Raw genomic sequence first — 144,179 nt, forward strand, 5'->3', positions numbered from 1 at the left:
GAGAACCTTTTTTGAGAGCATTTCTTGCATTCTTCGAATTGTACCTTACAAAAAGGGCCAGCATTCCTTAAAGATATGATGTTTTACTTCAACATGAGCTAAAGAACTGGTCAGAATCATCAACGAGACAGCAGAAAATCAAATGTAAAATAGGCTTCCCGACAAGGCAGAAACTGTCAGCTTTTCACAAAGTTTTTTGGGAGATTTTTCCAGGGACTTACTTGGAGTTTTTCTAGAAGGTTATTGATCATTCTTGAAGATATAATGTCATTGATCATGAATAAGTTAAGAACCATCCAGAGTCACGAAAGTATCAAGTCAATCCTTGTCCAAGAAGGAAGCTTCAGAGAAGGAAAACACATCCTTGTCAAAACAGGGCAGCTTGGCCGAAAATCTTCTTTGGGCGGATTTCTTGTGCATTTTTGGAAAGTCTATGATGCTGCAATTATCAAGGAGAGTCCTAGAAGAATACTGCAAGATTATGATAAGATTAGTCCATCATATTATCTTTTGGATAATAGGCATCCGTATGCACACTTTCTCTCCCATACTTGTCATCTTGACTTTGGTGACCCAAAACCACTCCAACACTCTTCATTTTCATGTTTCCCATGCATAATTAAGAGAAAGAGCTGATTCTCTCTTCTCCTTTAACCATATTTTTCTACTTTACTCTTTTTAATAGCCCGTCATTACTTCCCTCTTTTTACTCCATCTCTTTCATACCATTTTTTCTTGTTTTTAGGATCTATTATCACTCTCATACTCCATATCTATGCTTCTTACAATGCTTGAGCTGCTATCTTGGCATCTCATCATCATTTTCACACTTCTATCTTCATCTATTTAAGCATCTCTTCTCACAAGGAAGAGGCATCACTCATACCACCCCATTACATCTTCTCTTTATCTCCACACAAAACCTTCATCTCAACCTCTCAAAATCCAAACTCGTACTATCCATACTACTCTATCTCCTCCATCACCACCACTATGTCTTATCCTCTACCTCCATTAACACCACCACTACTACATCATTTCTCCACTCTATTTTCTATCATCATTTTCTCCATTTTCTCCACCTATTCACACAATACATAATACAAGCTTCACTATCTTTTATCGTCAAAATTTTAAGAGCAAGAAGGAGAGTGAATCACCACCACCACCATCACTACAAGACGTGAGCTTGGAGACCATCCGACAGTCCACTAAGCCAACTCTATCCCTTTTACTCTAGATTATATTTTGGTGTTTAATTTGATTATGAAGCTAGTATATGTAATCATGAGTGAGTAGACAATCTTATATGAATTGATGTTTTAATTTACATTTGAAGTTATTTGTGATTTTCATCTTCATATGCTAGTTCAAGAAGTGAATGCATTCAATTAAACTTAACTACTTTGAATGTGTTGTGTTTGTCATCTCATGAAAAAAATTTTAGAGAGTAGTTAACTCTGAGCATCGATAGCATGATAGTATCCTCTATGTGCATATGAAGGTTGTAAGTTAAAATCACCCAGATCTACGATTGGTTTGCTTGCATGATTATCCAAACTCAAAACTTTATGCATCTAGGAACAATGAATTGAGACTTAACTGGTAATATGATTTGTTCTTAGGTAGTTAATTCTAGACTTATCTGGTTAGAATTGATAACATGAAAGGAGTTTAAGCCTTTGTAATCTTATCCGGATGCAAAGAGGGTAATTGAGAAATTAGAATAGCATCACTTGTATTTGAACTTCAATACTTGTAAAGGAGGTTAGTGGTAGACAATCCAACCCCTAACTTCATCCATTATATTACTAGTTTAGTTTAGAGTAGTTTAGTTTACATTTGAGTATTTATTTTAATTTGGTTCACCACTCTATCCAACAAACACTTTCACTACCACCACAATGCACATACTCACCATGAGCCTAGATTTCCTTGTGAATTTAGGTTTGTGATTGTCACGCCCTGATTTTTAACACAAATAAAAATCGATATATAATCTTATAATTATACATACGTGATCGTTCAGCCATCAATACAAAATACCTAGAAACTTTTTCCCTCTAAACCAAGTACCCACTGATGGCCTGAACCCTCAAAGTTAATATATACTCGCTCTCCACAGAGTTATATATTACCAGTGTTCTAAAACTCGGCCACCTAGGCGCTGGGCGGTGAGTCTCCGACTCGATTAATGGCTAATCGGTTGTGTTAGGCGGCCGCCTAGACGGCTTAGGTGGCCGAGTAGGCATTTGGGCGGCTGGGCTGAATATCCTGGGCGGTGAATTTGGGCATTTTTGTTTTCAGTTCTGGGTCGCGAGGTAATATCAATCTTGGCGGCTACGTCCGGTTATGTTCCAGGGACGATTCAATCTGGGTCTTCACTGAGGTTGTCTGTTTGGGTTCGGTTGCCGGCAATCTGTTCATATGGATGTAGAGGCGGAGCCGCAGAGAGAAAGAATGGATGTCGAAGGGGTGGTAGTGATGATTGGAGAGATACTAAGGCTGAGGCGGTGATGAATATTTGTAGTAGTTGTTTGTCTTTGCTAAAACAAATCCCTATTATTGGGTTCGGGGAGGAAGAGGAAAGCTGTGAGAGGAAAATAGTGGGTATGGAGAATTGGAGATGAAGTCTACTGTAGAGAGGAGACGCAGAAGCAGAAGAATAAAGAAGATGGTAGAAGAAGCGAAAGGAGAGGAAAGATCTCGTTAATTGAAAAAAAAAAAAAAAAAAAGGAAGGATAAGTCATATCATGTTAATCAAAGAGTCCGGCCTTTAGAATCAACTACCATAAAGAAGAGTCCTTTAGAATTATTATTCATCAATGGGCCTGGATAAACATTTAACATTCTTTTGAATTATATTTTTTTAAGTCTTTATATTTTTAATTATATAATTTAATGTTATAAAAATAAATTTAAATTTAAAAAATGCAAAACCGCCTAGGCGCTAATCCCTTGGCCACCGCTCGACTAGCGCCCAGCGATTTTTAGAACCTTGTATATTACACAAGCTTACGAATTAAATTGTCAACAACAAAATAAAACGTAAATGCTCCTCAGAGCTCACTACAAGCGGAAGTCTTAATAACGGTAAAGTCACAAAAATGACTTCCTATCATAAAGCTGCAAATGGCGCTACCTCAGCATTAGCCACGATTATCCTGACCTGCAGGATTAACCCATACACCGTTTGAATGGTGCACCGGGTTGTTACACAACAAACCTGGTAAGCTTTTGCAAGCCCGTATGAGTAACTCAAACCACACAACTCACGCCAAAAACGAGGAAAACCTTTCAACTCGAGAATAAGGAAAACATACCATGCTTTCCAAAACAATACTCTTTTCCCAAAAGAAAACAACGAAAGTCACACCGTGACAAAATCATATAAATCGTTAACCTAACAATTTAAATATGATAAATCGATTAAACTTGGATAAAACATCAAACACACATCAAATCATATCTATCGTTAACCTAAAAAATAGAATATGAAACACAAGTCCTCCCCGGACATTTAAAAGAAAGAATCCCCGAAACTCCCTTTTAAAACACATTCTCAAATCAACACAAACACCCCGTGACAAAATCATAATAATTGAAACTCTGACAATTAAATATGATACACAAGTCCTCCCCGGACATTTAAAAGAAAGAATCCCCGAAACTCCATTTTAAAACACGTACTCATGAGCATCAGATAGCTCCCCGCTACCTCCCATGATGTACAATAGCAACAGACTAGAGCTCTAATTGAATTGTAACTTGTCACCCGGCCAAGGTTCAACCTTACGATATAACATTGCCTGAGGATGCAACCTGCACCCCGGATCCTTAGGCCAACCTGACCCTCAGATCAAAACATCAAACGAGTCACACTGGACTCAAAATGTTAAATCAAACCAAACGGAGAATCATAACCTGTGACTCCCCAAATCCTTAGACCACCAGTCATCAGATTAAAACATTTAAAATGGTCATACCATACCTGAAAATGTTACCCAACCCAAAAGGAGAAGCACAACCTGTAACTCCCCAAATCCTCAAACACTTTTCAAAACAATAGAAAATACCATTTCCCACCATAATTGTTTCCCGAAAAGTCAAACCTCAAACAATAGAATGAAACTCATCAATCCCTATTGCTTGAATCACTCATCGACCCATAATAATATACATATTTCACGTATACACACACACACACACACATACGTGGTCATTCACTCAGGAATGCCACTAATACCAACTATAGTTTGCAGTTAACTAAATAACTCTCAAAACAATAAAGGTAACTTCGTTCGTAAATGACCATTGTGAGATTACTCACCTTGAAACTCCCGTTGCTGCTTCACACTAGTAAACTACTTACAGAATGCACTTTGTCAAGCACCTAAGGAAAACACAACCTTGATTCAGTCAACGAATCCAATAATTAAATAAAATTCGAATCCCCAAATCGAACTAAAATAATCTCAAAGTAATGCCAATTGAGGCGAAACCACTTCCGAGACCTCCCAAAATCTCCGGAATACCTCCATGATTGGTATGCCAAAACCACAAATCGATCGAATGCTTGAATCCTCACGGATCGAAAGATCGAACAGTCCGAAATAGTAAAAACCCTAACATGCTCATACGATCTCCAAAAATTACGTATTGTATATCAAAATGCTCGTATCGACGAGTAGATCGAACTCAGGAATAGAAACTATCCTTGAGGTGGCCAGAAACCATCAGAAAATACCACCACAGTGGCGGCGCTGGCGCCGGCCCAAAGTCAGAATTTGACAAAACTCCCAACACCAAAGTTCTTCATCTCAACTCGAATTACAACTTTCATAACTAGCACAAAGTCTGAATCAAAGTCATATGGCCTGAATTTACCTCAAAAGCTTTGAATTTCGATGAACCCTAGAATCCCAATTTCCAAAATTCAACCTCCACACTTTGAATTGTTGCAAACCACCTTAGGAGGAAGCTTCTACGTCCTCTGGGCTCCAAATGCCCTCAAGAATCACCTACAAAGGTAGCCGGAATCTCCAGTTCCAAAGAAGGCGATTTGCAGCTCCACCGTGGCCTCTTCCAGTCGATGTAGCTGCCTCTACAGCTCGAATCTCTCTTCAATCTTTCCACAAACTTCTAGAGGAGGATGAGGCGAAGAGAACCCACTTTAAATGGCGTCCAAAGGTGGCCAGACGATGAAGAAACTGGCGAACGACAATCGGTCTCCGACTGGGGCTTGGGAGAAAGTAGAGAGAAATTATTTCCGAAAATGGAAAGTTGGAAATTTTGAAATAATTTCCGGAAAAATCCCATATATACCAAAATGGAAAATTTTTCCGACAACCATAACTTCCTCATATGAAATCCGATTTCCGCGTTTTGCATATCCACGAACTCGTATCGACGCGCTCTATGACTTTCGTTAATGAAGTTTTTGGAGAATCCCAACAAATAAAAAGTCAACCTGCGCCCCCCCCCCCCCCCCCCCCAAAAAAAAAACCATACTTTTCGAATAAAAATTCGTCCGAAACACTTCCGCTCCTTCCACGAGCCACGAAATCGTCCAATAATTACAAATTAGATTTCGAAAAATCCTCGGAAAATAAATACGAATTTCCGGGGCATCACAGTGATTGTACATTTGTATATTCTAGCTCTTCTTAGGTTAACACCCTAGCTAGTGAAAGGAATCCAATTCTCGTAGGTTCGCCAACCTTTCTTAAGTCCTTATACTATTACTTGCACCCCTTATACTTGAGGGTGGCTATTTGGCTAATATTCTCCTTTGAGTAACTAATCTCAACTGGCCAATCTCTTTGCAACCCCAATAAGCCTGCCAATCTCTCATGCTCAGAAAAGGAACATTCCTGCTGAAAGAAATCACACTCTTCTGAAGATTAATCTGTTGGCCCAGGGCCACCTCATATGTCTAGATTACACCCCTCAATGCTAAACAACCAGCAGTGTTAGCTCGACTAAAAAATAAAAGAGTCGACTATGAAGAAAAGATGGCTAATACTAGGAGCATTAGTACAAATAACCCTTGTAACTGCTGAGAATAGATTAGCCTAGAGAGAGCCTCTGGATAAAAAAGAAACATATAAGGTGAGTTAGAGTCACATTTTGTCAATCCTCTTTCAGGTTGTAAACAACCACGTGGTACTCTATTCAGAAGAAAAGAATAGTTCACTGTTTTGACACACCTCATTATCCATTGTACCCAAATTTCACAAAATCCCATTCTCAGCATGACAACTTCTAGAAACCTCCATTCAACGCTATCATAAGCCTTGCTCATATCGAGCTTTAAAGCACAAAAACTAACCTTACCACTTCTTCTTCTTTTTATGAAATGTGTAATCTCAAAAGCAACTAGGGAGTTAAAAGATTTCAGTCTGCATGTCATGAACACACCTTGAAATGGAGAGAGATTATTGAATTCATAAGTGGCTTAATACGATTAGCTAACACCTTTGACCCCAGCTTATACAAAATGTTATATAAGTTAATGGGGCGGAGCCGCTCATGTATTGCAGTACCTTAACCTTTGGAATTAAATTAGTAACATAAGTGCTGTTACTATCACGCATCTTCTCTTCAGAATTTAGAAAAGCCTTCACTGCCTCCACCACATCTACTTCAACTAAATCCCAAAAATGTTGATAGAATATAGGAGAAAACCGGTTGGGCCCAGTTACCTTTGACGGGTGCATTTGTTTAGTGCACGCAGAACCTCATCACTCTGGTCACAACACCAGTAATGTCACGCCCCTGATTTTATACACAATAAATCGATATATAACCCCATAATTATATATGCGTGAAATATTCAGCCACCAATACAAAATACTTAGAAACCTATTCCCTTACAACCCAAGTACATATTGATGCCCTGAACCCACAAATTCTATATTGACTCGCCCCACAGAGTCACACAACACCTGAGTTTACGAATTAAATTGTCAACAACAAAATAAAACGTAAATACTCCTCAGAGCCCACTACAAACGGAAGTCTCTATAACGGTAAGGTCACAAAATTGACTTATTACCGTTAAGCTGCAAGCACGCTACCTCAGCATCAGCCACGATCAACCTGACCTGCAGAAATAACCCCTACACCGTTGGAATGGTGTACCGGGTTGCCACACAACAAACCCGGTAAGCTTTTGCAAGCCCGTATGAGTAACTCAAAACAACTCACACCAATTCACGGGATGAAAGCCCGTACAACTCACGCCAAACACGAGGAAAACCTTTCGACTCGAAAATAAGGAAAACATACCATGATTCCCAAAACAATACTCTTTCCCAAAAAGGAAAACACAAAAACCACACCGTGACAAAATCATATAAATCGTTAACATCACAATTCAAATATGATTAATTGATCCAACCTGGATAAAACACACACGCACATCAATCATACCTATCGTTAACCTAACAAATAGCATATGATTCTTAGACCAACCTGGACAAAATACGTACCCAGGAGTCATAAGTAACCTACTTAGATCCATGAGGTACCATGGCAGACATACTAGCGCTCTAGCTTATCGTAACCACTCGCCCGGCTAACTGCGTGATTCCTTATTTCTTGCCTTGGTCACTATCAGCGACCTGTCACCATCTGTGACGTATGATCTTCAGACCTCATCCAATCTCGAAATCAACCATTGGTCACCATCTGCGACCTGTCACCATCTGTGACATATGATCTTCAGACCCCATCTGGTCTCAGATCAACCATTAGTCACCATCTGCGACCTGTCACCATCTGTGACATATGATCTTCAGACCCCATCTGGTCTCAGATCAACCATTAGTCACCATCTGTGACATATATAATATGATTCACAAGTCCTCCCAGGACATTTAAAAGAAAGAATCCCCGAAACTCTCTTTTAAAGAAACACGTACTCATGAGCATCAGATAGCTCCCCACTAACCCCATGATGTACCAACAACAAATCAGTCCAACCTAGACATACAACACATCAACACAGATTCACCACAAAGCCACTAATACATGAATACGTATGTATATATATATATCCCATAATATATATATGTACACACATAGTCATTCACTCAGAAATGCAACCAATACATGAATACATATGTATATATATATATATCCCATAATATATATATGTACACACATAATCATTCACTCAGAAATGTCACAATACATCTATGGTAACTAGGCTCATAACACTGATAAATCATTGGTCAACATCTGCAACCTATCACCGTCTGTGACTCTTGGTTTTCATACCCCGTCTGGTCTTAGAACCAACCGTTGGTCACCATCTGCGACCCATGCTTTTCAGACCCCATCTGGTCTCAAGTCAACGTTAAGTAAGTCACACCTGACCTAAAAACGTTACGACTATCTAATTCTGGTTTTCCCTATCCCTGCTCACCATCTGTGACCCTTGGTACAAGGACCAATACATTTAAAATGAGTCACGCTTGACTCCAAAATGTAACATCAAACTCAATACTTTTCAAACAATAGAAAACATCTTTTTCCACAATATTGATTCTATGAAAAGTCTCATTCAATAATAATATGAACCCATCATGCATATTATTTATCACACATCATCCACAAGAATATATATATTTCACGTATATATATATATATATATATATGTAGTCATTCGCTCAGGAATGCCTACTAATACCAACTATAGTTTGCAGTTAAATAATTAACGCCAAAACAATAATGGTAATTCCGTTCATAATGAACCTTGTGAGATTACTCACCTCGAAACTCCCGCTGCGTCTTCAATACAGAACAAGGCAGCCACACCACAAAACAACCGTCCAAGGCTACCTCGTCAAGCACCTAATCACATATGGTTTCAACTTAGCAACAATCTACAAACAATTTAAGTCCGAAACCCCCGTTTTGAACTAAAATCCCCAAAGTGGCGCCAATCGAGGCGAAACCACATCCGAGACCTCCCAAAGTCTCCGGAATACATCCACGATCGATGTGACCAAACCACAAGTCGATCGGACGCTCAAATCCTCACGGATAGCATAAATCGATCGGTATGAAACTGCAAAAATCATAACAATTCCAAACGAACTCCAAAACTTGCATATTATATATCGAAACGCTCGTATCAACGAGTAGAACATATATAATAATAGAAACAGTTCCTTAAGTGGCCGGAACACCGCCGGAACTCCACCACAGACGGTGGTGCACCGCCGCCGGCCAAAAACACATTATTTCACAAAACTCCCAACATCAAAGTTCTTCATCTAAGCATGCTTGTGAATTCTCATAACTAGCTCGAAGTCAGAAAACAAGCATAAGGGGTCGAAAACTACCTCACAAGCCGTGAACAGTAATCCCAACTGAGTTGATCGAAGTTTCACGTGAATCGATCCAAACAACCACCAAGGATCGATCGGCGAGCTTGTTCTGAACTCAACTAAGGAAACTCAAAGCCTTGCCGACGTCGGAGTTGTGTTTTCCGGCCGGGTCCGAAAACGCTAACTGTACAGCCTCGCAGCGCCGTACACGGTGGATCTCGTCGCTAGAGAACACCACAGGGACCACCAGACGGCGGAGACTATCCCGTCTGGAAAGTTTCGTCGCCGGAGATGGCCGGAGCTCGCCGGAAAAGTCGGGTCGGATCGACCGGGTCCGGGTCGGGTCAGCCGGATAATTTCGATTATGAAGGTGCGAACGAGAGAGAAGGGAGAGAGAAAGGATTTCCGGAAACGGAAATAATGAAAATAGTAAGTTTCCAACTTGGGAAACTTCTATTTATACCAAAATGGAAATTTCTTCCAATGGCCATAACTTTCTCATACGAACTCCGATTCTCGCGTTCCACATGTCCACGAACTCGTATCGACGCGCTCTTCAACTTTCGTGAAGGAAGTTTTTGGAGAATCTCAACGTATCAAAAGTCAACCTTGAAACCCCCCCTAATTCCACACTTTACGAATAAAAATTCGTCCAAAACACTTCCGCTCCGTCCACGAGCCACGAAAACGTCCGTACCCACAATTTAAATTCCGAAAAATCCTCGGAAAGTAAATACGAATTTCTGGGGCATCACAAGTAAGGGCCGAGTTGCCTCCTCCCTCACAACTCTTGGAATACATTCGAGTAAAGTCTGAAATTTAGATGGTTAAGACGACATAAATAAGTCTTTAAAATACTCCAGCACAATCTCTTCAAGCTGCCTATCTTCAGTACACCAACCACCGGCGTTGTTGAATAATCTTGAAATGGTAGTTTTACGTCTTCTATTAGTAGCACGCTGGTGGAAATATTGTGTTAATAACATTTTGTAACCAAAAAATTTTAGCCCTATGTTTCCAAAACGTCATCTCTTGTTGGAGAAGAGAGTTCAATTTTGGCTCAAGTTCAAGCCGTCTCGAAACAGAAGGAGAATAAGTTGTTGTCTTGTAAAATACTGCCAGCTTGGACCATGTATATTCAATTTCACACTACAGACTTCAAAATTTGGATGAACCCTAGTCTTCTAGGGCTTTTCTAGTCAAATTGATCCTGTTACATAATTTTGAAAAAGAGTCCATTCCCACCCACACCCCCAACTTTTTTCAACCACAGTTTTACAATCTTCATCCTTAATCCAAAATTCTTCAAACCGAAATCTTGAGGTCCTCTTTCTTCTACGTGTTCTGCTTTCGCATATCTCGAGCAAAATTAGCAAATGATCCGATTGGTTAGAGTTTAGATGTGAAAGAAGCTGGGAGCATATCTCTCAAGAGCTTCAAAGCATGAAATGTCCAACCTGATTTTGATAACGTAACCAGCCCTAATTCCTTACCAAGTGAACCGAGGTCCAACAAAGTGTACATCTCCTAGTTAACCAAACTCAAGGGCATCATGGAGCCCTTCTATCTGCCTAGCATTCCTCCACACACCTCCTTATCTGATGTTGAGACGACCTCATTAAAATCACCCACAACCATCCATGGTAGCTTACCATGTTAACTGAGAGTCTTTAACAAGGTCCGCAATAAGTGCCAGTTTTCCACCTTAGGGTGACCATAAAAGCCAGTGAAACGTCATCTTTTCGCATCTGAAATCTCCCCAACTACCACATCAATGTGGCTCTCCGAGTACGATTAGACGTCAGTTACCACATCATCATCCCACAACAAACATAAGCCACTTGCTCTACTCACCCCCTTGTCATGCTTCTGTTTTACAAATTTACAATCAACCCCAACTATTTCTCCACCCTAGTTGGGGACGAACACCCACCATATCCTTAGCTGTACATCATATCTCACTCAAAAACACAGTCTTGGGAACACTTAAGGAAAACATCCTTTTAAGTCCTCGAATTGTGCACATATTAGATTCATTCCTCGTGATAGGCCAAATCCGAATCCATCACGATAGAACGTTCAAGAGCACATCCAGAGCTCGAATAAGTCCTTTTAGAAGTAGCAACCCCCGATGTATCCTTCTTTTGACGACCACCCACAGCAAAACCCTACTAACTTTTACTGCCTTTCTCTCCCACAAAATTTCCAGTAGGCCTAGGAGAGCTAGGGGCCAAGACGACCTGCAATTAACACCCCATTAAATTATCTTTTCTGTTCGAACCATCCTTAGCTCTTGCATGTACCATCCCACTCTTAAGCCCACTAATAACTCTAACATGATAGGCCCTAGCAGCCGACCCATTAGTGGTATCCATCCCTGAAGTCAACGCCTCTTCAAACACACGTTTTCCCTCTATCAGCGGAAGATTTGAACCTTGATCCACCAAATCAACCTCCAGGTTGATGTTGTTTTAGAATCATTGAATCACTAACAACAATTCTTCCTAGTTGGGCATGTTTTAAAATATGTACCGTAACTTGCGCTAATTTTCAAGTGAAATTTTAGCATATATATATAGTCCTTCTACTAAGGGATCCCTTTTTTTTGGTTTTTCTAGGGATAGGGCATTAGACCAACTTTTTGATTACATTTTGGCATCTCAACTATTCAACTTTTAGGTCCTAATGTGTAGATCACTTCTATAAATTTTCAGCCAAATCGGTGATCGCTAAGGTATCAAACTAGATTAAATCAACGGACGAACCAAATCTGTCAAACTTGAACCGTTCATACTTATAATCTTAAATCGCTATTTTGAATGCCTTAACAATAATCAATTTGGTTGAAAATTTGCAGAAGTGATCTACACATTAGGACCTAAAATTGAACGGTTGAGATGCAAAAAAATGATCGGAAAGTTCTTCTAATGCCCTATTCCTAGAACACACCAATAAAAGGGATCTCTCACTAGAAGGGCCCTAATATATATATATACACAGTCCTGCTACTGTGCGGACGTCCGTACCATGTGGACGGTACGGATTTTCCGTTTTCCCCCACTTTCCGATCACATTTTCACATCTTAACCGTTTAGTTTTTAGGTCCTAATGTATAAATCACCTCTGAAAAATTTCAGCCAATTTGGTGATCGTTAAGGCATCCAAAACTGAAAATTACAACAATATACACGAATGGTTCTGGTTCAACAGATTTGGTCCATTCGTGTAAATTGCAGTTTTGGATGCCTTAACAATCACTAAATTGGCTGAAATTTTGTAGAGATGATCTATACATTAGGATCTAAAAACTGAACGGTTAAGATCAAAATATGTGATCGGAAAGTGGGTGAAAACCTGAAATCAGTACCGAAATATGTGATCGGAAAGTGGGTGAAAACCGAAAATCAGTACCGAAATTTCTGTACGGACGTCCGCACCTGAGAAAAATCCTATATATATATATATGGCACATATAAATTTTGTTTAGTATGATATGTATAAATCTTGTTCGGTAGCTCATTACTGAGAGAGGGAAGTAAGATATATGCAGATATAAAGAGTATTAAACAAGAATTACCGGTTTGAAACCCCAATTGAAAGGATCAAAATACATTTACTAAAAGATGACTTACAAATTTCAAAATCTTGAAAGCATATGCAAGGTTTCGAGAGTGTTTACATAATTTAACTGGTAGAAAGGAAACATGTGTAGACTAAGGATATTTTGCTCATAACACAAGCTCCTAAATTTACAATGTTTGTGGAAAGAAAAACCTTTCCTCAAACTGAGGGGATATCTCTTCTTGTATAGTGTGAGGGGGAACTACCAAGTTGAGATTGGCCAGCTTGATTGAAAATTCACTATCCATGAATATTATTTTTTATTAGAGGCATTATTCAGTAGGGTCTTTACTTATCTTGAATTTTTTTTTGTAGGGTATGGAGCTGAACAAGATTTTAAATTGGATTAGGCTGCTGAAGATGGAGTTGAACATGAATAATGTTTTGCCTGATTGCAGTCACTATTCAGTAATCATAAGGGTCTTGACTATCCTGAAATTCTTCTGGAGGGTAATCTGCCCATCTCTTCATCTTTGGCTTTGCTTAAGATGAAGCTGAATAAGATTTATGATCATTCTCTTCATCACCTTCATCACTTAACTGGGACACTTGGACCATTAATTACCTGGCCAGCTCTTTCAATTTTGCTTAGGACTTTCCTTTGGATAAGGAAGAGCTAGTGGAACCTAGTCAATGGACAGGTTTGTTGTGGTTGTGGTGTTTTGACTAGGAATTCTCGGTTAACTTGAGCGGTAACTCGCTCATAAATGTATTAATCCCACCACTTGGCAAAATATGGCGAGATACAATATCATCTTTTAATTCATACTGCAACTTTAGGATCCAAGGAACTTTGTATTTGTATATGAAGTGGATTGTTACTTGGAAATGCTATTGATGTTTAATGAAGTTTTGAATGGTTCAAAATATTTTATCAAGTCTTAGAAAGTCTCCAGGAGGAGGTCGAAAGGGCATCCATGAGAGTTCCACCAACTAACAAACCATAATAAGAATTTTCCGTTGAAGTATTTGTCAAAAATCGAAATTAATAAATCGGGAGTGACTAAAATCCTCAGTTTGATGGAGGGAGATTTTTGACCATGCCTCTTTGTAATCATCATATGAAAAAGAGAGGCATTCTTGCGTGTTGTGATATATGTATGGAGGATCACTCCATCGACTTGACTAATAATGCTTTTAATGTATAAGGAGTGTTCAGTTTTGATTTGTTCTTCTTATCAAAGATTGGCTTGACTGTTACTGATTGTGTTTGGAAGAGAATTTTTGTATAGAATTTGAGTGACTAAGAAGGATGGCTTGTAGTATGATGAAAACGTACTTTTTGTTACTTGTGTATAGATTCACTTGTTGCATCTGAATTAAAGATACCGTACCATTGTGATTAACAGTCTAAGGATATTAATCATAACGATCATTTCTACATTAAACAACAACAAACGTTTCAATGATTGCATACCATAATACCGATGTCATTGTTGAGATTGCTACAATTCCATATCAAAATCTCCATAGAGACTAGGGTTTGAGGGTGCAGGCGTTATGCTCTTTTGAGCTTTTACATGAGTGGTAAAGATGGGAGATGGGGCCGGACAGGAAATTGAAATTCCTTTGTAAAAGAGAGATGGAAGAAGCGGATAACGATATTGACAAAAATACCCCTAGAATATTAAACGAGCATTGGAAAACAATTTATACGCCGGGACAAACCTGGCAAACCAGGAAAAACGAAAAAAAAAACTATAAAAACAAAAAAAAGTCATCTTCTCTTGGGTTTTTTTTTTATCGAGAACCTACTTCCCTAAAACCCTAAACCCACAGAGATGCTCCAAATGCTTAGACGAGCTTCGACTGCTCAAAAATTGGGTCCAGGAATGCACTTCATCCAATCCTGGAATGTAAGTTTTCCTTTCAATTCTTTTTTACTGTGTCGATTTTGTATTGGGTTTGCTGTTTCGCTTTGATTCAATCCTTTCAATAACGAAGTGTCCTCGATCCTTTCAGTATAAATTGTTTTTGAAGTGATCTCTGTTACCATTAGCTTTCAGCTTTTATGGGAACAAAGCAAGTTTGTTAATTTTTTTTTTCTTCCTGTGTTTCTGATTGAAGTGAAGGCTAAGAAAACTATATAGCAGAAGAAAGAGAATTCAAAGTGTTTAAGCTGCAAAATGTTACCTAACTATAATTCCTTTCACCAAAATTCCGGCCAAGCTCACCCGGCCGGCGGTAATGGTGGTAGCTCTGCTCCATCTCCTCAACAGCAGGTAGGTCTTTCCTTTCTAAACAGTTCTGTAATGTGGATATATACGATGGATTCCTTTGCTAACCCAATTTTGCTTCTTCTTTGCTGGGTTTTTGTTTTTTTAAGCAGCAGGGTATGCCATTTAATCCATCACTTGCAAATTCATGTAATATGTTGCCACCTTCGATGGGACCTCAGCCTGGTTTCATGAATTTATCTAACAATCTTCTTCCGATGCAAAATAACCATATGCGTGTGCCCATGTCGCAATTTGGTTCCCTTGGTCCCATATCTCAACCAGGTTATCCTAGTGTTGGATTTTGTGGTCCACAGAATAATGCACTCAATATGAACTTGGCTGCTTCCTATCCATTTAACGGGCAGTTCTGCAATATGGGGCAGAATCTCAATCAAGTAAATCAAAATATGGGTTTTCTACCTGGTCAATTGTTTGGAAATAATCTGTTGAATTTACAGCAGATGAATCAAAATATTGGGCCATATGGGCAATTCTGTCCGCCAAATCTGTTGAATAGGAATCAGGTTGTGCCAATGCAAATGCAAATGCAAAGCCCTTGCCAAGGTGGTCCTAATTTTGCATTTGGGGGATCAAATCAAGCACCTCAGGCTGCAGTTCTGCAAAATCCTGCTTTTTTTGCAACTCCTAATTCTGGTAATGTGCACTCTCCAAATCAGGCCGGACAACAAATCAACCAGAATCAGCAAAACAACGTCTTCCGAGGGACACAGGTACCTTCATTTTTCCTTGTGGATATCTGCTAAGGTTTGTTTATTTATTCATATTTGTAAAGCTCAGACAAGAAGTTACTTCTACTAAGCTTTATATGGTCATGTGAAGTTTCTCAGACCTCATCTGTCTGTGTACATATACTTGCACTACAATATGCTGATATGGCCATACTACTTTGAAATTTATAATCTGGATATGCCATCATTTAGTGATCTCTGTTGATGTCCTGCCTTTAAATGCTGTTCTCCCTTTTATATATCTTATCCGAGCATCTTAAGTACATTTTCTTTTCCTCCAAAGTAGCTATATTCTAGCAGAATCTCCTATTCTAAGTGATCTGCATTGCAGGGAAATCATATAAAAGCTGGTGGCGTTTACAATTCGAATTCTGACAGAAAAACTTCGCCAAGCAAAAATTTTATAAAGCATCCAAAACGAGGGTTGCAACCGCAAGGGGGGTAGGTTATATTCTACTTGTTATATATCTTCATTTTAGTTTTGAAGATCTGGACCAATAATCCACAATAAATTTGATTCGTGTAGATTTCAGAAGTCTCAGTTTCATCAAATCAAAAATGCAAAGGGAAAGTTTGCTTTTGCCAACAGGCAAAACAGAAAAGGTTGGTGCTTTAATCATGTCAACCAAGTTTATACAGTACTTTATATAATTGATAGGAAGATATGCTATGATTTATGATTTAATGAGGAACTTGCTGCAAAAGTTTGCTTGTTTAGCCAATTCCAACTATAGATCTGACACTTCTTATTTAACCTTTTATGATACGTTTATTTTTTTGCTTTTTAATTTATGTTGTTCTCTAATGACTTTGTCAACTTACACGATTATTAGATTCATTGCACTTCACAACAATAATTTCAGAAGGAAACTTACTCCAAAATGCAGTTAACCTTAGATCAAACTGAATGGATGATTGAAACTGATAATAATCTCTTTTTTGAACCAAAACTAATTGCTTGATCTAAGGTTAACTGCATTTTGGAGTAAACTAATTGCTGCAATTGCTGTCTATTTGTTCATCAAATTGTTTATCCATGCCTGCCCATTAACTTAAGAATGAAGCTCTTCATAATGTGGGATTCTTTGGCATAACTTTCAGTAATCCCTATTTGTTTCTTTTCTGTCTGTTTCTTCAATTTCTTGAAGGAACTATCCAAGGGATTTATTTAGTTTTTAATTTATACTCAATATATTTGTATCCCACAGTCCAACCTTTTCCAGAACTCCACCCCCTTCTTTTTAGAAATCCCAACCTTTTTAGCAACCATACACTGAGGATTGCTGATTACTTTAATCGACATGAATTTTGTAAGCATGATGTTTAATAAGTCTCTCTCTCTCTCTCTCTCTCTCTATTTTTTTTTATAATTAATACTCAATATATTTGTATCCCACAGTCTAACCTTTTCCAGAACCCCACCCCCTCTTTTTAGGAATCCCAACCTTTTTAGCAACCATAAACTGAGGATTGCCGATTACTTTAGTCGACATGGAATTTTGTAAGCATGATGTTTAATAAGTCTCTCTCTCTCTCTCTCTACACACAAAAGCAGGGCTAAGCAATGAGAAGGAAGGAAAATCTGCTCTTCCCGACTCTATGAATCAAGGCAGGGAAAGGAAAAGGTATTTCTGCTTGATCTCTTGTACTCTATATTTTTACATGCATATTATTTCTCTTTTACAAATTTTAGAGGATACTCCTAATTTTGCCCTGATAAGATGCTCTTCATCAAAGGGTGGTTAGCTAAGTCTAGCAAAGTTGTTTGTTGGTTTTACTTGTTGGAGGCATTCAAAAATCAAATACATAATAGCTCCAATTTTCCATTTAGGCATAACTTCAAGATGCCAAATCCTTTGTGTTAAATTATTTTATTATTGTTTTTCTTTATAAGAGACATATTATTATTGATTTAAATTAATAACTAGAAAGAAGTGTATTTATCTTAGTGTTAATCTTGCCAAATCCTTAGGGTGATCAGCTGAACTTTTCTTTTCAGGAGGCATTTTGAAAATAAGGTTAACTAAGAATGTCATTAAGCATAATAAAAATTTAATTTTTGTATCATGTGTCCCAAGTTCAGTAGTAAAATGTAGGACTGGAGAAGGGCCAAGGTGCTGAGTGCTAGTTACAGCTCAAACCTGTCCAATATTTGAGCGTAGGCATTATGATCAAAATCTGCCATTTGTGGAAAAAATTGTGTACTTGGTTCAAATGAGAGACACTTAGGCAGAAGGCTACCAGTTTCGTTTATAATTTAATATTAAGTTTCAATATATAGTTGATGCAGAAAAATTAAAAATATGAATTAGAGATTAGGGCCTGCCTAAATTTGACAGATGTATGCTAAAGCCCATAGTTAGATAGCATGGCAGATGAGATATCTCAAGCCTGAAAACTTGTTCAAAATCAGGTCAGTTAGTATTGAAATATGAGCATTTATATATAATCAATTAATTGGTGACACTTCAAGTTTAAAGTTGGCATACAAGAAAGATCGCTGGTGGTGTTTTTATAACCGTTATCTGGGAGTGGCAAAACTTCTAAGTTCTCTATGTTGATGTGAATGGGTCAAACAGATAGGATTGTTTTAGTGCTTCTAACATGTAACATGGTCAAATTACGTGTTATTGAAATAGATTTAGATTCTCAGAAGCTGTCTTTTTGTGAGTTATCACTCATATGTCCATCTTTTTTGTGTTCGAATTATAATTACTCCTTGTTTCTTATTACTATTTTTCTGTGAATTCCTTTTCAAATGAAAAGATCTCTTTCTTTGTCCTATACGGAACAAGAAGTTCAACTGTGGCGTGAAGGACGTAGGAAGAACTACCCATCAAACACCAACATAGAGAAGGTTCATCTCACTGTGATACATGCTTGCTTGTTATATTTCTTTCGTTTTTATATACAAACATCCAATGTAAATGTCCTCATATTAAAATTCCACTTGCAGAAGCTAAGTGAAAAGATGATAGACTCGGAGGCCATTGAGAGAGAGGCCAAAGCACGAAGGGAGGTATGCAACTACTCTCTCTCTCTCTCTCTCTCTCTCCTGTGTACGTTTACACTGGGCAGTCCTTTTGCTTAACTATTCACGCCCAGGCCAACGTAGCAAGCTATTGATGATAACATTTCTTTTTACACCTTTTTTAATATTTTTATTTTTTAAGTTAGAAGAGGCAGTGAATGGACTCATGGCATATCCATTACTCATCTAATAATTTTATTCCATCAGGCTTATTGGTAAAATGCGCATTTAACGAAAAGTAGTCCATCTCATAATTCGGCTCTTAAAATAACTTATTACTTCTGCCTGTCTATCATTGGTTTCAAGTACTGTGTTACTCGAATAGATCATTGGGTATCAAGTTGTATATTAAACCTGAAATTTGACTCATGTCCAGATTACTGGATCCTGGATTTCACTGTGTAAGATGAATGGGTCATGAAAATTCTTTGAGGCTGCTATGCTTGTTAGATATCTGGTCATGGTGTTTGGCTAACATCAAGATCGCAGGTAGTTTAGATTGTCTAGAGGTAGCAGGGTATTGTGATCAGGACGTTCCAAGAGATAAAGTTTATTTGTTAAGGTGACATGAAGTTGGGTTAAAGTGGTGAAAGAAATTTTTTTTCCTGGCTGAAAATTTGGACTTCGAAATATCTTGGCCGATTGTTATTAGTTCCCTGTCTTTTTACTGTTTTACCCATCTTCCTGATACTAGAGGTTGTGATGCAGGACGGTTATGAATGTTGTCTAGGATTACAGTGGGTTTAGAATGATGGTTCGTGCGTTAAAAATACATAATTTTACTGAACAGAGAAGGTATAAGGCTGCTTTAATATTCTTGAGAAAGCAAAGAGATAGGGAAGAATGTAGAAGAGAGGAGAACTTAGAGGATATACCCAAGGCATCAAGACTTAAACACCTAATTTCCACTCATTCCCCATCTCTGTTTGGTTTACAGAAACTAGCCTTCTTATTCATATACATCTCGTATGTACTCCTCCACACACCAAAATAACTTGCTAAAATCATTTGGAGCCCTTGGGGTTAGCCCACATGGTGAGGGAGAATGAGAAATGCCTTCAGATTATGATAGTTCTGAAGTTCAATCCTCGTCAATGTAAAATACACATATAAGACCCTTGTAGAACTTTAAGAGAGAGTATTTTTCTGTACTCAAATAGACTCTCAGTAACACGAGAAACCTATAAATACTCTTGGTAACTTGGCATCTCTTTGGACTAATTCTGAAAAATCTACTTTTTATTTTAATTTTTCAATATAATTGGCAACTCTGACCTATGTTTTATAGCTGGACCAATAGATTGGGCTTGGCCTTCCAAGGAGGGTACCTACCTTCCTAACAGCTACTAAATCAGGATATGTTCAGATTTATGCAAAACCTAGTTACTATAGACTGGTGCTCTACTATTACCCATCTCTTGCCAAGTTTTTTCTATCTAATATATATCTTATTTCAACCGAATAAGATTCAACCCAAATATGCTTGTTTCACAAGGTGGTGTACTCTGTAACTACACATCTTTACCACATTCTGATATTTCTAAGTTTGGTCAAGGGTGGAATTAGTGTGCAAGAGTAAATTTAGTCTATTCACTTTTTCTTGTCTTTCCTAGTTTCCTTGCATGTTTTGAAAATACTGTATCAGTTCAATTTCTCACTGGTTTGAATCTAAGTATGTTTTCTGATCTAGTTTTTTAATCGAATTATATCTATCCTTTTGTTATCAGAAAGAAAAGTATATTACAAGCACCAAAAAAACAAAAAGTATATTACATTCAGTAAATATTGAGAAATTTTGTTGCAGCAACTCAAGGAGATTCTTACAAAGCAGGCTGAGATGGGAGTTGAAGTCGCTGAGATACCATCTCACTACCTCTCAGATTCAGCAAAACAAGGGAATGGAAGAGAGGAGAATAAGTCATGGACTAACAATCGGAGATCACAAAACAAGTTCGTTAAGAGAGACAGATATGATAAGAAGGACCGGTTTGCAAAGAGGCAAAGATCAGGTCAGAAGGATTCATCTAATGACCCTTCATTCAGCAAAAGGGAGCCAACCTTACTGCAGAAACTTCTTAGTTCAGATATCAAGAGAGATAAAAGTCGCTTATGCCAGGTGTTTAGGTTCATGGTGACGAACTCTTTCTTTAAAGATTTTCCTGACAAACCTTTGAAATTTCCTACTGTAGTAGTTAAAGAAAGTGTGGTGGGGGAAGGTGTGGTTGAAGATTTGTCTTCAGTTGCCGGGAAAGGTGCTTATGGGGGCCGTGACAAGTCCATGTTTGAAAAAGTTGGTAACAATGATTATAAAGATTGTTGTCGCAATGATGATTGTGTTGAAGATGAGGAAGAAGAGGGAGAGATCATCAACTAGAAATGCTACTCCTTTTATTGCTAAAAGAAATGCTCCTTGAGTTGATTATTTCTGTCTCTTTCGTCATACAGAAATGTAATATATGATTTTGTTTCTTCTCTTGCTAAATTTGAATCATTCACAGAAAAGAAAAGTCCCAAGAGGGCTACACCTTACCCCAAAACATATTTCCCTTACACGTCCAATTTCACCCTTGATTGATAGAGTGGATGAAATTGGATGCCACCTAGTTAGATATCATTCAGAGATCTCAGGACTAGAAGCTGTGCGCAACTACCGTGTCTGGGAATGGCTCATGGCACTCTAAATATATATCCACTGTACAATACAGTAAGCTGTGGTTTTTTGAAGCCAATCTACTTTAAGAAGATGAAGGAGCAAGGTAGCTGCGGATTTTGACTCACTCTTCACGTTGCCAAGAAGAATCTGAAGCTGTTCTTTGTTAAGGACTTGGGGTTCGCAGGGTTTCTCTCGTGTATTGCTGGTCTGTCACCAGCTGGGGTTTTGTTCCTACTAGCTGACAGATAATCTTGTCTGTGAACATTGTTTCATGAATTCGAAAATTTACTATGAAGTTTAGTTTCCCAAACAGAGCCTATAAATCATATGTGGCATGAAAAATCTTTCGACTACTTGGCATATTCTGTACTTATTTAACAGAATTTACTTCAAAGAATACGAAGGCTTTGTGCCCGTATAACTGGCAAAACTATGTTGTTTACTTGGCTTTGTAACTTGTGTGCCAGGCAAGGCAAAGCGCAACCCTAAATTCCAGGTTTTAGATTTTCTTTTGTAGTTGGAAACATTCTGCCTAAACCCTCACCCTTCTCCTAACCTACAGTCATTTTTTTTTTGGTTATATGTGTCTCAGAACAACGGGTTATGGAAATTGTAAAAATCAAGTAGAAAGTATTTCCAGGAAATGTTTCAGATCGCACGCCCATCAAGGAGGCTTGCGAACCCAAATAGTCAAATACAGCCACCATGAAAGGAACATGAATTTCATTTGCATCCCATACAACACTAGGCCATGAGCATGTGACACTGGATAGCCAACCATAGAGATGCATCGATAAGATGGTTGGTCAAGACGATTAAATCATTTGTGGGAAAGAACATTTATGCAACCATAAATATTTCCTGCAAAGAACATCACGACTTACACAAACGAAGATAATGTGGGAAAATGGCAATATACGAAAATAAGTATGTCACAAAGAAGCATTAGTTGAACACTGTTGTGCCTAGAGATATTGGAAAAATAATTTCAGTTCCTGACCCCCTTGCAATTTGGTAGCATCGCAGTGCATCATTAACACTCTTTCTGTGAACTCCTTTTCACAGAACAGCAGCAGATTTAATCAAAACCCCATTATAGTACACATGAAGTTTCACTTTCGATCTGTTGGCCAACTAAATTATCAATATCAGATTATCCATCAAGGGGCCCCAATTGGTTTCATCACATATATATAAGAGAATTCAATTGAGACAGAGTGAGAGACGATATATAGGATCAAAGAGGAAGACCTAGTAGAAGGTCAGATACCCATTGATAATAGTAGAGTTGGATTCCAGGGAAATGGAGCTGGACCCTATGATTTTCTGTGGACAGCTTCCAAAAGATGATTTTGTTGTGGTCACGTACAGCAGTCGCATGGTTGGGCAATGGGAAGCCAAAGTTCTACTAAAACCCCTGAGGTCATTGCCTTCTGTTGGAAGTGGCGCCTACCCGACAAATCATATTTGGATCTTCTCAACAAGGAAAGCAGTGACATCCGTTTTTGCTGCCTTTGATGCCCTTTGTGAAGAAGGGACTGCAACAACTGTATGCAGAGCTCTTGATGAAGTTGCAGGTATTGCAAAATCGAAAGCATCATTGTGGACAACGACGGTGGCTGTGCTATGTCAGGAAAGCATGGATTGGTGGAAGAAGATGCAAATATAAACCAACCAAATTCAAATTTCTTACGTATAAGCTGTGAATATTTTTGGTCTGCAATGGTTTGTCAATTCTTTTTAGAGAAGGTCCAGCTGGTCACAAAGCCTATTACTTGAGGCAAAAGAAAATATGGGCAAGAGATGAAGAGGGTGATCTCGATAAAGAGTCTCTACCATCAAGCCCCACTGCCTCAGCTGCAGACACCATTCCTAAGGCTGAGGGCCTGATTGTATTCTTTCCTGGACTACCTGTTTCTGCCACGTCAGCAGTATGAAGGAACTACTCAAAGCCATTCTCACTTGGTGTTGAAATAGCAGTTTTTAGGGTTTGTGTGCTTTGATGTGCTAATCATCTGGAAAACCTTTACAAGAAATTATTATTGCTGGATATGTGCTGCCTTACCTTAATGAGGGAAGTTTGATGTTGAACTACTCAACTGTTTTGGTTCACTTGTCAAGATGCCACCGCTGAAATCTAATAGGAATTCATTACTTAATATTGTGAAATCAACTCGTGAGTAGGGAATAAATTTAGCCAAACTTCACACTCACAGACATGGAAGATTAGGGTCAACCAAGGGAACATATAAAAAGGAGTGGGCTAAATGGAAGAAACAATTGTGAGAAATTTATTTTGCAATGCAGATTCTGTTCACTTGTTCAGGTTTCCTTTGAGTGTGCTGTTAAGGAAGTATAAGAACAGCTAAGAAAGAATGCAAAAGATGAGCCGAAGACTCCAGAGTACAGCAGAAACTCCAGATTCTGGGGAAGTGAAAGATCTGGAACATTGTTTTTGCTGCCATTAGCCTGTCTATGACCGAAATCAGGTTGATAAGTTGGCTGGTTATACCTCTCATGCATTTTGATTTGCTTGTTGTGATTTCTATTTCCTTTGTTCGATTGAGGAAACAGGTAAATAAATATATATATATATATATATATATATATTTCATTGTGAATAAAGGTAAATCTTTTGAAAAGGAACATATGTTTGGCTTCGCATCTAGACTAGTTGAAAAGTTACATGGTCTCCAATTGAAAGAAACAGAGTATGTACAAATAAAGAGTCCAGAATATGTTCACGTCTCCTCTATAGCAACTCATGTTCCACGTTCTTGTGGAAAGAGAAATTTGATGTCCTCATTATCATTAGTTATATCATGCAAACCCCACACTGATAGTTAGCCCCACGCCATGGAACAAGCATAATTGACTACCAGTTTACCATCAAAACCAAAATTATTATACAGATCCATCACCAATTCATCTGGGTTTGGTGAGAATGCACTATTGACATACACAAACAACGTATCTCGGTGAAGTTGCCTCCTTAAGAAGTCAATCACTTTAGCAAACTTGTCCATTACAGGTATCTTGAATTTGGCTTGCTTTAGCATAGGGGCATCACCAGTGGCTCTCAGATGAATAACCACTTTCTTAGTAGCAGTCAGAGATTTTGTGGTAGACATTGGTTGGAATCCTTTGTTTCAGAAATCTCAAATTGAAGAATACGCAGCAGTTTGACTTGAATTGAATTTTGTCAAAGATTAAAGGTTTAGGATAGAGAGACTGATGGAACTGAATTCGATTTCGTATATCCAAAAGATCGACGAGTATTGTAAAATGAGAAAATTTGAGAGAGAAAAATGCGCACTTCGCAGTTCTTCATTAATAATATGACTCTTTATATATGGAGAAGAGTACAAAGATTACATGAAATCTAAATCTAATATTATTATGAATCCTATTCAGAATATGGATAGAAAATCTATGATTAAATATACTTTCCCTATTACATAAAGATTCACATTCCTACTTGGGTTGAATTTTGTCAAAGACAAAGGGCTTTTTTTTTTCCTTTTTATTTTATTATATATATATATATATATATATATATATATATATAGGGGCGGGTTCTGAAGCGGACGTCCGCACTTGGCTAAAGTGCGGACGGCGACGCAGCGGCTGCGTTCCAGGCTGCGACGGCGGCTCGGGGCTTGGCGGACGGAGGCCGGAGGCTTGGTGGACGGTTCTGGGCAGCGTTCGAGGTCGGAGGAGGTCGGAGTTGCAGGTTTCTGGGCAGCGAGCTCACCTGCAACTGCAGGTTTCTGGCCAAGGCTGCAACCACGTCGCCGGCGACTCCACCGACTGCAGACCCGTCCGTCTGACCCGTGGTGTCCGTCCGGCAAGCTCCGCTGCTCCGTCGCACCCCGAGCCGAGCTGCAGCAGCGCCGTCCGCACTTTAACGAAAGTGCGGACGTCCTCTTTCGAACGCGTCCGTATATATATATATATATATATATATATATATATAAAGATGTGTATTTAGTGGAGGAGTATGGCATATTGAATGAGGATAGTTTATGATGCTCGGGGTTGTGTTTCTAGTAAAATGTTAAAATAAGAAAATTAATAGATGATGTATTTTTTTATTTATTGGAATAATAGATGATGTTATGTCTAATATTTTACAATGTGTGAATAAAACTTCTCATAGCAGCATTCTAAATATATATATACATATAAAAAAAGTTATTAAAGAAATAAATAATAATGATAATGATAATGATAAACCTGAGGAAGCATAAAGGGGGCGGATGTGGATAAACCTCCGAGGTTTTAAGCGCCAAATTGCCAGAGAGAGACTTAAAAATGGCAGCAGCTGCTGAGCTCTTCTTGTCTTACAGAGGAGGAGGAACCACCGCTCTGTCCAAAACCCTATCTCTTGTCTCTTCCCCATTTCCCAAATCAATTCTTCATCTTCTCCGCACCACTCCCTCCCTTTCCCTTTCCCACCACCACTACCACCACCGCCACGCTTCTCGTCTTCCTCTCTCTCGCCTCTCCGCCACTGATCAAATCGATGTTTCCCTAACAGACGACGACGAAGAACAAGAACTAGAACCAGAGCCAGAGGGAGATGAGTCCGACGTCGATTTGGACTTCGACGCCCTCGAACAAGACGCCCTGGAACGAGTCCGAGACTTCTCTTCATCTCTCTCCAACCAGCTCACAATCGGTGCCTCTCTCTCTCTCTCCCTGCTTATTCATGCTTCGCTACTCCTACTAGTCTTCTTACACATTGAAATCCACTTCCAAAATTTCAAAGGAATAATGATGCTTTTCAATACTTGTTCTTATACACCTAGTTGAATTCTGTGTTGGGCCCATTTTGTGACTGAGTTATCAATGTCTCTGCATTTTGTGGTTCTCTCTATCTGATGTCTGTTGCATCTATTTTTATGGTTTTCAGAAGATGAGAAAACTGATCAAGAGGCACTCGGCCGAAAGCAGAGGAGGCAGAAAACTCCAATCAAAAATAAAACTGTAAGTAAGCAAATGATAGTGCTCAGATTATATTTTACTGCTGTAAATACTGAAATCACAAAGCCTACTGTCCTGCAAAATGAATCTTGGGGATCACTAAAATCAGGATAACTTATAAGATTGGCGTTACTGTTATTAGTTTATAAGGTGTCATGAACAAGTATATACATCAATTCTGTATACTTTGGTTTTATTTTTGGCAAAGATATTATTGGTTTTTAAAATGCAATTTGACTGTTATTTTTCAAATACTGCAAGTTGGGGTACTGTTTTCGATGAAATGAAGGAGAAAAAGAGAAGATTCATACTCTCTAAATCATGTGAATTTCATTTGCAGATCCCTGACCATCTTCTTCCGAGAGTTGCAATTGTTGGAAGACCAAATGTTGGTAAATCAGCATTATTCAATCGACTTGTCTCGGTACTTAATCGGAATCTGGTCTTCTACTTTCTAATTAGCATCAGTACATTCTCAGTGCAGTTTGACTCTTCACTTGTATTCTGATGTATTGCAGGGGAACAAGGCAATTGTAGTTGATGAGCCAGGGGTCACTAGGGATCGCCTGTATGGTAGATCCTTTTGGGGGGACTTTGAATTTATGGTGGTCGATACTGGTGGTGTTCTTACAGTTTCAAAGTCACAGGCCAACGTCATGGAAGAACTGGCCATTTCAACAACCATTGGTATGGATGGAATTCCACTTGCCTCCAGAGAGGCAGCGGTTGCAAGGATGCCCTCAATGATTGAGAAACAAGCTACTGCAGCTGTTGAAGAGTCATCTGTCATTATTTTTCTTGTTGATGGCCAGGTACAGTTTTTGATAAATGCTTGTTGGACCATCTTCAATGTGCTTGTCTCTGCAATATGCTTATGCATTATTGGTTAGATGAAAATTTTCATTAGTAGAATTGGTCTTCACACTGTAGGTGTTTTGTTCTTCTGACATGATAAGACAGATTGAAGTAGAAGTTCTTTGACCCAAAGTGATTATAAGATTCTTGAAGAATTAATAAAATATGATGCAAGCTCCATAGCGATATATACAGTTCATGGAGAGGTTAGAGTAGGGAGTGTCCAGGATTAGTGAAAAAAGGCCTTCCTGTGGCTTTTGAGGATGCACATATGTAGAAACATCAGACAGATGCTGCAAAACTTGGAGCCTGATATTAGATAAATATGAAATGACAAGAACATATGACAAACACGAATATGTATATACATATTACATTTATCAAACATTAGTAATATTAAACAACATTTTATTGCAGAAACTGTAATATTATCACTCCATGTTTTTTTGTTTTTATTTATTTATTTTTATGAACAGACCTACTTAGCTCTCCATAGGCGTCTTTGTCAAATATATCTTATAGTGTGATTCATCTCATCTGGGAGACACGTTGAATTGAATGCAATTTGTTTCTGCTTGAGGGTGTACATCTGATTATGATGGAATAATCTGCATGCTACTTGTATTTTTGCATTCCAATTTTTTTGTTTGTAATAACACTGCATATAAGGTGGAAAGATATGATTCTAGAAACTGTTTTGTTTTCAATTCTTTTGATCCCCTTAACTCCCTCAAACCCGCTTTGCAAACCTGCGCTGGAACCCAGGGCCTCCTGTCAAACCCTACAATATTAAGGAGACAAGGAACTCTAGAAAATAGCTGGATAGGTAGCCTGAGGTGATTCAAATCGAGTCCCAGACTACATGGAAGCAAAAATGGCCCTGAACATTCCACTAAATCCTCTCTGGGTCAAATTTTGTTTTCAGTTGACATGACCATTTTAGTTTAATACTTTTTCTCATCATAATGATAACCATTTCTCAGTAATGAGTTTATTTATATTCTATTTGACTGTGTTTAGTGAAGTTTGTGACCTCGAAAAGAGTTTGGTTTATAAGTTGAAGATAATACTGAAGTCAGGTTTGCAATGGTGAAACAGGCTGGTCTAACTGCGGCTGACGAGGAAATTTCAGATTGGCTACGTAGGAACTTCTCAGATAAGTACATCATTCTTGCAGTCAACAAATGTGAATCTCCACGTAAAGGAGTCATGCAAGCATCAGAGTTTTGGTCCTTGGGGTGAGTTGACCAATCTAGTCAAGGGAGTCTGGTCTTCAATTTGTAGCAATGCCTATCTGTTAATCTAGAGAGTCCTGCATTCAATATTGAACAAGTCCCTAATATATGAAGTGATAGATCATCAAATCTTATTTCCATTGTTTTTTATTTTCTCCCAAATTGTACTTTCTGAAGAATGCTTAGTACTAATGATTTTCTTTAAAAAGAGAGGGCGGATGTGCCCTTACCTCGTCATTGGTGTATCTTGTGCACATAGAAGTGCGGAAAAGTGGTATTTTTTTTTTTTTTACCAGTCCTTGAGTAAGCTGATATTGTTGAAGGGAGAGAAAGTGGATTGGGTTGATACTGAAGGCCATTTAACTTTGTAAGTGAAACGGGGGAACAAATAAGATCTTTGATGATTATAAAGGGTGGGGGTATAGGTGTTTAAACTTTTATATGGGTTTCCTTGTTATATAATATTGTAGAGTGCAGGAAGCTGTTATGGGTTCCCTTGTTTTAATCTAATAATAGCTGTTTAATTGTGGTATCTGATGTATTCTTGAGGTTCATTTCTTATCCATTTTCATTTATTTGAGTTGGTGCTGGTAAATGTTCCCGTCTTTCTAAAAGAAAATAACAATAAAGATAAAACATTTATAGCTATTTGCCTATTTTTACTCATATAGATATATAGGGTAGTTTATATAAAAATATTAATGTACAGTACATATGCTTTTGGTTGGTGGCTAGGTTTTCGCCGCTTCCTATATCTGCTATATCTGGAACTGGAACCGGAGAGCTTCTCGATCTTGTGTGTTCAGGCCTAAAAAAGATTGAGGTATATTAGTCATCTAATTTTTACCGACTTTGTGAATGCTGAACTTTTAATTGGTAGTTGACATAACTTTACCATCCTGTATTCCATTCTTAAGTGGTATTTTAGCTAGGTATTTGTTTGAGCATAGATGCTAGTTAATTTTTCACTCAATAGCATGATTCCTGCTTTTTACTTGACTTGGTGCTTCTGGTCATTTATCAAAGTCCAAGAAGCTATCTTTTGAATATTTTGATTTCAATATGATAAAATTTATTATGTTTCTATCATATGCAGGATCCTGATGATTTTGCTGAACAAGAAGATTATGTTCCTGCAATTGCAATTGTTGGTCGACCAAATGTTGGTAAAAGTAGCATTTTGAACGCGTTGGTTGGAGAAGACAGGACAATTGTTAGCCCAGTCAGTGGAACTACTCGTGATGCTATTGATATTGAATTCACTGGACCAGATGGACAGGTTTGATTGGTTTTCAATTCTCCATTCTACTGTTTCATAAAGACATGAGAAATTTTTCTAGTAATTTATGTAGAGAGATGTCTAAGAATGTAACTCTTTATAGATAAACCGTAATATGGACATCCTATTGCCTCCCTATCATTTTTGTTTTCCTTGTCCCGTTTCAGTCTCTTCCCCCCTTCTCCCAATTTGTCCCGCATCATCAAGGTTGGAAGCACGGAAGTATTAGGCCCTACTTTTTAGATACCAAGACGATCTTGAATAATCAATAGTTATTCCTGTGTTGACTCATTTGCAGCCTGAAAATGAACTTAGCCTGTTGTTGGTTTATATTCTTGAAATATAATTGGACAACTGTTGATTAGTTGTCTGTTTATAATCTTCTGTTTTGTTTTCTTAAGAAAAAGTTTAATTCCCTTGCATGATGTCAAGATAAAACCTTACAATTGCAACAATTTGTTTTTGTAGAAGTTCCGGCTTATTGACACTGCCGGAATCAGAAGAAAAGCCGTTGTTGCTTCATCAGGTAGTGTGACGGAGGCTTTATCAGTTAATCGAGCATTTCGTGCCATTCGCCGTTCTGATGTTGTGGCTCTTGTCATTGAGGCCATGGCTTGTATCACAGAACAGGTACTTGGGCTATTGTCTTTTCTGGATTTATTGTTTCTATAGTGCTGTGAAGAACAAGAACTTGCCAGCACTTAATGCCTGCACTCGGTGCTGGGGGAAACAAACTAAGTTGTATGGTTCAAAAACATATTTCTAAAATAGGAATTATACATATAAGTTGTATTAACGTGTTTTATATGCCTGACATGTAGACATGTACATATATGATAAATATTAATCACATGTGTGCTTAACAAAAAAGTTATCAAAAAGATCTATGATCAAATTGAGTTCACCTTCTAGCTTTTATATTAGTTTCAACAAACCACTATGTTGGGATTTGAATTTGGGTATCTATAATTGCAAGCCCTGCTTGTTTACTGTCAAAGTATGTAATATTTGATAAATAGATCTACTTTGTCTAATGAAAATATAATAATGACATGTGATATACTTTACTGAAAGAAAGCAATTAAGGTTGTCATTTGTTAGAATGCAATCTGTTACCCAGGGGTTATATTTTTTCTTTTCTATTATATTTTCTGAAGTCTAATTTTCATGAAGGCTCTTGATGGCAAAGAAATGCAAATTCCAACTATATTTGATCAAATTCAGTTAAAGTAACTCATTCAAGAGTGAGCCATAGTGAATAAAGAATCTTGAAACTTTTTTTCTTTCTAAATAATTCTTTTCAAAGCATAGGTTATTTAGAAAATTTACCTGTTAACTTCTTTAGAGAATGGCATATTGGTAGTCACAAAAAGATTTCTTCTAACTATATTTTGTCTGCATGAATCTCCTAGGATTGCAAGATTGCTGAAAGGATAGAAAGAGAAGGGAAAGGTTGCCTGATAGTTGTAAACAAATGGGACACTATACCAAATAAAAACCAGCAGACTGCAACATACTACGAGCAGGATGTGAGGGAAAAGCTTCGTATTCTCAATTGGGCGCCGGTTGTATATTCAACTGCACTAGCTGGTCGTAGTGTTGATAAGTATGTTCTTTACTGTCTCTTTTTGGCTTAACTTGCAGCATATTTGGATTGTTTACCTAACTTCATGTACGTGAAGACACCCATATTCTTGATTGATAATTTGATATCAACATATATACACACTCATCAAAAGTGAATGGCTAAAGAGTATATTTTGTTTTAGTTACCAATTTGTTGGTTGCTGATATTTGGCATTAAGTTGAAAATTCTGGGTTCCTAGATATTGTTGCTTTTATTCTGAAATGTGAATTGAACATCTATATGTTCTCATAGGATACTGATACATGGGCATGTTTTCTACAATAATATGGAGTGGAAATTTAAATTATAGGTCTCTGTATTGTTACTATTTTAAGAGCGAAAAGTTTCCCTGATTTGAAAAATAAGGACAACAGCAATGAAAAACTACGGAAGTTTCATTGCTGTTCTCTTCTAAAAGAAAATTCATTTTCTGGTTAATGCTTTTGTGTAGGCCACATACGGCCCATGCTAATAGCAGACTTGCACGAATGGACATGAATTTGCTTGTGGACTTGTTTACTGATGCTTGTTTGTGCCAATCATTTTTAAGAGCCATACCTGGTTTCAAGCAATGAAAACTTTCTGATTTTAGCTATTGGATGTTTATGTTGTTATTTATTGTTCTCATCTAGAGTTTCAAGCAATTACATTGCTTGCTTTCTTCCCGAAATAGCTTATGCATCATGCTGTGGACTTTTAAACCAAAGAAAAAAAGGTACAGAAGGGCGTTTTGGATACCGAGAAATAAAAATGTCACTTCTGATGTAGTGCAACGTTAATGAACATCTGCCAACTACTGTGTTCCATAGGAAGATCCATGAGTTCTGACCCTAAATTTGTGTCTCATGATAACTTATATGCCTGATCTTTGGGTGACAAATAAATGCTGGGGGTCAGTGAACCACTTGTTAAAAAAAAATTATCATTTTCTTGATTGATAGATGAATGGTTTGTTTGGATCATTGAATCACTTTGTGGGGGCCTCACATGCTCTCGCTGTAGTTGCTTCAATTTGAGGGGGCGGTTGTGTAATGTGTATGTATACTATATAAGGGCATACCCCTACACACACACATATGTATATATAGAACCAGGCTCACCGCATTTGAAAAAATGCATTACTGAAATGTACAATTAATTTATCAATAATTTTCTTTCAAACCCTTGTAAACCCCAAGAAGTGCTTTTTATAGTTCACATGTGTTGGTCAGAGACTACCGATTAATGGCAGTACTTTATTCTTGGTTTAGAATTATCATGGCTGCTAGCACTGTTGAGAAAGAACGGTCAAGAAGGCTTACAACTGCTGTGGTAAATCAAGTGGTACAGGAGGCACTAGCTTTTAAATCACCACCTAGGACACGAGGTGGCAAAAGAGGACGTATTTATTACAGCACTCAGGTATGTGCTTTACACTGCAAACAGCAATCATGTTACCAGTTTTCCGTATTTTTATAAGCTTGCATTATCTTGCAGTTCTTGCCCAAAGGCGCTCTTGTCTCTAATTATAAATTCATTTTGTTAGGAATCTTCTAGATATAGATGCCAATATACTTTTGAGATTTGTTCTTTTAATGGACGAAATCATAATCTGTTCAGACTTGAAAAAAATGAAGTTTTGACTATGCTATTAACTTTTGGATGATTCAGTTCTCAGACCAAAGAAAAAGAAGAGGGATTCACTACCTTATTTTTTGGCAGTATAAAAAATTGCATGTGATCAAATAACAAACATATTCAACTTTTCATAGGAGATTAGGAACATTGCAATATTGTGTATTTACTCTATCCATTTGCAGGCTGCTATAAGGCCACCAACATTTGTATTCTTTGTTAATGATGCGAAACTTTTCCCTGAAACTTATCGTCGCTATATGGAGAAGCAACTGCGTTCAGATGCTGGGTTTGCGGGTACTCCAATTCGCCTTTTATGGAGCAACAGGAGGAAGACAGAAAGAGATGAAGGTCAGTTCTCATCTTGTCTATTAAACATATACCCTGCAGTCATGAGCGCATTAGCCTATAATCAATCAGTATTTCTTTTTGGGTGATGGAAAGATGTTTGCGGCTTCATATGGTCTATCTGTGATCATGTGTGCCATAGTTTTTAACAAAATTGTGCTTCATGCTTGCATCTGTTTGCACAAATAAGCAAAGGAGGATAACTTTAGGGTACCTAGTCAACCCTGAGCAGGGGCTGACCACCCCAGGCTTTGAATTGAAGGCCCTATAATATATGTGCAGATAAAGTCATCCTCTGTAACATAATAAGTATTTAAACAGCTGCCTATGTTACCAACTAGGTAAATAGTGCTGTCTGTGTCAAATATTAAAACAGCCCCTTTCTATTGCACCAAAGTTTCTTAGGACGAACTCTCATGCTCATGTTATGTATTGATGCATATGCAAAACTTGTTTGTACCGCTTTCGTTTTTCCCCAGTTTTTGGTGATGATTTCTCATGAACCCTGGACTATCTTGCTTTCATGAATTTTCAATATTCTTGATGTTTGGAAGCCCAAGATCAATTTAAAGGGCTCTAGATCATATGTTTACAGGGAGAGCTACAACAAGGACAAAAGGGAATCTTGTGCCACGTGACAAAAAATTGGAATTAGCTACATGAAGATGGAGAATGTTTAGGTATCTCTGAACCGGCGACTAGTTTTGTTGTGCGTGCAGTACGTCCTAGTTATCAGACATTGAAGATAACCATGTAAAAGTGAGTAAGTTTATCAATTCTATCAATTAGTCATTAATTTTTTTTTTTCCTGTTAATGACCAAAATCTGCATTTGCATATTGGTTGGCCGGTGGATAATATTCCTGATATATATAAATTATGACTTGTCTTAGGTTTGACTGATTATACATAATATTTGGCTGAGGTTGGGCGAAAATTTTAAGCTGGATCATTTGCAAGCCATGTTAAAGTCAGGGATTTGCAGTAGGAAAAGATCATCTCAAGCTTTTTTATGGAAGATGATCACTTTCCGGAATTTTAAGTGGTTGGCATGAACATGTTATGATAACGTGGACCACGCTTTCAGGTCTCTGCCTTTGTTTTCAAATGTTAATGCTCATTTGAAGTAACAAGAAGTTTCTAGTAGAAATCAGCAGCTGCAGTTTTGGGAAAGGGGATGAACCCATTCCGGTGATGGTACTAGTCACTAGATCAAGTTTATATGAAAGTCCTTCCTTTGACTCCCTTTGACGTGTATGGTGACTGAGGAGGGGGATGGAAAACCACCATAAGATAATACTTTCCTTTGTGCCATCAGATGAATGGGCAACTGTTTTGAAATGCCTCAAAAGGACTTCAATCTATGCAAATTTTTACCCCTAATATGAATTTCAAACCGTATACATATATAATATTAGCTCATGAGAATTTACACAATAGAATTAAATTAAGAGGAACAAGAAAAAGAAGGTAAAGTATGTTTATTGGCTTGTACGGAGTGTTGCTAACAACAACAACCGACTTGTGCGAGTTCTCAATTTACAACATACAGCAAAAAATCGATATGGTGAGCTATTTCCTTCCAAGTTAATTCCCTCTCTCTGCTAGCCAAGCTTCCTCTTTGACAGTTTAGGTTTAGGGTGTTGTCGTGGTTTTGTTTTGTAATTCTGTTTCTTCCATTAAAAAAAATGCTAATGGAAAATATGAGAAATAAATACCAAAAAAAAAATAAAAATGAAATTGCAGGTCACAGGCTTGTGGTAAGAACAATGCCCACTTTTTCTCTCCTTATAATCCAGGACAATATAGATGCCAAACCAGAAAGATTTCGAAGAATGGAATTCTCTGAACCTTCAAATAGAAAGGGAGCACAACCAACTATCAATATGCCTGAAGATGATGACGGATAAACGTGAACGTACCCTATCACTCTTTCCTCCAAAGCACAACCCACCAACAAATACCTTCTCTCTCAATTAAGTCTCAACTGTATATGCTAAAACCATATCTACCTAAATCTTTACAAGTTCTTGTCACTTCTCCAGAAGGCGTCAACTTTGACGGAGATTTGAGAAATAAGATAAATTGATACTTTGAATCGTTGTAATTATATATCCTAAATTCCTAATGATAGATCCAATCATCATAAATAAGCGCAAGCAAAAAAAAAAAAAAAAACAGAATCTATTAATTTGAAAAGCACACTACAAATGAATGTAAAAAGTAAAACAACATATATCTTTATTCTTTTAACGACATATCACAACTCCACAAGTACATGCAGATCCATTAGTTTATTATAAGTAGTTGATAGTAGCAGTACGAGTAATGATGAACATTATGAATGGGGCATTCTTATTACTTGGCTATATGTAGTTATAACTATTATGGTAATAAAGCCCTTAACAGCGAGGGTAGGGAACACCACAGTTGGCAGAGAGTTTTTCGGCGTTGGGACCGGTCACATATTGCCTGAAGGATGGGTTCTTTATGTATCCACAAAGGCATGGAATCTGCTCCTTGAGCTTCTGGCAGCAGATGCTCGACGGCTTCGAACCATGCTGGATTGGATCTAAACATGGACTCAACTGCACCGGATCGCATGTCGTATCTGCCTCAGCTGCCTGGTGTGCAAGCTCCGGTACTCGGCCTGCTGCGACCATCACCAAGTCTGTAGTGGCACTACTCATGAAGATGATGAATACAAGTACCAAAACTGACACGCCGCTGCTAGTTGACAACTTCATCTTCTTCTTCTGTCGATCTATATTACAATCAGAGAAATGGAAGCTAGCTGTAATGGAAAACAGAGAAGGATCAACTCAGATATGTATACTAGGGGAGCCACCCCACAGTTTATATAGACTTAAGATTGCCTTGCGTGAGTAAAATGACTAGGTAAACCAAACCATAATGGAGAGAAGATAAAACCTCTTACTGTACGTCTTGCAGTTTTCATGCATTGAAATCTTTGCGCAATTAAAGAAGTTAGTGATGCATGCATGGAAGAACTTCTACATTGCTAAATGGAGGAGGATGGTAGCGTCTACTCTACTGTCATGCCATATTCTCAGACTTAAAGACAGAATGCGATGGCGGATTTTGTGATCCCCCGAAGAAAAGAGTCCTCCATGTCACGTGACTCCAAAACCATAACAGCTTGGAAACTATCAGAATTGAGTAATGCCAAACCATCTTTATTAAGTTTCGACGACGCGATTGTGAGATTTGTTTACTTGCTTTTTCTGGTTGGTGGTGACATGTAATACATTGTGATCTACGTACTACGTATGACCTTGGAAACTATCAGAATTGAGTAATAATGCCAAACCATCTTTATTAAGTTTCGACGAAGCTATTGTGAGATTTAAAGCTTTTTTCTCGTTGGTGGTATGATCTACTTTATATGACCTACAAACAATTAATTGCCTTACTGATGAAAAAAAACATAAAATAAAAATGTGATTTTTCATGTGTTCATCTTTTTATAGAGATAGTAGCTTTTATGGCTCTTTCTCGAGAGAGAAACCCTAAGGGCATCTCCCACCGTAGGCTATAATCCCATTTATAGCCTAAAACATCCTCCCACGGTAAGCTATTTCCCATGGACCAAGAAAAAAATTTGGCCTTCTCAAATTTGCTAGGCCAAATTTGGGCTCAGATTTGGTAAGCCAAATAGCGGGCCCAGCTGACTTTGTTTTTTTGTTTATTTAAGAATATGAATTTTACATTTAAGAAAAATCATTTTTCATATATACATGGGTTATTTATAATGTTATTAAATATTAAAATTACATCATTGTAAATATCTTGTTGAGATCTTCAATATGAGCCCAATATTTGATATGTTTAGAATTTTTAAAATAAATGTGTAATCATTAATTTTATGATATACTTATTTTCATTTAACTAAAATGACTAGTTTTATTGATAGCCTCGTCAAAACCATACTCGAAAATATATTTCTGAGCTGGGAATTATAGTCATTTTCAAATTATAGCCGTTGGATGTGATGATATTTAATTTTTGGCTTACGAAATTTGGCCTACGGTGGCAGCACTGCTTTTTGTTGGTAGGCCAAAAAAGTATATTAGAGGGAATATTCTGTTTTTGGTAGGCTAAAACCATTTGGCTTTTAGCCTACCATGGGAGATACTCTAAGGTTGCAACCGGCCTTGATTGGCGGCGGCGGCACTGCAAATTTCTTGACTCTCGGCAGAGAGGTTTCCCGGCTACGCAGTGGCTTGGTAATTTGGATTTGGAAGGGGGGCGGCACTTCTCTTTCTTCTCCCCTACTTGGCGGCGACGGTGATTATCTCCGACGATGTCCCAAGATGTTAAGTCTGGCTCTGGTTTGCCCTCTTGATGAACCGAAGTCTCTGATAGCGTTCAGCGTGGTTGTGAAGATGCGAGAATTCTCGCCTTTAATCTCGCTGGTGTTGGGCGATGTCGGAGGGGCACTCGTTGATGGCTGGGTTGCTCAAGTCTATCTGGGTTCAGATCCGATCGGGGGCACTTGGGATGTGATGGTTTACTGGGATCGAACAGGCGTTGATGGCGTGGTGCGTTGTTTCGGTGGTTGGGCTGGATCGGGTTCGGCCTTAGGCCGGAGAACTATAGCGGACACGGCTGTGTTTGTACGTCTTCGTGGACTGGAGAACGACGATGATGGAGTGGCTGCCCGGACGACGAGTGTCGGCAGCGACCCGGCGGATGGCGTTTGGCTGGAAAGATGCATGTGGGCTCAATCACCCTCAATGGGTTAAAGCTTTGGTTTACCCTACTCTTTGGGCCTGCATGTGGAGTGGCTGGGCTTCTTGGGCCTTGAATTGGTCTGTGGGCTGGATTACCTTTGTGCTACGGGGCTGGGTCTCCATGGCCTATAATGCTGTTTAATTTTTTTGCATGGGTTGCAAAAACCAGAGTCTTAGTTGAAACCATTTTATGTCTGCTTCGAGGTTTCTAGGGTTTTGTTAGAATAATGGTGCGTGGATTTCCTAAAAGGTGGGTGTACTCGGGATTTTTTGGGATTGTATTCTTTTAGAATAGGGTTTCATGAGGTTCTAAGGAACAATTCTTTCTGTCGATCAACCCTAAAGGGGTGTTTCATTTTTGTACTGTTTGCTGAATTTTAATGAAAGGGCTGACCTATTTCCATTAAAAAAAAAAAAAAATCTTTTTATAGAGATAACCTACTTTAGCTCTAAGAATTAGGTCAAGTGATGACGGATGGAAATTTATAGGCTTGGGCATTTTGGCCCAAAAATCCAAAAAATCGACCCAGCTTGCTGGTTCTTTCTAGGATTTTTATCCAAAATCATCAATTTGGTCTAACTAGGACCAAAATTAAGAAAAGGTTTTTGTCCATTTACCTCATTTCTAGAAATTTTTTTCCAGTTACCCCATTAAGTTTTTTTAATTCACTCTTACCCAAAACACTCTAAGGAGATCTTCCCTAATACCTCATTAAGATTTTTTTTCTGTTTTTTTTTTTAAATACCATTTTACCCCCACCCCTTTGTTACTTAGAGAGAGAGAAAAAAAAAATGGAAGAGAGAGAAACCATAGGAGACTTAGCCAGAGCCCGGTCATCGGCAGCCGGAATCTGACCAACTTTAGCCGAATTCTGGTCACCGGCCGCAGAAATCCTGTCACCGGCCGCCGCCTACAGGAATTTTATGAAAATATTACCGGAAAGGTTTATTGCCCCCCAATAAACGTCTATTGCCTCAATAGTCAATTGTCCCCCCCAATAGACGACTATCAGCCATGTATTGCCATCCGGGCAATAGACGTCTATTGCCCCCCAATAGACAGTCGCCAGAATGGGAACTAATATCCCTAAATTTAGACAAATAAAACTTTGATTACAGAAAAACAAGGAGATTACATCAATTCAAAACGTCTATTGCCCTCCAATAGACGTCTATTGCCCTCCAATAGACGTCTATTGCCTCCCATAGAGGGGCAATAAAACTTTTTCTTTTTTCTTTCTTCTTTCATTTTGGGCCTTATGCCCACAGTTGACTAAAAAAAAAAAGAATTGATTTAGGCACCCAGAAAATGCTCTGGGCACACAAAATTGATTTGCATCATCTCTTTCCAGTACCAAAAGAGCCAGTGATGATCCAGAGTGAAGCAACCTTACCTGGCGAAGAGGTTGATTGGGTCAACATTCAATGCACCAAAAAATTATTCCAGCGCGCGACCCGACCCTATTGCAGGCTAAGCCCGAGATGGTGGGGCACTCGGTGTAGTCGATAGAGCCCTACCGCCGTTCCGCAAATCGTCCAGTCCAAATCGGATGACGTGGTTCGTCGGAGGAAGAGAGAGAGGGCTTCTTGTTGGATTCGCTAGTTCTCGGATCGTGCACCTTCATATCGTTGTTGGTTCTCGGATCGTGCACCTTCAGATTGTCGCTGGTTCTCGGATCGTGCACCTTCAGATTGTCGCTAGTTCTCCGATCGTGCACCTTCAGATCGTCGCTGGCTCGATCGTACCTTGTCTTCGATTGTCGTCTTCTTCTTCAACGGTGTCGGCGAGCTCGTAAAGTCTACAATGGCGTTGTTTCAGTTTGTAATGATACCATTGTGGTTTTGCCGGAGCGCTTCGGCATTGATATCTCGGCGAGAGAGAGAGAGAGAGAGAGAGAGAGAGAGAGAGAGAGAGAGAGAGAGAGAGAGAGAGAGAGAGAGAGAGAGAGAGAGAGAGAGAGAGAGAGAGAGAGAGAGAGAGAGAGAGAGAGAGAGAGAGAGAGAGAGAGAGAGAGAGAGAGAGAGAGATGGCATGGCTGCAATTTCTCAATTATATGGAGGGCGAAATTGTCATTTTACTTGAAATTCGGTAAGCATGAATAAAAATCTGTTGCTGGGGTAAGTGGAATAATTTTGGCCAATTTTAGTGCTTTTAGTCAAGGACCCATTAAGAAAATTAGGTCGTTCTTAGTCACCTACGAGAAAATGTTCTAACGGCTCAAACATGACAGAAAGGTGTTGCACATTTATTTTTTGTCTATGAATGTCTACATATATTATTATAGACTTGATCACGGAGAATCCTAAAATTTGGCTAACTCCAAATTTCCCAATTCTCTCTTCGAAGAACCCGAACTCTAAAAGCCCAATTCTCTCATTTCTTTTTGCAGCAACATTTTTTTTAGTCGATTGTTTACACTTTACAATGACAACTCTCCCGCACTTGCTTGAAAAACTAATTTGCATTGATGCGAGTCTCTTTAGTAAGTTTGCCCCACTACTTTAGAATAGGGTAGGATAAATCTATACTAGGATAAGGTAGGGCTTTTGTGGAATAATGAAAAAAAAAAAAATCCACAAATAAGGCTTAAACGAGTAAAATACTAATAAGGGACACAAGCTTTTTTATGATGGAACTCCCATGTGCATTTATCATCTCCCAGGTGCCACAGTACTTAATCAACAAAAACGCTTTAAGAGGTCTAAAAGTGAGGTCTAGTATCAGAGTTAATATAATGCACGTTGAATCAAAGTAGTAACGAAGGTGAAATTATAATGAGATTAACAATATATTCATCGTCAAAAAGTATTGAGTTAAAATATTAATTAGACGGGAAGAAATAAGCACAAGGTTTCAAAAGTTCACAAGGATAAATATGAATCTCTATTCATTCTAGCATGCTTTTCTGTATGGTATCGAAGTTATAATGCATATGAATCAATCACGATATAGAAGGTCATTAATCAAAGAATTAAATTTAGATCTAAAAAAGATATTTGCTTTCCTCTTAACGCCAAAGTTAAAGCTTAGTTCTCATCATTGCATTAGAAGGTATTACTAAGATTCAAAATAAACAAACAAAAACAAACAAGACTCTTCTTTTTTCATTCTGATCTTTTTCATCTTCTTCTTTTTTTCAATGTACTCTTTCGCTACAAAAGTTTAGTCTGTGAATTTTGTGTCACCGACTTGTCAAAAACTTGTCGGTTTTTATTGTATTTTCTATTTATATTTAAAGAGTTAAAACTATCATAACTGACATTATTTTAAATAATATCAAAAGTTATCTGTTTTGGTTTTTCAAGAGTCATGTTATTTTGAACAGGTATTTAGACAAGGTTCAATGTAGAATAACTCTCTTCTTTCCCTTGTTCTTCACCTTCTTTTATTGACATCTACATAGTAGAAAAGAATATTTCAATTCAGGGTTAATTCAATGATTCTATTCATCCCACTATGGGGGTATATATACAAGTACAAAGGAGTAGTTTAACTCTAATAGGAAACAATCTTTCTATAATTACAGGATATCCTAATTAAATAAAATTCTAATTACATACAGATTTACAGAAATTCTACACTCCCCCTCATTGGTGCATAGATGTCTATCATGCCCAACTTGCCAACCGAGCTGTCAAATATCTTCCTGGACACTCCTTTAGTAAGAACATCAGCTAATTGCTCCTCTGAGTTTACAAATGGAAAGTGAATAACCTTTCTGTTAAGATTTTCTTTAATAAAATGACGGTCAACCTCCACATGCTTTGTTCTGTCATGCTGAACTGGATTATGTGCAATCCCAATGGCAGCTATATTATCACAATGCAAATCCATAGGCTTTTTAAGCTTGTAACCCAAGTCTTTCAAGACATTATGAATCCACAACATTTCACAGATTCCATGTGCCATACCTCGGAATTCAGCTTCTCCACTTGATCTGGCAATGACTTTCTGCTTTTTGCTACGCCAAGTGACAAGATTCCCTTCAACAAAAGTGAAGTACCCAAATGTAGAACTTCTGTCAGTTTTATCACCAGCCCAATCTGCATCTGTGAACTCAACAACTTCCAATTCATCTTTTTTTTGAAACAGTAACCCTTTACCTGACGCCATCTTCAAGTACCTCAAAATACTGCATCCATATGCTCTTCACTAGGACAATGCATAAATTGACTAACAACACTCACATCATAAGCAATATCAGGTCTAGTATGTGAAAGATAAATCAACCTTCCTACAAGACGTTGATGGTCCCTTTATCAGTTGGAACTTGATCAGGATAGATAGGAAGTCCGTGATTCATCTCAATGGGTGTCTCGATGGGTTTGCAATCCAGCATCCCCATTCCAGCAAGTAAATCAAGAACATATTTCCTCTGTGAAAGTGAAATCCCCTTCTTAGACCTTGCAACTTCAATACCCAAAAAATACTTCAGTTGTCCCAGATCCTTCATTGCGAACTCCTTTGAGAGATACTTTTGCAATTCATTTATCTCATTCGGATCATCCCTCGTAACAATTATGTTATCAACATACACAATAAGAGCTGTAATCTTACCATTCTTGTGCTTGGTGAACAAGGTATGGTCATAATTTCTCTGTTTGTATCCAAAGCCTCTCATGGACTTTGAAAATCTTCCAAACCAAACTCTTGGAGACTGCTTCAAGCCATACAAAAACTTTTTCAATTTACACACCTTGCCAACGTCACTTGGGTAATTCTTAATACCTGGGGACACATCCATGTACACTTCTTCCTCCAAATTCCCATTAAGAAACTCATTCTTCACATCAAACTGGTGCAAGGACCAATCTTTGTTTGCTGTAAGTGAGATTAGAATCCGGACAATATTAATCTTTGCCACAGGTGCAAAAGTCTCCACATAATCAATCCCATAGCGTTGTGTATATCCCTTGGCAACCAACCTCGCCTTGTATCTATTAATAGTTCCATCTGCATTAAGCTTCACAGTAAATACCCAACGACATCCTACAGTCTTCTTTCCAACTGGCATAGGTACTAGCTCCCATGTTGCATTCTTTTGAAGAGATTCCAATTCTTCATTCATCGCCTTTGTCCATTTTGGATCCATCAATGCATCATGCACATTACTAGGAATAGATACAGTAGATAATTGATCAACAACAAGTGCATGTGACCCAGAAATCCTATGGTTAGACATAAAATTAGCTATAGGATATTTAGCTTTGGCTTTGATATCTGGTTCATATTATTTCTTAGGAATTCCCTTGGTAACTCTTTGTGATTTCCTAGGTTCGACACTTTCTAACCCAGAAGAATCATTAAAGTTCAGGGGTACCTGAGGTGGATCATTTTGACCGGGATCTTTAATTGATGATGCAGAAGAGGGAATATTTTGTGTGTGAGCTTCAGATACGTCTTGATTTTGATTCAAACTATCCAGAAAAGTTGTCTCAGGAAATGAGTGATCGTTAGGGACTAAAGGATCAATCATTTGGCTACTGAAAATTTCTGCCTATTGAAGCGATCGATCACTAGGTTCAAGCGATCAATCGTTTTGTCCACTGGAAGCTTTTGTCTCTCGAAACGATTGATTGTCAGGTTCAAACGATTGATCATTTTTGGCAGTTTCAGAATTTCTACCATCAAATCGTTCCTCCAAATTTTTCAAGTCTTCAAAGACATCAAAATCAATAATAGAACAAGGATTCCCTTCACAACCTCTCGCCCCCTGAAGGGAAGACTAAGAAGCTCCCCCTAAGTAATATGGCTCAGATTCACGAAATGAGACATTAAGAGACATATGTACTATATTGGTGAGCGGATCATAACATTTGTAGCCCTTCTGAAACTCTGCATAACCCAAAAAATACACTTCTTTGCACGGGGATCAAGTTTGCTCCGTTGTGGCTTTGGTATGTGGACATAAGCTGTGCACCCAAACACTCGAGGCTTCAAATTAGGCATAGAAGAGATGGTTAAAAATGTATGAAGTTTTTGATAAGGATTCTGAAACTCAATTACTAGTGAAGGAGTACGGTTGATGAGATATGCTGCTGATTTTACTGCTTCTCATCCCCAATAGGACCGAGGTACATTCATGCCAAATAAGGAAGCACGAACAACTTCCATCAACTGCCTGTTCTTCCGTTCTGCTAAACCATTCTGTTGAGGAGTATAAGAATTGGAGGTTTGATGACAAATTCCATGTGACCGGCAAAACTCAATCATAGGGTCATTCACAAACTCTCCACCATTGTCAGACTGAGACACTCTGATGAATTTTTGATACTAAGTTGCCACCATTTTGGGAAATTCGGTAAATATCCCAATTACATCACTCTTATTCTTCAGTAATGATACCCATGTCATGCGAATACAATCATCAATAAATATTACATAATATCGAGCTCCAGAAAGAGAAGGAATTTTCGCAGGACCCCAGACATCAGAGTGAATTTTCATAAAAAAGAATAGGACTTTTATTAAGACTTGGTGAATATGAAACACGGTGGCTCTTGCCAGTTCACAAAATGTTACAATGGAAATCCAAATCACTGACAATAGAAAACAAATGAGGTTGCAACTTCTTAAGATAACTAAAAGATAGATGACCTAAATAGCGATGCCATAACCATACAGCTTCCTTCGCATTCTCTACCCCATTGATCTGATTAGCTTGCCCCAAAAGATGCTTCTGGTTCTCTCTAGTCTCTGTCAGATCTAGGTAGTACAATTTCCCCTTCTAACACCATAACCAAGAATTTGCCGAGTCAGAATGTCCTGAAACACACAGAAAGACGGATAGAAGGTCACATGCAAGAGCTAAAATAATTTGACCAACACACAGGAGATTATAAGCTAGTGATGGAACAACTAAGACAGATTCAAGGGTTAAGGTATCAGATAAAGCAATAGAACCTTCTCCGGTGACTGGAGTTGGAGTACCATCAGCAGTAGAGACAACATTTTGAAGGGAATGTCTAAGGTTTTTCATAAGATTAGGGTCATTGGTCATATGATCAGATGCACCTGTATCAATTATCCATGTATTATTCAAAGTAACATTACCCTTCATACTTGATTGCGCTACATTAGCAGAGGCATTGTCTAGATGCTCTTCCTCTGTAGTAGCAATGGCGGCCTTGCCCAGATTCTTTCACGGTTTCTTGGTGAAGTCCCACCAATCAGGGTAACCAATCACTTCATGGCACCGCTCCTTACTATGACCTAGTTCCCCACAAACAATGCACTTTCTATTTGCATATGGATTTGGTTTACCTAGAGGACGACGTGGAGAAGGACCTGAGAAGCCTGGAGGAGGACTTGGTTTGTGTTGGACAGCCATAACAGAAGATTTGGTAGGTATCAAATGCCCCATAGCCTGTTTCTCTGATTGCACCTTGCGAATGTAAGCATAGCTCTGCTTCAAAGAGAATTTAGGTTCCTTGCGTAGGATTTCTCCACGCACCTGATCATACACTGGGTCAAGTCCACTCAAAAACATGTGAACACGCATCCAGGACATCGCTGAGGACTCTTGAACTACAGCTGCAACATTATCATTCTGAGAGGCCACCCTTTGATCAATCTCCTGGAACATCAAAACCCTTTTATGTTTTAGCGAATGTAAATGGGACTAAGGTTGTGTGATCTAGCTTTGCTCTAGAGGCATGGTTAGGTTGCATGATTAGTTGGTATCTCGGTTTCTCTAGCGAAAACCGAGGGGGAATTTATCAAAACATGTTGTTATTAGGTTGCATGATTAGTTGGTATCTCGGTTTCTCTAGCGAAAACCGAGGGTGAATTTATCAAAACATGTTGTTATTAGAAAATGGGTTACATTATATGCATTAGGGAGGCTAGGTGCAAAAACATATGCTCTTATTAATCTCATTGATCAAAGTCTCTATTTTATTTGCTTAGTTTATTTTTGTGTAACTTATTTTACTTTATAAAAATTAAAATCAACCAAACCGTTCACTACCACAATTGTGAATACCATCTTCATGATCTTTAGCTTCCAAAGGGCTAAGGTTGTGAATTTGTAAAAGGTAGACTTTACACGCTTTCTCTAGGTTTCTTTTCACGATGTTCTAGTTAGGGTAGAGTTACTCAATCCCTTGGGTACGATACTCTCACTTTCCCTTTACTAAAACTTGACCTCCTATACTTGGGAGTAGGAGATATCATATTTACACATATTTTTCTACTCAATGATGTCTCCACCACAGTAGGCAAAAGTAGCTTCAAACGATTAGCAATGGCTTTCAAGCAAAGTTTATAGATTACATTACATAATGCGATAGGTCTCAAATCAGACAGATGTTCCGGATTAGGCACTTTTCGAATAAGGCAAATGTGAGTAAAGTTGATTTGCTTCAATAACTGACCTGAATGCAAGAAGCTTTGAACCGCTTCAATAACTTCCACACTAATACTTTCCCAATATATGTTGAAAAAATAAAGGAGGCAACCCATCCGGTCCCGGAGACTTCGTAGGATACATTTAGAACAATGCACTCTTCACCTCTTCTTGAGAATATGGGGCACACAATTGCTCATTCATACCTTGAGTAACATAAGGCTGTATTGCACCAAGAACAGTCTTCATAGCTTCAGAATCAATGTTCGAAGCAGTGAACATAGAGGAAAATTAAGAGGTAACCACTCTCTCCATTCCCTCATCATCATCACACCAGTTCCCATACTCATCAAACAATCCATTAATAGTATTTTTCCTCCACCTATTAGCTGCTATTCGGTGAAAGAACCCAGTGTTCCTATCCCCCTCCTTCAGCCAAGCTACTTTGGAACGTTGTTTCCAATAACTTTCCTCTTGTGAAAGAAGTGATTGGAGATGAGTCATAAGCTATTTCTTTTACTATTGAACTGCCACAAACAATTGTACGTCGAGTAACTCTTCCAACCTTGCTCAAGTACCAAGCATTTGTTGTTGTCTACCTTTGAAAGCCTTCTTTTTCCACTTATCAATTTCCAATCTTATATGAGCCATTTTCTTAGTAAGCTGGAACAGAGGTGAGCCAGCAACATCGCTGAACCAAGCATGTTTCACCACTCCGTCACACTCACCATGTTGTAACCAATATGCCTCAAATTTAAAATGATGATAGCTCCTCCTCATAGGCAAAGATGCAGTACTCGCTTGTAATAGGATCGGAACATGGTCAGAGTCACTTGGTGGTAAGTGTTTCAGAGGTGCATGACCAAAGAGATCACACCAGGACAGCGTGCAAACAACTCTATCTAGTTGGAGTTGGGTTTCTGAATTCCACCAAGTAGGTTGGGGTCTTGAATACCTTAATTCTAGAAGATTACCATATCCAAGAGCATCCCGGAACCCTCTCATATGTTGTTCTGATCTAATTGGACCATCCAACTTCTCACTATTGTTGAGGATTTCATTGAAATCCCCGATCACCACCCAAGGCAGCGAATCAAGGTCACTCAGATCCCTCAGCAATTGCTAGGAGCGATCGCGGTCTGAAGTACGTGCAAAACCATAGAAACCTATCAACCAACATCTAGGGTTTTCAACCCCACAATCAATCTCCAGGTCTATGTGATGATGTCATACCAGGTTTCACCTTCACATCATCGCTCCAAAAAATTCCCAATCTGCCTGACTGGCCCTCACTTAAAACCTCACGAGAGTTAGGAAACCGTAACGCCATGTGAAGAGCATTGAATGTAGTTAGGTCGCTGATCTTCGTTTCACACAAAAACACAATTTGGGAACGATTTTGAGTGATCAAATCCTTCAAATCCCTCGTTGTTGTGTCATTGCAGATCCCTCTGCAATTCTAACTAAGAATATCCAAGTCCATGGCAGTAGAAATCTTGCTTTCTAGGAACCTAGAAAGTTAACCCTAGCAGAGCAATACAAGGTCAGAGCATAAATATTCGACAGCTTATCTAATTCACCACTCCTTCTTTTTTTTTTCCTTCTTTTGATTGAAATTTTTATAAAAAGACAAAATTAAGTTACTAAAGACAAAAGTTTAAGTTACTAAAAAAGAAAACATGGAGTGTGGCTATATGGAATATGAATTTCATTCCTCTTAAATAAGACTTTTGGATCTCCAAAAACCAATCTCAAAACAGCCTATATACCTAAAAAAGTTGTAATAATTTCATTTGTTTTTCTATATGTAATAGAGTTATTTCCACAAGAGAAGAAAAAAAAATAGGCACAAAATTTTTCCACATAAAATCAATTTTCCTTGTAAAAAACACTTTCTAAATTTAAAGAAAAAAAATGCTAAAGGCCTTTCATAAGCAATATCAAACAGGCACAATATCCCTTAACACTATTCATATGGATTAAATGTATCCTTAAGAGCAAGTTCACCCGTTGGGTCACCGGTCACCCACTATTCACTGTTTTTAGTGTTATTTTCACCCTCTGAGTCACGAGCACAGTTTCCAAATTGACCTGGGCCACCAAAATCACTTTCTGGGTTACTTTCGTGACCTGCAAACTGACCCGGTGACCCGGGTCAGTTTGGGAACTGTGCTAGTGACCCAGAAGGTGGAAATAAACACTAAAAAGCAGTGAATAGTGGGTGACCCAGTGACCCAACTAGTGAACTTGCTCTAATAGCGGAGCTTCTTCCACCTACCCAAGTGGGTGCTCACCTAGGATCTTTTACAGTGCGTGTAATACACGTGTTGTTAGAATTTGGCTTCCATATCATTTAGTGAGAAAGACCAAAAAAATGTTAAACTCAGTTGTTGATTGTTAATTATTGTTTTCATCTCTTACAAAACCCAATTTAAAGAAACTAGTATTTTTGTTGGTTCTTCTTCAACCTACAAAACTAGGGTTTTCCATAAAAGATTTTTTTACAATCTTAACTCAATCTGCCGATCTAGTGATCTATAACACAATTGACAACAAGTAGGGGAAAATCCAGCCCTATTATCATCATATGTAAACCCGTCAAGGTTGGTACTGCGTTCAACTAAGCTAGAAATTGTCCTGCCATCGTCCCTCCATCCTTTACCCAGCCACCACTCCATCGATTATGCCGTCCAACCCCTCTCCAATCTTGGCTTGAGAGAAAGATCACCCAAGATCAAATCGAAAATCGATCAACCCTCTTATATGGATTGTCCGTCCTTCAATGTTTGCATTACGTCCAAAATCTTGTTCTTTCGTTTGCCCATCCCCTAGATTTTTACAATGTTGACAAAATTTTTTTTGGCCAATTCTATTTCAAAGACTGACGTTGTCCGTCTTTGTTAACTAACAGTTGATCTGAGGGATAAATTGCTTAGTCACCTACAATGACTGATTTGTTACCACATCATCAGGGTGACCACCCACTTGTAGTGGATTATCAAGGAGTGAAAATATATCAGAGCCTATTACATCCACCTACAGTGCTTATGAATAGAGTGCCGATGACGTGGCCGTTAGTTAAAAGTAAAAATCAATAAGGAATGAATCACACTGACAGCTGGAATTTAAGAAGAGAATTTTTTTTTTTTGAACCAAAACCGAAGCCGAGTGACGATATATATATTCATCAAAAGTCAGAATAGGCCGTTACATGCCCTTTCACTGCCATCTATAGACATATAAGAAGATAGTGGTAGTACGCACAATGGTACATAGAAATAGACCAACTCATTAGACATGTCATGGATGTAGACATAGTGGAGATCATTCTTTGGTACTACTCCAGAGGCGCTAGAGAGAGACATAGAGTGCACATAAATGCTTAGGTTCCTAATACAAGAAATTATTGTAATTAGACTATCTAAAAACATAAAGATGGGCCTAGGGCAAATAACCCTAGCCCAAAATTCTTTAGTCCAAGTAGCCCAAAAGGAAGGCCCACTCAAGGCCTAGTAGGCTTGGCTCGACCCAGATCTAGCACACCACCTCTAGACCACCAAAATTCCAGCGCAGCCCCAATGCCTGCTTCGTCATGTCCCCCACCACCCCGAGTACGCCACAGTTCACCAGTCCTGAAAACCTGACTAACCCCGCCGCCATAAGAAACATGATGAAACCACGCCACCACAAGCTGCATCACTAGCTTAGTCCTGACCCAGTGCATGCTCCGTCATGTCCCCGCCGCCCCAAGTCTGCCACAGTTCGCCATGCCTGAAAACCCGACGAACCACGTTGCCACAAGAAAACAAGACGAAACCACCGCATCTCGATTTTTCACCTTCCCCAATCGAAGCAGCCACCGAATTCGAATCGCGCCATCAATCCAAGCCTCCATCAAACAAGATCGGCCACCTCCCAGAGATCTCCTACCAAAAACTCAAAACCCAACCTTCACCTGCCAGATTACTTGAGCAAACCAATCAAAGGACTACCTAAATAGCCCATGTAGTCCCCGTTTGGCAACAGAACCACATGACATTGGCGAGGTCAAGGCCAGCCGAGGTACCAGAGCCATCGCCGGATGAGAGGTTTGCACCTTGGTCGTCGCCGAGTTAGGGTTTCTCTCAAAGGGAGAGTCGTGTCATAGTTTTTTAAGATGTGTCTCAAAGGGAGCGACATTTAAGAAGAGAATATAATGGATATATATTCGAGAGAAAGAGGAGTAGAGGGTGCAAAGGATAAAGAAGGGCAAAAAGAGTGAAATTTGAGACAAGATATTTGTTGCATATGTATCAATAAAAAAGGATGTGGGTTAATAATTTTTGGATTAATTTTAGTTTACCCCCCTGAGGTTTAGGGGTGTCATCATTTCACCCCCTCTACTTTCAATTTTAAATTTTTACCCCCTAAACTTTCAAATTTCAATCAGTCATGTCCAATTTCTACTATTCCGTCCAAATTGGACGTTAAGTTTGACTTTTGAGGGCTAAAATGGTCATTTCAACATAAAAAAATTTAAAATAATTTTTTTTTCTTTCTGTTTTTTAGTTTTTTTTTTTTTTTTTTAATTTTGTCTTCAACCTATACACCACAAGTTATAATAGGATTATAAAAACAAAAAAAATACTCTACGTGGTTGAAAGGCGCTCGCTGGTCTACGATATTTGTGATATATCTTTGATAAAGTGAAGAATTTTAGGATATATCCTCAATAAAGTGAAGAAATATTTGTAAAAAATAATTTTACACTTTATCTGTAAATAAATATATGTATATCTCCAATAAAGTGAAGAAATATCTGTGTAAAATCATTTTTGGTCTACGATATTTGTGATATATCTCCAATAAATTGAAGAATTTTATGATATATCCCCAATAAAGTGAAGAAATATCTGTAAAAAATGATTTTACACTTTATCTGTAAATATCTGTATATCCCCAATAAAGTGAAGAAATATCTGTGTAAAATAATTTTTTACAGATATTTATTTACAGATAAAGTGTAAAATTATTCTTTACAGATATTTCTTCACTTTATTAAGGATATATCCTAAATTCTTCACTTTATCGGAGATATGTCACAAATATAGTAGACCAGCGAGCGGCTTTCAACTACCTAGAGTATTTTTTTATTTTTATAAACCTATTATAACTTGTGGTGTATAGGTTGAAGACAAAATAAAAAAATAAAAATAAAACGAAGAAACAAAAAAAATTTAAAAAACGAAGAAACCAAAAAAAGAAAAAAAAAAACTAAAAAACAGGCAAAATTTTTTTATTTTTTTATTTTTTATAATTTTTTTTATGTTGAAATGACCATTTTAGCCCTCAAAAGTCAAACTTAACGTCCAATTTGGACGGAATTGTAGAAATTGGACACGGCTGATTGAAATTGGAAAGTTTAGGAGGTAAAAATTCAAAATTGAAAGTTGAGGAGGTGAAATGATGACACCCCCAAACCTCAGGGGGGTAAACTGAAATTAATCCATAATTTTTTTAGCAATATGCAATCCTTTTTTTTTCTAAAAGAAAAAATAGGTTATGTTTAAGTAAATTCATAATATATGTTTGGCTCAAACTCTAAGTTACTTGCTCTAGTTGTAATAAGGTTAATATTAGAGATATTCTCGGAGATATCTTCGTAGATATCCAATCAATGTACGATTATATTTCCTTGTACAATTCTAATTCTTTGCTTGTAATCCTCTATATAAAGGACCCCCTATTATCAATGAAAGCACGACTCAATTCTCTCATAATTTCAGTTTTCCTTAAACACGTTATCAGCACGAAGCCCTAACTTGAAACCCTTAAATCGTAAACTTCAAACCCTAGCTTCCTCCGCCACATACATTGAAGCTTTCAATCCTAGGAATCCAGAACTGGCAGCTGAACCACCAGAACCGGTTGGAAAAGCCCTTAACTGGCCATCAGAAATGCTAAATCAGTCTGGTTAGCCTCGCTTGCACATCCTCGCTTGCCTCTACGCGCGACCCTGCGCTCCTCCCCGCTGGCATCTTCACTACAATACATTGAGCTTGCATTTCAATTGGCATCAATTTGCTGCCAAAGTCAAAAGAAACAAAAATGATAAAAACAAAGGCAATACCAAAAAAATCTTAAAACAAAAGGTTTAAATATTAAAAAATTACATATAAGTGTCATTTTGAGACTTATATTAGTCATAAGGCTACCTAAATATTTTTGTCTTCATAAGGCCACTTCATGACCAAAACACGTGATGATTTTTTTATGCTAGGACTATTATACCCTCCAGATATATCTCAAAGAAAATTTTGCGTTGGTTCAAATTATTTCAATCTCTCTCTCTCTCTCTCTCTCTCTCTCCTGTCAACGTAGACGCGTTTGCCACCACCGCTCGTTCTGCCGGCGCACGATCACCACCGATTTATAAATGTGACCAATGGTTCTGAGGCCTTTTGTTCTGGTGAGATCGAAGCGACTAGTTTCTCCCTTAATTCCCTGTAATTTGTTCACCGGTAACGATTTCCAAGGTGTGGAGAAGGAGGCAGAGGAGCTGATTAAGAGGCCGTTTGTTCCTGCAAGATCGAAGCGTTGGTCAGATGACGATTTCTTCTTACGACTACAGCGGTGGCGTCTCCGACGAAGGCTCCTAATCTTAATTAGAAGATGAGCTTTTCATCACCTGGAGCTCTACAAGGTTCACTTCCTCTCTCTCTCAAAATCTCAAATATCGATATAAATTTGTTCATCAATTGCTTGAATATTTTGTATATAATTGAGAATGCTATATATATTGGAAGCGTACAGAAAATGAGTTGCACCATGATTTATAACATTAACTGTAAATGTGCTTGTCTGTTGATCATTACGAATGAATGGAGCTATCATTTTACGTAGATTTAGATTTTCGAAGTTATGGAGCAATTGCTACACCCGAGCCAACGGTGTTGAAATTTGAAAATGGAGAGACTGTGATTGCTAATGATGAGATAGCAAAGATTCAGTGATTGCTAATGATGAGATAGCAAAGATCCGGCATAAATTTGATGCCGCAAAGCAGAGTTTCCTTAAGATTCCACAGGCACTCAAAGAAATGCCTAAGATAAATCTGAAAGGTTTGTCAATCCATCATTTATGATTCTCAGTTGACCTTAATTACTCTTGTCAGTTGTGTTATGGATTAATGTCATACATCCAAATTAGGGATATGTGTAAATAAAAATTTGAGATTGGACAATATATATTCATTATTCAAGTTTATGGATTTGACTATGACTACACGCTGGCGCATTACTAGGCACATCTGGTTGTGATTCTATTCCTATTGTGGTATATGGATGAGTAGTTCTTTTAATTATATTGTTTAGTATAACATCTTTTCCTCTAGTGCTATGCTATGTTTCTGATGCTATATGAAAGTTCTCAAGTTTAGACCTTGGTATGTGCATCAAAGGTTTCAAAGTTTTGGGTGGTGCACACATATTATCTTGGTTGATGTGACAAAAGTACTAAAAGTAAAATAATGTTGCCACCTGATCCATTGCTATTGTTTCAGAGTTGTAAATTCATATGGTGATAATTACATTCAGGATTAATAGTTTTTGTCAAGGATGTGAATTATTGAAATGGTGAAAGTAGTAGTTTTTATTGTCTTTTGTTAGTAGCTTTCTATGCCTATGTTAGTATCTTTTTAAGCTGATGTCATTAGCTTCTGTTTTCATTTTAATTGATTTCAAGTCAGTAGCTCTCTATAATTGTTATAGTGACTTTTCAACAGAGTGATAATAATTTTCTATCGCTATGTTAGTATCTTTCCACGCTTATGTCCGTAACTTTTTTGTTTTTTATTTTGATTGATTTCAAGCCAGTAGCTCTCTACAACTGTTACAGTGTTTTTTCAATACAGTGATAGTAGCTTCTTATCTCTATGTTAGTATCTTTTTAATCTGATGTCCTTAACTTTTTTTTGTTTTCATTTGGATTGATTTTAATTTTCAAGTGGTCTTTCGTCAATAGCTTATCAAATTGGAAAAGCATGATTCTAAATGAAATTCAATTATCTTTTTGTTGTGATTTAGTATCTCTAGCTTTTCTTGTTGGGGATTTGTGTTACATTATCAACATGGATAATCAGTTGGTTTTGTGCAATCAATATCTATGTCAGTAGTTTTTTGTTACTGGTTCAGTATCTTTGTACATGTGTCATAATAGCTTTCTGTATCTATATTAGTGGACTTTTAGATTGCTTGTTTTTGATTATATAGTTGATAAAGAGTGCAATTTTTGCGGTGCAGCGGCACGTTACTGTTTTTAATTTGCATTTCAAATACTAATGTTTTGTTGTATCTTGTTGCAGAATTCTCTCCTTTGCATTTGCAGTGGTAGATTCTAAAAATTATGTGAATTTGAGTAGTGACGCCTCCATTGACAAGAGATCATTCGGCCAACTAAGAAATGTTGAAATGAAGTCTGGTCCTGAAGGTGGCAAAATAATGTCCATGGTTACTGTAATGTGGTAGAGCTTGACAACAAGAAACATCAACGGAGGCCATCTGAAAAATGACAGTAGCATTACAACATTGACAGTGGCTTTATACAACTATGGTAGTGGCTTTTTACAACTATAGAAGTAGCTTTTTCCATAATTATATCATTGTTGAACCCTGCATACTTTTTGTATCATTAAATATGTTTTCTTGTCTCAATTGCAGTGGCTTTTAATTTTGGTTGCATATTGTACATTTCTATAGCTTTGTTAATCTCTGAAAATAGCTTTCTCAGTCTGTGGGAGTAGCTTTTGTTTTGCGTTGTAATAGTTTTTGTTCTACTTGCTTATTGCTTTTGGCATTGATGATAGTAGTTTTTAGTGATGGTGAAAGTAGCTTTTGTTACTGGTGAGAGTATCTTTCTTGTGTTGGTGACAATAGCGTTTGTTACTGATGAGAGTAATATTTGGTGTTGGTAATAGTAGCTTTTGTTGGTGGGGATAGTAGTTTTTGGTGTTGGAGGGTGTAGCTTTTTTTGGTGACAATAGCTTTTGTTGCTTGTGACAGTAGCTTCTGTGACCTTGTCGGATGTTGCCGGAAATCTCACCAGAGTAGCTTTTGTTGCTAGTGACAGTAGCTTTTCTGATCTTGCCGGAAGTTGCCGAAAATCTCACCAAAATACCTTTTGTTGCTTGTGATAGTAGCTTTTGTGACCTCGCCGGAGGTTGCCGGGTAATTAAGTAATTTTGTTTGTGTTTATTTTTTTTAATGAAAATTTAATATATATCAATTTCAGTCAACTAATGAGATAATTTTTTCTCGAATAATTAATAGGATTAAATCAATGGAGATGGGATAAACTGAAATTAATCCTGCTTAAATTTATCATTCTAATATTTTACTAAATGCACAACCTAAAGTATCTAAAATATCCTTAATCTCAAAGACCATTATCATATCTCATTATTTGACTTTATTAAGGCTATATTTAATATGATTAGTTTATATTAGTATATTGACGTTTAGTAAATGACCATATTGATTACTTGTGTTGGTTATTAAAAAATTCATAAAAATTTATTGTTTCCTTCAAATATATGTGTTTTTTTTCCTTTTTTTAAAAAAATAAATAAAATAAAGAGGATCAAAGGGTTTCACTCCTACCCCCATGGTGACTCAAACCCATGACTTCGTACATAGGTAGTGGATGCTCTAACCACTGAGCTAACACCACTTCCTTCAAATATATGTGAAAATTAGCTATATCAGTAGTTTCTCCACAGTAGCAGAACTACGAAGTTGTCATTGGAGGGGCAAAAAAAAATTAACAATTACAAAGTTTTCTTACGATGTTTTGTATTAGACAACAAAATTAACTTATCGTAACTTTTGGAACAACAAAAAGGAAATTAAACTAAAAATGGGAGTAAAGCCATATGTTTTAAAAATATTTAATGCTATTGATTCTGAAATTCTAAATTATATGGTTTCTCACCCCATTTAATTACAATTTATTTAAGAAATTTGGTTTGTAATTTTATTTTTGTATTAAATGGGAAGGCCACGTATAGAAAATTTGTTGTGTTTATTTAACTATTTATAGGAGAGGCTCCTTCGTTCTCCTGGAGGAGTATTTTGAATGGAAGACCGGTACTACAAGCGGTGGTTCAGTGGAGAGTGGGCAATGGCAATCACATCAACATGTGGCACAATAAGTGGATCCCAGATTGTCCGCAGTATCTTGTGCAAAAACCGGATGGATGTACTCTTACCAATGTCTCCGACCTAATTTATGATTCCACAAAGCAATGGAGTGTGTCTTTGGTATGATCAGTTTTTAATGCTCCTGTGGCTGAGAAGATCCTATGCATCCCTCTTAGTAGTTGGGGTTTAGAAGATACCATTAGTTGGAATCCTGAGCGTCGAGGTTTTTACTCTGTTCGTACTGCTTATTAGATAGCCAGGGCAGTGGTACTTGATAACTGTTCGGCATCTCCCTCTAGTGGTGATCCCTATGCGGAGCTATGGAAGAGATTGTGGAAGGCAAAGGTGCCAGGTAAGGTTCAAATATGCCTTTGGCGTTCATGCAATGATTTATTACCAACTCGTGCCAAACTAACTACCAAAGGCTACATTGGAGTTTTAAGTTGTGTATTGTGTTCGCATCAATATGAGGATTGCAGCCATCTATTCTGTAAGTGCCCCATTGCCAACTCCATTCTATTAGCTCCACCGTTTAATTTGGGTGAAAGTTTCCTTCCAAATATCCACTTCAAAGAATGGATGTTGGAAAGGGCCATTCACTTGAAATCTGATATATTTGAAAAGTTAATCATCATTTTGTGGGCACTTTGGAAGAATAGGAACAATAAATTATGGAATGATGCTTGTCAGTCAGCAAGTGATTTGGTGTTGGGAGCCTTCACATGGTTGGAGGAGTTTTAGAAGGCTAGACAGTAGATGCAAAGCCGAAACAACCTCGTCCAAGCCAAAGATGGGTACCAGCTGCAAATGGGAAATGGAAACTGAATGTAGATGGCAGTTTCTTGCCTACAAATAACGTGGGCGGAGTTGGGGTTGTGCTGCGTGATGATACTGGAGTGTTCCGTGCTGCTTTGGCATCCCCAATTACACATGTATCATCTCCAAAGCAAGTTGAGCTCAATGCTATTAAGCGGGGTCTGCAATTACTGCAGCAATTGCAAGTTGAAGAGGCCATTGTGGAAACAGATTGTTTACAAGCTACTGTGGATGTCACTGATGTGCATTATACCAGGTTGCCTGAGAGAGGTTTACTGGATGATATAAAACAGCTCCTCCTGCATATGCCAAGGGTGACAATTGAGTATGCCCCCAGAACGTGTAATATTGTAGCACACCGTTTAGCTAATATAGCTTATGGTCTTGTAGATTTGATAGTGCACCAGATTGCATTCTGGATGTGCTTGCATTTGATTGTAATCAACCCCATTAGGGGGCTTTTATAAAAGTCTTTTCTTCAAAAAAAAAAAAAAAAAGAATAGTATAAGGAAATATGACTTATTAAAAAAAAAATTATAATACATAGATGTCTGTTTTGGTCATTCAACCTACCAATAAAATCTGATTTAAAATATAAAATAAAATAATATGAATGTGTATGAAGTAGTTAGAGGGGTGTGTATTTAAAACAAAAATGAATGTGAATTCCTTATGAATAACGTAGTGACGACTTTACCCCTGCAAGTGCAGAGTTTTACTCGATTGCCCTGATTCCGTCGTGCCATCTGCTCAGTTCTTTGGTTGCCACCGCATCCATTTTGGTAGTTGAGAGAGAGAGAGAGAGAGAGAGGAGAGCGTACAGTTCCGTTCTGTTCTGATGATCAAAAGTAACTGTTTAAAAATCGATGGTCAGAGATAAAAGCAGCCAAGAGACTTGATTTTGGGGTTTATCCATCCTCTTCAGCTCTAAAGGATTTTGGTCAAGTAGCGAGGAGACTTGAACTCCAATTCAGGTCTTGCTGCTCTCCTCCCTCATTGTTTTGAAACTTGTTTTATTTTGCTCAGGTCAACTATGGAAATTTAACAATTGAAACATAAACAAACAATTTCATTTCTGTACTACTGTAGTTGCTTCATTAGAGAGCATTGGGTTCTCTAATCAGAAAAGATATGTAGAACAGGTAAAGCTGATGTACATCTGTATGAACAATAACAAAGATATTGCTCAAAATCTATATGCATTTATTTCCTCACACCGCAATAGTAATCTACACTTCAGTGAAGTGCTTAGACTTAGATTGTAGGGACAATATCTTGACATTTCTATGTGTGTGGTATGTATGTCATGATCATATGATGTTTACTTGCATTATATTGCTGATTTATTTGGACAAAACCAGAAGTGAACACAAAATTCTTAACAAATTTAAAAGTGTGAACAAGGGTTGTTTGCTCTTTTCTGAATGAGCCTGAGCATCCTAATATTTAATCATTGTAATCTTGTGATTCTGAAGTAGCTTATTTAAAAATGTAGTCTTATTCTTTTGTTTTAACAAGTTTTCAGCTTTTGCATATTTCAAATTTGACATCCTAAATCTATGTGTGAGTTTTTTTTTTTTTTTTATAGTTTTGATTAGTGGATTCCTAGGTTACAAGTTTTGTGTGGTTCTGGAAATAAGAGGTTTAAAGTATAAGTAGAAAAGATCAGCAGCTAAATGTGATTTGATGTCACAATGGTTTACGCTTTGTTATGGTTGAATCAATGCCCAAAAAAAAAAAAGGAGAATGCCTGCTGATTAGTTCTTTCTCTTCATGTGGCTTTATATTTGAATCTGTTGACTTTTCTTTCTTTCTTTGTATTTCTGTGAATGTGAATAAGCTTACAAATGAAGAAAAAGTGAACAGCACTTGATGTGAATTTGGAAGAAATAAACATGAGAATTTTCTAGAGGTGGTGTATGTTCTAAATTATATGATTGTCATTGTAACAGAGCCTTAGTTTAATTGCAGCTGGACTAAATGGTGTTCTGCTGATTTCACTTTTAGCTTAAAATATATTTGTTCAGTGAATAAAACAGTGAACTTCAAAACTCTGAAATATCTGCTCTTTTATAATTGTTTTATGATGCAGCTTCGGGTGAGTTTTTTGTGGTACACCAGCTGACAGCATTGTAACTACTGGGTTTTCAAAAGCACTAGAGTTGAATGAGATTTTTCATTGGGTTGGGGTAATCACTCAGAGGATCATATTATTGCGAACTAGACTGAGTTGAGATCAGGTATAGTTCTGGGACCGCAACTTCTATATGCTTTGACTTCGTTTAACTTAGCTTCTATGAATATTAAGTAGTCTATTGAATGTGAGCACTAGTTGAATATGTGGTTGAGCACAGCTTTACCCTAAACTCGGCCAAAGGTGTTCATGTTAACAACTGCAGCTTCTAGCATTTCAGCCCTCACATTGTCAAATTAGATGTTAATCCCATCAGGAAAGTACCCTTGATGAGTATTAAAGTTGGGATTTACCTTCGGAGAGCTGACTTTAAATCAAGCTCTTCTTTGTCCTTGAATGCATTGCTACCTGTAACGGGTTTAAATTCTGTTGAGGTAGTCCACTTCTTACTGCACATCTACCAATGTAGGAACCGGAAACCTTAGCATATTATCCAACCAAATTCCCAACTGATCAGAAGTTGCAGGGATAAATAACAACCCCCCCCAGACTGCATACTTTGAAAAAATTACTATATGCTGTAAGTCCCGTGAAACCTGCAAAAGCAAATAAGCACAATAATGCATTGTTGAGAAAACAAGTATTCCTTCTAAATTGCCATGGTTAAAATTGGCACTTACGTAGATGTTGTTTTGGCTCTTAATTATGCTGTTTGATTTTTTGTTCTTCTCTAACCTCGCCAGTCTATACTACAAAGTTCAGAGAGATTTTCTTCTTTTTTTTTTTCTTTCAATGCAGGCTAAAATCTTCTTATGCTCAATTGAAAATATTAAAATTAATGGTATCCAAAACACTAATTTCCTCTCTGTTATACCAATAGAAGAATAGAAACATGGTACATATACGAATTATTCTTCTTCTTTTTTTTCCCTTCTTCTGTATGATCTTGCTGTCCATCTTTTATAAATGAGAAGGGAGGATTCAACACCACAGATCTTAAGGGTTACTTCTTATCTCTAACAACAGTTCAGTCATTTGTAAATATTATGAATTATCGAGAGAATCAAAGTTCAAAATATGAATTCAACTAACATTAAACGGCAAAAGAACGCAGGCAATTCCATAGTATGTATAGATACCTAGGTAATTGATAGGCTGCTTTTTAGGCAGTTACCTGACCATCTCATTTTTAAGAACTTCGAGCTTTTTATGCTGACTCATTGCTTGGAGAATGATATGTCTTTTGCTGCTGTTGCTTTGTTCAAATGTCAGCAAGTTCCTATGCTTAAAGATGCTTTCAAAAATATACCTCATGGAAAAATAATACCATTTCTCCCTTTGAGTCTGAATAAATATGTTGTGAATCTCATTGTTGTTTTCTTTGGCTTTTTCAGATCTTCCCTTAAAAAGAAAAAGGCTTCTGTTTTTTGCTGCTGTTGCTTTGTTCTGAGTTTTTAATTCTATCAGATTGAAAATATTCTTATTTTCAATCAGATATGTTAGATTCTTATTTACGTTTTACATCTCTTTCTGTGCTATTGGGTATGTTTAGCTTCCTAAGACCCTTTACAATTCTTACCTAATGATTAAAAACCCCTGTAAAAAACTAATAAAGAATTAATGTCAGTACCAGAAATTTTTTTCCTTAAATTAAGTTCGTTCATTAATATATATATATATATATATATTTTTTTTTTTTTGAACCTTTTCACACACGACTAATATACATCTTCTTTTACCTTTGTTTCAATATCGATTTTAATTTTTGTACAAAATGGTGAAAGGTTAGAAATCTGATAATCCCTTACTTCTCTATTCAACTGTATGTTACTTCTCTATTCAACGGTTTTTGGAATCTTCAGTTGTTCAATTTGATCGGTTAATCCGCCTCTCATGCACCATTTACATTTACTGTTTCTGGGTTTTTGTTTGTGTTCATCGAAACTGATTAGTATATTGGTTTTTTGCTTTGACTAAAGTGTTCATTTCTTTGTTAAAGTTTGAATGTTTGATTGGATTGATTGATGGGGTAAGGGCTAGAGTTAGAAATTTTGCATCTTTGATTGGATTTAAGTAGCATTCCAGTTGTTTAAATTCTGACTGTTGGGTTTGTTTGACCAGGTGGTTTGTAAGAGCTATTGAAATTTGAGAAAATAAGAGTGTGGGAAATGTGATGCTGATTGTGGTTGGAGATATTTGAGATTTTGTGGAGGGTTGTTGAAGAGGTATGGATCTTGCCTTAGTTTTCGGCAGCCAAATGTGTTGTGTGGGAGTGAAGGGGAAAGTTCTGAAAAGTTGAAAGTGTTGATTCGCATATTTTTTTTGGGAGTAGAGATGGTGGGTGTAGCTTTCAGGGTAATTCAACAGTTGCTGTGAAAGCATGTTTGGGGAAGAATGTGAAGAGGCATGTGTGTTTTAATGATTGTTGGGTTTCGCGTTTGGCCTATAGAGAAAATGCTGATGATTGTTGCTGGAGTTCGAATATCAAAATGCCTTCGTTTCGTAGCTGTTGTAATGTTTTTAAGGGTCAAGAGTGGTTTGGTGGTCCCGGTGTCAGAGTAATGACTCATTAGCCGTCAATGGGAATGGTCAGAATATAGAATATGTAGAAGGTCATGATGAGATCTCGAGTAGGGCCTATCCATGATGATGAATTAAGTGGTTCCAGATAAGAGGAGGGATCTAGAGACAAAATAGAGGAATCAGAGGCCCCTACTGTGGATGAATTGAGGGAGTTGTTGCAGAATGCCATGAAAGAATTGGAAGTTGCATGTTGTAATAGTACCATGTTTGAAGAAAAGGCTCAGAAAATATCAGAAGCTGCTATTTCCCTGCAGGATGAAGCAGTAACTGATGATGAATGAAAGTAATGGTGAAGTAGTCAGAGATAAGGTGGTAGTAGTGATAAAGTATACGTATGTCAAATTGAAATTGAACTTGATGAAGAAGAGTATTTTGAATTAACAAAGAATATACTGAGGCCAAGAACTTGGTTAGTTCGTATCGGGAGGAAGCTGTCAAGGAAGTGGCTGAGAAGATAGAGAGGAACTTGATTCTTCTTGGTGCTATTGCAGTTGAAGACAAACTTCAAAATGGGGTATGTCTTAAGACAGTCAGCAAAACTATCACTCAGAATTACAATTGCATGTTATTACTGCGCATATTCTATTCCAATGTTCATTTGTTGCCAAGTGAAAGGACATTGGTAGAGATTTTGTATAATACGACTGAATATCATTGCCATGCACACTCTCCTGATTATCCCCTCAAAGGGAATGTAATCTTCCTAAGGTGTTTTTATATTACTGAATTACTTATTTTGTCATTTTAATGTTGTATAGGGACTCGGAACATGCAAAGCTCAAAGCTGGGGTGGAGGTTTTACAGAGATATTGAGGTACGCACCTGGGATATGATATGTTCAAGGGGATTTATTTTATGATATTGTGGAGTTCATCACACATACTTGACTTGATATAAGCTACTATTCTTTCTGTTTGTTAAATTGCATTTATTCGTTTGTAATGTTTTATTTAGGTGGCAGCAGTTTTTTAGCTTTCATGACAAAGTTGATCTCTTTTTCTTTTGTGTACAAGATTGCTGTCATATTGTACTTGGTCTAGCTATTCTTTCTGTTGGCCACTTTTGTTATTGTTTTCATTTTTTGGTTTTTGATTCAGCAGCTCTGATCTTTTGAGCTTCAATTCATTGTTATTTAGATTATAAAGAATGAGATCTTGAAGCCAATTACATAGATCCAGAATGCTAAAAACAACAGCTGAAAATTGATGGATCTGCTGTTGAGTTGTCTCCTTGGAGAAGGGCATTATGCGCTCCTTAGACGAGCAGAGCTAAAAACATTGGCGGATCTGCATGCGAATGAGGTTTGGTTCTTACAAAATGCGATTACTTTGCGTATCTTCTGTGGTAGTTGAAATTGATCAATTATTAGTTTTTATATAACATTCTGTTATTCATCCTTAGGCAGGGAAAGGTGGAGAGTTGCCACATCATGTAACTACGACTATTGGTGGTGCTTTGGATTTGACGCAGAAAACTGCTGAAGATGTTTCGAATCCAATGTCAGAAAATTTTACCCTTGACATAAACTCCAAACTTCACATGTAGATATTTATCACTCTAATCCGTACATAGTATTTACTTATGTTCAACTGTATCTCATTGATGTATAATTTTTATATCTGTCCTTAGGAATACACTGGGTCCAATAATGAGCAGAGGTCACAGTCGTATACCAATATATTCAGGAAATCTAAATAATATGATTGGCCTCATTTTGGTAAGCACTTCAGAAACTTTAGTTGTTCATTAATTTTGGCCAAGTCCTTCTTTGTTCTTTCTTTCCTTATAAATGTGCAGGCTTCATTTTTTACTATATTCTTTCCAAGCAACCATTTTGGCCTCATGTAACCATCACCTGTTGTTTTGGAATTAGGCAAAAAATTTGATCTTCTGTCACCCAGAAGAGGAAACCCCAGTTAAGTACATGACAATCAGAAGAATTCCAAGGTATGTAAAACCCTGGTCAATACACCAGAAAGTTTTGTTTAGTGTAGCTATATTGAATCATATGTATATATTATACATAACTAATATATATTATATAAGGTTTTGTTCTGTCAGTTTAAGAGCAAAATTAATTGGTTTATGATTTTTTGTTTGATCACATTATTGTCAGTGCGTGATCTGCTCACTGAAGGACTTACGGTGGAGGTGATACTTTATCGTGGTTCCATTCAGCGTTTCAGAAGAAGGTGAGAAAAGACATTTAATTTCTCTATACATTTAATAAAAATGTGCATAAATATGATTTTGAATATATGGTGGATTGAATTTGTTTTCTATGACAGGATAAGGCGTTGCAGGAGCAAAATAATTTTCTGACAAAAAAAGGTATACGTCAACAGTTAATATGAAAATTAAAAATTGAGTTTCTTTAATTCCATTCTAATATTCTAGGTTAGCTACTTGAGCCATGTGTATGCATCTATGAAGTATAGGTGAAGGAGAAGGAGAAAACAGTAGCCAGCAGTGCCCCACGGGCACAGGCACAATGGGAGTAGCTGTAGAGGCACAGCTTGGACTCCTCCTCTAGTAGGACCCTTCTACCTTAGGCATTGCACTCCTTGAATTTCGGGTATGTGCTACTACGTTTGGTTTTGCCTGGATCAGTTTTTTTGTCCAGTATATAGTTGTGAACATCCATTTTTTATCTTTTAATACAGTTTATGATAATTTTATCTGATTCACAGTTGGACACTGATCTAATTCAGTTACATCTTAAAGGTCAACTTAAAGCGGGTAAGTTTAAGCTTGCTGGTTTGTGCTGGTTTTGGGTGAAATAGAATAAAAGTCTTGCTTCTCTTTCTCTAATTATTAATCATGATGAACTTGGTAGCTTCAAATTTTTTGTTTTTTTGTTGTTTTTTTTGTCTGCTTTGCTAAGGTAGAAGGCTGTCGTTTTTGTCAATGCTTTTGTTAGTTCTTTCACTACAGATTTGTTTTATTGCTTTATGAAATCAAAGAATTGAAAGTGGTTCTGTACCGGGATTATTATGACACTGGGGATGATGTGAAGGGGATGCATGGCACAACGTTGATAGGCCGTTTCCGTGATGCTCGGGAAGAATGGTCAACCGCTTTGATATGAGTGATGGGGTTTCTAGAAACAAGCTACTCACGAATAAACCCCACCTTGATGGTAATTTCTTTGGTAATTCAGTAATAATTTAGATACATTATATGTCAAAAGTTTAGGAGAACAAACTGAGTTGTTCTCTAACTTGAAGCTTATTGTTTGTTTGATCTGATTCTAAGGCAGTTGCAATTTCGTAGGAATTGGAGACGAAAACCCATTTTCAAAAGATGAAAGAAATGCATAAAATGAAATTAACTTAAAACACTATATTGTTAATCTTTACATCATTCCATGTCTGCTTGCTCGAATCAAGGGGTGTAAATTGAACTTCTATAAGGCCAGTCTACATCTTTGGACCATTGAACTACAATCCTATTGAAGAGTGGTTCTTCCACTGGTTGAAAGCTGCCTGCCCAATTCCAGTTCCATACTCGGGAATACAATTAACACAACTCAGTAATGTTGAGGTAAACTGATGTCAAAATCTTTGTATATTCTTTTCAGTAATGATTGCAGCGTTATTGGAGCTTTATTTGGTCATTTATTTTGCAGGATTTAGCTACTGCATTTACCCTTCAGCCAAAAACAAAAGACTGGGTTCAGCTAAGCAGAAGTTCTCCTGATTCAGATAAGGACGTCAACTCTATTGAAATCAGACATGCTGGGTCTCCGCAGATAAGTTCCTGTAACTCGGAGACCAAAGAATCTAATGACGGACTTGATGTTGATGACATTGATGTTATATGATGACTACATAAGAACCCTGTTGTGAAAGATCAATGTGGCCTATTCGTTTCATTCATCCCTTATTGTGAATAGATTGTGAAAGGTTTTTAGTCCGAATTATTATTATTATTATTATTTTTTTTGAAAATGAGGCTGGGGCGGCTGCCCTCAAGCCTTGATTAATTTAGGGGGACTATGATTGTACATGTGGTTTAATACTGGATTATTAAATACTGGCTTATTGTTTCTTATGCAAGGAGATATGTGTGTGTAGTGATTACAGCACCAAGCAATAATTTTGATCTATTGATTTCATAGAAAATTGTACATTTAAGTTTATCCAAGCTGGAAGCCTGTTTTGGGATGGCTTATTTTGTTACTAAGTTATTAATTGTTAATTGGGAGAGTTGAGCAGATTTTGCCAGAGCTACTAACCTAATGTTAAAAGAAATTTAGAATTTAATTTTCATGTTGCATCACCTGAGATGTTAAGCATACTGGTCTAGGTTTGTTTTTCGCAAATTTGATTTTCAAAAAAAAATTTACACAATTGCTGCATTGCAGTGAGACATTAGCGCCTCATAATGTCTTGATAACCTTGACAGCTATGAAGCTAAGATGCCACCCTTCAAATTAGATTTTTCTATCCAAATTGATACAGAGCACAGATTATCATTTTCTATGATTTTGAGAATCTGCTGCTCTCAAAATATAAGAATCTGCTGTTATCAAAATATATCATGTGATTGAAGCTGTGCACATCTGAACGCAAGCACATAGTAGTATACGGTAATGCTAAAAAGACTGATAACAGAGCATGGATTCGCCTTTTACTTGGTTGTTTTAATCTTCTAAAAACTTTTGCAATCTGTGTATAAAGAACATACCCTCTTTTTCAAAAAATGTAAATACAGAAATTTAATCACCAAAGTAAGCAGATGCATAAAATTAATAGTAGAAGTGACAAAAATGGTCTGTAAAGCTTCCACAAAGTTCTTTGAAGGCTTTGCTACAAAAAGAAGCTTTGCCATTTACACGCATGTATCGCATATGCTTCAAACATTCGTATTTTTGTAGAAGCTTTCCTCCGTCGTAGAATAATTTGGGGAAATGTTTGACCTTCTTCGCTGCATTGAAGAATTGGTCCCTATTTGTTTCCTGCTTGAACACCAACCTTCTCACGAACAACCCGGATGTTGTTTTCGCCAACTGATGGCCATAGTGACTCACATCCACAATATACCTGCCAGAGATGAATATCTCACTATGAAGAAATATAAAAGCAAAATAGTGGTAAGATAAAATCTGGACAGCTATAACAAATCTTGGACTTACAGACTTAATCAAATTGAACTTGTAAACAATCAAATACAAGCAATCAACAGTACATATACAATTGCTGTTATACAATTGAAAATCAAACAGAGAGAAACAAATCATTACGATGTAAGAGAAGGTGTGTGTGTGTGTCTATAATATATATATATATATATATATATATATATATATATATATACAGATTTTATCCAAAGCGGAGCTCCTCTTTGAAAATTAACTTGTGAAGTTCTAGTTTTTGGTCACTTTTCGGTCGCATATCCACATCTCGACCGTTCAGTTTTTAGGTACTAGTGTATAGATCGTCTCTACAAATTTTCAGCCAAAATGATGGTCATTAAGGCATTGATAATTGCCTTAAAGCTAGTACGGTTCAGGTTGACAGATTTAGTCCGTCCATTGGTTTAAGCGAGTTAGATACCTTAACGATCATCAATTTGGCTGAAAATTTGCAGAGATGATCTATACACTAGCACCTAAAAACTGAACGGTCGAGATATGGATATGAGACCGAAAAGTGATTCAAAACTCGAACTTCACACGTTAATTTCATAGCGGAGCTCCGCTCTGGATAGGATCTGTATATATATATATATATATATATATATATATATATATATATATCCAGAGCGGAACTCCGCTTTGAAATAAACGTGTGAAGTTTGAGTTTTTGGTTATTTTTCGGTTGCATGTCCATATCTCGACCATTCAGTTTTTAGGTACTAGTGTATAGATCATCTCTGCAAATTTTCAGCCAAATTGATGATCGTTAAGGTATCTAACTCGCTTAAACCAATGGACGGACTGAATCTGTCAACCTGAACCGTAATAGCTTTAAGGCAGTATCAATGCCTTAAGGCATTCAAAACTGCAATTTACAACAATGTACATGAACGGTTCCGGTTCGACAGATTCGGTTCCTTTGTGTAAATTGCAGTTTTGGATGCCTTAACAATCATCAATTTGGCTGAAAATTTGCATAAGTGATCTATACATTAGGACCTAAAAACTAAAAGGTTAAGATGTGAATGTGTGATTGAAAAGTGGGAAAAAATGGAAATCCGTTCCTAAGCTTAGGAAACGGACGTCCGTTCCTGAGAAAGTTCCTATATATAAATATATACCATTGTCCCGTAATCCTTATGCAAAATGCATTTACACCCTACTGAATCCTGAATGATGCATTAATTTATGCGAGTTTATTACTTATGAATGATCTTACTCAATAATTTTAGAGAGTAATGACTGCAGTGAGTAACACAAAAATTCTAGATACATGGTCATATCAAGCAACACAATCATGGATTATTCCTAGCTATTGAACATTACAGAAAAATTCAAAAGCGAAACTGGAACGTAAAAATGAAAACTGGAAGCGGAAGCTTTTTGAATAAAACTACTGCAGTCCGTGCAAATGAAATCCAAAGAGTGAAAACTAGAAAGAAAGGTCAGCTGAAAAGAGAGTGCTTGAAGATCATATAGATTCCTGAATAAATGTTGCATCGTAGTTATATAAACCAATACCTTATATCACTTTCATCGACATCCTCAGCATAGAGGATGAAAATTGCTTTTTGCAGGTTAGCAATCCGAGTTTGATGGTAGTCCTTATAAGCATCCATAACTTTGCGTGTAGGTTCTATGTGGAAGCTCTTGCTTAATAAATCCCAGACAAACACAAAAAATTCTCCACCTGTGTATGGGTCTTCAAGGGCAGCCCTCTCCATGTTCAAGTCACGGCATCCTTCAGTAAGATCTTATCCCACTTCCCTAATTCTTCTAAAGCATACTCGGATCTTGTGCGCATGACAGCATATGAGGCCTTCACACATTTCAACCTTCTTCTATGATAATCATTTTCTCAGTTGTCATTATCCAACCGCATCCTACAAAAGAGGAAAAGATGATAATCATTTTCTCTGTTTTCATTATCCAACTGATATACAGCTACATGCTACAAGAGAGAGAGGAAAAAAAATACAATAACAATAATTGAATAACAAGAAGAAGTCTTGATTCTTTCCGGTAAAAGTCTTTAGATTTGTTAAATGTGTGTAAATTACTTGTGATTTTCGTGTGAATTTGTATGTGGTTTCTAATAAATTTTGTGTGATGTATATTCTTTATCTCTTGATTTCGTTTATTGCATGTTGTACCCTCAATCCCCGGGTTGAACGATCCCTGCTTATTCTATACTAACAATGTTTCTTTTCAGGGTTTAAATTGGCACTCGTTCTAAATGTATCAATGATATATACTTTCCTATCGTTTGCTGGAAAATCATAGTGGAAGATGTCTCAAAGAAGCGGTCCATGGAACTTTGCCTTCTCTATATACCTGGTAGAGGCTCAACCAACATATGCGTTCACTTGCCTGGTCTGCTAATAGTAGGAGTTGACTCGTATGAGCCAAAGTTTAAAATAAGTAAGGGTTTCCTCTTCAAATTACTTTATAGTTTTCATAGTCCGAAAATTTAATTTTTTGAAATTTGATTAATGTCTGAATTCACAGCGAATGAAGATTTTCGTAAGTTTCGATTCTTTGCCACAATGTGCGGCGAAGTTTAGCAATGCTATGATGTATGGTGGCACATGGACAAGTATGCCAACATGAACCCAAGAGATAGGTCCGTGTACAAGATGGCAAAGTCAGCCCTATGAGTATATTCTACAACTAAAAAAGGGGGAAATTGGTATGTTCATCGGTTCGGTCAAACAAGGGGTAAGCTTAACAAATCTAAAGTAATTAAATTAATTTGTCTTTTACTTCTTCTTTTTATTCAATTATTGTTACCACACAACACATAAATGTACACTGCTTATCTCAGTAAACTTATTTTGAAAGAGTGGAACAAAAAGAAGCATGCACAGTATGTACTCTTAAGCTCTGTTTCTTTTCCTTTAAATATGTTTGTATTTTGTGGTAGTTAACCAATTTCAATACTCTTAAGCTCTGTATATGTTTGTACAAAGTTTTATGTTTTTTTACTAATGGATTGCGCTACAATATTTTATAATATTTGTATGGGGTTAGAGTTATTAGGTGATATGCAACACATAAATTATATTGCACTTATGAGTAACATTTCAAACATGAGTAACAAAAAAGGAAAGACCATACGCATGCGCGAGGGCGGCCCTTCCGCACGCTAGTCAATTATTAAACTACAAAATTGGACCTTGATTCAAATTACTCTAAATTTAACCGTAAAAATAAATTAGTCAGTCATTTGGGCCGGGTCTAGAGACATAAAATCTCTGGGCTCGCCTTTATCCTCTGAATTTTTGAAGCGATCCAAGTCCAAGATTTACCAGAGAGTTGAATAAAAACCTAGAGAGTGAAGTGTTGAACACCCAAGGCACCGATGAAGCTCGCAGGACTCAAATCAATCGACGACGCTCACGACGAGTCGGTATGGGCCATCACCTGGGTTCCGGCGACCGAAGCCCGACCCGCTTTGTTGTTAACCGGGTCACTCGACGAGACCGTTCGGCTATGGCAACCGGACGAGCTGGTGAACCGGGGAAAGATGACCGGACACTGCCTCGGCGTGGCTTCCGTGGCGGCTCACCCCTTGGGCTTCATCGCCGCCTCTGCTTCGCTTGATAGCTTCGTTAGGATCTTCGACGTTGACTCCAACACCACCATCGCCAGTTTCGAGGCGCCGCCCTCCGAAGTCTGGCAATTACGCTTCAATCCCCAGGTACACATTGCCTTTTGGATTTTCTCTTTTCAAAATTAGGGCTTGGGTTTGGTTTATTTACTGCTTTACTGAGTGAATGTCTTAGTAAATTTGAATATGAACACAAGGAAACCAAATATGTCAAGTGAAAAATTATCACTTGGTACTTTTGGAGTTTGAGATCGGTTTTAGTTTCTGTAGCATTACAAGTTGCTAGCATTTGTTTTTGAAAACAAGTTTGGAGGTATGTGCCTTTGACTCAAAGACACTTTCAAATTACCAAGTTGGTTCTTGTGTTTTCGAGTTAATTTTAAATTTTGTTAGTGGAGCATCTTCATGGACCAATTGGTATGGTTAACTGATGAAAATTAAGAAATATGCTCGAAGTGCTGATGAAGTAATAGACGCTGACAAATTCGAGTCAAAACACAATGACTAAAAGAATGTGCTTTACCTTTTGAAGTATTACAGCATACCCCTTTGTTTAAATTCAAAAGGTTAAAGTGATGCTAATCTGTGGCTTGTGAGCAGGGTACCATGCTAGCCGCGGCCGGTGGTGGCAGTGCCTCAGTAAAGGTCTGGGACACCAGCACGTGGAACCTGGTTGCCACATTGTCGATTCCTCGCCCAGAAGGAACCAAGCCTGCTGACAAAAGCAGCAGCAAGAAGTTTGTGCTATCGGTTGCCTGGAGTCCTGATGGGAGACGCATAGCTTGTGGCTCCATGGATGGAACCGTTTCTGTTTTCGACACAGATCGCGGCAAGTTCCTGCACCACCTGGAAGGCCACTGCATGCCCGTGAGGTCTCTTGTGTTTTCCCCTGTTGAACCGCGGTTACTCTTCACTGGCTCGGACGATCAACATGTGCACATGTATGATGCTGAGGGGAAAACCCAGGTTGGGTCCATGTCAGGGCATAACGGCTGGGTCTTGAGTGTTGATGCAAGCACAGATGGGGCAGCCCTTGCAACTGGTTCGAGTGATAGAACTGTGAAGCTGTGGGATATTGGCATGAAGGCAGCTGTGCAAACAATGAGCAACCATAATGACCAAGTCTGGGGAGTGGCCTTTCGACCTGGAGGTATGCCTGGCAGACTTGCTAGTGTCTCTGATGACAAGAGCATATCACTGTATGACTACTCTTGAAGGGTTGCTTGGGGGAGGGGAAATAGGACTTTGGAAATTTGCGTTTGTTGCAACTCACTGATATTGGTGGTCTTTATCAGATTGTCATCATGACATTGGTTTGTTTGACACCTTTCTCTGATATGTTTGTATATGTTTGTACTACTATATACAAACAAAAAAGCCTAGGGAGAGAGCACTCCTTGTCTTACCATCGTATTTGTGAAACTGAACCCTTTGAAAATGACCTTTGCTAATTTGTATTATTAGGCTCTTAGCATAACAGGTAATGGTCATTTTTCAAGTTGAGTCGTTTGTTCCAAATTTGTTATTCTATCTTGGTGTGATAATGTATCCCATGACAAGATGATAAGACCCGTTTTGGCCAGTTTGACATACGAACGAGGTCATTATTTTCTTGGGTAAGCATAACCAGAGGAACAATAGTTGACGTTTGTAAATCGGGAAATTTCGGTTTATATGCGTCTATGGATATGAGAGTTTTACTGAGGAAGTAAAATTAGTAACGGATTTTGATGGAAAGTTGACAAGGATTTCTTAAGACATTCCCTCTGAGAAATTGGCAAGATGGACCAACATTTGGGATTCTTGGTAAATAAATAGCACAGATTTACCATCAGAAAGCTAGTACAGTTGAACGTGCTCGTTTCAACAACCTATGCTAATATAACCTGGATAAAATCATTCAATAATATGCATAGAAGAATTAGCGTCAAATGATACATTTAGTAATATCTTTCCCATCAAATAAATATTCTTCAACGTTTTTCCCTCAGAATTTTTGAGTTGAAAGAAGAAATACATGGTATAATAAATATTTTTTGAATATAACTAGAAAGAAAATAAAGACAATAATCAATTAATCAGGGTCAAAACTGTTCCTCAAATGAAGAATACAAAATAGCTGAGTCCAGCATCAGAGATACTTGGCCAACCAAGGTAGTTCCTTGCTTTCCTTCAGTGCAAATGCTACATCGTCGCTGAAAGATAGCCGATAGAATCATATTAAATCGCAATCCAATGATTTTTTTATGGCAGTGCAGTAATATGGATGGGTGAAGTAAAATGCAAACAACAATTTTGTGTTCTTGGGTTAAGTAAAATGTGAATACAAATTGACAGCTGCAGTTTTGGTGGGGGGTGTACCTATTCTGGTCATGGTATGACACAAATATTTAAAATGCAAGATGCTCTCTATGACATAATATTTGACTACTGTTATACAATCACTAATATAAGGATGACCTGCGGTGACTGTCTAATCGGTGATTACAAAGACTTGATAGAGAACAAACCTTGGAAAGTTGAGCTGTAACTTCTGCAATCTGTGCTTTGCTCCTGATTCACATAGAATAATTCTGCATTCACCAAGCTTACAACTGCCAAAATAATAAATTAAAAAAATAAATTAAAAAGTTACAAAGAATTGCATATCATGTTAGGATATAATTAATAAAGCTATTTCTTTAAAAGACAACTGCAGACACTCGTGATATCAGTTCTTTTGTATAATCACTATATATAGCATTTGAAAATCATAGATGTAATGAAAGTAAAGCAATTTCCACATGCAGCCTTATACACCATCTAAGAAGATAAAATGGAAAGGGAACCTAACCTAAAATAACCTTTCAGGTACATCAGCAATGAATCTTTTGCATGTCACTAAAGATACTATAACCATATTTTCATCATTGTTTCAAAATGACATGCATAGAAATGGTTTTGGCCTCTTAGATGGTCAATAAATTATGTTATGCCACATGTATAAGCTCAGATTAGTACGCCTTACCCGACTTTTAACAGCGTATCATGTCCAGGAAATGCTTCTCCATTGCTTGTACACAGATTATAAACAGTCATTGCCAACTGCAATGCAAAACATAACTTCGATGAGAACATAATACAAACAATCCCAAACCTCCTATGCTAGAATTCTACAGTGAATGCAAGAAAGGGACTGGTGGACCAAAAGAAAAATAATTTGGTTTTCATTTGTGATTCACATTGATGGTTGTCCAGTTTCCCAGGGTAAAGATTCTATTCGCCGGCATCTGAATTGTCAAGCCTAATGAGTATCACCATAGGTGGTAAATACTAAAATTTAAACACAAAGAATTTGAATGCACCATACAAAAGAGTGATAAGACATATCATTCAGGGAAAAGCTAAAGAAACTCACCTTTTCGAAAGTAGTTTCACCCATTCCTGTTTTATAGAGTTCATACACCATAGCAGTCAAATAGATTTTACCCAGTTTGGAACAAGTTTTCATCACCTGCAAGGAATAGTAGTCATATAAGATTTAGCAAATTCTATCTGCTTCCAGGAATATCAACTCTTAACTGCAACAATTTTTATCTTTTTGAGACACCCATATATACTCCTGTCCAGATAGATCTCATTCATCAAACTATTACAATCACTGTGCTATACACCTCATTGAAGAGCATTAGTTCTGTCTTTTAAGATATAATTACCATTAAAATAAATGAAGTTTCAAGAACAGATACTCGCCTGGATATGAGGTGCCTGGAACATTTCTTGTATGGCTGCTTCAACCTCTGCCATACCAACAAGTGCTTTTTCTGCAGAGTTAAAACATATAAATCCTGTAAGGAACAAGCACTGAAGCTACAGGAGAAGAATATAACACGTCCAACAAAGAAAGAACATATTGTGAGAACTGCAAAAGATGACGGTGTTTTGTCTAAACAATCAGGCAACAGAGAATTTCTTCTTTTTCTTTTTCTATTCTTATTTCAAGACTTCAAGATACAAGAAAGAAAAGAAGTAAATAATTCTAATTCCTGGGTTAAATATGTCAAGCTTTTTGGAGACAGTTATGGTAAGTACAGTGAGGCTGGGAAAGTGACAGGCTTACAGCACATCAGAACAAAGTATCAGCAGTCTGAACTAGTCACAAATAGCTATGTCAAAGCATGGAGAGATAGCCAAATTTGTATGGGTTGTATCGGAAAGGGCAGGTAATTTCCAGAACACAAATACTCACACTTCAATGCATCTATGCCTTCTATCTAAAAATGGCCTCCATAGAAAGTAAAGTCGATATAGACCACTTGAGCATGCGTACTTGATTTATCTTCCTCATTTAGCATTGTTTATAGTAATCAATGGTAGAAGCAGACTTCAAGTAGAAGCACAATACTTATCTATTTATTTATTTGTTTATTTTCTTCAACAAAAATAAAAGAGGCAACACTTGCACTTCAAGATGGATTTGGATTTTGGATGACCAGTAGTTTTTACTACCTTATTATCAAGTGATAAGTTAAATTGTTATAATGGAAATTAGTCAGTTATGTAATTGGTCGCAACATATTCTTCACACACTTGCACTACCGGACAATGTAAAACCGGAAAAGGAAAAATTAGTTCTGTCAACTAGAATTATCCAGCAGTAGAAACTTATCAAACATGGTCATATAATTTAAATGGCGTGCAGAGGTGTACAGGACAGAGACCAAAAGATAGTGATCCTTCAAATCAAAATCTTTTTATTTCAAAGCATCAATCTGTGAAGAAGTCAGTCTGGTAATCAATAGTTGAAGAATGTATACCTTTAGAAGCATTGTTGGGAGTTGAAATTAGCTTCTTTATGCGGTAATCTTTGATTTCAGCTGCACGCCTGCATATTTCCAATGCACGACGAGCATCTCCTGAAATAGCTGCTACCTAGAAACATGTTTATATAATGTCAAAGATCGAGGGTCAAATTGAATCTCCTGATGAAACAGAAAAGATACACCAACCTTTCTTGAAGCGAACTCTATAGCTTGTTTTTCAAATGCATCAATTCCTCTAAGCCGACTCGAAATGATCTCTTGAAGCTGCTGGTAATTATAGGGGCCAAAGCAAAGCCTTTGGATTCCCATTCGACTTGAAATACGCGGAAGCAACTTTTCCGGAAGATCCATGGTATTTGCTATGCCTGAAATATATATTTTATTAGAAAGAGTTAAGGATGTAGTCAACATCATACCATGGTCAACATCATTCTTTTTACAATAACAATTTCTAATTTTATTCCTGATATCTGAGAAAAGAAACATCACTGCTTGCTGTAAAAATGCAATCATAATCTAACAAGTGAAAACTAAAAGTATACCTATTACAACTAATTTTGAGTGTGGCTTAGTAGGCCAGTCAAGAATGTTATAGAGAACCTGAAACCAAAAGAGGACTTCATTAACATTTGTATATTTAAAGAATACTCGGAGTATTAAAGAATGTTGTACGGCACATGTCTAGAATAATTACTAACAAATATTTACATCACAAAATGGAGAAGGTACCAACTAGAGAAGAAAATTGTTACCGATTGGTTTCTGGTCACAAGAAGATCAAGTTCATCAATAAGAAGAATACAAGGTTTGTCATCCTCTTTGCCGAATTTCTTTCCATCAGAAAATCGCTCATTTAGCAAGTGGAGAGCCTTTTTCCAACCAACTCGATGCCCACTTAACGCTTCATATATAACCTGTGCAAACATAAGCTATATTACAGGAAAACAGCAGTATCAATCTTGATAAGCATACGAGCATCAGTGTAAATCAAATTTACCCTGTAGATATTCTCAGGTGCTGCCAACTTTAAACCATTTATCTCCACAAAACAGTAAGGTCTTAAACTTCCAGCATCAACTTCAGACCTCAAATTCCTCATTACTGCCAGTACACTCATAGTCTGCAGTTACACCAAAAAAAAAATGAACGTAGGGAATTAGTAAAAGTTGTTTCATGCTTAAAAAGTACAAAGAATGAAATCTATAGGCTTTCTAAACTAATGTAGCTATATATTTAAAGAATAGAACTAACATTACCTTTCCAGTTCCAGGAACACCGTGAATATAGAGGCAACGTCCAAGACATTTATCATCAGAGATGGCACCCTTGATGAATGCACTTATCTCCAACATTTCTCTGCGTAAAAGCAGGTATCCATCATTAAACTGTTAAAATAATGAACATCAAAGAAAACCTTCAATGCACTGATTCTTACATACTTATCCCTGCAAGGTAAAGACTTAGGCAATGATGCCAACAGAAGTGTTGATTTTGCTCTTTCAAGAGCAGTCTGCTTATGGCATCTAACATGCTCGGGGATTTTCTTCATTCCAATCTTTTGAAGTCCAAAGAACCGCCCCTTATGTGAATTCTGTAGATACATAATCGACTAGTTTAATTTCGGGCAGAAAACAAATTAAAGTCACAAGCCTGAGATAAAATAAAGAAGCGCCCATACTGCAGCCAACTCATGAGCTCGAGATGGTTTAGCCAGTATATTCTTTGTGCTCTCTTCTTCAAACTCAACATCTTCTTCTGTATCAGAGTCTGAGTCTTTGCCACATTTCCAATCTTCATCACTCTCAGCATCATCATCATCATCCTGCCAAGTGGTTGATAAGACACAAATTTCAAGTGAACTTTAAACCATTTGGAAATGTATACAATGGTGTGGGTGATTTCATAATATGCTTACCTTTTCATCATCGTCAATTTCTGCAAGACGCTTGAAACTGTACCAGTGAATATCATATTCATATTCGCATAAGAAGACATCATCCCCTTCATTGGCTTTGGCATATTCTTTAGGGTTCATCACAAAACAATGTTGAAGAATAGATTCCATCTGTAAAAAAATGAATTAGCAAAGTTGTGAACTTAGGGATAGCATTTTCAAACTCTCTATAATACAGTTTCTGATTCAAAAAGAGACAATAATAAGAACAGACAGGAGATCAAAATTATAAGTACATTAATGACTAATATGTAGCAAGAACCTATTACCCCATAGTAAAAAGAAAATCAAGGATTGCTTGAAGCAAACAATGGTAGGGGAACAAAAATGAGAACCTTCCATCTGGATTACATTTACAGAGATCATCTGCCAAAACACTGTTCATATTTATTTCTTTTACTCAAACTTTTCATAGGCACTCCACATGAACCTTTAATAATCTGATAAGGCTGAAGCTCTAGTCCTACTACCATCACCACTCAAATAGTAAATAGAGTGTTCAAATTGTAAATGCTTAAAATGTTTGGCAGCAATCACATGAACTTATGTTTGATAACTTTTTGAACCATATCATTGAAAAAAGCTATTAAAATATCCATGTGAAGCATTTAGACATGCATTTCATCACAGAATTTGAAAATATGAAGACCTATGGTTCACTCAACACCCATATATACAACCAGAACACCTTAGAATGATTATAATTAAGAGTTGATAACAACGAGAGCAAAGCTCATACAAAGCGAAATGGAATTGCGAATGAAAAGAGCAGTGCTTTAGTTCAAATGAATGATAAACTAGACATCATGTATTACCTCAATGTTGGCAAAATCATTTGTGCGATAAATCTCCCTCCTCAGATTATGAGCTTGTCTTCCGGCAGCAGTCTCTTCCGGGATAACATACCAACGCACACGACACCAATAGCTACCGTCAACTTCTTTCCATATACTGCACGACTCCAAAAACACAATCCCAAAATCACAAACATTACAACCAAAGAAAAAGAAAAAGAAAACAGATGCATCATATACTCAACAAGAGCAAATTAGCATCTATCTACCTTTCAATGCGGGCAGCCCACAAATCGCTTGAGAGAAGCTTCTCTCGAAATGTCCTACGTAATTTCTTCCCTTGAGGGGGAGTAGGAAGCTGGACCTCTTTCCCCAATTTGCGAGCCTCACAAAAACCGCACACCCAATCTCCTTCAGGAACCTCCTTCAAGGGAGGCTTCAAGCATTTCAAATGGAACCCACCCAAACAATCATCGCACTCAATCATCACAGCCTTCCCAGACTTGAAGCAAACCCTACATTGCTCCACCTGAACCACTTCCTCGTCGGAGCTCGCATCCTCTCTCCTTTTCACATACACATCATCACCAACCTCAAACTCACCCTCGTCATACACAACCTTCTTGTAAAACACCTGCCTCTTCTTGCTAGCCACACCACCGCGCGTTGTAACCACCTTCCTCTCATGGCCTCTCTTCCTTTTCTTCTTCTCGGATTGCTCCGGCGACACCGGCGAGAACTCGGCTTCAACTGTAGTCAACTTTTCCTCCTCCTCTTGCTTCAATTTCTTGCCTTGGGCAGCAGATTTGGGGGTGTTGACATGGTAAATCGTCGAATTGTCGGCTCCAGATTTGGGGGTTTTCCTCTTCCTCTTTGGTTTCTTTGCCGGATCTTCGACTAGTGTAGTCGTCGGAGGAGGAGGGAGGGCATCGAAGTGTAGGGAGGTGCGGCGCGTGGATCGGCGAGGAGTGGCGGAGAGCGGAGTAGGAGGAGGAGCGAGAGAAGGCGATGAGGATTTGGGATCCGATCCGGACTTGGAGGATCTCTTGGGTGTTTGCCCAAACAGTGTTTGGAGGTCTCTCTTTGCAGCCTCCGCCATGAGGACTGCGCAGTGAATGGTGGTGATATGGTTAATCCAGAAATGGAGTAAAAGAGTGAGTGAGAGAGAGAGAGAGTCGATTTGAGACGAGAGCAAATTTGGCGGGAAAACGATCCAGTAGTAGGGTTTGGTCGAAGCGGGAAAATACAAAGGCTTCTTTCTTTTTCTTTTAGTTTTGTAGCTGTCGCTCCTAGTTGGAATTTGAAGCCTCCCGTACAAATGATTTCATACATAGTTGTTGCAGATTTTATTAGATATAAGGAAAATCCTTAAAACAGTTTCAGACTATTAATTTTCATATTGTTCAAGTAAAATTTTAATTTGTGTTTGGCCCAAACTCTAGGTTACTTGACCTAATGATAATAGGGTTAAATTAGAAAGATCTAGATTCCTATTCAATGTACGATTAATTTCCTTGTATGATTGAGATTCTATGCATTGTAATTCTCTATATAAAGAGGCTCCTATTATCAATGAGAATACATAGCGATTTCCTCTCAATTTCAGTTTCTCTACAACACGTTATCAACACGAAGCCCTAACCCTGAAACAAATAGCCAAACCCTGATTCAAGAAACTAAAAACCTTGAATCCGAATACAAAACCTTGAAGCCTTTTCTGCCTCCACCTCACACATTCAAGAAATCGATTCCAGGAATCCAGAACAGGCGGCGTCACCCCAAGAACCGGCCGGAAACCCACCGAACCGGCCACCGAAAGCTCCATATAACTCGCAGCAAATATTCCACCGGTTCACCATCTTCCGGACCTCCAATTTCCACCAAATTTTGATAGTAGAAGCTCACTGATCTGAAGTTTTAGGAACCAGAAGAAAAACTTCAAAAACTGGCGACTTTCCGGCCATTTTCCGGCGACTTTTTTATGTGAAATTTTTCGGCGACCTATTTCGAGGTATTTTTTACTAAACGTTCCCGTTTTTTTAGAGTTTTTAAATTTAATTTCTCTTCTTTTTCGGGGATTTGCAACCTCCCTTCTTCTACCCCCCTTTCTTTATCATAGGGAAGACCAAATTAAGCTGAACTGTGAGAGTTCGTACTCACTCCAAGCTTGGAGCTTGTAGAGTTCTCCAAACTTAGAGTTTGTTGAGATAAAACGATCGACCGCAAATATTATTGTTTCGATCTAATCCAACCCCTCTTGGAATCGAACTTCTTGGAAGCGACTACGCTCAGAAATTTTATTGTTTTCGTGGTAGCCTTTTTTGCTCCTAAAGTAACCATAATTTCTTGTTCTCTTTTAGGATGAGTAACCTGAACAAATTGAACTTTGCTCCATTGGGAACAACTAGCTCTGAATATCACAGGTGGGTTCGTGATATCTGCCAACATCTCAAGGCCTATGGAATCTTGGATACAATTCTCGAGCCTAGCCAGGACATGCTAACTGTTGAGCAAGCTCAAGCTTTGGAAGCAAATAGAGTAGCCTTAGAGGTAAATAAGGCGAAAGCTATCATCCTAATGACTCGTCATATGGATGATTCGCTCCAGTACGAGTGTATGAATGAAGAAGACCCCAGAAGGTTGTGGATTTCACTCGAAGATAGATTTGGCAACGTCCGTGACTCCCTACTTCCTGACCTAGAAGTGAGATGGCATAGCCTCCGCTTCTGTGATTTCAAGTCAGTTCTTGACTACAACTCGGAAGCACTTCGCATTAAATCCTTAATGGAATTCTGTGGTAAAGAGATCACAAATGCGATGTTGATTGAGAAGGCTCTCTCTACTTTCCTTGTCTCTGCATTGATGGTTGCTAAGAACTATCGAATTGATGTTAGTGCAAGACGAATCACAAGGTTTCATGAGCTCATTGGAGCTATGAATGTCGCTGAAAAGCATGACAACATCCTTGTGAAGAACTATAATTTGAGATCCGTGGAAATAGAGCATATTCCGGAATCCAATTATAGTCGCGCCCTCGCGCCCCAAAGAGAGGGCGCCAAGAGCGAAACTCTAATCTTAGGAATACATTTGGACGTTCTGGTCCATATAATCGCTCTACTTAGGAAGGTAATCGCCAAAATAGGGGAACACGGAACCGAAAAGGTAAATGTGGAAAGAGAGAGGGAGCCAACGCCTCTGGCCATGTTGGTGGCGCCACCAACACTAAGAGCCATCTAAATGACGCTTTCAAAGCGCCTCAATCAATGGAGTTTGAGCAAAGAGATGTATGTTCTCAATGTGGAGTGTCTGATCATTAGGCACGCATTTGTAGAGCTCGTGAAGAAATCGTCACCGCCTACAAAGCATATTGTGAAGCAAAAAAAGCTCACTATATGGAACAAGAAGATCAAGAAGATGATCTAGAGTGAAGGGTTGAAGACTACAAATCTGGCTGGGATCAATAGATCGCCAATTCTGTTTAAGTCTTTATTTTTCCAAGAGATGTAATAGGCAATTGCCATATATTTTTGTAGTAAATGCCAATGGTTTAATTTTTCTTCAAAGTAGGCTCACTCAAAGTAAGTGTGATGTCTAGGAAGGTTATGAGATTAGTGGTACTTAAGCGAGCCTTGCTCCATCGACATCTCTCTACTCACCTGATCACATTTATTTTGGAATTACCGAAAGAAGTTAGACGACTACCATTGTTTTGCATTAGCTATCATTTTGGATTCGATATTGTTTAGTCAAAGAGACAATGATGTAACTCCGTTGGCTTATGAATAAAATTTCGAGTTCTTTATGACTCAATTTTGATTCTGAGCATATGACTTTTGTGACTACGATGGCTGGGCCATTAGTATTAATTCAAGGACATGGAATAGCCCAAGTTCCACTTGCCAAATGGCACCTTAATTACTGTCACAGAAACTCTCTACGCTCCTAAGGCCAATTGCACCTATGAATAGCCAACGGATTCCATGCGAAAACGCATGTAGAGAACGGAAATGAGTTCCTTTGCAATACCTCTAATGATTGCGAACAAAGGAGCATCTTAGAGAAGTTTATGTGTCACTCTAGTGGATTCTATGTCGCTATTCGAGCTATTAATCCAATAAAGTTATGAGAGAAGATCTCTTGGATTTAGACACATATTGGCTTTGTCACAACAGGATAGATCATCCTAGTCATGATATGATGATCCGTCTACTAAACACTTCACATGGACATCATTCCTTTCGAGCGAAACGAAGCATGAATCAAAAGTTGATTTCTAGACTAAGTGTGACCAACGCTGCTGCCTAGGGCACCGCCTCCGTCCACCACCAGCCTGGGGCTGGCACAGTCCCTATCCATGACACCATAGATAGCATCCATCATGGTGATGGCCCCCAGGTGATGCTGCAATCACCAACTTGCTTCAAATAGCGTTTTAGACGCTTAGGCCTAACCAAAATAATCATTGGTTGCTTCTAAAGCCTTTCACTCATTTTACAAAGCCCGTTCCTTAGGGAAATTAGGACTAAGACCATCCTATACAAAGGAAATGAACATACTCATTCTGTTCTTACATAGAATCCATGGGAATTCTGTGGATTGATTCAACCAACTTGCGAATGCTTAAATATTTCATGATGTTGGTTGACACGCAAACACGCTGGTCACGTGTTGTGCCATTGTCCACCTATAAATGCTGCTTATGCTATATTCCTAGCACATATCATATGACAACAGGCTCACTCCCCGGATCATCATATTCAGTCAATTGGATTTGACTATGCTAGAGAGTTTACATCGAAAGACTTTCGATGGATATTGCAATGGGACTGATATTGGACATCACATTCCCATGTACACACCCAAATGGTCTTACGGAAACGACTACGATGGTAGTCCAGACATTGGTAATACGCACCAATCTCCTTATATCCGCTTGGGGTGATGCAATATCGCATGCAGCTATGCTAATTCGTCTACGACCCATCGCCACTCAATGTACCTCTGCGTTACAACTAGTGACTGGCTACAAGTATCATACTTACGCATATTTGAGTGAGCCATTTATGTGCTAATTGCACCACCACAGCGCTCTATGATGGGTCCTTACAGATGAATGGGCAACTACGTTGGATTTGAGACTCCAACAATCGTCCGCCACGTAATGCCCTTACAAGATGATCTCATTACCGCTAGATTTGCTAGTTGTCACTTTGATGAGACAGTCTTCCCATCATTAGGGGGAGATAAGAACACAGATGTTCAGCAGGAACGACAGGAATTGTCATGGCTTGTCCCCACTATGTCTCATCTCGATCCCTGTTAAAGTGACGAGATCACACAAATATGCTGCAAACAAACCTGCAAGGAAAGACATCCCTACAAGAGGACGTATCGCCACCCTACATGGAGGTAGGCATGGCGCCAACGCCAAAGAGAGTGGCACTCTGGCGTCACAGGCCATAGCCCTAGCTAGGATGCATGGGAGGACCGTAGGTTCGAAGGATGTTTTGGCACACTCCAATCCTTTGATCATCGACACTCAAAATCCATCTCATGAGAATCTTCTGGATTATGGTTATCGTTGGGGGACGCCTCAACGTCAGAACCTATTCCTGAGAATATAGAGCTCTATGAAAATTACACTAGTGTACATGAGACGTGGGATAGAAACTACATCATGATTGATGATGTGGTCGGGCATTTCGTTGCGCATGAGTTTGTTGAGTCTGATGATATCGAACCATGCTCCGTTGATGAATGAATGCCAACGTAGAGAAATATGGCCTAAATGGAAAGATGCGATCCAGGTTAAGATGGATTCTCTAACGAAGAGGAAGGTTTTCGAGCTAGTGATGCCAACACCTCCTAACATAAAACCTATTGACTAATGGGTCTTCGTTAGAAAGCGTGATGAGAAAAAGATATGGTAATCTTGCCTTATGGTGCAAGGCTCCTCACAAAACACCCTGGAATTGACTACGATGAGATATATTCTCTCGTAATGGATGTCATTACACTCCACTACCCGGTCAGTTTGGTAGTTTCTGAATAACTGAACATGCAGCTTACAAATGTGGTCACTACGTATCTCTATAGGGATCTAGATATGGAATATACATGAAGGTTCATGGTGAACTTCATTTACTCAAGTCACGTGGCTCTAGACCACGGAGCGCGTTTACAAAGAGGTTGAAACGCTCGCTAAATTGACTATTTGATTGGGAAGGGATATGCCCACGCGTTTCCATAACAAATTTCATATTCCATCGCGGTTCATGTTGGACATAATCTTCATTAGAAGCCCTTAAAGAGTTAAGAAAAACCGCTGAACACTTCAAATCCGAGTTTGAGATGGAGGATTTTGGGAGAACACAATTATGTCTCGGTTTGGAACTTGAGCATCGTGTTGATAGATGCTTAGGCATTTTGACAAGGTCAAACCTTCAAGAATCCCCATGATCGTCCTTAGTCTTGATCCTGAAAATGATCCTCTTCGTCTGAAGGATGATGACGAAGATGTGCTAGAGGTAGAAGTGCCTTACTTGAGTACAATAGGCACATTATTGTACTTAGCTCAATGCACAGGACCAGACATCTCATTTGTAGTGAACTTGTTAGCTAAGGTATATCTCTGCACCAACGCGACGCCATTTTGATTGGTGTAAAAGACATTTTTCAATACTTGAGATGTACGACTTGTTCTATCCCTACAGAGAGATGATGGATTCGAACCCATCACACACCAGAAACGCCCCCAAAGCTGGCCTGTGTTCTCTATCCCCATCCCAAAACGATATAAGTGTTTTGGAAGGTTTTGCTGATGCTGGGTACCTCTCTGACCCACACAAAGGTCGCTCCCAAACTGGTTAATTGTTCACCATGGGAAAAGACCGTGATATCTTGGAGGTCTACAAAACAGACCGTAGTCGCTAGATCTTCGAACCATGCAAAGATTATTGCTCTTCATGAAGTGTTCGTGAATGTTTATGGATTGGATCCATAATTACGCATGTTCGAACAAATTGTGGTTTGAAGCCTACCACAAGATGAGCCTACGAGCATTTAGGATAATGCTGTTCATTTTGAAATGAAGCTAGGCCACATCAAAAGCGACAACACCAAGCATAATCAGCAACAACAGACTCTCCTCAAATACCAAAGTGAACTAGGTTCGATATGAGGATAATGTGGCAAACTTGTTTACTAAGTCATTGCCCAAATCAACGTTCGAGAAACATGTGGCAAGAATTGACTTGCGGAAATTATCTGAACTCCCATTATCGTAGTCATCAGGGGGAGACACAGACATCAGGGGGAGATGTCTACATGTTCACCTCGAAACGTGAAGGGTGTGTTGTGCTCTTTTTCCCCTTCGACTTAGGTTATGTTTGTCTCACTGGGTTTTTGTTACTCGGCAAGGTTTTTAACGAGGCAATGAGAGAAGCACCACGTTTGGGCAACACAAGGGGGAGTGTTCAAGTAAAACCCTAATTTGTGTTTGGCCCAAACTCTAGGTTACTTGACCTAGTAATAATAGGGTAAAATTAGAAGGATCTAGATTCTTATTCAATGTACTATTACTTTCCTTGTATGATTGAGATTCTATGCATTGTAATCCTCTATATAAAATGGTCCCTATTATCAATGAGAATACACAGCGATTTCCTCTCAATTTCAGTTTCTCTACAACACATACTTATATTTTGAAAAATATCAAAATGGTACATGATAAAAACGATCCAATATTCATACCTAAGAATAGTAAAAACGTTAACTCCGTTAAATTTTCAGGGGTAAAAGCGGTAATCCTCCTCCCCATACATACATACATACATACACCTAGAGAATCTTGAAAGTCCCATGGAAGTGGAAGCGAAGAGGGAGATTTGGGCTATTCTTCTTGAGGGTTACTCGTGCATAAATAGCCCATGAGCAATTTCTTAGCGATTAGGGTGTGGAAGAAGTAGAGAAGGTGAGATAGAAGAAAGAGTCAATGGGGGGTTCTAATTTGCAGCTGAGGACGACGAGTCTTCAATCTTACCACTCCCTGTCTACCTACTTTTACCCAATCAACCTACCTCCATCATTTGATTTTTTCTTTTTTTTTTTAGCTTGCACTTGTTTCCAAGGAAACGGTAAAGGTTATAATGGACTAACGGCAGGTTCAGAACCCTAAATGACATATTCAAAACCCTAAATGAAAGGAGTGGCTATCGTTCTGCCACGTCTCCGGGTAAGCACAACCTTGGTGGATGGCAGAATTTTCCGTCTTTGCTTTCCTGGTTTAATTCTAAGGTCTCGTTTCGTTCACGGAATGGAAAGGTTGAGAAGGAAAACTTTATTATTTCATGTGTTTGGCACACCCAAGGAAATGAACAACTTTCCTACATGAAGGGAAAATAAAGGGGAAAATAGATCCACCCATACCCCATGGGATTTATTTTCCCTCATACTTTCCCTTCATTAATTGCATACTCTAATGGTTGTTATTACCAAATTATTCAAGACACTTTTGAATCTTGAATTGTTTATGTTTTGATAATAAAGATATTATTGAAAAATTAATGTTACCTACTTTTCTATTCATGCACAAACTAAACATTGAAAAGGAAAGTAAAATACATTTTCCGATTACTTTTCCGGCGCCTCTAAACATTGGTAGAGAAACTGGTGGGAAATTTACTTTCCTATGCTCATGGAAAAAACCAAATAACCAAATTTATTTTCCGGCAACCAAACGAGGACTAAATACTTCCTTTCATACATTAATTTTGATTTTTATGTGCAATGATTGAGTTCTCCAATGAAAGCATAGGATTCTTTTCCCGATACTGGAAAAATAATGTCATGGTGTTGGGGTAGGAGACTGGGTTGTGTCAGGCTGTAGGCAAGATTTAAAACATTACTCTGCCCGTCTGGTTGTTACCCAGTTAGCTCTAGGGCTGGCCATGGTACTATTACCGAATTTTTTGGCGTCAACCAAATACAGACCGAAAGTCATCGGTTTCACCAAATGTGTTGCCTTAACCGTGCCGGAGCTTTCGGTTACCGGAAGTTCAGTTTACCGATTTCAACGGTCAGTTTTGGCCAGTATTTGAAAAGTCCGATCGTGGGAATTTGGAGGACTGCAGAGATAAAATCCGGCGATAATCTGGCTCTTATGTATAATCTGCCTCAGATTTGTAACCTAAGTGAAGGAGATGGGGATTGCAGTATGAGGAGGAAGAAGAAATAGAAAGAAGGAAGAGTACAGAGTTGAGGTGAAAGAAGCTGAGAGTGAGAGAAGAACAGCAGCCCTCCTAATTCCAGATCTAGAATTCAGTTGGAGATCTGATTTTTGATTCATATCTAGAGGTGAAAGAAGAAGTGGAAGGATGAATAAGAAAAATGATGAGAAAATGGAGGAAGAAGAACAAGAATCTAGGAAGAACAAAAGTCAAAAATGAAGAGGAAGAGCAGAAAGTGAGAAAGTAAGAAACAAAAGAGGAAGAGAAACTGAGAAAGAACAAAGAAGAGAGAGAGAGAGAGTTGTCTCGAAGTAGAAGAATCGAAAGAGTTTTTAATTTTTATGATTTCTGATTCAAGTATATTTTTTAGTTTTTGTGCAATTGACAACAAGCAAGCTTGTGGCCTAGTGGTAAGTGACTCGAGTTTGTAGTGAGATTGGCAAGGGTTCGATCCTTGGCAAAGGCAAGAGGGGTAGTATTTTTGGGAATTAAATCCAGAAATTTCTATCTCGGCTGGTTCGGTAACACCGAACCTATGCAATTGGTTGTACCACTACCGAGCGGAAAACGTTGCTTCAGTACGGTACTACCATATCGACTCTTCGGGTACCGGATTTGTCTGCGCCGGCACCACCGGTTCGGCCGGTTTTCGGTTGGTTCGGGTAGGTATGGTAATTTGAGCCAGCCCTAGTTAGCTCACAACTAAGATAGGCCGCTCAAAAAGTGTTCACAAATATAATTTCGATGCCTCTACAATACACACACACACACACACACACACACAAGAAGGATCTGAAGTGGACGTCCACAACCTAACCCAGAAAAAGTACGGACGTCGCTCCTCCGGCCTCGATCGGGCAGCGACAGCGGAGTTTCTCTTGCCGAACTGAACCAGGCGATGAAGTTGAGCAGTTCAGAAGCGGCTGGACTAGTCAATGAAAGGTTTGAAGTCGAGCTCGATGGGCTTCCATGGCTTCCGGCGAGCTCGCAGCACACCACTGAGTTTCCGATCGCCTTCTTCTTCGCTACTTGATCGAGGCCGTCCGAGATGTCTAGAGGGTGCGTCCGACACCCGTAGCTCAACGCTCGCCGCCTTCTCGAACTAGGACTACCACCACTACCACAACACAATCATGTCGTCTATGCCAATTATTTCTGCATCATTTCAAGTACCACAAATTGCAAAGCTTGAAATTGTTCGCTGGACGGCAAATTTTCCACCAAGCATATGGGGAGATCGCTTCATCAACTATGATTCCCAACACACTGTAAAACTCAATATTACTCCAGTACATTAATAATAGGGCTCTGGTTATCACACTCTAGTTTCCATCATTTCATATTTATAATTTGCACTGTGTGAAGTGTATTCAAAAATGAATGTGAAAAAGTCACTTCCCTTCAATTCCACATGTTTACTTTTCCCAAAATTCTATTGATTTACATGGTTTTAACTCATTTAATTGTTTTTGTAGCAGAAGACTGATGCCTTTTGGCCACAACAGGTTGAAAAACTGAAAACAGTAGTGAAGAGGGAAGTTTTTACTAATGAATGTGATTTTTCACATCGACTCAAGTTCATTGATGCAATACAACGACTTGGCGTGGCATACCAATTTGAACATGAAACAGAAGAATCACTGCAACATATCCATGCTAAATATTGTCATCATGATCAGTTTCGTGACGACAACCATCTTTACAATGTTGCGCTATGTTTTCGGCTTCTAAGTCAACATGTATATCATATTTCATCTGGTACGTAATTATGTTATTGAAAATTTATGTTTGAGCAGGCCTGCAAAATTTGTTGTTTTTATTCTTATATATGCTGATCAATGGCATGCATTTTTGGAGAAAAAAAATACAGATATATTCAACAAAGTTCAAAGATTCAAATGGTAGCTTCAAAAAATGCTTAATTGCTGACGCCTATGGTATGCTAAGCCTCTATGAAGCGACACATCTTAGGGTTAATATGGAGAAGATATACTTGAAGCTCTTCTGTTCATCGACCACCACTCAACTAGGTCTGTGCTTAATAACAAGGGTAAATTTCGCAAACAGTACACCAAGTAAAGGCCACTAATAATTCTTATACACAAAGTTTCAAACCAAACATTTCAGTACACGAAATCTGAAACTCGACCCACTATCAGTACATGACGTCAATTTTTGACACCAAAATATCCGTTATGCCCTCAGTTCTTTTTTTTTTAATAATTTTTTTTTCTGTTTTTTTTTCCCTCGTTTTATCTCTTTCTTCTTCCTTCTTCCGGGCTCACTCCCTCGCTTCCAATGCCGCCTTCCTCACCTCGCATAACAAAAAAAAAAATGACTCGAGTCATTTATAAATTTAGGAAAAAAAAAATAACAGAAAAAAAAATTATTTAAAAAAAAGAACTGAGGGCATAATGGACATTTTGGTGTCAAAAATTGACGTCGTGTACTGATAGTGGGTCGAGTTTCAGATTTCGTGTACCGAAATGTTTGGTTTGAAACTTTGTGTATAAGAATTATTAGTGGCCTTTACTTGGTGTACTGTTTGCGAAATTTTCTCTAATAACAATGTAAGCTATCCAGCACTACTGACTGAACAAATAACTGAAGCTTTGAAGAGATCTCTTCGAAAAAGTCTAGAGAGATTATGTGCCAAGTGTTACATGTCAATCTACCAAGATGAAGCCTCACATAGTGAATCTTTGAAACTTGCAAAGTTGGATTTCAATCTTGTGCAGTCTTAACACCAAAAGGAGCTCTGTGACTTTACAAGGTACACACACACACACACACACACACACACACAGATATATATAGAGGCCCGTTCACAGGCGGACGTCCACAATTGATGCCAAAGTGCTGACACAGCTCATGGAGGCTCGGGGGAGCGCCGATCGCAGCTCTGGTTCCATCCTCGGAGGCCAGGGACACCCCGGACGTGATCGCCATCAAGTTGAGGGCTAATGTGATCGAAGTCGGAGGTCTGCACCAAAAGTTTAACAGAAACTCCGAGCAAACTAATTTTGACTTCGAACTCGTCACTGATGAGTCCACCGACGAACCAATTTTGACTTCGATCACGTCCGGGGTGTCCCTAGTCTCTGAGGACAAAACCAAAGCCGCGATCGGGCGCTGCCTCGAGCTAGCCTCTGTAAGCGGCATCCGCACTTCTGATCCTCTCTCCATAAATATATATATATATATATATATGTATATATATATAATTAATTAATTAATTAATTAATTAAGCTCATAATAATTAAGTGCTCTGGTCTTTGTTGTTAATTTTTCAAGTGGAGTTAGGAGGTCAGTTTATCAATTTATTGAACTAATATCGTTTATTAGGTGGTGGAGAGAACTAGACTTTGAAACGAAACTGCCTTTTGCAAGAGATATGGTGGTGGAGTTGTTCTTTTGGATAGTAGGAGTATATTTTGAACCTCAATACTCCACTGGCAGAATTGTTATGACAAAAGTGGCTGTTCTTCTCACAATTTTAGATGATATCTACGATGCATATGGTACATTTGAAGAACTAGTGATTTTTACCAAAGCAATTGACAGGTTTAAAGTGATATATCGTTAGTTACTTTGCTAGTTAATTTTTTTCTTCCAAGACTCCTACTATATATATAAATATGCTTAAGATTATCATATATATGAATATATTTCAGGTGGGATCTCAAATGCATAGATGAACTCCCGGATTATATGAAAATATTCTATTATGAACTTTTGAATCTTTTCAATGAAATTGACGAGGTGATATCAAAGGAAGGAAGATCACACCGAGTTTCATATGCAATACAAGCTGTACGTAATACACTAATGAAATTAACTTATTTTTAAATTTAGTTCACTAGTTTAATATGCATATGTGTGTATATATTTATTTATCTATATGCTCAGATGAAAAATCAAGCTGATCGTATTTCAATGAGGCTCAATGGTTACACGAAGGACTCATTCCGAGCATGGAAGAGTATATACGCGTTGCAACCGTTTCGATCAGTTACACCTGTCTAACGACCATTTCTTTACTTGGCATGGAAGATATTGTTAAAACCATATACATGCTCACAACATATGCACACAATCATAAAAGGGATCAAGGCTTACCTTCAGCAATCACTGGCATGGATTCCATCTTATGCTGCAACCACGAACACTGAATATGGCCTTCTGTTACTTACCAACTTGCTTCTCAATGGACAGAACAATATGCAAAACGTCGGTAGTAATCAGGGACCAATTCATCTGTATATATAGGAGACTTAACCCTCAAGAAGCTTCACATTAAGGCTATCCATATCGGTTTAGGTTTCCTAGTTAGATTCCTAATGTATCACAATCTTGTAGCCTTTCTTGTAGACTAAGCAATGGATTACTATCCTTAATGAATTGATACACTGCTTCATTAAGTTACTAGGATTGATTTACAGTTTGTATCCATGTTAAACTAGGTTTGACATTTAGCTAATTATCAATTACTTTATGATGATGTGTTAAGTCCATATTTGATCTAACAATCTCCCCCTTGGACTCACACATATCATACTCGATGATTTGCACCAGAGAACATCAAAACCTACTTAACTTACTGAAGTGCGCGCCAGATGACAAACTTAAATCGAAAATCCATTCCAACATGGTCAGATCACAGTTACTTATGCAGAGCAAGAAACAGTATACATTTTAACAAAAATGCAGAGTTTCAAAACCACAAACATAAACTCCTGCAATCCACATATGTCAAACCAGAAGTGATACAATATATGTTAATGTGTATCAACAAGTAAACATATATTAGGTCCTACTGTATGTTTCTAAAACCATAAACTCAAGCAATATTTCTGAACACTGATGGCTTAAAACATTGCTTGAACCTTAGCATCATGCTGTACATGATTTAAGCCATCTGATAGCAAGTATGACATTCAAAACAAGATGATAATTTCCAAAATAAACCAATAAAGCTGCAGCAAAATCATAACTGGAAATACCTCAAAATTTATTGATAATAAAAACTGCCATTACAAATAAGTTGTGATAAACAAAAGTCAAAAATATCACAACTGAAAATACAAGAACTCAAGAACCTTAAAATTTTAAATTGCTCCAATTGGACTAACTCTCTACTGAACCTAAGCATCTAGATTAGCTAAAACTCCAATGCTTGTTGTATGCTTATGGAATGCTGCTACTGACAAGGCCTTGGTGAAAGGATCTGCTAGCTGTGAATTTGTGTCAATACTCAAAACAGCTATTTCACCATGCTTTACTCTTTCTCTAACACTGTAATACTTTAGATCAATGTGTTTAGAATTATTTGACCTTTTACTGTTCTTGCTAAAGAAAACTGCAGCCTCATTGTCACAATAAATCACAAGTGTTCCAGCCACAATATGACTCAATACTTTGGTCTGCATGAGAAAATTCCTAATCCAAAGTCCTTCACACACAGTTTCATATACTGCAATAAATTCAGCTTGCATAGTAGAAGTTGAAACAAGTGTTTGTTTCATGGTTTTCCAAGTAATAGCACCTCCTGCAAGCATGAACACATATCCACAAGTCGATTTCTTGGAGTCCGGATAATTCCCTGCAAAATCCGAGTCTGAGAATCCAATGAGTTTCAGATCCTCCACTTGCCTATAAACAAGCATGTGACTTTTAGTTCTCTGTAGGTATCTCAACACTTTCTTCCCAGCTACCCAATGCTCATGGCATGGATTAGACTGGAATCTTGACAAAATCCCTACTGCAAAAGACAAGTCTGGCCTAGTGCAGACTTGTGCATACATGAGACTTCCTACAAGTCTGACATAAGGCTTTGACTCCATATTTTCCTTTTCAACATCACTACTAGGACTTTGCTTCTTGGTTAACTTATCTCCTTTGGACATGGGAACTTCTCCAGCTGCACACTTCTCCATACCAAACCTCTTTAAAACTTTGGTAATATAATTATGTTGAGACAAACCAAGTAGTCTTTGTGCCCAATCTCTTTTAATCTCAATACCTAGTACATAGGATGCTTCTCCTAAGTCTTTCATGTCAAAATTCCTTGACAGAAAACTCTTAGTATCTTTAAGCAATTTAATGTTACTGCTAGCCAAAAGTATGTCATCCACATAGAGTACCAGAAAAATAAAATTGTTCCCAACTGTCTTCAAATAAACACATTCATCAACGAGATTTTCTGTAAATCCAAAAGTAGAAATCACAGAATCAAATTTCTTGTACCACTGTCTAGAAGCTTGTTTTAGGCCATAAATTGATTTTCTTAACTTACACACTAAGTTTTCACTTCCAGCTTGTACAAACCCTTCTGGTTGCCTCATATAAATCACTTCATGTAGTTCACCATTCAAGAAAGCTGTTTTAACATCTATCTGGTGCAGCTCCATATCAAAATGAGCCACTAAAGCCATGATTATCCTAAACGAGTCTTTTGTAGAAACTGGAGAAAAAGTCTCAGTAAAGTCAATGCCCTCCTTCTGTGTAAAACCCTTGGCAACTAATCTTGCTTTATGTCTCTCTACATTGCCATTTGCATCTCTTTTGGTTTTGAAAACCCATTTACAACCTATAGGCTTCTGTTTGGGGTCAGGTTCAACTAATTCCCAAACTGCATTTTGGCTCATGGAATCAATTTTTTCTTCCATTGCTAGCTGCCACTGATGTGATTCACTACTTCCAATGGCCTGATTAAATGTAGTTGGATCATTGTCCTCTGCATAGTCCATTTCAATTTCTGCTTCTTGTAGATAAATAATGTAGTCACTCTCTTCCCCCCCCATAAGTTGGTTTTCTTGCTCTCTGTGATCTTCTAGGCTGAGCCACTGGAGGATTTTGAGGTTCAGTTACTTGACCAGTTACGTGGTCAGTTACTTGACCAGGTACAGTTACTTGGTCAGTTACATGGTCAGTGACATGGTCAGTGACTTGACTAGGTACAGTTACTTGGTCAGTTACTCGACCAGGTATAGTTACTTAGTCAGTTACGTGACCAGTGACATGATTAGTTACATCTTGTTCTAAAGGCAATGCTACACTTATATTCTCATCTGACACAATTTCCTCAAAATCTGAGGTTAAATCATCAAGGTTTGTATTGTGAACTTTTTCACTTAGAAACTTTACTTGATGTGTTTCAAAAATTATAGGTGAATGATGAGCAGAATATAATTTATAGCCTTTAGATTTATCTGGATAACCTATAAAATAGCAGCTAACAGTTTTGGGGTCAAGTTTATTCAAGCTTGGATTATAAATCCTAGCTTCTGCATGACATCCCCAAACATGACAGTGATGAAGACTAGGTTTCCTGCCACACCAAAGCTCAAAAGCAGTATTTTCTATGGCTTTGCTAGGTGTCCTGTTGCAAATATAATTTGCAGTTTTTAAAGCCTCACCCCACAGAAATTTAGGCAAACCAGTTGTACACATCATGCATCTAACCATGTTCAAAAGAGTCCTATTCTTTCTCTCTGCAACACCATTCTGTTATGGTTTATAGGGTGTTGTGTATTGAGCTTTAATTCCATTGTCTTGCAAAAACAAGGCAAATGGACCCTTTTGTTGGCCGGATTCAATGTACTCTCCCCCTCTATCTGACCTCACTGTTTTGATTTTCTTTTCCAGTTGATTTTCTACCTCAGACTTAAAGATTTGAAAGGCTTTCAATGCTTGTGCCTTTTTTGAAAGTAGATAAATATAACTGTATCTAGAAAAGTCATCAATGAATGTGATAAAATACACATTCCCACAGATAGTTTGATGCCTAAATGGTCCACATATATCAGTGTGTATGAGTTCTAATAAATTTTGGCTTCTATATGCAGTTTTCTTACTTGTGTTGGTTATTTTTCCCTTAAAACATTCCACACAATCTGTTAGATCAGAAAAATCAAGTTCATTTAGGATTTTGTTTTTCACCAATATTTTTAGTCTCTCTTTTGAAACATGGCCGAGTCTTCTATGCCATAAAAATGCAAATTTTTCATTTAGTTTGGTTCTTTTAACACCTGTTAAAGTGCTAGTACTGTTTGTGTTATTTTCAACAAGTAAAATTTCTTGTTGAGCCATTGAACAATTTAACTGTAAATAATCATTCATAATAACACCAGAACCAATTTGAACAGAATTTTTAGAAATAAGAATTCCATTATTATCCATAATAAGTCTACAACCAGATTTTACTAAAAGAGAAACTGAAACCAAATTCCTTCTCATGGAAGGTACATAAAAAACATTGTCCAAAACTAACAATTTTCCTAATCCTAAATCGAGGTTTAAGGTTCCAATAGCCTTGACTGCCACTCTCATGCCATTGCCTACACACAGGTTCACTTCATCACTTTTTGGGATTCTCCTCCTTATGAATCTCTGCAAAGAATTATTAATATGAATAGGTGAGCCTGAATCTATCCACCAAGACTGTGGTTCAACATTTATAAGATTAATTTCTAAAGAAAAAACTGTATTAGAAAAAATCTTACCCTTTTTGGCTAACCAATTTTTATAGCCAGTGCAGTCCTTTTTCATGTGTCCTACTCTTTTGCAAAAGTAGCACTTGAACCTAAATGGCCTGTTTTCCTTGGCCACTGCAGCTATTGAACTCTTAGTTATGGCTTTGGTAGGCTTGAGCTTGTTCTGGGGCTTTTTCTTCTTAGGCTTCTCTATGAGATTTATGGCTGTAACAGGTTCTTTTTCTTCCTTGATCCTAGATTCCTCATCCACATAGATGGATATAAGTTCATCTAGAGTCCAGTTTCCCTTTTGAGAGTTGTAACTGGTCCTAAGATGACTAAAACTGTTAGGCAAGGAATGTAGTGCATAATGCACTACCTGCTCATCCCTAACCCCCATCAAGAGCTCCCTGAGTCTGCCATTTATATTGATCATCTTCATAATATGTTCTCTAACTCCCCCTGAACCCATGTACTTCAAATCATGAAACTCCTTGGTTAGTCTAGTTGCTTCTGCCTTTTCACTTTCTTTAAACTTAGCACCTATGAGTTCCAGAAAATCTGATGCTAGCTCAGGCTCTTCTATACTTCCCCTGACAGTCTTGGACATAGAGGTACGAATGAGGTTCTTAGCCATTCTATTGGATCTATGCCACTTCTTGTAAAGGTCAGTTTCTTTCTTGGTGCTCTTTTCATCCAACTCTTTAGGCTTATCCTCAGTAAAGCAATAGTCTATATTCTCATGCATTCCCATATAGTTCTCTACAAAATCTAGCCAAGCTCTATAGTTTGTTCCAGTTAGCATCAAGACACTGTTCAAGTTCATGTAGGAATTACCTAAGGAGCAAAACAAAATTCGAGTGAGCTCTCAATTTGTAAAGAAAATAATTTTAAGTTTTCTGTGTTTTATTTAGCTCAAAACAAGAACATACAGAAAACCTAAACAATCCATACTTGCATTCATATCAGTCCATAACCAAAAATAATGTTAAGCAACACTTTTGAGCAGAAGCATAATATCCTGGAGTTCTTTATCAATATACCATGTTCAATGAAAAGAAGTTATCCAAAGAAATTTATCCACATCTTTAGATAGAAGAAAAATTTCTAAGTATCCGTATTTATTTTCATCAAGCATGCATATTGCTGTTTTGTGTTCTAAAACCATACTTGACCACTTCTTTGGAAGATAAAACTGAACCATAGTTTTAAAACACAAAACACAATTTCAGTTTTGTTACTCGATCAGGTACTTGATTAGTTACCTAACCAGTTACTTGGTCAGTGACCTGACCTGCTGACCAGTTACATGGTCAGTGACCCGACCAGTTACATGGTCAGTGACCTGATCAGTTACATGGTCAATTACCTGATCATTGTTTTCTGCCAACATCAATGAAGAAAGCTTTGTGCATCATAATCACTTATGCCAACAGAAAACCACAAAACTCATGAGCTTTTAACTTTATATTCTACCCAGATTCATCCTTGTAAGAAAATTAAGCTCTCGTATCTGTCAATTTTAATAACGTGTAAACAAATTCTGGGAGATTTTTGTTCTTCATGTAATTTTACACAATCACAGATACAATACCATATCATCAATCAATTCATCATGCATATTCAAGCACAATCAAAATTGTTTCGATTCCAAGAAACCACAGAACAATCAAGAAATTGTAAATTTCATCCGGTCACCATCTACTCTAACCTAACGCATGCCGGGAATGCAACTAGTGCTCTTGAGCACAATCAAAAACTCAATTATCATGCTATGAATCGAAATCAATTTTCACAGAAAAACCTGTTTTTGCTTTTTCCCCAATTTGCTGCTAAAAATCACAGCGGAAGCGTGAATTTGATATTTAACCAGATGCAGCAATCGACTTAAGTAACTTACCTTGATCAGGTACATGACCAGTTACATGGTCAGTGACTTGGTCAGTTACCTGACCAGTTACTTGATCCGTAAAGCAAAAAACCTTTTTTTTTTTTTTTGTTTGTTTGTTTTGCAAAACCCTTCAACGATTTTGATACTTGTGAGCCTATGCTCTGATACTAATTGTTAAAACCATATACATGCTCACAACATATGCACACAATCATAAAAGGGATCAAGGCTTACCTTCAACAATCACTGGCATGGATTCCATCTTGTGCTGCAATCACGAACACTGAATATGGCCTTCTGTTACTTACCAACTTGCTTCTCAATGGACAGAACAATATGCAAAACGTCGGTAGTAATCAGGGACCAATTCATCTGTATATATAGGAGACTTAACCCTCAAGAAGCTTCCCATTAAGGCTATCCATATCGGTTTAGGTTTCCTAGTTAGATTCCTAATGTATCACAATCTTGTAGCCTTTCTTGTAGACTAAGCAATGGATTACTATCCTTAATGAATTGATACACTGCTTCATTAAGTTACTAGTATTGATTTACAGTTTGTATCCATGTTAAACTAGGTTTGACATTTAGCTAATCATCAATTACTTTATGATGATGTGTTAAGTCCATATTTGATCTAACAGATATTGTAACCAAGGAGGCATTTGAGTGGTTGTTGAATGACCCTAAAATTCTTAGAGCTTCCAATACCATTTTTAGGCTCATGGATGACATTGTTTCCACAAGGTATGTACATATAACAAAACAGATCGATTTGTCAGCTTAATATATGTTTGTTTTAATTTAGGCTTATAATCTAGTTTAATTAGAGTATTTTACTTCTGCAGTTTGAGAAAGTGAGAGGACATGCACCTTCTAGCATTGATTGCTACATGAAGCAATATGGAGTTTCAGAGCAAGAGACCGTCGGCGTATTCAACAAAAAAGTTTTAGATTTGTGGAAGGATATAAATGAGGAGTTTCTTAGACCGTACCAACCGCTGTGCCAACGCCGGTTCTTGTGCGTGTTCTCAATTTAACAAGAGTAACTGATCTCCTTTACAAAGGGGAAGATGGTTTCACACGGGTTGGGAAGATGACCAAAGATTGTGTTGCCGCGCTCCTTATCGATCCAGTGCCACTGTGATTGATTGAGTTTCTTTTCACTAATTCGTCTTTTTATATGTACGTACGTACTCCCTCTTTAATTGATCAATAAGCTGCTTCTTCATGTTGAGGGTGTTGTTGGCCGGTGATGCCAAGTTTGGTTGAAATACATGGTATCTACATATTCATGGTTTCTATCCATGTCTACAGGTGCAAAATCAAAAATCAAAAACTTAAAAGTCTATTATCAGCCTATATAATTGCTGAAAGAGAAACAGAAACGACGTAAAGTACGTATATATTTAAGTGGAACTTGGATGAAGCCATGAAACGATGCAAGACCAAAATGATCATTTGGCATATTAAGTTTTTTCAACTGCTCTTGTCCAACAGCTACTCTCAAACCTTCCTTTCTGCTCACTCTTGGATGGTATGAAGACTTCAAGCTTGACAAAGAGTAATGCAAGACCAGTGGTACGTTGTAGACAAAGAGTAAAGTGGGCCAGACCTATAACAGGACAGTTCAAGATGAACTGTGACAGAGCATACAAAGCATCCAATAGGGGTGGAGGAGCTGGATGTATTTTACGAAACAGTGAGGGTGAATTTTTGGCAGGTACATCCCGCCCTCATGCACTAGTTACTTCTCCTTTTCATGCCGAGTTACTTGCACTCAAAGAAGGCTTACGGCTAGCGCAGACTTTACAGTACACAGAGGTGACTTTTGAGAGCGATTGCACTCTTTTGGTTCAAGCTTTGCAACAGGAAGATCAAGATCTGTCGACCATCAGTGCCGGCCTTGGGCCTAAAGCCTCAGATTGCAGGGCCTCAAAAAAAAAAAATTATGTTGCCTGCAATAAAAAAATTAAAAAACTAAACAAACAGAAGACGCTTAGACGCAATATGATAAGGAGACCCTTCAACCCCATCAATTTTCCTTCAAGCCCAATTAGTCATGTTAGTCCATCAATAGATCGTAGGTCTAGTCCAATTTCCTTTGTGGCCGGTCCTGTGACACGTGTTGGTCACCTGTAATGCTGAGGAAAACCTTCCTCTAGTTTATATCTTCTGTTCTATTGCCACTGAGGCTTAGAAAGGAAATGAGTTGCTTTTGATAATTGCCTTGTCTTTCTTTCTTTCAAATTTCCTTTACTTTTAATTACTGTATGTGCTCCATCAACTGGTAATCAGAGCCAAGACGATCAGAGGCAGCCAAACCCAAATACCCTTCTCCTCTGCACTTGTCAATCCACCACCACCACCATCACCGCTCACATCTGCTCAACCATCCTCCTCTTCCCAACTCCTCAATACCTCTTCACCTCCTCCTGAGTTTTCAAACTTCCAACACTCTAGAATTTCTGCAAAACCAAAATGAAGAGCTGCACGTGCCCATGGAAACACTTACCCAAAACCAAAATCAAATTTTAGCTCAGCTTGCTGTTCTCCAAAACACCGTACTAGCAGCACTCCTCCAAAACCGCCAATCGCCGTCGTCCACCACCCACATCACCACATCTTCACCCCACATCTTTAGGGATTCAATTGTTGAATTTGTTGGGCCTCGAAATTTTTTTCGCCTTGAGCCTCCAAACTCACAGGGCCGACACTATCGACCATGCACCTCTTGATTGATGAGATTAGGAGCCTGCTTCAGGGAAATATTGGTTTCTAGGTTACTCATGTACAATGAGAAGCGAATACGGTTGCTCACCTATTAGCTTCTCACACATTGAGGAATAGTGATAGCTAATCATGGTTTGTTCAAGCTCCTGACATTATAAGAGTAAGTTCATCCGTTGGATCACTGGGTCAGTTACTATTCACTACTTTTGATGTTCATTTCCACCCTCTAGGTCACTGGCATAGTTTCCATACTAACCTGGGTCACTTTTTGGGTTAGTTTCACGAAACTGACCAAGAAGATGGAAATAAACATAAAAAAGCAGTGACTGGTATATGAACCAGTGACCCAACGAGTGATAATTATACTTTAAATTATTAGTTCATATATTAAAATTTAGTTGATAATTATACTTCAAATTAGTACTTCATAAGCATACTTTATACTTCATTTTATTTAAATTATACATTATACTCACCTTATACTTAAATAGTTGATACATTGTACCTCGTTTATATTTGTACTAATAGATTTATACTTTTTTTTAAAAAATTTAATAGCGACGTCAAGCACAAGATTTGTGGAGAGCTGCGATGACCAAATCGAAAGGAAAAGAAAAAAAAGGTGATTTCATTAGTTTAGAATGTTACGAGATTGTTATGGGCTTTCAACAATTTGATGACATTCCAAACCATTCCTCTTCGGCTGGAGGAACCTCCAGGGGAGGAACTGAACGGATGCACACACAACAATCCGTTCCTGATTCTCATGTCCAGTTGGACATAGATGCAGTTGTCCCAATCCTTCGGTGAGGCCTCAAGGAAAGAAGGCTGCCAAAGAAGCTCTTCGGAAAGGAAAGAAAGCATCTAATGATTCCAGTCCTCTGACGAACGATGTGGAGACTATAGCAACCAACCAAACATCAATGATGTCTGCCAAGGAGAAACGTGATGAGGAATATGCTCGACATCTCCGTGACCAACAACAACGAGATTATATACGCTTGCAAATAGATATGCGAAACGAGGCATTCAAAATTCAAGAGAGGGAAGAGCGTATTATGGAGATGGACACAAGTAAGATGACGCCAACCAAAAAGAATTACTGGCAAAGAAAACAAAAAAAAATTGCAGAGAAAGAAGCTGAAGATGCAACCCGTGGATCTAACATCTCACAACCATCATTCCCCGGTGGGTATTATCTACAATCTCCTTTCTCCGGTGGCTATCCACAACCTCCTTTCTCCGGTGGCTATCCACAACCTCCTTTCTCCGGTGGCTATCCACAATCTCCTTTCTCCGGTGGCTATCCACAACCACCATTCCCCGATGAGTATTATCCACAATCTCCTTTCCCCGGTGGCTTCCCACAACCACCATTCACCGGTGGTGTCCCTTCCCCACCTTTCTCTTCGGGTGAATCCACCAACCCCAACCATATGGATGGCACAAACACAAATTAGATTCCTAATGAAGATGAGGATTAGGAAAATTAGGGAGTTATATATTTTAAATAATTGTATTGTTATGATTCCAATGCTTGGTTTTTGACTTATGTAATATTGGATTGATGAAATTAAAATTTATTTGAATAATACCCTTACAAATGAAAAGCTAAATGAAACCACACAAACATAATTAAAAACATTAAAACTATAGTAGAAACCACACAAACATAATTAAAAACATAAAAACTAATAGAAAACACACACAAATAGTAGATCTAGATATTCCTATTGCCTTGAAATTCCCAAAAGTGTTGAATGAGATCTTCCTGAAGGTTGGAGTAACTGTGCTCAGATCTAATTTGTTGGTAGCGGTCCATGAATCCATTCATATGATGAGCATCTCTACCAACAGGATCAAAGTCTCTACCGGTTCGTCCCTCCCATACCTCAGCAATCCTGGACCTCATATTGTTATCCTCCTCATCATCGGACTCCAACTCATCATCGCTGTCTTCAGGTCGTTCATTTTCGACAATCATGTTGTGTAATATAATACACGTCAACATAATGTATCGAAGGTCCTCTTTATGCCACCCACGAGCAGCTCCTCTAACAATACGAAACCGTGACTGTAATATACCAAAACATCTTTCTACATCCTTCCCATACCCCTCTTGAGCCTTTGCAAACTCGATTTCCTTAGGGCGTGTAGGATTTCGAACAGTTTTCAAGAAAGTCACCCATCGAGGATAAATACCGTCGGCGAGATAGTACCCTAGACTGTGAGCTCTGTTGTTAACTTGGAATTAGATCAGAGGTGCTCTACCGGCGGTAAGCTCATCAAACAATGGAGACTTTGCCAAGACGTTCAGGTCGTTGCATGCCCCAGGCATTCCAAAGAATGCGTGCCAAATCCAGGTGTCGTAAGATGCGACTGCTTCCAGGCTGATAGTGGGGATCTGTTTCCTACCACTATATTCTCCAGCCCAACCTGTCGGACAATTCTTCCATTGCCAATGTATACAGTCGATGCTCCCAATCATTCCTGGAAAACCTCTCCTCTCAGCTTTGGTAAGAAGTCGTTTGAGGTCGGCTGCAGTAGGAGCGCGGAGGTATTTTGTTGAGTAAAGATCAACAATTCCTCGTGTAAAGTGCTGAAAGGCTGCGACGGAGGTGGATTTCGCCATCCGACAATACTCAGTACATTGATCTGCCTCTGCACCGTACGCAAGCATTCGCAAGGCAGCTGTCATCTTCTGCTCCGGAAGCAGTCCGACTTTGCCGGTAGCATCTGACCTTTGACCAAAGTAACGATCATACTGGCAAAGGTCAGTAGATATATGCTTGAAGAGATTGAGACTCATCCTGTAACGTGTTCGGAACTCCGGATCTTTGAACACTGGCCGGTCGACAAAGTAGTCGGCCAACATACCTTTGCCCCTTTCTTCTCTAAGTTGTTCCTCATTTGGTGCACGACCCGGATGAGAACCGCGCCCTCGGTGTTGATTTCCAGATTCTTCTGCGACTGCAACGATGACAATGGCGTTGGTGGCCATCATCTCTTCATCATCTTCATCCTGAGACCGTTGAATTTGATCCCACAAATTGTTCATTGCAACGAGGGAAATTTAGGAAATTTGTAATGCTAGAGATAAGAAAAGGGTGAAGGTTTGTTAAGCTCGGATGGTGTGTGTATGTAGTGAAAACATCATGTCTATTTGTTGAAATTTTTCACACATAAAAGTGTCGGTGGGATATCACTCACTCATTTCAAAAAAATTGTCAGTGGTGTGCATGTGATAAAAGTGTCGGTGGATTTTTAAATTTTTTCACACTTTTCAAAAAACTTGTCGGTGGTGTGCATGTGATAAAAGTGTCGGTGGAGTTAAAAAAATTTTTCACACTTTTCAAAAACTTTGTCAGTGGTGTACATGATAAAAGTGTCGGTAGAGTTTTAAATATTTTCACACTTTTCAAAAACTTTGTCGGTGGTGTATATATGATAAAAGTGTCGGTGGAGTAAAAAAAAAAAAAAAAGAGTGTCGATGGACATATAATTTGTCTACCAATAAAATTTTCTTTGTTTATCAATACTATTTATTTACATCATACATTTCTCATTTTCCAAAAAAAAAAAAAAAAAAAAAAAATAGATGAACAGTAACTGACTGGTGACCCTGACCCAACGGGTGGAAGCAAAGATCCAGTGGCAGTGAATAGTTTCCTGCCCTGGTGACCGTGACCTGGTGACCCAACGGGTGAACTTGCTCTATGGGATCGACATTCGAAACGAGTGTACTCGTTAATTGATTTAATGAAATTACTTTTAAAAAAAAAAAAAACAAATATGCAAACTCTGGCATTGGGTTGCCATCATGTGCTTTATTTGATTATTTTGTTTGAGCACTATTTGTTAAGGGTTGTTCTAGCTGGACCTTCAAATTTGATATTTGGAACTCCATCTTTTTTCAATTATCAATAGACTTTGTCAACTCATATGAAAAGACAAATAAAAACAAAAAAAGAAAAATATACGTAAAAAAAATTAGAAGCAAATACTCTTCTTACCTCTCCCATTAATATTACATGCAATTTCAATCATTTTTTTTTGGCATTGAAGAAACATTACAGAAGAAACAAAGGAAAGCAGAAAACGAAAAAACAAGAAAGCAAGAAACAGCTCTATAAGCCTAGCTAAGGAGGGGCTGCAACATCGTAAAGCAAAATAAGCATTAGGGAGGGGGGAGGATTGGAGCACCAATCAACAGGACACACCCTACGTAAAGCCATGGAAGCCACCAGATGATCAGCAGCAACATTGGCTTTTCTAGTGACCCAACGCCAGTTAACACGATGAAACGGCAGGCAAGAGCTCGAATGCGAGTAACAATCTGAGCAGCCGTCCAGTCCACTGTTGAGAGGGGGTTTTGTAGAGCTGAAATGAGAGTCAAGGAGTCAGATTCCAGATGAAGAGAAGAGAGGGAGAGGGAAGAGGCTGCGTTGAGGCCAAGCTCGATTGCTAGAGCTTCAGTAGCCAATGGAGAAGAAGTAAAATCGAACCTGGAGGAGCCCCCCACTATGACTCTAGATGGATCACGTATCACTATTGTCAGTCCACAAGAGTTTAAATCCGCATCCCAGGCCGCATCCATATTTAACTTAAGAGAACCACAATGAGGAGTAGACCAATGGTTCTCCTTGGTGGTCAGATCAAAGATGCAAGAGTGACGCGTAGGAAGTAGGTTCAGAGGGATCTGAAGGAATTCCTTCGAAGCAGCATAGGAAAGAGCAGCCACAATTGAAGGGTTACAAAGAGCATGCTTAAAAACGAGATTGCACCTTTGTTTCTAAATGAACCACATAAGGAAAGCAACGTGGGTGGGAAATTAAGCATCAGCCAAAGCCAAACCATTGTCAGGATCAAACAAAGCCAGCAGCCAATTGTCAAAAGTGGTGATTGCTTGAGTGTCAATACAGTAACTAAGGGGATGTGCAAACCAGGTCTGAATGACCAACGGACAAAGAAGTAACCCATGTTCAATTGTCTCAGGAAGAGAGTCACACAGAGGGCAAATAGAGGTAGCAGCCAGGTGTCTTCTAAATCTGTTAAAGTTTGTAGCCAAAACGTTGGATGCTGCACGCCACAAGAAGAACTTGATTCTGGAAAGGACACCAACTTTCCAGATCCACCTCCAAACATTTGGGTGTATTTGATGGGACTAATGGGGATGACAAATGAGAGTCGGAATGAACTTCGAGATGGCGAATTTATAACCAGATTTGACAGTGTAATCCCCCGATGCGGAGGCAGACCAAATTAACTTATCCAAATCAAGAGCGGGGCCAAACTAAGTAGCACAAATTGCAATGATAACCTCAAGAGGGAGTAGAGATTGTAGTGCAGGCAGATTCCACGTGTTTGAGGATTTGTCAATCAGTGAGGATACAGGAGTAAATGGAGCATGAAGGGGCATAAGGGAACTTAAATTAAAGTTCGGGTGTCATGGAATCCAGTTGTCACACCAAAGGTTAACATCATCCCCAAAACCAATCTGCCAAAGAGAGCCATCTAAAAGGAGGGTTCTACCCTCTAGCAGACTAGACCGTGCCCGAGAAGGGGACGGTCCTCGAACTACATGGAGAAAGGAATAGTGTGGAAAATACAAACTTTTCAAAATCCAAGCCCACAATGCTTGAGGATTGGATAAGAGTCGCCAACCTTGTTTAGCTAGAAGAGCGATGTCGAAATCTGCAAGGCTGTGAAAGCCAGGGCCTCTAACAGATTTTGGAAGGCCAAGCATTTCCCATTTCTTCCAGTGTATTCCCGACTTAGATGAGCTATTCCCCCACCTGAAATTGGCAAGGGAGGAGGAAATCTTGTTACATATCATGGTGGGAAACTTGAAGACACTTATAGGGTAAGTAGGAATAGCAAGCGCGACCACTTTAATCATGATCTCCTTCCCCGCCTGTGAAAGGGTTGATTGGTTCCAGCCCTCAATTTTTTTTTTTATCAATTCTCTCTTTTACATAATTCAAAGCTGAGATCTTTGACCGACACCAAATCATTGGGAGGCCCAAATAAGAACCCGAGTTCATCACTTCTTTCATCCCCAAGATATGGCTAATCAAATGAACAATTTTCGGTCTGGTGTTGGGACTAAAGTATAAGGAGGACTTCTGAAGATTTATTGATTGACCAGAAGTAGTGCAGTACAAATGAAGAGTGTCTGATAATACCTCACAATTGTATAAGGTAGCTTTTAGAAAGAAAATTGAATTATTAGCAAAGAAGAGGTGACTAATTACGGGCCATCCTGACCAAGCTTAACAGCATCAAGAAGACGGTTTTGGTAGAGCCTTCTAATCATTGACAAAAGAACATCATTGATGAATAGAAATAGAAAAGGGGAGAGAGGGTCTCCCTTTCTTAACCTCTTTGTAGGCCTAAACTTCCTGCCTGGAGTTCCATTAACCAACAAAGATATAGAGACAGAAGTAACACAAGCCATTACTAATCGAACCCAGCAACGACGAAACCCCATTTCTAGTAAAACCAATTCCAAAAACTTCTAGTAAATGCGGTCATAAGCCTTATTCATGTCTAATTTCATAGCAAACTGTCCAAAACCAGATTTCACGGTGGAAGCATTTATGAGCGACCAGTATATTGTCTTGGATTTGTCTACAATAAACAAAGGCAGATTGGTTTTCCGAAATAAGATCCGGCATGGAGGGACGAAGTCGGTTGGAAATGATTTTTGTGAGGATTTTGTAAGCAAAGTTTCATAAACCAATAGGACGAAATTGAAAAGCATGCTCAGGGGTTTCCACTTTTAGAATGAGGGCAATAAAGGTGCAGTTGAACTGGTCAGGCAGGGACATAGCCGCAAAGGATTGAGAAGTGGCCTCTTTGACAACGATCTTGACAATATCCCAATAGGAGTGGTAAAAGGTACCAGAGAATCCATCGGGGCCAGGGGCCTTGAGCGCACCAAGTTGAAAAACTGCATCCCTTACTTCTTGAAGAGAAATATCATGCAACAGAGTATTATTCATTTCCTGGGCGACAGCTGGCTCCACAAAGTCCAGGACAATGTCAATATTAGTACGGTTAGAGGCAGTATACATTTCCTGAATGTAATGATTCAAATGAGTCACAATAGCATATTCAGACAGTAACCATAAAACAACATCATCTTTTAGGCGAAGAATTTTGTCCCTGTATCTATGCATGATAGCGGTCTGATGGAAATAATGAGTGTTCTAATCACCATGGGCAAGCCAAGAGATGCGGGAACGTTTCTTCCAATAGATTTCTTCTAGCAACCAAAGAGAGGCAATATGATTTGAAGTGGTACAAATGTCATCCTGGGTCTCTTCCGTTTCTAACTCTAACAGAGTTTGGATCTTTTGAATGCCATAAGAAACCTGTTTACCAAAATTCGGGAAGGTAGCTTTAGCCCAATGAGAAAGGCCTGATTTGCATTGATCAATCATTTGGACAATTGCATTAATATAACATTCAATTAAACTTTTTTTTTCTTTATGTTACCAACATAATTCTATAATTCACCTAAAAAATTAAGTAAAAATAATTAATTTCTATATATAGCCCTATCATTTAATACAAAAGTAAATTCAAAACAAATTGATTTGGAATTTTCTTAAACTAAATTCTAGGGCTGTCACTTGGTTTGGTAATTACCAAACCAATCGAATACTAATAGAAGTTTCAGGTTTGGTAAACCAACTTTTTGGTAACAGAGACTGATAAAACCGAAATTAAAAATTACAGAAAAAGTTGGTTTGGTTTTGGTAAATACCAAGTCTACCGATTATCTAAATAATACCTTCATATTCTATAGTTTTCAATATACATACATGTATATTAAGAAATAAACATAAAAATTTTCATAATTGTATGGACATTACTACATATAGTACATTAATAATACATGTATTTTAAGTGACTTGGTCAAAGATGGTTAAATAATACCTTCATATTCTATAGTTTTCAATATACATACATGTATATTAAGAAATAAACATAAAAATTTTCATAATTGTATGGACATTACTACATATAGTACATTAATAATACATGTATTTTAAGTGACTTGGTCAAAGATGGTTAAATAACCAAAGTTCAATGATTTAAGTACAAATCTCAAGCTTTATTGGAGCTTGTTTCCATTAACTATTGAGATTATAAAAAATATGAGAGCTCTCGCTCTCTCCCCTTTGCGGCAGCTAACCCTAGGGTTTCGCCATCCAATTAATTTTCTTGGATTGCAACGATGGCGTTTGTAGTCCCTGGCTGTCGAGTTTTTTGGACTCAAGAATCTCTCCTCTTCAACCTTCGGGCTGCTGCACCCTAGTCTTGTCGTTTTGCCGATGGGATTCAAACCTTTCGGGCTTTGCTCATGATCACTCTGTTTCAATGATGGTGGTGATGGGCGGCACCGTGATCAGGTGGATCCAAACCAAACTTGGGATCCTGGTTCTATCAACTCTGAGTCCGGATCTTTTCAGTTTGGGGGGATATGGTTTCTAGGTGCCGCTGCAGGGCTTCGGCTGTGGAAGGTGTCAATGTATTTGGATCCTCTTCGGCGGCGATTGGTGCTTGGTGGTTGAAGGATCTGCCGTTGGGACTCTGGATCTATTGTCTGTCTGGCTCTGTTAGCAGTGCAATGATGTGGCTTGGTAGGACGGCTGACAATGGTGCCATGTCCTCCCATCGAAGAGTTTTCCGAGTTGTGGCGCGGCGGAACAGGATGAGGAGTGTTGGGGCTACGTGCGGATGGTGGCGGCGCCGCCGTAGGTCCTTTCACTGGTGACATTCGACGGCTGTAGTGGGAGCACAGACAGGTGGGTGTCCAGAGAAGATCTGATGGGTGCCCATGTACTTGGGTGTCCAAATCATATTCAAATGGGCTTAGGCTTTTGTCAAGTTTGCTTTGGCAGATTTGACTTTGGTCTCGGGCCAGATTTGGATCAGTATTTGGGACCCGGGTCGCATTCCAATCCGGATCCTTGATCCGAGACAGATGCTCATGTTAATAAGGTATTGGTTGTGGTACTTAGGAGTTCGTTTGCTAATTTTCTAGTTTTTGACACCCTCGGTTACTTTCGAACTCCTGGTGGGTGAATCACCTCTCCTAGGTGATCATATCATCGGTTACGGTTACATTTACCTTTACACTGCTCTTGTGACATATGCAGTGCGACGATGTCGTTCGGCATCAAGTCACATCCTGGTTACCTTTCTTTCTGGATGCATCTGTGCATCTTGTTATCCTTTATTGTTTTCTTTTCATTATAGATGCGTTTGTGCATCTTGTTATGTTTTATTGTTTTCTTTCGATACTTCTGCATCGCTCCATGTACTCTTCAGTTTGCATTTAATATAGTTTGTCGTCTTTCCCTGCAAAAAAAAAAAAAAAAAAAAAGGATGGTTAAATAAGCTAGTTTTATTGAAAATGGTTAAAACTTGATGTCATATGTACAAAAGAAAGCTATAATAAGTAGATGAAATACAAAGTTTACGACTATAAAATTGAAAAACCTAATATTGTTCATTCTAATCTATACGGGAAATATCACCAATGGTCACTGAGTTATGACTTATTTGACACTTAACTCACTGTATTTTCAACAATATCACTTAACTCACTCAGTTTTACATCCGTCTTTCACTTAACTCACTGCCGTTAATTCTACTGTTAGAAGCCGTTAAAATTGAGGTTATATTTGTCAAAACACTTAAAAATCAATTTTAACTTAAAAAAACTACATTTATTAGATTTTTTTCAATTTTTTTAAATTTCAAATTAAAAATGATTTTTTTTAACTTAAATATAATTTGAAAAAAGTTAGAAATGCATTTTTTTAGTGTTCAGACAAATATACCCTCAATTTACATTTATTATGTTGTAGAGAAACTGAAATTGAGAGGAATTTGCTGTGTGTTCTCATTGATAATAGGGGCCTCTTTATATAGAGGATTACAATGCATAGAATTTCAATCATACAAGGAAAGTAATTCTACATTGATTAGGATTCTAGATCCTTCTAATTAAATCCTATTACCACTAGCTCAAGTAACCTAGAGTATGGGCCAAACACAAATTAGGTTTTCCTTGAACACTCCCCCTTGTGTTGCCCAAACGCGATGCTTCTCTCATTGCCTCGTTAAAAACCTTGCCGAGTAACAAAAACCCAGTGGGACAAAAATAACCTCGGTCGAAGGGGAAAAAGAGCACAACACACCCTTCACATTTCGAGGTGAACATGTATACATCTCCCCCTGATGTCTGCGCCTCCCCCTGATGACTACGATCATGGGAGTTCAGATAATTTCCGCAAGCCAATTCTTGCCACATGTTTCTCGAACGTGGAATTGGGCAATGAGTTAGTAAATAAGTCTGCCTCACTGTCCTCAGATTGAATCTAGTTCACTTTGATCTCGAGGAGTGTCTGTTGTTGCTGATTATGCTTGGTGTTATCACTTTTGATGTAGCCTTGCCTCATTTGTTCAAAACAAGTAGCATTATCCTAAATGCTCGTAGGCTCATCTGTGGTAGACTTCAAACCACAATTGTTCGAACATGCGTAATTATGAATCCAATCCATATTCATTCACGAACCACTTCATGAAGAGTAATGATCTTTGCCTTGTTCGAAGATATAGCGACTACGATCTGTTCTGTAGACCTCCAATATATCACGGCCTTTTCCCATGGTGAACACTTAACCAGTTTGAGAGCGACCATTGTGTGGGTCAGAGAGATACCCAACATTAGCAAAACCTTCCAAAACACATGTCGTTTTGGGATGGGGATAGAGAACGCAGGCCAGCGTTGGCAGCGTTTCTGGTGTGTGATGGGTCCAAATCCATCATCTCTTTGTAGGGATAGAACAAGCCCATATCATTCATACATCTCAAGTATCGAAAGATATCTTTTACACCAATCCAATGGCGTCACGTTGGCGCAGAGCTATATCTAGCTAACAAGTTCACAACATATGAGATGTCTGGTCTTGTGCATTGAGATAAGTACAATAATGCGCCTATTGTACTAAGTAAGGCACCTCTGCCTCTAGCACATCTTCGTCATCATCCTTTCGACGAAGAGGAACCTTTTCAGGATCAAGACTACAGACAATCATGGGGGTGCTTGCAGTTTTGACCTTGTCAAAATGCCTAAGCATCTATCAACACGATGCTCAAGTTCCAAACCGAGACATAATCGTGTTCTCCCAAAATCCTTCATCTCAAACTACGGATTTCAAGTGTTCAGCGGTTTCCCTTAACTCTTTAAGGGCTTCTAATGAAGATCATGTCCAACATGAACCGCGATAGAATCCGAAACTTGTTATAGAAACGCGTGGACATATCCCTTCCCAATCAAGTAGTCACTTTAGTGAGCGTTTCAACCTCTTTGTAAACGCGCTCCATGGTCTAGAGCTACTTGACTTGGGTAAATAAAGTTCACCATGAACCTTCATGTATATTCCATATCTAGATCCCTATAGAGATACGTAGTGACCGCATTTGTAAGCTGCATGTTCAGTTATTCGGAAACTACCAAACTGACAAGGTAGTGGAGTGCAGTGACATCCATTACGAGAGAATATGTCTCATCGTAGTCGATTCCAGGGCGTTTTGTGAAAAGCCTTGCGCCATAAGGCCAGATTACCATCTCTTTTTCTCACTACGCTTTCTAACGAAGACCCATTAGTCAACAGGTTTTATATTAAGAGGTGTTGGCATCTCTAGCTCGAAAACCTTCCTCTTCGTTAGAGAATCCATCTTAACCTGGATCGCATCTTTCCATTTAGGCCGAAAATTCTCTACGTTGGCATTCATTCATCAACGGAGCGTGATTCGATATCATCTGACTCAACAAACTCACGCAACGAAATACGCAACTACATCATCAATTATGATGGAGTTTCTATCCCACGTCTCATGTACACTAGTGTAATTTTCATAGAGCTCTATATTCTCAGGAATAGGTTCTGACGTTGAGGCATCCCCCAACGATAACCATAACCTGGAAGATACTCATGAGACGGATTTTGAGTGTCGATGATCAAAGGATTGGAATGTGCCAAAGTATCCTTCGAACCCACGGGCCTCCCACGCATCCTAGCTTGGGCCATGGCCTGTAACGCCAGGGTGCCACTATCTTTGGTGTTGGCGCCATACCCACCTCCGTGTGTGGTGGCGCTACGTCATCTCGTAGGGACGTCCTTCCTTGCAGGTTTGTTTGCAGCATATTTGTGTGCTCTCGTCACTTTAATAGGGATCGAGATGAGACATAGTGGGGACAGGCCACGACAATTTCTGTCGTTCCTGTTGAACATTCGTGTTCTTATCTCCCCCTAACGACGGGAAGATTGTCTCATCAAAGTGACAACCCGCAAATCTAGCGGTAAAGAGATCGTCTTGCAAGGGCATTAAGTGGCAGACGATTTTTGGAGTCGCAAATCCAACGTAGTTGCCCATTCGTCTGTAAGGACCAATCATAGAGCACTGTGGCGGCGCAATTGGCACATAAATGGCTCACTCAAATGTGCGTAAGTACAAAATACGTGTACCCAGTCACTAGCTGTAACGCAGAGGTACCATTGAGTGGCGGTAGGTCGTAGATGAATTAGCATAGCTGCATGCGATATTGCATCACCCCAAGCGGATGTAAGAAGATTGGTGCGCATTACCAATGTTCGGACTACCATCGTAGTCGTTTCCGCGAGACCAATTGGGTGTGTACATGGGAATGTGATGTCCAACATCAGTCCCAAATGCAATAACCATCGAAAGTCTTCGATGTAAGCTCACTAGCATAGTTAAATCCAATTGACTGAATAGGATGATTTGGGGAGTAAGCCCATTGTCATATGATATGTGCTAGGAGTGTAGCATAAGCAGCATTTATAGGTGGACAATGGCACAACACGTGACCAGTGTGTTTGCGTGTCAACCAACATCATAAAATATTTAAGCGTCCGCAAGTTGGTTGAATCAATCCACAAAATCCCTACTGATTCTTTGTAAGAACAGAATGAGTATTGTCATATCCTTTGCAGAGGACGGTCTCAGTCCTAATTTCCCTAAGGAACGGGCTTTGTAAAGATGTCCGTGTGAAGTCTTTGTAGACGGATCATCATATCATGACTAGGATGATCGATCCTGTCATGACAAAGCCAATATGTGTCTAAATCCGAGAGATCTTCTCTCATAACTTTATTGGATTTAATGGCTCGAATAGTGACATAAAGTCCACTAGAGAGACATATAAACTTCTCTAAAATGCGTCTTTGTTCGCAATCATTAGAGGTAATGTAAAGGAACTCATTTCCGTTCTCTACATGCATTTTCTCATGGAATTCGTTGGCTATTCATAGGTGTGATTTTCCCTATGAGTGTAGAGAGCTTTTGCGACAATAATCAAGGTGCCTTTTGGCAAGGGGAACTTGGGCTATTCCATGTCCTTGAATTAATATTGATGGCCTAGCCATCGTAGTCACAAAGTAATATGCTTAGAATCAAAATTGAGTCATAATGAAAAGAACTTGAGATTTTATTCATAAGCCAACGGAGTACATCATTGTTTCTATGATCAAAGAAAATCTAATGCAATAAAAAGTAATATGGCAATCGCCTACATCTCTTGGAAAATAAAAAGACTTAATCAAAATCGCCAGTTTCTGGGTCTTGATCCTTGTAGTCTTCCACCCTTAGATCTAGATCACCATCTTGATCTTCTTGTGCCATGTAATTTGCTTCCCTTGCTTCACGATACGTCTTGTATGCGTTTGCAACATTCTGGGGTGCGGTACATGTTTTGGCCCAATGTTCAGTTGATCCACATCGAAAACAAACATCATTATGGTCAGGCTCCCTTGATCGAGGCGCCATTGGGGCGCGATTTGGACAACCTAGGCTTTTGGTGGCATTACCACCATGGTCGGAGGCTCCGCCTCTCTCTCTCTTTACACGTTGACCTCCACGGTTCCGTGCACGCCTCTCTTGGCGATTTCCTTCCTCTTTAGGGCGAACATATGGACCAAAATGTCCAGAATTGTCCCTACTCTTAGGGTTTCGCTCCTTGCGTCCTCCATTGGGGGCGCAACTATAGTTAGACTCTGGAATAGGCTTAGTTCCCACGGGTCTAGCATTATAGTTCTTCACAAGAATATTATCGTGCTTTTCAGCTACGTTCATGGCGCCAATGAGCTCATGAAACCTTGTGATGCGTCCTGCATTTACATCAATCCGATAATTCTTTGAAATCATCAGTGCAGAGACGGGGAAGGTAGAGAGAGTCTTCTCGATCAACATCGTATCAGTTATGGCTTGGCCACAAAACTCCATCAGAGACTTGATACGAAGAGCTTCCGAGTTGTAATCAAGCACAGACTTGAAATCACAAAAGCGGAGGCTATGCCATCGCACTTCTAAATCAGGAAGCAGGGAGTCACGAACGTTGCCAAATCGCTGCTCAAGTTCTACCCATAGCTTTCTTGGGTCTTCCTCATTGAGGTATTCATTTTGGAGCGCGTCATTCATGTGCCTTGTCATGAGAATTATGGCTTTAGCTTGTTTTGCTTCGAAAGCAGTAGCTTGCTCAATGGAGAGCACGTTCTGACCAGGCTCTTGGATGGTTCCCAGAAGTCCATCAGCCTTAAGATGTTGGCGCACATCTCGGACCCACCTATGGTATCCTGCGCCAGTTGTTTCTAGTGGAACGAAGTTCAACTTGTTCAGGTTACTCATCCTGAAAAACAACACAAGATTAGGGTTAGTTTCGGAGCGAAAAGGCTACCACGAAAAACTATTAAATTTCTGAGCGTAGTCGCTTCCAAGAAATTAGGAATTTTCTGAGCGTAGTTGCTTCCAAGAAAATCCGATTCCAAGAGGGATTTTGGATTAGATCGAAACAACGATATATGTGGTCGATCGTTTTCTTCTTAACAAACTTTAAGTTTGGAGGACTTTACAAGCTCCAAGCTTGGAGTGAGCACGAACCCCCCACAGTTCGGCTTTTGGTCTCCCCTATAAAGAAGAAAAGGGGGGTAGAAGAAGGGATTTTGGAAGTCCCCGAAAAAGAAGAAGAAATTGAAAAACTTCACAAAAAACGGGAACTTTTAGAAAAGTTTACCTTAAAAGATGGCCGGAAAAGTGTACGCCGGAAAGTACTGTAGCTGCCGGAGTTACTGTAGCTGACCGGAAAAGTCGCCCAAAAGTGGCCGGAAAAGTCACCGGAATTTGGTCACCGGAGGTGGCCGGAAAATGGTGGTGGCCGGCGATGGTCGCTAGCCGGAGCTGCTGCGGGGCTGCTGCGCTGGTGCTGCCGAGGGCCTGCGCTGGTGCTGTCGAGAGCTGTCGACAGATGCGCGCGGGGGGTTGCCGAGGTTCTGTCGAGGTCCTGCCGAGGATCTGCGGAGGGTTTGCGCGCAGGTACTGCCGAGGGTGCTGGACGAGGCGGTTCAGGGGTCTGCTGCAGTTCCGGTGGCCGGTTCAGTTACTTTTCGGCCGGTTCTGGAGATGAAATTTCTGGTGAAGGATTCCGGAGCTCTGATGCCGGTATTACCCAACTATGAAGGTGGAAGGTGACCTGGAACTATGCGAACAGTTCAGAGATTGTTCTTATTTTCTAGAGACCGGTTTAGAGCTTTTCAGGCCGGTTCCGGTGAATCCGCCGCCGGTTCTGGGCTCCTGGGATTGATTTCTTCAAGTTTTGAGATGGAGACAGAAAAGGCTTTAAGATTTTGTATTCGGATTCAAGGTTTTTAGCTTCTTGAATTAGGGTTTGGCTATTTGCTTCAGGGTTAGGGCTTCGTGCTGATAACGTGTCGTAGAGAAACTGAAATTGAGAGGAATTTGCTGTGTGTTCTCATTGATAATAGGGGCCTCTTTATATAGAGGATTACAATGCATAGAATCTCAATCATACAAGGAAAGTAATTCTACATTGATTAGGATTCTAGATCCTTCTAATTAAATCCTATTACCACTAGCTCAAGTAACCTAGAGTTTGGGCTAAACACAAATTAGGTTTTCCTTGAACATATTAGACTTTTTAAAATTTTTTAAATTTCTGAGATTTCTAATAAAAAATGATTTTTTTAAACTTAAATATAATTTGACAAAAAATTGTCTTTAAAAAAAAAAATTAGAAATGCATTTTTTTAGTGTTTAGACAAATATACCCTCAATTTACATTTATTAGACTTTTTTAAATTTTTTAAATTTCTGAAATTTCTAATAAAAAATGATTTTTTTTAACTTAAATATAATTTCAAAAAAAAATTGTCTTTTTTTTTTTTTAAAAGTTAGAAATGCATTTTTTTAGTGTTTAGACAAATATACCCTCAATTTTAATAGCTTTTAATAGCAGAATTAACGACAGTGAGTTACGTGAAAGACGAATGTAAAACTAAGTGAGTTAAGTGATATTGTTGAAAATACAGTGAGTTAAGTGTCGAATAAGTCATAACTCAGTGACAACATCAATGTTCCCTAATCTATATTACAAAGAATTAGTTGTTCTAGAATTTGTAATACCGAAAACTGAAATACCCAATTTGGTAAGTATAATTAAAAACCAAAAATTTTGGTTGGTAATTGGTAGCTCAATTTTGAAACCGAAAGCTTTGGTTTTGAAGTTGGTAATACCTATAACCGATTCGAACCGATCAAGTGACAGCCCTGCTAAATTCGTTGAATATTTTGGTGTAGTTATTACCAACTCTTTTTAGGGCTAAATACTGGTTATTACCCTATAGTTTAGGTCCGGAATCAATTCAGTCCTTGAACTTTCAATTTCATCTAAAACACCCTTGCGTTATCAAATCTCGTCATTAGGTCATTCCGTCACTCATCCGTTAATTGGAGCTTGACGAGGCATGCCATGCCAGATCATGTGGGCCCCAACGATCAGGCAAAATTCTAAAATTGCCCTTGCCGATCCAGTGTCATTCTCCATAACTGCAGGGGGTTGAGAAATTAACAAACTACATATAAGGTATTGATAAAAGTTGACTTAAGAAATACATTATTTAAAGGTTGAATTAAACATATAAGGACTAAATCTTACAAATAAGGATAATCTGCTCTCCACTTGCCACATGTCATATGTTAATTTACTTTTTTACCCTTAACTACTTCTTTTGACTTCTTTTTTTTATGTTACTTTTTTTTTTTTTTTTCTGAGAATAATCCCTTTATGTTACTTTTTCTTTTTCTGAGAGTAATCCCTTTATGTTACTTCTCAAAAGAAAAAAAGAAAAAAATCTCTCTTCCTTTTACACGTTGCTAAGAGAGAAAATCTCAGAGCTCTTCATCAAACTTCTTTTTATACTTTATTGGTAAACGTGTCCTTGGTTTAGTAGCAGCTTCATATGCAGTAGCAGGAGTAGTAATAGTAGCAGTATCAGGAGCAGGAGCAGGAGTAGTAGTACGAGTAGTAGCAGGAGCAACTAGATCTATCAATCCATGAATGACAGATCAATTTAATTTGAATAGTAGCAGATCATATCATTGATAGTAGTCAATCATATCATTGAACCAAATTGCAGGTCATATCACTGAACAGTAGCAGTGCATATCATTGAAATCATATTTTGAAATCGTTGCATGATAGTCTCATCATCTATACTAGTAAAAATGTATTTCTCAATATATGAAACATTCATAAACTCGTCTCCCATTCGATTTCGGAAACGAGTCTTCACAATGTTCATAACAAAAAATATGCTCTCTACACTTGCAGTCATAACTGGTAAAATCAATATCAATGTCACAAAAGAATTAGCTGAGAATCATTACTTAACAAAATACACACACACACATGTTACGTCCCGGATCTCAAGTTACCATTTTACTAGTCTTTCGGACGGTAAATGAGAGTTATTTTTATTTTCGGCTCCGTTTCGACCTTTTAGGGGGCCCTAAAAGTTGACTTTTTGTTCGGGTCAAAATTTGAGAAAATTTTCTTCATGAAGGTCTTAGAGGACGTTAAACCGCAATATGTGGTTCATAAAAACTGGAGTTCGTATGCGAAAGTTATAAATGAAATACTAAAGTTACTGTTGGAGGTAAGTGATATAAATTTGAAAAGTTACTGTGGATATATGGTAGGTCGGTAGCTTTCCATTTCTCTCTATCTCTCCTGCAACTCTCTCTCTCTCTCCGGCATATCTCCTCCACTAGGCAACCTGAGAGCAAGCTACAGCCACCTTTCAACTCCTCCCTCTGTCCTCGACTCGTCTGTGGTGTTAAAGCACGGTGTTGTGGCCGGAAAACGACGAACCAAGCTGTGGAAATTACTATAGCCGAGAGAGGTCAACGTCGGTTTCTGTCATTTTCGGTCACTACAGACGACCAAACTAGGTCCATTAGAAGCGCCTTGAGCCACTCTTCATGCTCTCCAAATCTCTTGCAGCGATTTGTAGCGTGGAGGAATAATGCATAATTGGAAAATTTCATTGTACTTCGGGTTGCTTAATTGTTCGGCCACTTAGAGGTATTTTCTGACTTTACCTCAGTTGAGAAAGTTGTTGGAAATGTTGAGACGATGTAGTACATGAAATTTGGTAGCCATTGGTGGTGGTGGCCGGCAGCGCGTGAACCCCACACGCCACCACTGTGGGCGGCGCGTGACGGCGCGTAGGATGGTTATTTAGCTTCCATTTTTATCTAGTTAAATCCTCTAATTGTTGTGGAGCTTGTATATGTGATTTTGGTGAAAATTTGGAGAAGTTTTGGTTCGATTATGAATTTTCCGAAATTTAGAATTTCAGTTATCGATTTACGAGAATCCGACCGTCGGATTTCTCTCGAATTTGCCTTAAAATTTGTAAATCAATGTATCGATGTTACTGGTGAAGTTTGGATGAAATCCGTTGTGGATTGAAGGAGTTGAGTTCAAAGGAGACGTTTAGAATTTCGATTTTTATTTATCATAAATTAAGTCTCGGTTCTTGAGAAACAATTATTTATTATATTGATTGTTCAGGACGACGGATATGCGAGTTTGAGGAAGGAATAGTTCGACGGCTGTCGTAGCCGCAAACTGTGAATGGACATTTATTTTAAAATAATTGTGTATGCAGTATATTATTATTATTTTTCGATTGAGATTTAATTTATGATTTGAATTATTGAGTTTTTATGATTTTATGAGCTTGATTTCTTAAGATTTATTTATGCTCTATGAATTACGAGATTATTAGTGGATTTCCTTCCCGAGGGCTTTTAGTAGATTTTCGAGCTATTTATTTATCAGTTATTGAGTTGAGAAGTGATTTTCGGGAAGTGATTTATCTATGAATTACGAGATTATTAGTGGATTTCCTTCCCGAGGGCTTTCAGTAGATTTTCGAGCTATTTATTTATGAGTTATTGAGTTGAGAAGTGATTTTCGGGAAGTGATTTAGTAAGAAATTATTATGAGAATTATTGATTTCGAATATCGATTTACATGATGATACACGAGTACGAATGATTCATCAAATATTTGATTTATGCTTTGGAAGATTTATCGAGATATTCCTGGATTATGGATGATTTATTTAATTAATATCGAGTTTCTTTCCGAAAGCAATTATTTGAAAGAGGTTGATTCCAGTTTATTGAGGAGGTAAATAATTCAGCGCATGCATGCATTACCTGGTCGGCAGTCCCCTCCAGGTAATAATCTGGTCGGCAATTCCCTCCAGATAATATTCTGGTCGGCAGTCCCCTTCAGAATATTCCTGTCGGCAGTCCCCTCCGATGCGTCATCTAGTCGGCAGTCCCCTCTAGGTGGCATGAGATAATTAGTCGGCAGTTCCGTCTATTTATCTATGGTTAGTCGGCAGTCCCCTCTAACCATTGCCTCCTCGTCCGGTCGACAATCCCCTCCGATGGGTCCCTAGTCGGCAGTCCCCTCCAGGTGGCATGAGATGACTAGTCGGTAGTTCCCTCTAGTTATTGCCTATTTTTGAGATATGAGGTTTTAAAGAGACTTTGAGATGGCTTTTGAAAGGTTTTATAATACGTGTTTGAGATTTCAGTAAAGAGAAGGATTAAGAGTATTTTTTAAGATTTTTATTGTATGCGAGGTTTTTAAGAGGATAAATTGGGAGAGCATTAAGTTTCACTTGTTCATTTGAAATTACTTATTGTTTTTCATCCACTCACTCTAACGATTTTTAAATGCTTTTCCCCTGGGCCCTTCGGTTTCAAATGTCCAGTTTGTAGGCTAGATTAGCTCGAGGTCGGGCGTACAAGGAGCTTAGGCATAGCTGTCATAGCTTCCGTCTTGTAGAATGTATCGATCATTTATCTCTCTATTCCATCTTCTGGTATACCTTATGCATTAGATTGCTCTGATAATTGTGCGATTAATACTCATAAGTTGAGAATTGTTTGTAAAATGGGAGATGTTGTGATTTAGGGAGCAGGGTGGCTCTAGAAGAATAAGGGTGGATTATTTTAGAAGTGTAAATGTCTTTCTACAGGTTTTTGGTAGTCTACTTTTGGAGGAAGTTCCGCCAAATTTTTGGTAGAATTTCAGGGTGAAATCCGGGGCGGGTCCTGTCAGCACACACACACACACACACGCATATATAGAGAGAAATTTTTAACAATAGTACACAACAAATAGGTAACTCCGAAGTTCGGTACATTAAGTTTCAAAACAATCATTTCAGTACATGAACTTGTAATCTTGACACACTTTTAGTACATGATGTCAATAACACCGTTAACTCTATGCCATTATTTATTTTTTCTAAGGGTAAGTTAGTATTTTCTTCTCTCTCTCTATCTGTTGGAACTCCAATCTGTAGTCTACACTACTCTCACAAACCCAACTGACTCATGACCTCACCTTACACACTTCCAGCTAAACAAAACAAAACACAAAACTCAAACTAACTTTGTAGTGGGTACTTCCGATCACCTTCAACCCCAAAAGCTAAAATCCAGACCCATTTGGGACAGAAGTCCTGATCTTTCCTTATCTGGCGACAATGGTAGCAACGGCATCGGCGAAAGAGGTAGCGGCGATTGGAGTTACGGAGATGAGAATGAAGAATCGAAACCTTTGACGTCGTCGTTTCACTATTTTGGGCTTCTGGGAATGTTTCTGAATGGATGGAGATCGAGATTCGCCGTCGATCCATAGTTTCGGTTCAAGGTTTTGATGGAGGAGGTCGTCGAAGTAAGCTCCTACATGGCTTCTCGGCCCAATTCCGGCCTCAAGGAGCTCGATTTCGTCTTCTCAACTCTTGTCATCGTTGACAATTCACATGGGTGTGAGCAGCAATTTGAGGTACCAGACATTGAATGGGGTGGAGTATGTGTTAGGAACTGCGCCCGGCTCGTTCTCTCTCTCATTTCTACTGTTATTGAAGAAGCTTTGTGGATTTATGGTTTGATTTTGACGTGATCTTGCATAACTCAGCAATATAGGAATTGATATCTATTGTTAAAAAAAAAAATCCTTGATCCGTTGCTTTGAAAAGCTTTCTTCTTCTTCTTGTACAATGAAGGAAGCAGAGAGAGAGAGAGAGAGAGTTAGAGAGGAGAGGAGGAATGAGAGAGAGAATGAGCTAATTCCTTTCTTCTTCTTTTTTGTCTTCTTTATCAATCATTGAAAAGATGAATTAACCCTTACAAATTTGACCAAAATCACATTGACTAACGATAGATGTAACGGTATGTACATATTTTCGGTCGAAATTACAAGTTCATGTACCAAAATGATTGTTTTGAAACTTAATGAACTTCGGAGTCACCTATTTGTCATGTACTGTTGTTAAAAATTTTCCCTTAGACAATATAATTCAAAACTTCTTTGGAAGACATTATTCATATGGTCTAAAAAATAAAACACAATTTCTGGTCATTCTTTTAACTTAACGAGTCTCTTTATAGCCATTAACAAATAATTACTTTGTGCAACATATCTATTAACCTTACCAAAACGAGCTCATAGACCATTATGAAGTTTCAATTTTATCTTAATCCAAAATAAGTTTGGTCGCTTATATAAAAACCTGCAATTTTTCTTAAGGAACACAGATTACACATAGGGGGATCACAAACATGCCATCGTTCAATTACAGATACAGAAACTTCATTGCATATCAGAACACAATTATCAACACATATTCACAAATATTTAAGTATTCTATTCAAAATTCACACAATCACAGAACGACCATATAATGTAAAATTCATCCGGTCACTGGCAGATTCATATAGAGGCCAGCTTAGGCATTTGCCTAGACTGAATTTTTGAGTTTACACAGGTTTGGTGTAGGCAAGGTATGCGAAAATGGCAGAAATAGGGCAAAACCAGGGCAAACTCTTCACAATTCCCTCCAAAATCTTCACATTTGCCTCCAAAATCTATAGCTTCCCTCTAATTTTCCTCCATTCCCCTTTTCCTTCAACTTGCCATTGTCTTGCCTTACCTGAAAAAAATTTCTGGATCCGCCACTGCATCCGGTCACCATCTACTCTAGCCTAGACGCACGCTGGCAATGTTTCTAGTGTTCTTGTGCTTTAACATAAATTCAAACATGCTTTGAATCGAAATAAAATTTCCAGAAAGGCCTAACCTTGAATCCTTACAATTTGCTGCATAATACTTAGCAAAAGCATGAAATTTAAACAATAAACAACACCCAATTCATTCACCTTCTTAATCCGCAGCATGTGGAGTTTGAATTCCAAAACATGAGTGCATCTTCTGCACTTCCGAATCAAGACCAAAAAACTCTAAAACCCCAAATTTTTATTTTACCGTTATGAGACAACGGTCACATCCCGTAGTGAGTTACTGAATGGGTATTGGGACTGGATTAGTGCTGCTCCGGGTTTGGCCCAAAATCTCTTTTCTTAAGTGGCCCAAACATGGCCTGATTCTTGAACAAGGTTAGTGTTCAAAAGTATGTTACACAAAATAAAGCCCTAGTTCTTTCAAAACTTGATTTATCAAAAATGGATTTATGTTTTGTGAAAACCTGAATGCTCTGATACCAATTGTAAAAATGAATGAGCCAGTCTAAACAAGGATCAATCCACAATAACATAAACACACATGAATCAAACAATGACAATATGAACTAGTGCTACATGGCTTAAGATCAAATACCTGTTTCTTGGATAGAAGACATCTTGAACGGCTTCTTGGATAAAATCTGTACAGCTTCACAAGTCAAGGTCTTCTACTCTTCTCTGATCTCAAGCTCCTTCAATAGGGCATGAATGAATGCTTTTATGTTACAGAGAAAACAGGGACCTCAAGCACAAGAGTCCTCCAATAAAAGAAGTTCTTAAGGATCAAGTCACCCTAATAATGTCCTAATATATCACTGATTCCAGATTACCTTGTAATCTAAGTAATAGATTCCTAACCAATGAGCTTGATATACTTAGCTTATTTGGTCTCTAGGTGTGTTACTCCTTTTACATCTCTTATTAACTAGAATGATGTTTTAATCAGAATTGTTTACTCAAGCTTAGATAATGATAGGTCCATTATAGTTTTACATCAAATCCATAATTTAGATAGCATATTACTGTATGACATGTGGACAAATTCACATTCAACTCCAAGATGAGGAATTGGCTTCAACATGATGTGTACAGCTACTAGTTTTATCATTATCGTCAGCCAAATGACGTTTACAATTAAGCAAAATTATCTTCTACTTTTTGTGTTATATCCAACTATACAAAATTTCGAGGTTTATTTTTCAACAATTTTAGATCTCAAGTTGGTCCATGCCATTATGTAAATCTGATGTGTAATCGGGATCTCAAAAATGATTGGATGGGGGGCGGCAAATGCTAGCTGTTATGGCAGTAGACCAATAGTGTAGGGCATTGTAATGGTGATGGGTGCTAAACTCAGTCCTCTAAAGTCATGGCTCATGGCCCTCTTTATGAACTTAGTCGACAGAAATCAAATCCATAATTTAGATAGCATATTATGGTATGACATGTGGGAAAATTCACATCCAAATCCAAGATAAGGAATTGGCTTCTGCATGATGTGTATAGCTACTAGCTTTTCCATTGTCGTCAGCGAAATAAAGTTTACAATTAAGCTAAATTATCTTATACTTTTCTTGTTATGTCCAACTATACAAAATTTTCAGGTTTATTTTTCAACAATTTTAATCTCAAGTTGTTCCATGCCATGGTATGACTCCAATGCGTAATTGGGATCCCCAACCATGATTGGAGGGCTGGCAAATGCTAGCTGTCATGACAGTAGACAAATAGTGTAGGGCGTTGTAATGGTGATGGGTGCTAAACTCAGTCCTCTAAAGTCATGGGCTCATGGCCCCCTTTTACGAACTTGGCCGACAAAAATCAAATCCATAATTTAGATAGCATATTATGGTATGACATGTGGGCAAATTCACATCCAAATCCAATATAAGGAATTGGCTTCCGCATGATGTGTATAGCTACTAGATTTTCCATTGTCGTCAGCCAAATAAAGTTTACAATTAAGCTAAATTATCTTCTACTTTTCTTGTTATGTCCAACTATACAAAATTTTCAGGTTTATTTTTCAACAATTTTAATCTCAAGTTGTTCCGTGCCACGGTGTGACTCCAATGCGTAATCGGGCTCCCCAACCATGATTGGAGGGCTGGCAAATGCTAGCTGTCATGACAGTAGACAAATAGTGTAGGGCGTTGTAATGGTGATGGGTGCTAAACTCAGTCCTCTAAAGTCATGGGCTCATGGCCCCCTTTTACGAACTTGGCCGACAAAAATCAAATCCATAATTTAGATAGCATATTATGGTATGACATGTGGGAAAATTCACATCCAAATCCAAGATAAGGAATTGGCTTCCGCATGATGTGTGTAGCTACTAGTTTTCCATTATCGTCAGCCAAATGACATTTACAATTAAGCTAAATTAACTTCTACTTTTCTCAGTCATCTAAAGTCATGGGCTCATGGCCCCCTTCTATGAACTTGGCCGACAGAAATCAAATTCATAATTTAGATAGCATATTATTGTATGATGATTTTGTGCTTAAATGCAACTTACGTGCAATAAGGGCACGGTCATCAAAGAAGTGAGAAATATTTTGACCCGAAATTATCGTACCACGGGGATTGAAAAGCTAACTCTAATCCTTGGTTATGTCAATCACTAAGTCACCAACAATTTAACAAACAAAACCTAAAAATAGCACCAAGATATTTACATGCTCGGCTCGGACAACCAAGCCTAAAATTGGTCTAGAGAACCACAAATAAATGCGGAAGCTCACAACCAAATAGTATGGACAGTGAAAGTGGTTTGTGAAATTTGATTTTTTTTTAATTGAGAAGAAAATAAAATTGACAATTGAAAATTAAAATTACAACTAAAAATTAAGATAATAGAAACGTATCAAGAAGTGGAAATTAGGTCACTAGGGTATCCTCCTACCCAAATTTAATGCACAAATATATTCCGACAATGGTCATTCAATTCATAGTGGCATCAAGAACCGTACCCAAGGCTCATGGGTCATTAGATTCCTTAAAGGGTATTGCTACTCCGGATCAAGGGTCATAGAAACTCAATTAGGATAATGTAGAGCCTTGTTAAGGCCTCTAGTTGCACCAAAAGGCGAAGAGTCCTAGAATCAAAGTTCCCAAGCTAGCCAATAAGGCAATCGAAATTGGTATTGTAACTAACTATGTTCTAAACAAGTGTCCTAGCCATAAATTAGAGAAGTGATTAGGTCCCCTAATTTTTTCTAGACATGCTCATCTACACATTCAAGAGTTAATCAAGCTCCTAAGCATGCATCTAAGCCAAATATTATAGAATAGAACATATGCCAAACACGAAATTGAAAACCATTAAATTAAAACATATTTATTACATTAAATCCATGCTAGGGCTCAAACCCTAGCTTCCTAAATAGACTACTCACAACTCATCTACAAATCAACAACAATATACATCAATTAAAGAGGTAAAGGTGAAGAAGAGTGAGAAGTAACAAGAACAAGTCACAATTGCATAGAGCAAATATGACAAGCCTTGATTTATGGCTTCCCACTATACCCAATCTCAAATCTTGATGCCTCTTGAAATCCCTTGAGAAATTGTTGAGGATTTGATGGAATTTTAGTGAGGTGGGTTTTGGTTACTGGTGAGGAGGTTCTTAGTGAGGAGGAAAATGGATCTTGGTGAGGAGGAATATGGATCTTGGTGAGGAGATTCCTAGTGAGGAGGAATGTGGATTTTGGTGAGGAGAAGAAATGGTGTGTTGCAGAAGAAGAGAGAGAGAGAGAGAGGGTAATGGGGTGGATCTTGGTGAGGAGAAGAAATGGTGTGGAGGGGTGGTTTTGGGTGTAGGGTGAGAGAGAGAGAAAAGAGGAAGGGATTCTGGTGGTGTGTGGCCGTTCGAGAGTAGAATGAATATATATGGAATGAGGTAAGGTCGGTTTCTTTCGTTTGGGTGCCGAGTGGATGGGGTCTATTTTGATTGGATTCAAATTTGCTCACAATTTTTATTTTGTAGTGATATCACCACCCAATTAAAACTTGTCACGTCATGTAGAATTAATTTAATACTTAAGATTTATTTGTTTAATTAAACATCATGATTAACTATAATTATGTTTTATAACACATGACAATTTTATATTGAGTGGTGGTATCACCACCAAAGTATTGGTGGTGAGTGTAGGGGCTCCGTGCCGCCCGGTTACTTATGCTTGGTGACATTATGTTTATAACTCCCCAACCAAGAAGCTCCTCTTACTTGGGGAGTTCGGGGACTTGTAGATACCTCTACTAGTGACACTAGTTTGCTATCTCACCAAGCATAAGTAACACCCTCTTTGGGACACCCATAAGCCATGGTGAGGCCCAACCGCTACTTGCATCTTGTAGCCCTATGTTCAAGCTACGCTACGGTATCCGGAAGTCGCAAATCCGTCGCCGGGAAGCCACCTTTCCGGCCTTGCCAACATGCCCTCACAAATAGGCTTTCTAGACTATAAATAGTTGTTGCTTGTCCCACATCGAAAACCATGTAAAGGAAAAGGCTTCCTTCACCTATAAAAGGAATACCTCCTCCCACAACTGAAAACCCACTCCACTACACACTTTGTAATGCACTTGGGCCGCAAGGCTCAACACACTAGTACAACATTCAAGTGGACGTAATCTCCCGCTAAGGCGGGAGACGAACCACTATACTTTGCTTGTGTCGTTCTCTCTCTCTCTCTCTCTAAAAGCTAACTAGAGATCCCACGGATCACTAACGTTAACATTGGCGCCGTCTGTGGGAAGCCAACACAAAGGCTTCGTCACTTACCATTGAGTTAAGTCATCTTAACGAAGCTCAAAAAAGTTATTTCTTCTCTTCTTTGAGTTATCAAAATTGCTCACTGCCATTTTTTTTTTTTCCTTTTCTTTGAATAATTGTATAAACCACTAGCAAGCATTGCACCCAGCCCCATCCTTGGCGGTAACAAAATTTTTCAACATAAATTTGTTCCCAGTGCTTGCTAAGTTGCAAGTTTTCAAGTTAAAGAAAAGTCAACGCTACACCCACTCATAACTTGAGCCGGTCAACGCCCTTAGGGCTGATCAAGTTCGGTCAACGCCGAACAAACGTGGTCAACAAATAGTCAACGCCAACAACGAAAGTCACCGCTGGCCATCACAAAAAAAAAAAACAAAAAAAACAAAAATTAAGGTGTCAAATTGCTCTGGCCACCCAGAGATTTGCTCTGGACACCCTTTGGCATTCTTCAGTCATCAGTTCCCCGCTGAACTGTATACCGCTACCTCCTACGGCGATCACAGCTCGCTGCCACCTTCACGACACTCCGCCGGCACCGAGCCTCCGCTTAGCTCAGTCCAAGCTCCAAGTGAGCAGCAGGCTTCATTGCCACCACCAGCCAGCGACTCCGCTCCGCCCAGCTCTGTCGATTACTCCGCTGACCCGCTCCGCTAAACACCACTAGCAGAACCGACAGCAACAGCTCTCAAGACCCACTAGCGCTCAGCGGCCAGCCGAGCATCTTCCGTCGGCGAGCCCTTCAGCGCGACTGTGCCGCTACCCATACTCCACGGCTGTCCCACAGCTCCGCTGACCCGCTCCGCTGACCAGCTCCGCCTGCCATCCCCAGCGGCAACCGAGCACTTCCGCTGCCCATCATCACCGCCGGTTATCCTCTTTTGGAGCTTGGGAGTACCTCCGCCAGCGGCAGCACCGACATCTTCTGCCCAACACTATCAGCGGGAAAACAGCACCGCTAGCTCAAGATGCTCACAGCCTTGACGGAGCATCAGTAAACTCCGCTGGTGTCCCAGGCCTCCCCCGGCAGGTTTCGCTGAACAACTCCTCCGCGGAGCTATGTCGGCGGCAGCGTGGTAAATTCCTCCGTCAATACTAAGCGCTAGGCACCATCCTCCCAAGAAGGGTTCCGCTGACCTCATGACCTCCGCTAGCCGGACTACACTCGCAAGTCGACTTCCACTAGTCATCACCTCCGCCAGCAAAGCTCCACAGTAGCTAGGCACCGCTGCCAGCTCAACTCTCCGTCAGCGGTACTTCCTCCGCTGATCTCCATCAGCGGAAACCCACATCCGCTCAGCTAATGTTCAACGAGGCCATCACCTCAGCACCGCCAACCGTCGCTCCGCTGAGCTCGAAAACACCGCCGGCATCTATGCAGAGCATTGCAGCCGCGCTTCTCCGCTGACCACAGCCTCAGGCTCTCCCCTGCAGCCCTACTCTTACACCCACTAGCTCCGCTGGCAAAACGCCCGCTGAACAATGATTATGGCAGCAGGCACTGAACATTCAAGCATCAGCACCATCTGGGCTGGGTGCGAAGAACCTGGGCAAGCTAAGTTTCCCTTCAATTTATAATCTCTTCCTTACTATTCAAGCACCACGTGCTTCTGCTTTGTGCATAATTTGGGAGCTTTTGCTTTTTTCTTGCATAGTTTGCGCAAACACCACGTGCTTCTGCGTTTGGAGACACCTGCCTGCATACACTCCACACACACACACACACACACATATATATATATATATATATATATATATCTCTTTAATGCATGGGCCACTTGTGTTGTTTCCATCAATTGTCAACACATGCACCTTTACTGTTGAGCTAAAATGTCAAGGTGATTAGATATGTGTCGGAGCTTCTTGACCCAATTATGCATGTGGCAGAGGCTGGGAGACGTGTGAACCACATATATATATAACTATATATATAACCATATATATAGTATATAGTTTTAACCCACAAACAGGTTGGCTGAAGAGGTCAAGTAGTCATTTAATTAATGACTAACGTGCATGTAGGCATATCTATTTTAATTAATGACCTCAAATCAAAAAGAATGCTTTTGCTTGCATACAATTTCCGTGTACAACTTACAACAACTCCATATACTATTATATATTTTGCACAATTGCAAAGGAGCTAGGTAGCACTGAAACATTGTGTCATATTTCAAATATATTCATGTTTTGCTACAAGTGCCATATGAATACAATGGATGCATCTTATTATTTATGCCCACAGCATAGCCGCCATGCATGACTTTATAATATGATTTATATGATGCCAATAGCATGTTCATTCATGCTTTGTTACATGCGAACGTCATGTGTATATGCATCTTATTTTCTGTGCCCAAGGCATAGTTGCCATCATTCAATTGCAGTCGGTCCATTAATTGAGCTAAGGCTTATAAACATATATCTTATGGGCAGGAACATGTACACACATGTATATAGGCGGCTACATGAATATGTCAAAATGATTATCTCACCTAGTGCATTTCCATATAAATTATACCGCCATGAATCTTTTCCATCGTTGCACGTAATGGGTTTTGTTCCCCGCAAATTCGACATTCAAAATAGCTATATACGCATGTTATTTGTCATCAACCACCACATTTGCTTGTATACTTTGCTCACAATTTTATCAAAGTACATATGCAAATTATTTATGTTGATTTTACAAATCTACTTATTAATCATCTATTTTGTTTCAAGGAAATTCAACTATTTCTCTCAAGCTCATCATCTCAACTATGAGTTGACGTACATTATCGGAGCACTTTATCCGCCAAAGCAATGGAGCGTCATGATTGGACAACTCCAACATGATTTGGGTACTTACATTGATTCCAACTCCGCTAGCTTCCAACTCGGCATAAGATAAGTCACTATCTTATCTCTTACGCTCTTGCAAGTAGAACCTTTGCCATGACTATACATGTCTTCATGACCCTTAAGCATGCCTACAAAATGTTATTAGCAACTTTACTACAAGTACATGCTATACACTTATGCCATGCTTCTATTTTAATTGCAACCCAATTAAATAAATATGGGACACTCAAATAAAATTTTATTACTTGCTCTATTTGTTTGTCATGTTTCATTACAAGTACAAACTTTACGAGTCTGTGGTCACCGCCAGGCGGTAAGGCAACGACTCATAAATGACAATGACCGCTACGCTGCATTGCAGTCAAGTTTCTCCTTCGAGAAATAGTAAAGGGACTAGTTAACACAGCCCACGGCAGCCATTGATCCGGCAGTTAACCCCGACGCTTGGGTACCAAAGATTGGGCTCGCTACCCAACACCCTCTGCTCCGTGCAGCTCCCCCTCAACAAACAATTTACCGACCATCAGGAGGTCTGTCGTGGCTGGGGAGTGGGGGACTCCCTGGCAGGCCTAGCAGGGGCCCACCCGAAAGGGCAAAAGCGTTCGCTCCAACCAATTCTAGATGGACGACGCACTCGCACTAATTATGCTTGATATACGGCACAAAGCTACGTTTTGATATCAACCCGCGAGAATACCCTCCTTGACTGGGGACTTCGAGGACTTGTACATACAGCCCAGCATAATTAGCAACGGTCACGCTCATGCCTCAGGGCATCACGTTCGAGCTACCCGTTAGAGCCTCAGCAGCATCCACGAGCTCTCACGCTCTCGCCGCAGCAGTACCCCCGAGATTTCATGCTCTCGGCTCAGCGGCATCCTCGAGCTCTCGCGCTCGTGCCTCAGCGGCACCGCCGACTTCCGCTCACGCCTTCGCGGCACCCTTGAGCTTCCGCTCACGAGCTTTCCGCTCGCGAGCTTACCGCTCACGCCTTCGCGGCACCCTTGAGCTTCCGCTCACGAGCTTTCTGCTCGTGAGCTTACCGCTCATGCCTTCGCGGTACCCTTGAGCTTCCGCTCACGAGCTTTCCGCTCGTGAGCTTACCGCTCACGCCTTCGCGGCACCCTTGAGCTTCCGCTCACGAGCTTTCCGCTCGCGAGCTTACCGCTCACGCCTTCGCGGCACCCTTGAGCTTCCGCTCACGAGCTTACCGCTCACGCCTTCGCGGCACCCTTGAGCTTCCGTTCACGAGCTTTGCGCTCGCGAGCTTATCGCTCATGCCTTTGCGGCACCCTTGAGCTTCCGCTCACGAGCTTACCGCTCACGCCTTCCCGGCACCCACGAGCTTCCGCTCATGCCTTCCCGGCAACCCCCGAGCTTCCGCTCATGCCTTCTCGGCAACCCCGAGCTTCTGCTCATACCTTCCCGGCACCCCGAGCTTCCGCTCATGCCTTCCCGGCAACCACGAGCTTTCGCTCATGCCTTCCCGGCAACCCACGAGCTTCCGCTCATGCCTTCCTGGCACCCCCGAGCTTCCGCTCATGCCTTCCCAGCAACCCCGAGCTTCCGCTCATGCCTTCTCGGCACCCCCGAGCTTCCGCTCATGCCTTCCCAGCAACCCTGAGCTTCCGCTCATGCCTTCCCGGTAACCCCCGAGCTTCCGCTCATGCCTTCCCGGCACCCCCGAGCTTCCGCTCATGCCTTCCCGGTAACCCCGAGCTTCCGCTTATGCCTTCCCGGCACCCCCGAGCTTCCGCTCATGCCTTCCCGGCACCCCCGAGCTTACCGCTCATGCCTTCCCGGCACCCCCGAGCTTACCGCTCATGCCTTCCCGGCACCCCCGAGCTTACCGCTCATGCCTTCCCGGCACCCCGAGCTTACCGCTCATGCCTTCCCGGCACCCCCGAGCTTACCGCTCCTGCCTACCCGGCAATCCTCGAGCTTTACACTCATGTCTACTCGACACACCACACGTTAATGGAACATTGAATTCTTCTACCATTTGTCACTTGCGACAAATTGAATTCTTTTTGCGTTCCATTAATACGAGCGACAACCAAACAAACACAAGCGTTCATGTATTCATCATTCACGAATTACAAACATTTACCTTCGCACCGCTCATGCAACTTACATTTATCATATGCAATCCATATGCTCACACGACCATACGCGTTCTCGAGGTTGTACGTCATAATCGATCGTACTTGGCACCATTCGTGTGTATGCATCAACATGTATCAGGCACCGCATACGTTCATATATCCCAACGCATATCCATGCAACTCACATTTGTTGCCCAATGCAACGAGTATTATACATATGCATGTTTTTTATCTTTGTTGTGCAGGTTAACGAGTCCCTTCTTGCTTACGGAGTTTGGGGACTTGTAGGGGCTCCGTGCCGCCCGGTTACTTATGCTTGGTGACATTATGTTTATAACTCCCCAACCAAGAAGCTCCTCTTACTTGGGGAGTTCGGGGACTTGTAGATACCTCTACTAGTGACACTAGTTTGCTATCTCACCAAGCATAAGTAACACCCTCTTTGGGACACCCACAAGCCATGGTGAGGCCCAACCGCTACTTGCATCTTGTAGCCCTATGTTCAAGCTACGCTACGGTATCCGGAAGTCGCAAATCCGTCGCCGGGAAGCCACCTTTCCGGCCTTGCCAACATGCCCTCACAAATAGGCTTTCTAGACTATAAATAGTTGTTGCTTGTCCCCCATCGAAAACCATGTAAAGGAAAAGGCTTCCTTCACCTATAAAAGGAATGCCTCCTCCCACAACTGAAAACCCACTCCACTACACACTTTGTAATGCACTTGGGCCGCAAGGCTCAACACACTAGTACAACATTCAAGTGGACGTAGTCTCCCGCTAAGGCGGGAGACGAACCACTATACTTCGCTTGTGTCGTTCTCTCTCTCTCTCTCTCTAAAAGCTAACTAGAGATCCCACGGATCACTAACGTTAACAGTGAGCAAATTTGAATCCATTTTGATTTGGAATTAAAGGTGGTCGAGATGTGTGGCTGTAGAATTAAACTGTGCATGCTTGCACATTAATTAACCAATGTTAATTAAGCAATGCAATTTTGACACAATTTCTATTTTTTTTTCTCTTTCCTCTACGCCCACAACTATGTGTAATTGCTTTATGCTTCTTTCTTGGCATTGACCGTGGTTGATCCATCAAGAATTTTGTCTCCTTCTCGAAAACTCTATTTTTGCTCAAATTTCACATCATTTTACCTTGTTTCGGCAATTCCGCTTATTTCCTACAAAATAAATAAAAATGGATTAATTACATTACAATTGACTCAAGGATTAACATATTTCTAGTGTTTAGAACGTAATTACATGCATAGAAATGCGTGTAATCATATTACAAGTGGACAAATTCACATCCATATCCAAGATAAGGAATTGGCTTCCGCATGTTGTGTATAGCTACTAGCTGTTCCATTGTCGTCAGCCAAATAAAGTTTACAACTAAGCTAAATTAACTTCTACTTTTCTTGTTATGTCCAACTATACAAAAGTTCAAGGTTTATTTTTCAACAATTTTAGATCTCAAGTTCTTCCATGCCACTATGCGACTCCGATGCATAATCGGACTCCCCAACCATGGTTGGAGGCCGGGGGGAGGGGGCAAAATGCTAGCTGTTATGACAGTAGACCAATAGTGTAGCACATTGTAATGGTGATGGGTGCTAAACTCAGTCCTCTAAATCATGGGCTCATGGTCCCCTTTTATGAACTTGGCCACAGAAATCAAATTCATAATTTAGATAGCATATTATATATGGTATGACATGTGGACAAATTCACATCCATATCCAAGATAAAGAATTAGCTTTAGCATGATATGTACAGCTACTAGTTTTACCTTTGTCATAAGTCATATACAATTGAGCGAAATTATCTTCTACTTTTCTCAAATGTCATCTAAAGTCATGGGCTCATGGCCCCCTTCTAAGAACTTGGCCACAGAAATCAAATTCATAATTTAGATAGCATATTATGGTATGACATGTGGACAAATTCACATCCATATCCAAGATAAAGAATTAGTTAGCTTTAGCATGATGTGTACAACTACTAGTTTTACCTTTGTCGTAAGCCAAATGTCGTTTACAATTAAGCAAAATTATCTTCTACTTTTCTCAAATGTCATCTAAAGTCATGGGCTCATGGCCCCCTTTTATGAACTTGGCCTGCAGAAATCAAATCCATATTCAAGATAAGGTATTGGCTTCAGCATGATGTGTACAGCCACTAGCTTGACCATTATCATAAGCCAAATGACGTTAACAATTAATCTAAATTCACCTCTAATACAAGTCCCTGCCATCTGCTAAGTCTCTATAAATTCATAATAACTTTTAGGAGAGATACACTGCATCTTCAATTTACTTCTTGTTCCCTCAACTACCTAAAACTCTCTTTGTTTAATTTGTCGTGAGTTCTGAAAGATATGGCAGAATTTCTCCTCACTTTTTCTGCCAAGGAAATACTGACCAAGGTGATTTCTCTTGCTGCTGAAGAACTTACTCTCGTATTGGGTTTCAAAGGAGATCTAGCACTGTTGCATGCATCATTCCTCAAGATTCAAGCTATGCTACTAGATGTCGACCATTCACAAGTTCAAGGGGTGACTTTGGAAAATTGGGTGAAGGATCTTGAAGACATAGCTCACAAAGCGGATGATGTTTTGGATGAAATTGGGTATGAAGTTCTCCGACGCAAAGTAGAACTCCATAATCAGCTGAAGAAAAAGGTGAAATCTTTCTTTTCACACAACAATCCCATTACATTTCGCTTTAAAATGGCACAAAAAATTAAAAGGATCAACAAATCTTTGCTGGATTTGAATGACGAGGCAGCTGGCCCTATTGGATTAGTTGCTAGGATACAAGCAGATGCAACCTCACAAGATATTGAAGTACCCGACAGGGAAACCATCTCCAAATTTTATAATGATGAGAAGCTCATCATTGGAAGGGAGGAGGTCGTGTCAGATATAGTCAAAACCTTGACCAAGTCAAATTACAATGCGGAAAACTATCCTCCAGTTTTGGCTATCGTGGGAATGGCAGGCTTGGGGAAGACAACTTTGGCTAAATCAATATTTCATGAATCTAAGATTGATAAACACTTCCATGTAACAATATGGGTGTGTGTATCCACTCCTTTTGAAGTCAAGACAATCTCTTAAGGAGGATTTTGGAATCTCTAAAATCAGAGGAAGTTGTAATACAAGGTAAGGAGAAGATTTGTAATCTCATTCAAAAAGAGTTGAAAAAGAAAAGATACCTTCTTGTACTTGATGATGTTTGGAGCGAAGATCCTCAGAAATGGGAAGAGTTGAAGAATTGTTCGTCAACTGTTGAAGATACTCGAGGAAGTAGCATCATTGTTACTATCCGTAGTGACAAAGTTGCAAAAGTCATGGAGACCCTTCCTAGGTGTGATTTGAGAAGACTATCAGATGATGAATGTTGGCTCATAAGGAAGGATAAAGCATTTTCAGTTGGGAGTGCTCCTATGTCCAAAGAGTAGGAGACAACTGGTAAAGAGATTGCTAAGAAGTGTGGAGGTGTACCATTAATGGCAAAGGTATGTTAATTATATCATTCATTGTTATTCTTAATTGGTACTCTAATTTTCATCAATAATAATCATAAGTTATCCAATGTCGTTTGCATTGTTAGAAAACATATTTCAAAGGATCATAACATCATACTTAGTGGTGTAAGTTGCGTGATATGGTAGCACTATGTGTCCCTAAAAGTAATTAGGTATATTCTCATAAACATCAAACAGAAGAGAGGAACTCCAACCATAATAACTAGCATTTCTTAGGCACTGCTAACAAACCACTAATCAAAAAAAAAAAAACTTTTCAAAAAACAAAAAAAAAACAAACCACTAATCTCGAGAGCCATGATACGTCCTCATAGTCAAAATCAAGAAAAACATTATCATATTCCCCAGATTGTCCCAAAACAGTCAAACCAAGTGCAAGAGTAGCTCACCAACACACTAACGACAAGAAAATACCTAGAATACAACATATGGTAAAAACCTCTGTTGATACGACATAACAATGGCACAATATCAAGACTCTAAATCTTAGTTCAAGACTTTGCCAAAAAAAAAAAAAACTCAAGCTTACCAAAAACCTAAAAATGAAACCCTTTTAAAATTACAAAAAATACATATACTACCACAACCCGCATTCTACCTTCAAAAGTTTGATAGTGACCTAACAAATTGAAGTTCCTTGTCACTGGGCAATAAATCTAGAATGTGCAAAGATTATATAAGTAGCAACTGAGCTGCTTATCTAAAGAACATTTTAAAAAAGAGTAATTGACAAATGAATCTCACATTTGAAAATAAATTTATATTATTAAATTGTTTTAATTTCAACATTTGAATTTAATACTTATGACTGAGATTCACTTGTTCCTCACAATTCTTCAAAAACGAACCAATAGTTATTGATCTTGCGGCATCAGAGGCCAATCATCATTGAGGTACACTTAATTATAATATTTAGGGCTAAATACTAGTTAGTACCCTGTGGTTTAGGTCCAAAATAAATTTAGTCCCTGGACTTCTAATTTCATCAAAAACACCTATGCACTTTCAATTTTGATCTAATAGGTCCAATTCGCGCGTTAATATACTGTTATCAAGTTATAGTTGGATTCTTTGTTGAAAAACTATTTATTTTTATTAGTAGGACTCACTCCTAAATTGACTATGCAGACCACCTCGACACCACATCATAAAACATAGGCCATATATGAGCCACATTAACAAGTTACATAACTCAATTGTATGAAAACTAACAAATTGGATCTATTAGATCAAAATTGAAACTGCAGGGTGTTTTTGATGAAATTAGAAGTTCAAGAACTGAATTGATTTTGGACCTAAACCACAGGGTAGTAATTTGTATTTAGCCCTAATATTTAATAGGACTAAATTCAGTTTGCCCATTCCAACTTTGGGGCAAACATTAGTTTGGTCCTTGATATGTTTTGGTTTAATCACGATGGATCCTGCACTTCCAATTTCCATCACCCGCATCCAAATTTCACTCCAAACGTGACATCACAAGCCGAGTTGGCCCCGAAAGCATGGCCCACAAGAAGGGCAAAACATAAATTTTCACAATAAAAATATTTTAAAAAAAAATCGGAGGACATTACTTCAATCCATATAAAAAATAAATAAAAAAATCATTAGGCTCTAATCTCTTCTTCCTCTCTCCCTTCAAATTCACCACCAAAGACGAAGGAAAAAATTCTTTGACGGAGGACGCCGTCATCAAGTATTGAGCGTATTCCTCAGCGTCTCCTTCTCCCTCTTCAGCCTCGCCGTCGTGTCCTCCAACTCCAGCAAGGCCTGCTGCTTCCTCAGCACGCCTTCAGCAGTACTTCGGATGAAGAACGAAAATGGTGTCATAAATAGGTTCCGCCTCAAGAAGGGAGGGTCGTCAACGAGCCGCTTATGCTTAACGACATTGCCAACGCAGCCGACGTCCTCCGTAGCGGAGACGACGTTGCTGTAGATCACACCGAATCAGAAATCGGTCTGGAGGAGCGAGTGCATCATCATCCGGTATAGGAACTCGAAGATTTCCAGCGGCAAAATCGCTCCATTCTTCATTGATGATAGACTTAGTCCAAACCCCCAGAAGAAAAACCAAGAAATTTGAAGCATCAGATTTTTTTTCTTGTTCTTTTAGCACTGGTACTACAATCATTCAACCGATCTCTATTGTTAGCTTCGACCAAACTCGAAAGAGCAATTGAATTCAAGGATTAGATTGGAGGGTTTGGGCGACGAAGGTAAAATCATTGATATGAATCTAGTTTTAATGGTGAAGGCGAATTGAATTTTGGTTTTGATGATTTGGGTGTTGAAGGTGAAGGGAAATTTGGTTTTGATGGTTTGCGTGGTGGTAGGGATGCCTATGGGAGTACAGAAAGTGTGGGTTTTGGGAGATTGGGAGATGAGGGACAGGAGAGAGACTTAGTGGTTGAAGACTGGTTTTGATGGTGAAGAGGATTGAGGGTTGGAAGTGAGGTAGGAGAGGATGGTTGGGTTGTGCTCATGGTGGCGGTTGTGTGGGGTGGTTGCTCTCATGGGGGTGGTTATGTGGAGCTGCGAAGTGATATGGTTTTTTGGGGTTAGAGAAAGGATTGTAGGATTTAAGAGAGGAGGAGAGTAGTTTGAACATTTTGTTCAAATTGAGAGTCAAGTCTTAAAAGTGGGTCATGTTGTCGGGCTAACTCTGCTTGTGACGTCATGTTTAGAGTCAATTTGAAATTTGGACGCGGGTGATGGAAATTAGACGTGTAGGGACCATCGTGAGTAAAAAAAATAAAAAATCAGAGACCAAACTGATGTTTGCCCTAAAGTTGGAGGGGACAAACTAAATTTAGTCATATTTAATAAAATAAAGTCAAACTGAAATAACCAAAATATAAGCTTTAGTATTTAGACCACATTTGATTGAATAGTTTACCCAGCTCCTTATTGTTTGAAGAAAACCTCTGCTTCAATTGGATTTTTTTTTTTCAATGAAAAGCAAAGATGAGATATCAAATACAGGTTTTCATTAAGATTTCGACCAAAAGAAAGAGGTCAATTATATGACTTCAAACTAAAATTTTTGTTAATTATCATTTTTATTTTTTCTCCCCCAGCTCTTTTGTGTGGATCATTATTATCACTAGCTCGTCTAGTCATTACATTTCAAAATTTTCAGAAATTGCAATAGAAAATAAAAAAAAGGAAGGTTTGTGATGATTTTAAAATCTTTTATACTAGGCCATCGACTTCTTTTCTATTTATTTTATACAAAAATATTTCTCTATATTTGTTTTTTTTTTTAATTACTACCACAGAGATTAAGCAAAAAACCTTGCTTGATCAGAGCATGTAAAAAAGAAAATAGTGTAACCATCTTCTTCTTTTATTTATAGAAAAGTCAATTGATGTGCACATAGTGTATGTTAAGTAGCTAGTATTGTATTAACATTACTATGTGATATAAATCTAATAGATAATCCATTGATAATAGGTTTTGGGACATATGCTACGCTCCAAAACAACTGACGAATGGCGGTCAATTGTAAACAATAAAATATGGGATTTACCAGAAGGAGAAAAAAGAATTTTGTCAATTTTGAAGTTGAGTTTTGATGAATTGAAACCTTCATCCTTGAAACAATGTTTTGCATATTGCTCAATGTTCTTCAAAGATTTTGATATTGAAAAGGATGACTTGATCCAACTATGGATGGCTCAGGATGGCTTCACCCTTGTCCTGACAAAAGTCTAGACATGGAGGAGAGAGGTAATGAATATTTTAAAATCCTATTGGCGAAGTCGTTTTTTCAAGATGCTAGAAAGGATTATGGTGGTAATGTTACCAAATGTAAAATGCACGATCTTGTGCATGATCTTGCAGAACGTGTATCAAAATCAAGAAACTTACACTCACTTTTTCCCAATGGAGAAGTCATTGACCTTGAGAGCAACTTACTTAATTTTAAATCTTTACGTGTCTTAAATTTATACAATGCATACATTATGGAGTTGCCAATTTCAATTGGGAACTTGAAACATTTGAGGTATCTGAATGTTTTGAAAACAAGAATCAAAACATTTCCCAAATCAATTGGTCAGCTTTACAACCTGCAAACATTGAAAATAGCTTATCAGCTTGAAGAGTTTCCGAGAGAAATTGCAAATTTGATCAACTTGCAGCACATTTGTTTTGGTAGATATATGAAAGTTCCAAGTGGAATATTGGGACAGTTCACTAATCTTCGGTCATTACCTTTTCTCAAGGTGGGTAAAGAGCCAGGTCCGAGAATTGAGGAATTGAGTGGTTTAAACCAATTGCAAAACACCTTATCTATTTATGGACTGGAAAATGTAAGAGATGGAGAAGAAGCGCAGAAAGCAAACTTAGTTGAGAAGAAACATATATGCAAGTTAATCCTTGAATGGAAGCTTGATAGGCCAAGCCACAAAGTGGAGAATGAAGACGATGTACTAAAAGGCCTACGACCACATGATAGTTTGGAATTTTTGGCTATTCATGAATTCATGGGTGTTGAATTTCCATCATGGTTATTGCTAGCCAAGAATTTGAAACACATTGAATTATTGGGCTGCAACAAATGTGAAGGAGTTCCAGTACTTGGGCATTTACCCAGTCTTAGTTGTGTTAAGATTAAGAGCATGGAGAATCTAACTTGTATGGGATCTGAGTTTTATGGTGATAACCATGTTAACTGTGGAAATGGATCAAGTAAGGAGGCCCGGCCTTTGTTCCCTGCTTTGAAAACATTGCATATTGAGGAGGCACATAACCTGATTGAATGGATGGAAGCGCCAACAGAGGGAGGAAGTAGGGTGGTGTTTCCTTGCCTTGAGGAGCTAACCTTGATTCACTGTGACCAACTGACAAGTGCTCCCAGTCATCTTCCATCTCTTAAGAAGTTGGTGATACAAGACATGGATAGTGGAGGCATGCCAATAGAAAGTATTCTAAGCAATCAACTCACCACTCTCACTTATCTCAGGTTATGGAATGTGGGGGGACTTACTTGTCTGCCGGAAGGGATGTTGGAAAACAACAAGAATCTTGCACATTTAAACATATCTTCATGTTCGGAGTTGACTCATATATCAGAAGGATTTGAGCACTGCTGCGCATCTCTCTCTCATTTGTCTATAGGGAGTTGCAATAATTTGAGATGTTTACCTGATGGGATACTCACATCTTCTCTTAAAACGCTGTCGTTGTGGCATTGTGACAATTTAAAGTACATCCCGGATGCTACAGGCGATGGTCTCACATCCCTTAAAACATTGGAAGTGATGAGGTGCCCCAAAATAACATCCATTCCATTTTCACAAGGCCTCCCATCTCTCAGTGTATTAAGTATACAAGACTGTCCCGAATTATCAAGTCTACCGAGTGGGCTGGAATTTTGTACCTCTATTCGGAGGTTGAGAATAACAAGGTGCCCTAAGGTACCATCCATTTCAATCGAAAGTCTGAGTACATCCCTCCAACAGTTGTGTGTAAGTAATCTAGACTCTCTTCCAATTTCACGAGGAGGCTTCACATCACTCCGTGACTTGGAAATCCGTTACTGCGAAAGTGCACAATTTGGGCTAGAATTTAGTGCCTTTCTTCAAACCCTTGAATCTCTTCAAAAATTGAAGATATGGTGGTGCGATAATCTAGAAACTATTCCAAGTTCAGACAAGCTCACATCCCTCCGCAGCTTGGAGATTCGTTTGTGTCGTAAATTAAAATGTCTACCGGATGGGTTAGCAGCATCGTCACAGTCCTGCAGCCTCACCCCTTTGAAGGAATTGACAATTGGTCGTTTCTCCGAGAAGCTCCATGCATTCCCGGCTTTTCAGGCTATACCACAGCTTGAATCATTATCCATCTGGGGGTGGCGTAAGCTCAAGTCTCTCCCTGAACAAATTCAACACCTGCCTTCTTTAAGACATTTGGAAATTAATTTCTTTCCTTTCAAGCAGTGCAGGCTATTCCAGAATGGTTGGGAAACCTTGCATCTCTGGAGGACCTGACTATTAGGTCGTGCAGTAGTCTGAAGTATCTACCTCCTGTGGAAGCTATGCAACGCCTCACCAAATTGAAAGAGATAGAGATCATCGGCTGTCCCCGTCTAGAAGAAAGATGCACGGAGGAGAGCGGCTCAGAGTGGCCTAAGATTCGTCATATTCCATTAATCAAGAGTAAGACTTCTTTTCATCTAATTGTTAAATTAGGCCATTTGATTCTTCTCTTCTCTTTTCTTCTAATTTTAGTTAATCTGTCTATTAGTTTGAAAAGGCAAACTGAACTGAATAGTTTGTACTTATATTCCTATTTCTTGTTTTAATCTAGCACTGACCAAACTTCTTTTCTATTAGTTGGAGATATAAAAATCGAGAATTAACCAACATCAAGGCGAATAAGGTATGTTCTTCAAACATGCTACCACCTGCCTTTTCAACGCATTAAACCCTTCACTTTCCTTATTACTTGGCAATGAACTCATATGAATCGTATTGACAATCCTTTTGTTTGTGTGGTTAATAGGAAGTATGAGGAGCAGATAACAGATAATACACCACATGCTGAAGAATTGTGTTGCATAGCAAATAATACATACACCAAGGAAGAGGTAAGTTTCAAATTTCATTTTCTCATCTTAGTAAGTGTTTTCCATTTCTCCCACGATTCTATAATGTAGTGCATAACAGATTGATACTTCTTGTGATTGAAAAGGTGTGTAAATGGAGGCTGATATACTCTAGGCAATCCTACAATAAAGACAATTTTAAGGTATAGAGAAAGGCAGTCCTTCTTTCCATGCATTTATTATGCTGAGTTTGATAAAGCATTGGACTCATTTATGTTTCTCCTCAGTTGGGTTTGCAGGAGATTCAATAGAGTTGCTGAAGAGAGCAAAAGAGTAAGTTAGTCTCTTTATCATTCTCTCTGTCTTTTCTATATCCATGTACTCACTATATCACGAGCAATTAAATTATATAAATAAATCCGTTCAATATGTTGTTTTTGCATGGGCAACTAGTTTGTTTTTGACAAACAATTTCTGGAGGTTTTTGCTAAATTGGAGGAATAGCTATTTTGCAAACAGAGTCCTGGTACTTCTCATGATCCATAATTTCCCTTACATGGTTGTTGTTTACTCATTCCTATTGAGAATGTATAGCATAAATATCAAGCATAGATAGAGCATGAATACATGCCTACAAATTGTGTTAATTGCCCTGAAAAGTTTATTACCGGGTGAAGTTTATAGAATAGTTTAGGTCTTTGTTATTGGGGATTGAAACTATAGGTAGAAGACACACAATTCCCCACAACTTGGTGAAGTCCTTGGTATTTGACATTATTACTTGAAAGCAATAGAGTAGGGTATGGATAGTTATCCATAGTACTATAGCATCATTCAAAAATGGAATTCTTT

The 144,179-nt window shown here is 38.7% G+C and overlaps 9 protein-coding genes, 1 long non-coding RNA gene, 1 other non-coding gene and 2 pseudogenes across 53 annotated transcripts in view; 7 read left to right on the forward strand and 6 right to left on the reverse strand.

Annotated features, from left to right (window-relative positions):
• Positions 1-14,665: 14,665 nt before the first annotated feature.
• Positions 14,666-21,937, forward strand: LOC112193145. 5 transcript variants are annotated; one of them, XM_024333193.2, is made up of 9 exons: positions 14,666-14,815; positions 15,027-15,181; positions 15,286-15,909; positions 16,259-16,368; positions 16,454-16,530; positions 17,480-17,552; positions 18,694-18,784; positions 18,884-18,946; positions 20,763-21,937. In XM_024333193.2, exons 2-9 carry the CDS (start codon positions 15,086-15,088, stop codon positions 21,330-21,332), a joined length of 1,704 nt encoding a protein of 567 aa, XP_024188961.1. In that variant the 5' UTR covers positions 14,666-14,815; positions 15,027-15,085; the 3' UTR covers positions 21,333-21,937. The 5 variants fall into 5 exon arrangements, with proteins under 5 accessions (XP_024188961.1, XP_024188963.1, XP_024188964.1 ...); XM_024333195.2 differs by having other exon boundaries at positions 17,483-17,552; XM_024333196.2 differs by having other exon boundaries at positions 15,289-15,909.
• A 2,478-nt stretch (positions 21,938-24,415) lies between these two features.
• LOC112193146 (ubiquitin-like protein ATG12) lies at positions 24,416-24,742 on the reverse strand. Of its 2 annotated transcripts, XM_024333198.1 has the most exons (2): positions 24,647-24,742; positions 24,455-24,514 (listed from the first exon to the last, which is right to left on the reverse strand). In XM_024333198.1, the coding sequence occupies exons 1-2, from the start codon at positions 24,740-24,742 to the stop codon at positions 24,455-24,457; spliced, it is 156 nt and encodes a 51-aa protein (XP_024188966.1). The 2 variants fall into 2 exon arrangements, with proteins under 2 accessions (XP_024188965.1, XP_024188966.1); XM_024333197.2 differs by having other exon boundaries at positions 24,416-24,742.
• Positions 24,743-25,856: 1,114 nt separating this feature from the next.
• Positions 25,857-34,937, forward strand: LOC112193413 (GTPase Der). 2 transcript variants are annotated; one of them, XM_040516656.1, is made up of 13 exons: positions 25,857-26,292; positions 26,527-26,600; positions 26,938-27,021; positions 27,116-27,409; positions 28,551-28,690; positions 29,423-29,510; positions 29,784-29,966; positions 30,435-30,596; positions 31,379-31,572; positions 32,844-32,994; positions 33,393-33,558; positions 34,136-34,314; positions 34,448-34,937. In XM_040516656.1, exons 1-12 carry the CDS (start codon positions 25,926-25,928, stop codon positions 34,216-34,218), a joined length of 1,986 nt encoding a protein of 661 aa, XP_040372590.1. In that variant the 5' UTR covers positions 25,857-25,925; the 3' UTR covers positions 34,219-34,314; positions 34,448-34,937. The 2 variants fall into 2 exon arrangements, with proteins under 2 accessions (XP_040372590.1, XP_024189328.1); XM_024333560.2 differs by having other exon boundaries at positions 25,858-26,292; positions 34,151-34,314.
• Positions 34,938-35,722: 785 nt separating this feature from the next.
• LOC112193414 (non-specific lipid-transfer protein 2) lies at positions 35,723-36,389 on the reverse strand. The gene has a single exon (XM_024333562.2). The coding sequence runs from the start codon at positions 36,299-36,301 to the stop codon at positions 35,957-35,959; it is 345 nt and encodes a 114-aa protein (XP_024189330.1). The 5' UTR covers positions 36,302-36,389; the 3' UTR covers positions 35,723-35,956.
• Positions 36,390-52,971: 16,582 nt separating this feature from the next.
• On the forward strand, positions 52,972-66,427 carry LOC112192798. Of its 26 annotated transcripts, none has more exons than XR_005808054.1 (19): positions 52,972-53,338; positions 53,539-53,756; positions 54,998-55,245; positions 55,695-55,859; positions 58,359-58,621; positions 59,740-59,887; positions 61,903-62,878; positions 63,123-63,178; positions 63,501-63,665; positions 63,766-63,905; positions 63,994-64,081; positions 64,238-64,311; positions 64,481-64,556; positions 64,653-64,695; positions 64,803-64,939; positions 65,055-65,103; positions 65,381-65,503; positions 65,620-65,907; positions 65,993-66,427. It is a non-coding gene; the product is annotated as an uncharacterized LOC112192798 (long non-coding RNA). The 26 variants fall into 26 exon arrangements; XR_002933616.2 differs by having other exon boundaries at positions 65,638-65,907; XR_005808056.1 differs by having other exon boundaries at positions 65,754-65,907.
• A 4,362-nt stretch (positions 66,428-70,789) lies between these two features.
• Positions 70,790-72,642, forward strand: LOC112193208 (WD repeat-containing protein VIP3). The gene is made up of 2 exons (XM_024333281.2): positions 70,790-71,204; positions 71,715-72,642. The coding sequence occupies exons 1-2, from the start codon at positions 70,866-70,868 to the stop codon at positions 72,327-72,329; spliced, it is 954 nt and encodes a 317-aa protein (XP_024189049.1). The 5' UTR covers positions 70,790-70,865; the 3' UTR covers positions 72,330-72,642.
• Positions 72,643-73,005: 363 nt separating this feature from the next.
• On the reverse strand, positions 73,006-79,888 carry LOC112193206 (origin of replication complex subunit 1A). The gene is made up of 16 exons (XM_024333280.2): positions 78,934-79,888; positions 78,686-78,821; positions 77,832-77,981; positions 77,595-77,738; positions 77,356-77,507; positions 77,173-77,272; positions 76,914-77,036; positions 76,669-76,830; positions 76,459-76,516; positions 76,103-76,281; positions 75,911-76,025; positions 74,847-74,917; positions 74,512-74,607; positions 74,122-74,198; positions 73,625-73,708; positions 73,006-73,309 (listed from the first exon to the last, which is right to left on the reverse strand). Exons 1-16 carry the CDS (start codon positions 79,761-79,763, stop codon positions 73,246-73,248), a joined length of 2,541 nt encoding a protein of 846 aa, XP_024189048.1. The 5' UTR covers positions 79,764-79,888; the 3' UTR covers positions 73,006-73,245.
• LOC112195603 lies at positions 77,847-77,924 on the reverse strand. Its single transcript, XR_002934656.1, has one exon. It is a non-coding gene; the product is annotated as a small nucleolar RNA snoR28 (small nucleolar RNA).
• A 9,136-nt stretch (positions 79,889-89,024) lies between the features above and the next one.
• Positions 89,025-99,403, forward strand: LOC112194531 (annotated as a pseudogene).
• A 3,837-nt stretch (positions 99,404-103,240) lies between these two features.
• LOC112194532 lies at positions 103,241-104,047 on the reverse strand. The gene has a single exon (XM_024334759.1). The coding sequence runs from the start codon at positions 104,045-104,047 to the stop codon at positions 103,241-103,243; it is 807 nt and encodes a 268-aa protein (XP_024190527.1).
• A 1,002-nt stretch (positions 104,048-105,049) lies between these two features.
• LOC121052144 lies at positions 105,050-105,641 on the reverse strand. The gene is made up of 2 exons (XM_040516212.1): positions 105,495-105,641; positions 105,050-105,369 (listed from the first exon to the last, which is right to left on the reverse strand). Exons 1-2 carry the CDS (start codon positions 105,584-105,586, stop codon positions 105,129-105,131), a joined length of 333 nt encoding a protein of 110 aa, XP_040372146.1. The 5' UTR covers positions 105,587-105,641; the 3' UTR covers positions 105,050-105,128.
• A 29,927-nt stretch (positions 105,642-135,568) lies between these two features.
• Positions 135,569-137,345, forward strand: LOC112191954 (annotated as a pseudogene).
• Positions 136,623-144,179, forward strand: part of LOC112191952 (putative disease resistance protein RGA3) — a 9,879-nt gene continuing 2,322 nt past the window's right edge. For 5 of the 12 annotated variants that reach the window (XM_040515972.1, XM_040515973.1, XM_040515976.1 and 2 more), the window contains exons 1-7: positions 136,623-136,746; positions 140,231-142,636; positions 142,720-142,938; positions 143,116-143,161; positions 143,285-143,369; positions 143,474-143,530; positions 143,615-143,660. In XM_040515972.1, the coding sequence (XP_040371906.1) occupies positions 140,446-142,636; positions 142,720-142,938; positions 143,116-143,141 (2,436 nt within the window). In that variant the 5' untranslated portion in view covers positions 136,623-136,746; positions 140,231-140,445 and the 3' untranslated portion in view covers positions 143,142-143,161; positions 143,285-143,369; positions 143,474-143,530; positions 143,615-143,660. Of the gene's footprint in view, positions 136,747-140,230; positions 142,637-142,719; positions 142,939-143,115; positions 143,162-143,284; positions 143,370-143,448; positions 143,531-143,614; positions 143,661-143,780; positions 143,854-144,179 lie in introns of those variants that run through there. The other 7 variants (XM_040515974.1, XM_040515980.1, XM_040515977.1 and 4 more) reach the window with 5 other exon arrangements.

This window comes from Rosa chinensis, chromosome 3 (assembly GCF_002994745.2).
Source record: "Rosa chinensis cultivar Old Blush chromosome 3, RchiOBHm-V2, whole genome shotgun sequence".
Classification (NCBI taxonomy): Eukaryota; Viridiplantae; Streptophyta; class Magnoliopsida; order Rosales; family Rosaceae; genus Rosa; species Rosa chinensis.

Coding starts and splice junctions, on each gene's coding strand:
- LOC112193145 (XM_024333193.2), top strand. CDS start 15,086: ATGTTACCTAACTATAATTCCTTTCACCAAAATTCCGGCCAAGCTCAC. Junction 15,910..16,258: donor ACGTCTTCCGAGGGACACAG/GTACCTTCATTT, acceptor TCTGCATTGCAG/GGAAATCATATAAAAGCTGG. Junction 18,785..18,883: donor CAAACACCAACATAGAGAAG/GTTCATCTCACT, acceptor TTCCACTTGCAG/AAGCTAAGTGAAAAGATGAT.
- LOC112193146 (XM_024333197.2), bottom strand. CDS start 24,742: ATGTCTACCACAAAATCTCTGACTGCTACTAAGAAAGTGGTTATTCAT.
- LOC112193413 (XM_040516656.1), top strand. CDS start 25,926: ATGGCAGCAGCTGCTGAGCTCTTCTTGTCTTACAGAGGAGGAGGAACC. Junction 31,573..32,843: donor GCTGGTCGTAGTGTTGATAA/GTATGTTCTTTA, acceptor TTCTTGGTTTAG/AATTATCATGGCTGCTAGCA. Junction 32,995..33,392: donor GTATTTATTACAGCACTCAG/GTATGTGCTTTA, acceptor ATCCATTTGCAG/GCTGCTATAAGGCCACCAAC.
- LOC112193414 (XM_024333562.2), bottom strand. CDS start 36,301: ATGAAGTTGTCAACTAGCAGCGGCGTGTCAGTTTTGGTACTTGTATTC.
- LOC112193208 (XM_024333281.2), top strand. CDS start 70,866: ATGAAGCTCGCAGGACTCAAATCAATCGACGACGCTCACGACGAGTCG. Junction 71,205..71,714: donor AATTACGCTTCAATCCCCAG/GTACACATTGCC, acceptor GCTTGTGAGCAG/GGTACCATGCTAGCCGCGGC.
- LOC112193206 (XM_024333280.2), bottom strand. CDS start 79,763: ATGGCGGAGGCTGCAAAGAGAGACCTCCAAACACTGTTTGGGCAAACA. Junction 77,508..77,594: donor GAGCTCATGAGTTGGCTGCA/GTATGGGCGCTT, acceptor ATGTATCTACAG/AATTCACATAAGGGGCGGTT. Junction 77,273..77,355: donor TCTTTACCTTGCAGGGATAA/GTATGTAAGAAT, acceptor GCTTTTACGCAG/AGAAATGTTGGAGATAAGTG.
- LOC112194532 (XM_024334759.1), bottom strand. CDS start 104,047: ATGAACAATTTGTGGGATCAAATTCAACGGTCTCAGGATGAAGATGAT.
- LOC121052144 (XM_040516212.1), bottom strand. CDS start 105,586: ATGGATGCGGCCTGGGATGCGGATTTAAACTCTTGTGGACTGACAATA. Junction 105,370..105,494: donor ATAGTGGGGGGCTCCTCCAG/GTTCGATTTTAC, acceptor CTCTCATTTCAG/CTCTACAAAACCCCCTCTCA.